Consider the following 119,239-nt stretch of genomic DNA (forward strand, 5'->3'; position numbering starts at 1 on the left):
ATGGTACACACACTAAAGAAATTGCCAGTAAAAATGGTAAAGTGTTATAGGAAGAGGGAAAGATATTTGAAAGGTGGAATAAGTGTATAAAGTAACAACATTGCTCAAAAGGAAGCCAAATGATCTTATAAAGGCTGGAATAAAATTAAAACTTTAAGTAGGACCAGCAAAACCAAAATTGGAAGTTTTATCAGCATTAACAGAACTACTTAAGAATTAAATAGGATTTCAGAAGATAACAAAATTATGTAATGGGATCTACAACGATGGGATGTAGTCAGATTTTCTTAAAACAATCATGATTACATAGGATGTTGTACCGTTTCAATATTCCATTATTGTAAAAATAATTAAGTATTTCATTATTACTTAATATTCATTATTACTTATTATATCATTATTCTTAATATTCATTATTACTTAGTTATTTTAAACGTCATATGCCCCTTATTATAAATCGCGGTAATTTTTTACCGCATTCTACTGGATATTTTTTGAAAACAAAATGCGTGTATATTCAGGTTATGTATGTCGTTTACATTGCGTCTAAAGTTTGGTCTGCTTATAAGACTATTATTGTATGTAAAAGTTTCATTTATTAGTATATTTTATTGTATTAGTTGTGTGGGCTTTTTAAATGGTGATATTTATAATACAGCAATTACAAAACCGATTTCTGATATGTTATCGGTCATAAATTCATCCAATCGTTCTGATTTGGAAAGTAGGTATTAATATTTTTGCTTTAGAACTGTTTTTAATACTATCATTACAATGCATTAGATCTAATCCAACATTACTACTAATAGAAATACACATATATAGTATCATAAACTGGCTTACCTGAAATGTAATTTAGCCATAAATTTGTTGTACTAATTATTGGTTTCTGTTATGAAATTTTTTTTTAACCAAAAATTGACTTATTCCTATTTACCTTACCCATTTGTTTATTTTGACAGCAATATTTGCAAACGGTCATAATGTATCAGTCATATTAGGGCACAGAATACTTTACTACCACAGAAATGAGAAAGTTTCTAAAAAACAAATTATTTAATGTTTTAGTGGCATGCACATTGTTTCATTAGTACTGAAATTAATACAGTATTTTGCAAAACTCCTCCGTATTCTAAGAAGTTATAAAACATGCTTTATCATCATAAAATCATTCTACTTTCTGCTTGATAAAGATGCAGAATCCGCATGAAAAAAATTCTTAATCTTACCAGTGGATGGTGAGGTTGACTGCCCTGATGATCTCTTGTGCTTCTTAACATTCTTCAGAACTCTTGCCGATCGCTTCCTTGCTCCCTCTTCTGATTCTTCACTTGCATATATTCTCCATGTACCTTCAATATTTCTGTATAATGCAGTTTTCTATCTTCTAAAGAAGTTGTTCCCTCTAAGTTTACCGTTTTGTTTGATTCCTGCTGCTTAACTTATATCTTAATTACCTTCTTTCTTATCATATTTACTTCCTTATTGCACTCTTCCGTAACAAAAATCCTGGTTCCCTCCAATTTATTTGTGTTCCAGAGAATTTTCAATTTTTTGTATACTCGTGAAAATAACATTAAAATTTGCCTTATAAAAATAATCACCCTATATTTTTTATTTAATTTAAATTATCCACAGACACTTGAACTGAAGTGGGTGGTTGAATAGATGTAAGGTATACTATATCCACTAAAAGTCTAAGAAAGAAAACAATTGATTCCATGTGTAATTTTCATCATTTCATAATGTTCTTGTTTAGTTTCCACTGTGATTTGAGAAATATTGAAAAAACTTCTGTCAAATCGTATTATAATATTATGATAACTATTTCAATTGATTTTCACTGTTATTATTTTTATGACATATTATAGGTTTCTGTGGTGAATTCATGTCAGGAATATCATATGTTTTCAGGAGCATAAGGCTGTATTGCGAATGCTTGAATCACTTTGATTTGCACGATGTAGAAATAATATGTGAATTGATAAAAACCCCCTACTTTTTATACCAGGATGAGCATAGGCTCTTAGGTATTTAACTTTCTTCTTTATTAAAATGAAATTTACATGCAACTCTTTCCCGAAGTAGTTTAAATTATAAACTGTGCCTCCATAGGTTCCTGCATATGTGATTTGAGTTGCAGTTTTTCACGTGATTTCATGCATCTATTCAAATACAAGGGTTTTTGAATGCTAAGTTAACCGTAATATTTGGGTAAATGGAGCAAGATTTTATTTAAATAAAGTTTTGAGAAAAATCCATTCAAAATATTTTTCATGAATCATTTTAGATAAAAATTTATCTATTTTGCATTGATGGCTTGCAAATTTTTGAAGCAAGTTTTAAAATATACGTACACCGTACATAATCGATTCAAATATCTATAATACAACATTACAGCAATTTAAATTGTTTCTTGAAGGAAATGTTGGAATGCCCAATTAATTTCAATGAATTTCAGAGGGATAAATAAAAGCTGGATGCTTTTTTTGGTAATTAATTTTTAAAAAAGGGGATAGTGATATTTGGAATATGGTACAACTTATCTTAATGTTATCTTATGGACAAGCAACTGTAGAATGAAGCTATTCAGATTTAAAACGATTATTGTGGCAAATCTGAAGGAAGAAAGTTTAATTCCATCGAGTATCATTTATGATGTATTCAGAGAAAGAAATTGTGATTATGTTTTAAGTAAAGCACCTTAGGCTAGCGTTCATTGTTTACATGACCAGAAGAAATAAAAAAACTGAAGATGAAAAAACAGATTCAAGAAAAAAATAAAAACGCTAAAAAAGAAAAATTTGCAATGGAAAAATCATTAGGAATTTTGAACAAGGAAGCTGATGCAATCATGGCATTAGGAGCTGAAAAGAGAGTTAAAATCAAAAGAAAGAAAGAGATAACAAAATCAAATGGTTATAGGAAAAAGTCTGCTGAAACAGCTGATGAAATGGAGAAGAAGTTAAGTGCAAAATTTATCAAACTTTCTAAAAACATTTGAGAACAATCCGTATAAGCAATACAAACATTAGTGTGTGGTTATTTTTTTACCAACTTTCCAAGAAAAGTACGGTATTACTTTCAGTTACATGGTGGTAGTGAGAGCTGAAAATGAATTTTCTTTATGTTTTGAATCATTAGGAATACGAAAATATCATTCATTTAAATTGGGGTTTCATATATATGTATAGTCCTAATTTTGTGGTTTTAACATTTTGAAAACTATTGATCAGTTTTATTGAAATTTAGATTTGATGTACTGTATCTGAAATTTTACATATGAAAATTCGATGAAGAATTCAAGTTGTTCTTGAGTTATGCTCAATTTGAGGTCAAAAAAGATTGAGATTATGTTGACTGTGTAGCGGTGTGTTTCTAATTTATGCTTATACAGTTAGTCACAGTGGTGAGTGTGAAATTTGATGCTTGTATGTATGGTCTATTAGTTTATTAAACTTATGTAATGCGTTGTACTCTAAAAATCAGTACTTTCCGACTACAAAATAGTGCGGGTGTTAGAAACAAAAAGTCAGTCTTCTTGCATAGAACTGTGCCAGTCTTTTTATTTATTTTTGTTTGTTTATGACTGCTATAGGCCACATACTAAGGCATCCTGGAGGAATAGTCGCTTTAATATTGGAAGGACAGGTAGAAGGGAAAAATTGTGTAGGCAGGCCACGTTTGGAATATGTAAAACAAATTGTTAGGGAGGTAGGATATAGAGGATATACTGAAATGAAACGACTAGCACTAGATAGGGAATCTTGGAGAGCTGCATCAAACCAGTCAAATGACTGAAGACAAAAAAAAAATATGACTGCTGTTAAAAAAAACCAAAGAGCTTTCATGGAATATTTGATGAAGCTGAAGAATTTTTTAAAACTTCTTTTTTAAATTAAAATCAGTTTCATTAAAGATGTCCATCGTGTGATTAAAATGTATAAAATGTAAAATATTGCTCAATTTTTTTTTACACAAGAATTTAAACAAAAGTATTTAGTAAGATAATAGAAGCCTATCATTTAGATTTGATAATCCTTTTATAAATGAGTAGAACTGTGTTGTTTAATTTTATCATTTCACTTTTAAAAAATTTTTTTTCCTGTAGATAATCAACTTTTTATTTCTTGCATACATCTTTCATTCCAAGTCACATAACTTCTTTAGTAATTAAGTCGCTGTCTACTCTCTAATCTTTCTTTCCAGCACAATATATAGAGCCTACTTTTTTGTCAATTCTGGTGTCCAAACTTTCATTTTTCCATATTTATCTTTATTCTCAGCTCTTTCCCCGCTTTTACAGTAACTAGAGTTTTATGATGAGAGTTAGTTAATTATCAGCTAGTTAATTAGCAGTTTAAGATAACAATTATAATTACTCTCTCTTCATTATAAAATGCAGTTCATTCCCTGCTAACAGCGAACATTTGTTATCTGCATATTTAATTTCCTTTATTCTTTCTCCTTCCTTTCTTTTTTTTTAGATGACATACATCCTTATTTCACTCTCTCCTAGTTCTTTTGTTTCATTAATTTCTAATCCAGATACCACTTACTATCGTGTGGACATTACCTATAATATTTTGAACATTTTCAAAAAAGCATTTGACAAATTTTCTTCCGGTGAATACAACTGACATTTATGGTATCTGTTAAGAAATTAAGAGTAGGGAAGAAGAGGATGAAGGAATGATTGGATTTGAAGGAATGATGTTACAGACATTAAGAAAAAGAGGATGCTGAGGATTTAGAAGAATGGAGAATATTAATTTGTAAAGCGTTTAATGAGTGACAAAGAAGTAAAATAATCACATGTAACCTTGCTGATAAACAAACACTAAGAACAAAATGTTTTAACCACGTAATATTGGCCTATGTTTACTTTATTTTAAAAAAAACTTTTAATTTTTGTTTGGTTTTAATTTTTTTTTAGTTCTTTATATAATTCTCTGTTGACTGCAAAACTTACCCTGGAGCAGACATTGATAGCAACCATAATTTGGTGATAATGAAATGCAGATTGAGGTTTAAAAACCTGAAGAAAAGGTGTCAGATATACACATATATATTAAAAAGAAAGATTATATTTAAAAAGGATTATATTAAAAGAAAGATATATTTAAAAAGAAAGATTATTTTTAATTGGAAATTTACAGAAATCAAATTTTTATTTTGTAAACTATTATACCAGATGCTCTCTAATGGTAATTTTTATATGTTTGCACTTTTTTTATGTGAATCACAATTTGGTGATAGGATAAAATTAATTATTTAAAAAAAAAAGTATTTTTAGCAATATTAAATCGTGTAATTAGATTTGTTATATAAATAAATAAATAAAAACTTTATTTTATTAATTTTTAAGTTAATTTACAATTGAATTTTTTTTTTAGATAAGATTCTCTTTCTTATCATACGGTTTTAAATTAGTTTTAAAGTTCTGGGAATAGACTCAAATATGTCAAAGATAGTTTCTGAGTGTACCATTTACTATGTGTTGTTTTATATATGAGAGCTATTTATTTTTAAGTAACGTCCGATCCATTTTCTAATACAAACAAAACTAATAAAGGTATGGTTAAAAACCTTTTTTATTTCACTCTTTACATTTTGTGCTACTTTTACCTAGTTACATTGTTTGTTTAAACATTTATCATAGTGTTTTACGAAATTGTTTATGCCCCATGTCATAGAAATCAGTCGGCTGTTGTTTGTGAAAACAACCAGTCTTCAATCATTGTTTTCACTTCATCAGTGTCAAACCACTGACCACCAAGAAACTCCTTCAGGTAGCAGAACAGGTGACAACACTCGGTGCTAAGTCTGGGCTGTATGGTGGGTGTTCAATTTGCTCCCTTCTAAAATATCTTATTAACTCTACAGTTTGAGTTGCAGAATGAGGTCATACTGCAACAAAAACCCAGATGACAGTAGGCCACATAGGTTATTCTGTATGACATTTTAAAGCTTCATCAAAGTCTATCCCATGTACAGTCTATCCCAAAATACAGTTGCCATAATCTTGCATGTTGACATTATCTGTTTGGCTTTCACTTTGACTGGAGATGTTGTATGTCGCCATTCCATTGACTGGTGCTTGGATGCTGGAGTGATGTGAGAAACCCATGTCTCATCTCCTGTGACAAAAGTGTAATGTAAAAGTTCATCTCCTACAGTAAAGTTCTTTACTGTGTCAAGTCAAAAATGTTAAAACACCTAGCCATTCTCCTTTTGTGGTGTTCTCAGTAAGCAGTCTAGGAACTCATCGCAAGAACAGTTTTTTGAACTGCAGGATTTCAGAAATAATTTTGTATAGCACTGAATTTCAAACTTGTGGGAATATCGGTGACAAAGTGAAAAATCATGAATTGCTGGTCTTCACAAATTTTTGTCCCAACTTCACGTACCAAATCATCTGTGATTACAGAAGGTCGGCCCAATCGCAGTACTTCATGGACATTGTCCTGCCTGTCTGGCAGGACGGCAATATCTAACCCACTGGGTTGGTCTAATGGTGAACATGTTTTCCCAAATTAGCTGATTTGGAAGTCGAGAGTTCCAGCAATCAAGTCCTAGTAAAGGCAGTTACTTTTATATGGATATGAATACTAGATCGTGGATACCACTGTTCTTTGGTGGTTGGGTTTCAAATAACCACACATCTCAGCAATGGTTGAACCGAGACTGTACAAGACTACACTTCATTTACGCTTGTATGAGTGTAAATGAAGGTGGTAATTCCTGGAGGCTAAACAAGAAAAGAAAGAAGAAGGCCAAATATCTGCAGTCTGTCCTGAAAAGAGCCATGGCCAGAAAGAAATTGTGTCACGTACTTATTAGGGTGTACCCAAAACGCATCCTGCAAACCATTTGGGAAGAGATCATGCGTATAACACCCACCCTCTGCCTCATCCCATCTGGCCTGCCACAAGGCATCACCATGTTGTTCAATCTCTCGAATTTTTTTTAAAGTCAGCTCACCTGACTTCTTTGCAACATAACACTGTTGTTTCTCTGACGCAATCAAATCTATTGGTTTCACACCCGTGATTACCAAGATCGCCTCCTGTGAAATTGTACGGTAACCACTCGTTACTGTTAACAATATAAGGCATTGAGCCCTCAATAAAATATCCTGACAACTTTAGCCTAAATCAGTAAATTTTAGCCTATCAGCCCAAACAGGTGCCACATTTTAGCATAATAGCCTTGCACATGCCTTATACAGAATGCTCATAGTCTTGAAATTAAGACCCCCAATCAGGATTGACTACAAGTTGAATACCAGGAAAGCATTCCAGGCCTTCCCTGTGATATATTGAAGGTGCTTCTTAAATTGCAACTTCTCATCAAGAAACACCTGAGCTACTTTTGAACTTCAACATACTTTATATGCTAGCCTTTCTTTGAAACATGGGCTAGCCAACTCACTGCCAAACAGCATGTGAGGAGCATCATCGTGGTCTTTTCCGTGCTAAACATCATCTTATGTTGTTGACCCCCACAGCTCAAGCATCCTGAAGCCTGAGTTGCTCGGAACTAAACCTCTCTCCGTAGCCAATCTGATCTAACTTAAAAAATAGCCCTCATTTATATACATATAACAGCAATATTATTTATACCTTTTAATAAATGGTCAGTTACTTAAATATACATTTTTTTTATCATTATTACCAACTTACAAAATCTAAATTATTTTGCAAAAAGTAATAATGTTTGGATTTTAGTAATTGGTCAGCTGTAGTATATCTAATGTAGCTGACCATTTATTAAAATGAAAACATATTATTAATGACTGAAAATATAATTTAGAGATTTAGGAAGTTTTTAATAATGATAAAAAGAAAATGTACTCAAGAAATATTACATTGATGTATATAAATATAAAATATGTACCATCACAGAGTACATTCAAAGATGATGATTTAATTAAAAGCATAATAAAAATACAATATGGCAATAATGACTATAGAACGAAGAAAATACTATGTTTTAGATATTACATCATTCCAGTACAGGACAGTAGAAATTGCATATACATCCATAATAATTTTTAAAAGAATACAATTTCGACAAATTATAAATCTTTTAATGTAATTATAGAATTCAGTACCAACTAAAGAGGTGGAATCCCATAATTCCATTGATATAGTTCTTAACAATTTCAACAGGGTTGAAATTGTTATAAGAGCTATAAAATGTAAGAGCTATATAAAACTCAAATTTTAGATTCTAATCTGATTTCATCAGTTTATTTCTTTTTTATTCAACATATCACCAGCGAATTTTCCTTTCTGTGTACTGTTGCCACTTCTCAGCTTTTCTTTACTTTATAATAGTAGTTTTCTATCTGCATTTTTTAGTGAATTGCCCTTTGGTTCTTTTTTTCAGAAATGCTGGGTCTGTTATCAAGTTATTATAAATCCTTTAAAATGTATTTACATATTAAAACATCTGTAAAAGTACTGGTATTTATTCACCAAGTATTGTTGATGTTTTTATTGTGGGGATTTCTAATAATACTCTCTTTAAAAATGTAACTTGTTCATTTAATATTTCCTTTTTATGTAATCTATTATTTTACTTTTATATTTGTGTAATTTCTTGTTATGCAGTCTCTCCCATTATTATTGAATTAATTGAAAAATTTTAGACTCTTTTGTGTTAAAGATTAATAGTGGTTGTCTTCCATTATCTTCCCCTAATATATTTTGTCTGTATTTTTATCAAAAAATTAGATAAGCTTTAGAAAAAAAATATTTAAGCAATTCTTAATTAATTTACATTTAAAAAAAAAATTAATAAAAAATGTGCAAATAGATAAATTTATAAAAATGTCAAAAATAATTTTTATAAAATGTTAAAAAAAAATTTTCCAATTGAAATGATTAAATTAATGAAAGCTGAAATTGAGGTAATAATATTCAAAACATTGAATACTGGCATTTGAACACAATTATTTATTGTGTAGGCCAAAAAGCAGAAATACGAGGTGTGTGAGAAAAGTAATGACACTGACTTTTTACTTACCTAAGTTTTTATTTTTTCAAACAACAATATTATCCCCTTCAAAGTAGTTCCCTTGGGCGGCTATACACTGACGGAGTCATTGTTCCCACTCTTGATAGCAGCACTGGAAGGCTTCAACTGGTAGGGCTTTTAACTGGTCGGTCACAGTCTTTTGAATGTTCTCTAGAGTTTCAAAATTATGTCCTTTTAAGACACGTTTCAATTTCGGGAAAAGGAAAAAGTCACAAGGACTCAAATCAGATGAATAGGGGGGGGGGGGGGTTGAGGAACCATAGGAATGTGTTTTGAGGTCAAAAATTCTGTGATGGAAATGGTCGTGTGACACGGGGCATTGTCATGACGAAGCATCCACTTGTCTGCAGTGTCTGGTCTCATGCGAATCACTCTTTTCCTGAGCCTTTCAAGGACACTTTTGTAAAACACTTGGTTGACAGTTTGTCCTGGAGGAACAAATTTTTTATTCATGATACTCCTACTGCTAAAAAAGCAAATCGGCACGGTTTTGATTTTTGATTTGCTCATTTGACATTTTTTTGGTCGAGGAGAGATGGAGTGTGCCACTCTACACTTTGCCTCTTTGTTTCAGGATCGTACTCAAATATGCAGGATTCATCACCTTTGTTCACACGATTGAAGATTCTTGGTCATTGTCAATCCTCAAGGAGATCAACGCACACGTTTCTTCGATTGTCTTTCTGTTCCGTTGTGAGGTTTTTCGGCACCAATTTCGCACAAACCTTTTGCATGTCCAAATCGTCTGTCAAAATTTGATGTACGGTGAAATTTAACTGTTCACTCATCATCCTTATTGTTAAACGATGGTCTGATCTCACAAGAACCCTCACACACTCAACATTTTCGTCAGATTTTGAAGCTGAAGGTCTCCCTGAGCGAGGTTGATCTTCAACGTGTCCTCGGCCTTCCAAAAATGATTTGTGCCAGCGGAAAACTTATGCTCTTGATAAGTAATGTTCCCCATAGGCCTGTTTCAACTTTTCAAAGGTCACAGTTGTGGATTCCCCAAGTTTAACACAAAACTTGATTGCACAACTTTGCTCTAAATTCTGATGCTCCATTTTCGTAACACACAACAAAAGCACAACTTCACTGATGGCGCTGTCAGAAATAATGTATTGGCTGAACAGAGTTGAAACTCGTACTGAGCATGTGGAAGGGATGAACAAACCGGTCTAGGACAGACCGGTAGACACAGCATTGCCAGATAGCTCGCAGTGTTACCAATCTCATTACTTTTCTCACACACCTCATATCTCTAGAAAGAATTGCTTGAAACTTATTGCGATCATCAGTTTTTATTTTTCTACGATAAGAATTTGCACAAGTAGCTGTTCAGAAATTCTCTTGCTACTTTACAGTGCATTTTATTTTTAGCTGTACCTGTACTTCTACTTTTTGAGTATGTGATACTGTTAGTGGATCGATGAAATTCTGCATTCTGTGAATGGTAGTGTACATAATTCCTGTTCAAATTACATATACCATTTGAAATTTTTTCCACTGGACAGAAATTATTATTGAACCTGGTACAGTGTGCTGTACTATAATCAGCAATATCATATCTGCAGAACGATTATCTACTGCATCATGAAACCTTCTGTTTCATGGCATAGCTCTCCGAACAGCAATTGCTCCTGAGGGACTTTTCCTCTTTATTAATAAAGACTTGTTGATCTCTACTGTCAGACCTGGGCTGCCAGTTACACAATTTGATTTTAAAAGCTTCTTGGCACACACTTCCCATAGATAATTTTTCCAGTCAACAGCTGTAATATGGTTGATATTTAATTTGTGTTCACAGAATGCCTCAGTTGTCATTTCATAGTTCCATGAATAAATAAATAGTAACATTTTATCAAGGCTTAGTTTAGAGCCCTGCAACCATGTATCAGACTGGACACTTGCCTTGTGAATAGGTACTGCCTTTTCTTGTATTGCCACCATTCTCAGTCATTCAAAAGATTTTATGCCATGACGTGCCCTTGATTACACTATTTATCTTCTGGTAAAATACCAAAATGTTAAAACAGACCAAATGCAATTCATTTTATCTCTTGATAAAACAAATAATTCATATATATTCACAGGAAGATTTGTAGCATTACTGAATTGTAATTACTACAACGGTGATAATGACAACACAACACTTCAAATAACTAAGATGTGTGGTGTAATTTTAATAATAAATATCAGTATTCGTACGTAGTACAATGATCTAATCAGAAAGTATGAACATGCTTGCTAAAATCTAACATAATCACCTTAATTGCACTAACCTATTGATGGGGGACTACCTTAAACGCTCAGGAATGAACATGAACATGAGTTATAAATTTTGTTAATACAGTCGTTTATATGTGCAGCAATAAATGTAATATAATTCATGGGGTAATGATGTTCTATAAACTAGCGAAAGGATAACTGAGGTTAACTTAACATACATTTTTCCTAGTATAAAATATTTCTGCTTTTCTATTTTATTACCTCTTTCACTACTTTTTTTTGGAGTAGGCTAAATTAATTTTATACTTTGTTTCAATTTTTTATCCCAAAACTGGTTCCTCACTTGCACATGGATTTATTTTTTGGTTTGTGGAATTACACAGGTGCTTTGAATCTTGCACATGGAATCTGGAAATGGAATTTGTAGTATGAGAAAAATTTCATGCTTGACTGGAATTTGAATCTAGGACCTCTGGATGAAAGGCTTTCTTTTCTTTCTTTTTCCTGTTTAGCCTCTGGAAATTACCATTCAGGTATTACTTCAGAGGATGATATGTATTAATGTAAATGAAGTGTAATCTTGTACAGTCTCGGTTCGACCATTCTTGAGATGTGTGGTTAATTGAAACCCAACCACCAAAGAACACCGGTATCCACGATCTAGTATTCAAATCCATATAAAAATAACTGCCTTTACTAGGACTTGAACCCTGGAATTCTCGAATTCCAAATCAGCTGATTTGGGAAGATGCATTCATCACTAGATCAACCATCGGGATGAAAGGCTTAGATGCTACTACTTCACCATATGATCTATAAATTATCAACAGGGTTGAATTCAGCAGTTTTCCTAGCCTGCCTAAGAAAACGGATATTATTGTAATTCTTGAGATTATTTGCTGTTTTTGAAAAATTACAGAGAATAAGATCTTGGTGGAATACCCTGATTTTCTTTTCCAAGGGCAGAGCTCTGTTTTAGAAAATCATTATATATTTTTTCTAAATTCATCTTCCCTTTGATTGAAACACAATGAACTCCTTCAACAAAAAAATGGCCCCAAAAAATTTGTTTTATCAGGTGTTTCACAAATAAAATAAATGTGTTTAGAAGAAACATATTCTCCATCATCCATTCAAACAAACTGCAGACATTTTCCTTCCTCAGTGAAATGAATTTCTTGGGGAAAATCAACCGTTGAAGAATCTTCAAAAGTCTAGTTTATGTATTTCTTAGCCCATTGTAATTTCTTTTTATCATATATACTGTTAGCGGTGAATTTTTCAATGGATGATTCACCTTGTTCTAGCCACTTTTACATGGAATATGGAATAGTTACACAGTTAAATCATGAATTTCAACATCAATGCCAAAACTTGATTTTTACCTGATTTATTGACCATTGTTTTACAGCACAGTCGATGGGCATGCAATGAGATTATAAATAGCTGGTGACTATTATGGCTGCTTTGAATTGTTATGGCAACCAGTTAACTTTCAATGACCAATCAGATGTTAATTTTTGGATTGTCCCTCATACGTTTTGAAGGCTTTTAAATTACCCTGGCGATGAATCTTTGAAGATTTGAAAGAACTAATCTAATTAAAAACCACATAAGTTAGTGTCAACATCTTAAAAAATTATCAGGTTTTAATTTTATTGTAATAATAATTTAGTTTTATTTTGCAGTTTAGGATGCCTGAAGTGCAAGTGGTACCAAGCAGTGTAATGGCTGAAGCTACTCTGATGACAGATGAGCCAGATCTAGTACGTTTGAAAATAAAACTGGTTTAGCTGAAGATATGAAATTTTTGGCTAGCATGCCAGAATTGTGTGACGTTACATTTCTTGTTGGTGATACAAGAGAACCGGTTTGTGCTGTAAAAGCTGTGTTAGCAGCCAGAAGCAGGTAATTTCTAGTTTGTATTTATTATTGTTTGGATGGAAATATACAGTAGTGAGTTTATGTACATCATTTGTTCAAGAATAACAGATGAATTTGGAATGTTTGCTATTGCATTAAATATTGAAGCTATAATTTTTGTTGTCATCATTGAAATTATATGCATTTGAGTTTGAATCCTTATAGAAACCAAACTATCCATCCAGTTTCAAAACAAATCACATCAAAATTTATTCTACATTTGATGGTTTTAGACTTTTAATTTTTCAAGATATATTTTTACTGTGAGTTTGGAAAACGATTATCTTTCGTGTCTTTTGTTGATAGCTAGACTTTATGGTATTAAAGAACTATTGCACCAATCTTACTCAAAGTTTTATGTAAGCTAGTCCATTTTTTTAACTTATCACTTATAACTTTTATCACTCCTTAAATTTTAGATCTATATGTTTAACTGATTATGAGCTGTTATTCAATTTATAAAACCATTTTTTTTTCAGAACTATATGACTTATAAACGTTAGTCAGAGCTCTGTGCTTTTGTTGTTATTTTAAATTGGCCAGTATCGTATTTTATAAATGTTATTACTAACTTAAAATAATTTTTTATAGATTTTTATATATAAATTACTTTTAATTGAACTGATAAAAGAGGAAATTAAGTAATATCTAAAAAAATGTAGAATGTAATTGTAGAATGTAGAGTGAGGTCAGGAGTTTAGGAAGTGTACTTTTAACAGTCTTATTTCAGTGCTGGTGAAATACTCAGAACAAACATTAGAGCAGTGTGCTGGAGTGTTATTGTTGTGAGAAACCATAAATTTAGGCACTGTTTTTAGATTGGTTTGACAACTTTAGGCAGGCATTCCTAAGTATACCACTCCCCTGTAACTGACTTCTGAATTTTTGACACAACTCGTTCTAAAATTTCTTCACTGATTTGGATTCTCAAACAGCCAATGGCAGGGGGGTCCCCACATATTCAAGGTATCATAATGTACACCCAAGTTTCATCACATATCACAATACTGTTCACGTAGGGATTTCCTGTTTTCAAACTTTTTCAGCATTTTATGGCACTATGAAAACGTGACATGCCATCTGATCATTGGTCAAGTTATGCGCACCAAAAGGGTACAAAGGTGCCTAACATGAAGGTGATCTCGCTGAATAGCATGAACTGTGGGTCCGTTAATGCCCAAGGACACCTCGTTTGGTTGTAGACAGGTATGTCTGTCTGTCTCAAGTATATTTTGTACTTCAGCAATGTTTCTCTTCATCACAGACAAAGATGGTCAACCTTGGAGAATTCTCTATGCCAAAATTTTTTCTTTCAAACTTTCGGTACCTCTTAAATATTGCTGTATGATGAGGATAATCCTCTCCTAGCATAAGGGTCATTTCCTCTGAACACTGATTAATATTTAATCCATGTGCAAATTTGTACTGCAAAAGTACTCTATTCAGTTTTTGACCATGGTGAGATCATTACTAGTTTTCACTAATACAGCTAAAAACCAAATGACAGTGAGGCAGTAACTAGACCAGGTATAGTGCGGGTTGGGACTTGTCTAAACACACCCTAAATTGTAACTGCCTGTGATTGATTCGTTCTGTCATATTGCAAATTTCTTAGTCTCTTTGTATTCCTGAACAAATTGCTAAAAGAAACAAAAGTAAAATAATAATTCAAAACTAATATTTACTGGTATGTGGTAGTATAATATATGAAACTTAATAAAAGCATTTTGGCTTTGTATCCATAGGCAGGGTCGAAAGAGAGAGAGAATTTACCTACTCCTATAATTTATTACTCATTTAGAAGTTCAGTTAAAAGAATTATTTCTTTGTGTGTAAAAATTAAAAAAAAGAAAAAATTCAGCTTAGTGATGACTGATCTCTGTGGTAGCGTCTTGGCTGCTTATACTGAAGCCCTGGGTTCAAATCCTGTCAGGTATGGCATTTTTCACATGTTATAAAATTTCCATTTCATATTCCCTTGCACAGGCTTCAAGCTTTTATTGTGAATTAATCATCCAGAAAAAAAAGAAACTTATAAAATTCATCAATTTTAAATAATGATGCAGACAAAAAATCTTGTTTGCTGTTTCTACATTGTATCTAATTTAAAAGATAAAATGGTTGTACAAAGTGAATAATAATAGCTGATAATTGATTAAAGGTACAGATTTGAAATTTAAGGGATATGTTAAAAGAATGAGTTATTTTGTGTAAAAATTTAAGCAAACATGTGCAAGTTAACAAATTATTTTCTTCATATGACAAAACATAAATAGGATTATAAGTTTTTTTTTACATTTAGTTTAGACCTAAATAATTTTATTCTTCATTAGTGACTTCAAAAGTATGTTAAATGATTATACATTATTGTCAGAGATAGTACGCTGTTACTGGTTTTTCATAAATAAAAATAATGAGAACGTTTATGTTAGTTTTTATTAATGGTAAATTTGCAAATTGTTCATTGGTATGAGGTTCAATCAAACATAAACTGTACTTTTGTTTTCACGGTCTGCATACCAATATGTAATGGCTTAGTGATGGATTACAGTGACAGAGGTATTGATGTGGTAAGGGGCTCAAATCGCCGATATTTTAGTATTCACTTATCTCTGGTCAGTAGTGTTATGTTAGATCAAGAGGTTCCATTGTCAGATTCACAATGTATTATTGTGAAATTTCTTATAGATGAGGGTGTCAAAACTGTATGAAATTTTGACTCGACTGCATGCACACTTTGGGGATGTGACATTGTCACATAGGCAAAACTATGACTAAATTAAGAAACTGGGTAAAATAAGGTTTGAAGCTGTAGAAAATGAGTCACAGTTGGTGTTCAAGGAATTGTGACTGTTCAATCCATGATCAGATTGAAGATGATTGACATTTTATAGTATAAAATTGTTTCGGCGGATCTGTCAGGAATGGTAATTCCATTATCACAAAGCTCCTTGGGTTCTACAAAGTATGTTCCAAGACTTTTAACCCAAAATCAGAAACAGGCCCTAAGAAATTTTGTCAAAGGCTCTTGAATCGATTTTGACAAGAGAGAGCCAATGTTTCACATCAAATAATTGTTTGTGATGGATCCATCATTACATTCTTAAGTATGTAGTGGAATAGCATGGAGAACCTGTCTGTAAAGGTGAAGTGTGTCAATCAGCTGAAAAAGTTTGTGTCTCCATCTTTTGGGAATGGAAAAGAATATTGCTCTTCAATTTTCTCCTCAAATGTCACATTCAAAGTACAATGTCTGACATACTGCCAGCTTTTGGACAAAATAAAAACTGTCTACATGAACTAAAAGTGCCATTTTGATTCTCCTTTACGATGATGCCAAGCCTCACACAGCCGATCTCAACACTCGGGATAAAGTGGATGAAATTTACTGGAAAACCTTAAATATCCTTATACTGTCCAGATTTATCCCCCTGTGTTTTTTTTTTGTTCAGGCCATTGAAGGAGGTACTAGGAGGATATTGATTTTAGATTGATAATGAAGTAGGAGAGTTCATTTGCATTTGGTTTATGATGTTTCCTCAAATTGTTTTTCCCACAAACTCACCAGACATTGGTAAAATGTGTAGAACTACACAGATTACATAGAAAAGCAATAAATATGTTTTGTATTTTTATTCTATATTAATAAATGTTAAAAATAAAAGTATGGTTTACATTTGACTGACCCTTGTAGTTAGTGTATCAAAATAAGTAAGATAATATTTCATGACTAGTAATTTTTTGGATGTTTTACGTGTAGGTCAGGAAGTGTTTATAAATAAAAAAAGCTGACAAAGTATTGCATGACTATCCCAGCTATGTTGATCAAGTATAACTTATTAAAAAGTATAACTTTTATTAAAGTAATGAAAAAAATTGCTTCTCATTTTGGATCTGGGATATAATATAGGTGCTGAAGCTACTTTAATTTTAATAATCTTTAAGTGATGAAGAAAAATATTTAAAAAATTTTGTTTATATTAAAAATTAAAAGAGTTTGAGCGAAAAAAACCAAAAAAAAAACAGCATGTATATTTTTTAGAGGTTAGGAATAAATTTTAAGAAAATGTTTTCCAAAATATTCATATAATAGGTTAAGTTTAAAAAAATTGTTTAAGTAAAGTTTTCTTCAACTCTAACAACACCCCATTCATTAAATGCTAAAATAAGAACTTTTTCTACAGTTTAAGTCCAGGATCTATGGTTTAAAAAAATGTACACTTTTCATGATAGCTCTATTTATGAAGTTTAAAGTTTCAAAATATGTTTGAAATAAATATTTAAATCAAAGGGAGATAGAGAAAAAGAAAAAAACATATTTTTCAATTTTAAGAGGTGGAGGTTGATCCTTAAAAAAAATTTTTTGGATTATTTATATATGAATATGAATTGTAGATAACAACAAATTTGGCTTACTAAAGTTTTCAAAAATGCGTCTGAAGAAAATCGAAATCTGTTTTTTTTTTCAATGTCCACCCACCACCTTAAAGAATTTTGAAAAAAAAAATTAATATGGTTGAATGTCCCATATATATAGAAATATTTGAACCAAACTTGATGAAAATCAGTTTGTTCAATCCTGAGATACAAGACCAAAAGCAATGTGATACACATAATACTTACATACATTTTTTGGTCAAGATGAAATAATTGGACCCTAAAACATAAAAATTTGTTAAAACCTGATACCCGTTCTTTGCATGATCATCATACTTTCTGCTTTAATGTTGCTATTCTAGCTATATTTACTGGGAGAATAACTCATTATTACATATACGGGTGTAATACAAAGTTCTCCTGGGACTTTTAATAATCTATTCTTCTCATGAAAATAATGGAAAACGTTCACCTAAACTTACGTTCTAAAACACTTAGTTTGCGAGTTATGGCTAATGAAAGATTTCACTCAGATTTTAGCTACCCAGGTGAAATTAGATAATACTGAAATTTTTAGGACATTAATTGAAGACTTATTGATTTCTTATGGTTTTTGACCTGAAAAATCGAATAAAATAAGTCCCAGAACCATATCTGCAATAGTTTTTGAGAAATAGGGGTGAAAACCAATAAATTGGTGGATCAGTCACGAAGGTCCACATACCTGGCCACCAAGATTGCCTAATCTAACACCTTTAGATTTTTCCATCTGGACATGGATGAAAAATATTATATACAAAACAAAAATACATTCTCATGATTAATTGTCCGCATTATGGATGCGCTGAGAAACTTAAGGACATCCCTGAAGAATTAAAAAAAAAAACACTTCTGCAGTACAGAATCGTGCCAAGAAATGTAAAAATGGCAGCGTCATTTTTGAACAATTAATATAAACTGGTATGTATAATACGCTTTGGTCTAGTGTACTGTTTCTAAATAAATTTTGAATATTTTCAATTTTTCTTTGTTTTATTCAACTTATTTTACCCCATTTTATTCTGAATTAAATTCTCTACAAGTTTTGTTTTGTTTGTTTTATGTGTTATTACTCATTGGGCAAACTTATTATGTCAAATATAAAAAACAGGAGCTTTCCCCCAATTTATTGGTTTCACCCTATATTTCTCAATAACTGTTGCAGGTACGGTTCTGGGACCTATTTTATTTGATTTTTCAGTTCAAAATCCATAAGAAATCAGTAATTCTGCTCCTTAATTATCTTCCTAAAATTTCAGTACGACCTCATTTCACCGGAGTAACTGAAATCTGAGTGAAATCTTTCATCAGCCATAGTTTGCAGAGGAAACATTTTAGGATGTATGTTTATGTGAACTTTTTTTGTTATTTTCATGAATAGAATAGGCTATGAAAGTCCCGGGAGAACTTCATGATACATTCTGTATGTTTACAAATTCATGCTACTATATTATTAAGTAACATAATTCCTTAACTTCCACAATACTAAAGTCTTGCTTTTCATGTTATTACTGTTTTTGTTTAATACTTAAAACATGTCCCTTGTGAATAACAAGACATTATTTGTTCTTGAATAGCAAGTCAACTAATTTAGTTCTACTCCTTTGGGAACATTCGTTTGTCTTATTTCAAAATTGTGTTGTAGATTATCATCCTTTTCTAACTGTTATTTTTTCCCTTATCTAATGTATTTATCTTCCCTTGGGGGCTCTGTGGATTCTGACGACATGCACAAGGGAGCTGTGCTAAGATTTTAATGACTAGAGAGAATCATTTCATCTAATAATTTATTTCATCGACTACAAATTGTATACATAAAAAACATCAACTAACATAAATACATAAATTTTATGTACAAAAATAATTATTCTTATTATTTTAATTCTTAATCATACTTAAAAAAATGAATGAAATAATTCAATGACAAATAAATAAAAAACAAAGAATTTAAAAAAATAATTGTCTTCAAATTGTTTATTTAGACAATGTAATATTTCATTTAAAAAAAAAATTTTTGACTTAATTGTAAGGGGAAAACTTACAATGGAACCAACATAGGAATTATTTCTAGAAAATAAAAATCATTAAAACCGGTCCATATAACCGGTCTTATTAAAGAAAATTTTTATCAGTATTATTCTCACAAGCAATGAACACAGTAGGGGTCCAGGTGGCGAAGCCCCATGGCAAGACATAGCAAGTGAAACAAGCTCTGACCAGCTAATAATAAATAACAGATCTGTTTATGTACTATAATTTTGTTTTTAATTATTTAACTTTTTTCTTCATTTGGTACATTTATAAGATTTTATAAAGTATTCCTGGCAAATGGGATAGCTCTCAAATTTAATGATTTAACTGGCCATTAAACATTATCTGGAAATTTTGAGCAGATTGGTCATCAAAAGCAGCAGCAGTCTGTGCTCCAATTTTGTTTGATAGCGATATTTTTAATAGCTTTGTTAGAACTTTGTTCTGAAGTAAGTGTTTCAATGTTTTCAATCTTACTTTCACTGTCCAAATCATAATTATTATCACTTCTGTAGCCAAAATTCTATTCATTATTATTATCACAATCTTCATCACCTCTTTTGTTTTCTAAAATTTTCCTTACATTTTAGTCAGACATTACTCTCCTCACATTTAGTCATCTTTTCAATCAAAAAATTTCAAGGATTTCATTTTCTCTTGAGGGCACAACATGTTATCAGCACCCAGACACAAAATTACTATAGTAAATGATTAAAAATTAAAACACCTATGCGGTATCTTAAGTGCGAAATAAAAATAATATTAAAAATCTAACATGAAACAACAAAATTGTCGTTTCAAAACAACAATTTTGTTGTTTAAAACAACTATTAACGTAAGTCAAAAGCCAAAAACAAAATATTTGAATCCAGATGCACAGCCTTAAGAAATCGTAAGATGTTAGGACATTGTTGCCTAAGATATTTCAGATGTTAGCCCCCAGTTTAAACTTCTGATGTAATGCCGCTTAACAGGCACAGTCTACAAGGTGTGATATACCTTGAAATAAAGAACAAACTGAAGTTGAAAAAAGTACAATATTAGGAATGTTATTAGTACATAAGGTTTCATATATATGGTTTTAATGAGGCATCTTGGTTGGTACATGATGTACAATAGCACTACTGTATGTGTTAATAGCTGAATCACCTGATGGCCATTACATGCATAGAATTTTTCCTGATGTGAGAAGTATGCAGGTAGTTAGGTAGATTAATATTACACAGTTTTTTCTGGATATTGTGCCCAGGTACGGTCTGATTAATTCAGGCTTATGTCCGGAGTGTAGGGCCATTTATGATGTGCACTATGTCTTATATGTCTGTCTCAGGTATGAAGGTGAAAATACCAAAGTAGCTAGAGTGCATTTATTACATCATTTAAGCAGTGGAATAAATGGTGTATAAAACAGATTAATATACACTGTTGTGAAACTACATGCTTGTTACCACCCAGCAGAGAAAATTGACAGCTGTATAAATTAATATAACTAAAAAGAAGAAGAAGAAAAGAAAGGCTATTTAAATGAACATCATCATTAATTAATTAATTGATTATTTTTTTATGTTATCTAGAAGATTAACCTACCAAAGTAGCTACCTACCTAAGTAGACATTAGTCTAGACAGATGGGTCGAAACAGAATGATACCATTGGATGTGCTTTTGTAGTAAATGACAAAATCTAGATGTTTGGTCTGCTTGGTATTACGAGTGTATATAATGCTGATCTGTACGCCACCAATAAGATTTTGAGTACCTTTAATCCAAAATACCGTCACATCTTATTTGTAGCAATTCGTGTAGTGCACTCCAAGCTGTAGAACAGTGTTTCTCAACCACTGGTCCCCGTGAGATAATGCCACTCCTGAACAGATTGTCCACATAAAAAAAAAAAAAATTAAAAAGTATGAGAAAAATTTCATATAACGATAATATAGAATTTATACACTGTTGTGTAATTATTTAATAATGCTCTGTACGTATACATTGGTGAATAGTGGTGCATGTTTAATTTATTAAATACATTATATTCTTTGCACAGTTGGCAACAAGAAACTATCCTGCGACGTATGAAGTGTAGGAGTGGAAGATATCAAAACAATGCCGCCCTAAATAGTACAGCTTTGGTGCTACTTTTGTTTTATGACAGCTATGTGCACGTACAATTGCAGCTAACTGCAACGCTACATTTACAATTACATTATTTACTTTACACAGTTGAGTAGTAGTGTTATAGTCAAGTGGTTTACTTTTAATTATTGCAAAAACACAAATTTTTATTCTTCTTAAAATGAGTAAAAAAAGACAAGTTCTACTCTGGGATAAAATCGACTGAAACAGAAAGTGAATGTCCACCAAATAAGAAAAATAAATCTGCTTTCACATGATGCTATAATAATGAGTATTTAAAATATGGTTTTATACTTTGGGCAGAAGATAATATACATAATATGTAAAGGAAGTTAAGAATAATTTTACGATGAAACTGTCCAAAATGTTGCTACATTTAAAATCAAGACATCCCAAATGAGAAAAGAAACCATTGGAATATTTTGAACGATAAAAACAAGAATTTAATCTCCAAAATAAAAAATGTAAAGAAACTTTTATTCAAAATAAATCACAATTGAAATATTCATATTTAGTTGCACTACGTATAGCCAAAACAAAAAAATTGTTCACAACCAGAGAAAATTTAATTAAACTGGTGTAAATTGATGTTTGCAATGAAATATTTGGACCCTCAGCTGCAGATCAGATCAAACCAATTCCTTTTTTAAATGATACAATTAGTCATTGAATTGAAACTACCTGAAAATATTGAATACCAGTTAAAAAGTATTAAAAAATCACCAATGTTTGACATCCAGATCGACGAATCATGTTATATCCTTAAAAAAAGCTATTTTGCTCTGTTACGTAAGGTACATAGACTATTCTTCGGAAGAAATTAAAGAAGAATTATTATTTTGCAAAAATTTAGATTCCCACATGACAAGTTCTGAAATTTTTGATTAATTAAATTCGTGTTTAATAACTATTCCTTAAACTGGGAAAATTATATCAGTCTATGTACTGGTGGAGCAGCAAATATGACTGGGAAACATTGCAGAGTAACAAAAAGGAATCAAGAAATTGCTCCTCCTGACATATTATTAACACATTGCATAATACATTGCCAGCATTTAGCAGCCAGAATATGTCACCTGAATTAAATGATATTCTCTTGGAATCGACAAAAATTGTTAATTGTGTGAAGAAAAGCTATCGTAACTCTAGATTATTCACCATTCTTTGTCAAGAATTAGGAGCAGAACACCAGCATCTCTTACTTCATGGAGAAGTAAGAGATGACTCTCTTATTTCATGGAGATGGCTCTTGCAAGGAAAAGTGCTTACAGGACTTCATGAATTAAGGACAGAAATGGAGATATTTTTGGTAGAAAACAGCTTCTGTTATCAAAATGTTTTTCCAATATGTATTGGATTGCAAAACTGGCATATTTAAGTGACATATTTTCTTACATAAACAAATTAAATTTAGGTTTGCAGGGAAGTATAACAATTGCATATAATTTTATAACAAAATTGATGCACTTTAAAAAAATTAAAGAAAATAATCCTGATGTATTTAATTCTTATTAATATTTTATTACTGTACAAAAAGAATATCGATAATCTGAATGTAGTAATAAGTCAACATTTAAAGTCATTGTATGATGGATTTGAAAAATATTTCCCTATAAACATATATTTGCAGGAGATGAATTTATGGATAACTTTTACTGAGAATAATTGCAATAATAAAAATGTAATTAACGAAGACAAGAACATCTCTTGGAACTGAGTTCAGATAACATTAAAACACAAATTTTTAACGACAAATTTAATTAAATTTGGACTGCAATAAAAAATGAATATCCAAATTTATATAACAAAACCATGAAAATACTACTTCTTTTTGCTACCACATATTTGTGTGAAGTCTCATCTATGACACTTATTAAAAATAAAACAAGAAATCGTTCATCAATAAATCCATTTCTTTGTATTAGGTTTAAGTAATTTACAATCAGACATTGAAAAAATTGTGCAAAATGAGCAACAACAAATTTCTCACTAACTTTCATTATTTACGATTAGTTTGTAATATGATTTGTTCTTAGTTCCTATTATAAAATAAAACAACCTACATTTAATTTTGGTTATTTATTTTCTGATTTTCATTTATATATTGTTTTGTTATAGATAGAAATGATATTAATTAATATTATGCATATGATAATTTAATTACTAATAAAATAAAAATATGAGTGGAGGGTCTGCCGGTTCCTGTATATTTATTTTTCTATAATTTTATGGGTCCGCCATAAAAAAAAGGTTGAGGAACACTGCTTTAGAAGGTTTGTATTCTAGACATCCTATCAGAAATTCATAATGCATTTGTTGAGTTGAACTGTCACAACACACAAGTAAGTTTCTGCTAGATCCCTAGCCATGTGAGAATCCTGGGTAATGAACTTGCAGATTCCACTGCTAAAGATGCATATAGCCAACCGTTTTTCACCACTCAAGCTTGCGAGGGTCAATTGTAAGTTTGATCTGCAAGTTAATAGGAAAATCGAAAGGGAATGAAACATAGTTGCTGGCTTCCTTAGATTCTTAGCCCTGCAAAGGATGGCTGAGAGAGGCTGAATTTGTTACAAATGTATAGATAGAATAGTAAATCTGGGTCGCTAGGGGCCCATCTTTGTGCTTACTTTGCCATGATAGGCATTTTGGCATCGAGCCCTGGATAACTTAGATATTCACTGTTAGGATGAGAATGGATATGTGAAGAACTCTGCGGTAGAGCTCCAGTGTGGGAGACCTTGCTCCCAAAAGTGGATCAGAGCAGAGGAATGTTTTCATTAGAGGCTAATTAAATTTGTGGCTAATTAAATTTTTTACTTTAAGTAAATTGAATAGTAAGACAAAATTGTCGTTATTGCGATCAACACTTGTTTTTCTTAGGATAGAATTTCTGATGTTTAATGACTCGGTCAAGTAATGATCTGAGTGTATAGTCTAATTGAAGTTATATATAGGAAGAGTTTTTGTGTGAAACCTTCGATGTTAGAGAAAAGCACAGGGATTGTGCTTTCAAGAATCGGTTAATTTGATAGTTGAGGGTTGTAAGATACGGTAGGTGGTCATGGTTGGAAGAGGCCATACGCAGGCGATAGTAAGTTCTGTAAATACACTGATTGAAATTTCATCTGCATCGGTGGCATCTTGACAGAAGCCAAATTGATGACTGTGTAGTGATATCAAATTTAGAGGGTCTAAAAGATGACCTCTGGTAAAGCCCATCAGGGCTAGGGGATGGTATAGCAACCAGGATCGCCACAAGGCGGATGTCTTTCCCTAGAGGGGTCAGGATGTTATAATACTACTTAGGCAATGTATTATTTTTTTTTATAACGATATATAAAATGTATTACTATGAGTAGTTACGATTATGTTTATCCAACCTTACTCATAGATTTTTACGTTAATATTGCTAAATTCTAAGGTTTTTTTTGTGTTTGTTTGAAGATTTTATGAAATTATTTTTAAATAATCAATTTCTTTTGAAAATTATAGTCATATATTTTTTGTAATAACTTGAATATTCCTTAAAAAAATGTATGCTTTGAAAATAATACATTAATGTTAAGAAATATATTTTAATATATCGGTTTTAAATTATTTTTTGGTGGGGAGAGGATGTTCAGTTTATTTATAAAATTATTATTGTTTGTATTCCTAAATTATATTCGAAGTCCTCTATAATGGAAACATTAATAAATAATGTTACATTAATATTATTTGTATTTGTTTAATGTTTCTTCGTTTTTACATTGCTTTATTTTTTTTTTTTATTCACAATTTGCACTCATTACTTTCCGTATTATTGTTATTTTTAATTGTAAAAATTTATATTATTTCTTTCTTCTATTAATAGAATAAGATTATAGTATATTATTATTAGTAAAAAGAAGACAATTATGTGTTATTAAATGTTCAAAAACTGTGTTGAATTATACAATACCAGTTTTACCAGGGTCACATCCAATCACCCCCCCCCCCTCACCAGAGAATGTGAATGCATCTTTGTGTCAATTTTTTTTTACTGAAACTTAATAAGAGTTGAAATGAATGTTATCATAACCTTTTTTTGAACAATAAAGCTTATAATAATTTAGAACAAATTTTATAATAATTATTTTTAATGTTTATATATGAAGTGCGAGAATTTCAGGAGGAAGTGAGGTGATAGGGTGATTGAGATTGATTTTTTTCTATAAAATGACGAATATTATTTTAAATATTCAACATTTTGCAAAAAAATCAAATAAAATTTAATAAATATTTTGTTTTCAAAATATCAATATTTTTAGTCAGTTAGTTTTTTTAACAAAATATTTAAAATGCGGTAAAAAAGAATAAAATATGAATTCTGTTTGTTAATTAGTATATACTTGTTTGTGTATTCATGTAGATTATATCTACATATGTTATAGTGGGTTTTTTCTTAGAATCATTATTTGTTAAAAATTTCTACAAATGCATATTTAAACGTTATGACATGGGTTTAGAAAAGTTATATTTAAATAAACTTGATTTGATTTGTAATTAAAAAGTTAATTTTAAAATAAATTTGTATATTAACCTTATAGATATTCAATCAAGGATGCATAATTGTTTTGTACCAGAACTAGTTAATGTATTAAATAAATTTTTGTATTGTAGATTCTTATACATTATCTAGACTACTTACATATTACAAGTGAATGGAAATAAAATGAATAATTCAATATCCAAAAAAATAAATTCAATTATCTTTTTATTGCTAAAAAATAAAACAATAAAATTAATAAAAAAAACCTATTTGTTAACAGTTTTTTTTTTGTGAAAAGTTCCGTTAGGTTTTTTTATGACTAAGTTTTTACTAAAGCCATATGAATTTGCTTTAAAATGAATAAAAAATGTCTAGTAACAATGCTTTCTTAATTTAAAGCATAAATGCTTTATTTTTGCCTGATAAAAAACTTTTCAGTTAGTTAAATTTTTTTATTTTTTATATTCTTATTTATAGTCACATTAAAATTTTTTTTCTTCAGTCATTTGACTGGTTTGGTGCAGCTCTCCAAAATTCCCTATCTAGTGTTAGTCGTTTCATTTCGGTATACCCCTTACATCCTACATCCCTAACAATTTGTTTTACATATTCCAAACGTTGCCTGCCTGCATAATTTTTTCCTTCCTATCTGTCCCTCCAATATTAAAGCGACTATTCCAGGATGCCTTAATATGTGGCCTATAAGTCTATCTCTACTTTTAACTATATTTTTCCAAACGCTTATTTCTTCATCTATTTGCGACAACACCTCTTTTTTTGTCACTTTATCCACCCATCTGATTTTTAACATTCTCCTATAGCACCACATTTCAAAAGCTTCTAATCTTTTCTTCTCAGGTACTCCGATTGTCCAAGTTTCACTTCCATATAAAGCGACACTCCAAACATATACTTTCAAAACTGTTTTCCTCACGTTTAAATTAATTTTTGATGTAAACAAATTATATTTCTGACTGAAGGCTCGTTTCGCCTGTGCTACTCAGCATTTTATATCGCTCCTGCTTCGTCCATCTTTAGTAATTCTACTTCCCAAATAACAAAATTCGTCTACTTCCATAATCTTTTCTCTTGCTATTTTCACATTCAGTGGTCCATCTTCGTTATTTCTACATTTCATTACTTTCATTTTGTTCTTGTTTATTTTCATGTGGTAGTTCTTGCATAGGACTTCATCCATGCCGTTCATTGTTCTTTCTAAATCCTTTTTACTCTCAGCTAGAATTGCTGTATCATCAGAAAATCATACCATCTTTATCTTTTCAGCTTGTACTATTACTCCAAATCTAAATTGTTCTTTAACATCATTAACTGCTAGTTCTATGTAAAGATTAAAAAGTAATGGTGATAGGGAACATTCTTTATTTTTTATTTAAGTACGTTTTTTATTTACAACTAGTTGGATCGTAAAACGGAAATATTTCGAATAAAACTCATTACCCCATTTTTGACATGATCGTAATACTTTTCTCTTTAATTTAGCTATTCTAGCTGTATTCACTGAGAAAGTATAAATAAAGAAACTACAAAGAATCAAACTTTGAATGCATAAGAATTAATTAATGCATTATGATAAATATTTTTTATTTATTGTCTTGTCAAAAAATAAGAAATTTATATTTTCATTAGTCAGATAAGAAAGATATTAAATTTTTTATCAAGTAAATATTCTTTTCTCTTATTTCATTGCTTAATTTATCCTTTATTTATTTCTTAATATTTTGATAATTTTTTTTTGCTGTAAAATATCAGGTTTTAAGATTTTGAATAGCAGATAATTTGATTTTTCTTTTTGGGTGTTTTTTTTTTTAGGAAAAAGGGAAAATTGACAAAAGTGTATTAAATATTTTTTAATTTATGTTCATTAGACAATTTTTTCTTCATTTCCTTCTTAATTTAATATCATCTTTTAAATTTCTAATAAATTTACGTGAATGCCTATCTGTAATTATTAATAACTTATCTATTATAAAATATTTTATATCTTTAAAGATTTGTAATGAAATTATAATTTTATTGTGGTGCATGTTCCATTGATTCAGTTGAGAAATCTTTTTCAGTTTAAAAACGGTTGTATTCCATCCACTTCTTGGTTCCATATTGTTTGCTTAGATTTTCTTTTGTCTTATTCTTTCTATAAATTTCTTGCACTAATTATTCATAACTAAACTTTCATAAATATGATCTTGCAGTTCTGTCTTTTTTCATATGTAGAAAACTAATTATGCTATTCACTTCTATAGTTGGTGTGTGAAACAATGACAGCTTTACATTACTTGTTGTTTACTTATGGATGACAGATGAGTGTGTAACAGAATTATAAATGTTAGTAGCTGTTGTACATGCATCATGTTGCTGTGATAACTGGTTTATTTTCAATAACCAGAAAGGAGTTTAGTTTTTGAATAACTTATTTATGTATTATTATTTTAATTCTTTTTTCACTGTATATTTTTTGAAAAAAATATATTACCTTATTTTAACAGAAGGAAGAGAATTTATATGTAATTATGGTTAAATATGCAGTTTAGAAAAAACACTGTTCAGTATAAAAATACTATGTTAAATATAAAAATCTTACTTTTAAATCATAACATTTGTTTTAGCAAAAACAATGCAGAATTTGTATAATACAATCAAAAAATGTTTTGAAATTATTCAATTAATGGCAAGTCATTTAAATTTATATGTATTATAAAACCATGATTAGTTATTAAAAGTATCATTGGAAAACCAGCTAATAGAATTATTAAATATTTATTGATTTATTTTCAAAACACTGGAACAATTTTTCCCATCGGATCTTTCAAAGTTAATTAGAACTCAAAAAAAAAAAAATTGTTGGTTAAGGTATGTTTTTTGTTTTCTCTTGAAGCATACTACCTGTATGAGGGCTGTTTCAAAGTTCTATATCTGACAGAGGAAATAAAAGATTTTTCAGAAATTTTTATTTTCAACATAATCATCTTGCAGTTAGATAGATTTAGACCAGTAACTTTCCATTTTTTTAATACCTTCAGTATAATGTGACTTGTCGAATTCAAAATAAATGCTTGTCTCAGATTTGACCACATCATTTGAAGTGAATCTTCATCTAATGAGCTACCTCTTCAGGTTTAGAAAGAAAAAGCAATTGCTGAGAGCCAAATTTGGTGAATACAGTCATGTGGAAGCAAGTTAAAGCATAGGTCAGTGTTTCCCAAACTGTGCGCCATGGCACCCTGGGGAGCCACGATCTCTTCACAGGGGTGCTTTAAAATATTGTAAAAGCTTCATAATTAATTAAAACAAGACATTTATAATTATTAATTTAATGTTAAAGTAAAAAAAAATGAAGATACACGATTTTTATTTATTTTTATCACTTACTTACAGGTAGTCATACTTTTACTTAGGGTAGGGCGCCATGGAAAAATTTTAATTGAAAATCTGCGACTTGGAAAGGGTGCTTTGACTTAGAAAAGTCTGGGAATCACTGGCGGTCATGGAGTTTTTCAGCCAGGATGCAACCTGAGATGTATGTGCAATCCCCAGGCGTGTTACTGTGGTGAAAGAGTCCTTTTGGCCAAATGTAGACAATTTAATAGCACATTTCAATAATATCAGTAATGAAACTTAATATTCGCAGTGATGGTCCTGCCTTTTTCCAGATATTCTATGAGTACCACACCATGTGAATCCAAAGAACCGCAGCTACGGCTTTTTCTGTAGATGCAACCATTTTCGCTTTCTTTAATGCACTTTCACTTGCTCCCACCCACTGTTTGGACTGCTATTTCATGTCTAATATATAATAGTGAGTCCATATTTCATCTACTGTTATAAAATGTTGAAGAAACTCAGTGAAATCACATTTAAATAATTCCAAACACCCTTTAGAAGTGTTCAATTGAATGCATTTTTGGTTGATTGTTAACAAATGCAGCATTCATCAAGTAGAAAGCTTTTTCATACCTAAAAGATTATGTAAAATATAGTGGGACAGTCTGTCGAGATGTTTGTCATATCAGTAAGCTCGCTTACCTTCAGTTGGTGATAATTTAGTACAAAACTGTAGATTTTTATGATGGTTTTGTTAGTTTTTAGGTGTTTATCATCTTGAATTTATGTGTGACCATGTTTAAATTAAGCAGATAAATTTTTTATTGATTTATTTTTTTATTGAAAACAAAGGGGGAAAATACCTATAAAATGGAATCTAACTCTTTTTTCTATATCCATATGGGTTTGTAAACCTTTTAAAGCAAAATACTTTATAATAGCTTGAACCCAATTTTATCCAATTTTCAGAAAATATCGAACCCTGTTTGCTTTACTTTATTATCAGAAACAAGCAACTGAACTCATTCATCTGGAATTTTGCAACACACTATCTAAAAGATCATACTTTATAAAAATCGTTGACATATTTCTGCCATCTCTGTTTAAGGCTGAGAACTTTCTGACTGAACCTCATCTGCTTCATAACAAAAAACAACTAACATATATTAACCAACAATTACGTAAAATGGCTAACATTCTCGGAAAAGAGCCTTTTGCTGATCTTTAAACAATCCCTGAAAATGTTTAATAATAAAGGAATATGGTGCTTCTTTCAAATTGACAAACAGATTATAGAAAACAATAAAAAAATATACTATAATAAATACAGCAACCTATTATTATACAGATTAGACTTCAGGATTATTGCAAATCGTCTCAGAAACAGAACAGACTCATATAAAGACATTTAAACACAACATATAAATTTTGTGTGTACGATATCTCAGTATTTTTGAACAATATAAGATTCACAATTGCACAAAATTTGTGTAGAAATTGTGCAAAAAAATGACACCAAATTTATCCACAATTCTGCGCAAAATTTCACTATTGCACAAAATTATTCAAAAAATATCATATTAAAACGCAATATAGATTAATTATATTATTCAAGTACATATTTGAACGGGTTTTTAATATTTTAAAATAGGTGACATTAACAGTTGTGTTACTACTAGTAACTCTCTTGAATAATGTGCTTATAATTAGCTCTAAAAAAAAAAAAATAGTATTTTGAGAGTAAGTTATTTAATATTTAATTGTTTTAAAGTGTTTCTATGTTTTGTAATGCTGTTCAATAAATAAAATTTGATTTCAATAAATAAAATTTGATTTCTTGGGTTTATCTGTAATAAGCAATTCATTAGTATATGATATATTTTATTAGATTTGTTATTATTTAAGTGAAGCTACACTGACTCTTACTTGACTTTACCTGACTAGACTGCGATTATGTTAGAAAATCCAATCGTTCATTTTCTAATGAGGACAATTAAATTATTTCCTGATTAGACTTGACTTCACAGATAAAATTGTGTAGTGCTGTTGGGTTTATACTTAATCAAGTTCCCCTACCTCTTCGAAATAGTTTTGAGAACACTGATTTGTGTTTCTCTCCTTAATATTTGGTGTACACATTTTGTTTGTTAAAGAGTACAGTTTAATAACCATTTCAGTTTACTAATAAAATAGAAAAAAGAAAATTGACAGATTTAATATGGGAGAATACTATAATAAACAAAACTGAAAATAAAATTTACAAATTAATGAGTGGAAATTTCCATATTTTTATCTTTTTTCTTTACATATTTATTCATCCATTTTTGTTTTCTTTTCACTGTGCACCAAAAATTCAAATTCATAATCTGGAGTTTGTTAGTACAAATCTCAGAGTGTGAGTAGAATGGATATACTTCTTTAGCAAGGTTTTACAACAAAGTAAACTCATATTTGGCCTGGAAGCCGCACTCAAGTGCATTTACTCTAATCAAGTCAGCATCTGATGTAGCCTCACCTTTAATATTAAAATTATCTTAGTATTATTTATTAATAATGTTATTTATTTACATATTGTTTTTATTATTTGTTATTTAGCCTGCTTCAAATCAGCATTTTACATTAATTATTGAAGAATTTGAACCAGACGTATTTAGACAGTTGATTGAATACATACATACTGGCTGTGTTACTCTTCAGCCTCGTACATTATTGGGTAGTTAATTATATTTTTTAATTTTATCATAACAGTTTTGAACTGTTGGTGTTATAAATATACTGTTTTTCTGGTAACAAGTAGGAAATCATTTTTTAGTTATTTGTATTTAATTATTTAGTCATACCTTACCATATATGTCTTTGCTGATTTTATTTTTCATAGATTTATTTAGATGATTATGAAATTTTTATACTTATGTATTTTTATTTCGCAATTGTATTTAAAAAAAACAAAAACATAATGCATAATTGTGAAAAGAACTCAAAAAAATTATTGAATTTGACAAGAAAACTGTATGCTACTGTATTATATGCTGTATGAATTACTCTTCCCCACCTATCTCTCTCACTCCCTCCCTTCACAGTTTGGGAATCTGTCCTAGACCAATCCAACGGGTCTAGAAATATAAACATAAATGAACATTCATAAATAAATAGTTGAATATTAAAAATGATGAATTATTTAAATTGCCACACTTGAATTGATAGCTAGCTTAGTTGAAATCAAATTTTAATTCAACTGATCATATTAACTATCAGTTTTACCTATGACAAAGGTAATACATTACCTAAAATAATTGATGATTCATTGGATTTGAAAATACTTATGTAAATTCGTAAGTTTACATTTAGCTTCCTATTAATTTTGGTTTATTTATGATGGTTTTTGTCGGTAATTATAAAGTTTATTATAATCTTGTAATTACTGGTGTAGTATAAAATTAAAAATGATTTTCTAATTTTTGCCATACAAATTTTCTGTAATTATGTAAAATTAGGAACTCACCTCTGATTTAAATAAAATTTTTCATATATCTTATTTAGGATCTAAGTTGTTTGTTAAAATTGAAATTATTCATTGGAAACACCTTTCATTCAAGTTACACCCTTCGTAAATTACACAGAATCGAAACCAAAAATTTTGTAATTAAGAATTAAGCGCTATATATTATTTTTGGACTAAATAGGTGAGGCAAGTTCTTAATTGTTTATAATTATCAGATTATCTTTTGTTTTAATTATTTATTTACTTACTTGTATTTTATTCACAACTTTCAGGTTCTTGAGTTTGTTGACGAACATGGTAATGAGGTTTTAAACCTTGGTTCATTTAATTTATTACCACAGCATGCTGTTAGTTTAATTTTAGCGAGAGAAGAATTGAGAGCTGATGAATTTACAAAGTTTCAGGTAGATTTTGTTTTATTTTAAGTTGGATTTTAATCAAATTTGTCTTATAATAAAATTACATACTTTAAAGATAATAATAAGTGATCTTATATATATATATATATATACTATATGTGTGTGTGTGTATATATATATATATATATATATCCTATACATTCATCTGATTGCAACAAAACTTTCATGAGTAGTTGTGTGCATGCCTTTGAAGGTTTCTAAATTAGTTTGGACCCGCTAGGTGGCACAGGGGTCAAGATATTTCAAAAAAATTGTATTTATGGTCCAATTTGGCTCCTATTCAGAATATCTATTATTTACATAAAAGAAATATTTTTGCATAAAAGGCAAGATGGAAAAAGGAATAAGGGATGAGGGGAAAAGGTAAAGATCGGAAGAGGGAAAAAAACAAAGGTTAAATTTTGTGATGTTCAATTTTTTAATGTTTTATCAAACTTTCATTTACTGAAGATCATGGGTGTCACAACTAACCTATGTAACCCATGATGTCACCTGTATTTCATCAGCTATGACGCCATACTAATAATTATTGGCACCACAATAAAAGTGAAAGATCGAAATGAAGCATTTTATAGCAAGTGGTAAATTGCAATGAATATATGATACCTTTCATCATCCCAACCCCCATTGGGGAAGACTTGTGATGATTCTGGTTGCCACTCTCCACACCCACGCCCCCGTTCGCAGCCCTGATGGGCTTAACGGAGGTCGTCTTTTGACCCTGTAACTGATTACATCTCAAAGTAATTAGGCAGGCCTCATTGGGATGCCACCGATGTAAACATTTTTGTAGACATTTACATCAGTGAATTTTGACTCGTCTTAGCCTTCACTTTGGATTCTGTAGGACATCTTGATTGTCCTACTTCGTTGCCATCTGAACTAGCTAACTGAGTTCGCAGAAGCAGGAACCCTGCGCCTTGTTCTGCATTTAAGTAAGCTACTAGTGAGTAAATGCCTCATAATGTTTGAGGCAAATTCAGTAAAAATAAAACATACCACAAGAAAATGTTGTTCACAAGAGAATGATACCTTTCAACAGCTGGAGTTCCAGCCGATGCTATTGTGTATATATTTACCGGTTGATCTACATCTGTATGCACATGAATTGATACTAATCAATTAATACCATACTACATATGTTTAGTTCAGAGCTAACAGCAGCAGTTCATTAGTATAGAGGTAAAGACCATAATAGTTCTGTGGTAGATTACCTGGCTACGTTTGGCTATTTAGAGAATGATAATAAAATCAAAGACTAAAAACTTATTAAAGAAGCCGTAATGCTGTTTCAAGAAACCATAAGTTGCTGATAGATGGTGAACTGAACAACGAAACCCGGCAATTAACAAAGACACCTTGTTGCGGCGAGCAGGATTTTTCAAACTTTTATAGACCCGTTCTATAATATAGAGAAAGTTGAGACTGTCTTGGCATTATATGTTGGTAAAGCAAAGTCTTTTAGATATCGCTGAGAGAGCGTTTTGAGATGTGGTCTGTTCTCTTAGGACTCTCATTTTACCACAACTGAAATAATCCTGGTGTACTGATATTAAACAAACAAGGTAGTCACAATAATGATAGCTGGAAACCATCACTATCTCTAGTAAAATTCGATGGTGAAGGTTTATTACTAGCTCATGCGGTTTACTCTGTGAGAAATAATTCCTTAGTTGAAATCCATATAGACTCTGAAGAACAGTGGGATTACAGTTCCACGAAATAGGTCACACATCAGGTTTTGTTCATTCAAATGAAAAGAAAAATATCATGTACCCGTATTACTCTACAAAACTGGAATTGGATAACGATGATGTAGTTATACAAAGCCTATATGGAATGGTTGCTGCTTTAGTGGGTACAGCATTTACACCGGTGACCGAAAAGGATATTGAGGACAACCCTGAAATATGTAGTTTTGTATCTTCAACTACAATAAAATTTTTAATCGTCAATCAATTTTTTTTCATTGTCGATGAAAACCTAGTATGGATCTTCCAACTTTTTTGTCAGGTTTATTTAGTCAGGCTATTTTAGAATAGCCTATTTTTTCAAGGCTATTTAGTCTTGGACTATTTTGACAGGTCACGACTGTTGCAATACTTAATAAGTTGCCAAATCTTTAAAAAAATTCTCCCACTAGTTTATTTAAAATAAAACTATTTATCTGTATACTGTTCAGCGTGTACATACTATGAACATCTGAACAGTAAATTATTTTGTAATAATTTTTTACATTTATATATTTCTTACCATAATATTATTTCATGTGTGTGTGTATTAAAAAATTTAAGTGCATTTCAAAATCATCAATTTTTTATCTTAAAATTTGTTTTTCTGTTTGTAATTAATCGTATAATGTTATGTTCTGTGTAATGTATTTTTATGTACAATCAAATTAAAGTTCTATTTATTTGTGCACGTGTAAACTTAAAAAAAATAAAAATAAAACTGATTACAAATAATTACACTAAAAATTGGAAAGTAATACTTAATTTTTTTTACAGTTTTAAACTGTTCTTATTTTGATGACAAAATAAGAGTTAGTTGTTTGTATTATCTCTGATTTATTAGATTATTTTCTTCAGTTGTTCAAAAAATTGTATGTAAGATTTTTATTAATTTTTTAAATTATATAATGATATTTTTGTTGCAGGCAGCATTAATGTGGAGCAAAAAGTATTGTGACAGTAATCAGAATATGGTATTAAAAGATGTTATTGGTAATTTTCTTGAATATATCCAATTTCACAAAATACCAGCCAACGTGTTAATGAGAGAAGTTCACCCTCTTGGCCTTGTACCTTATAGCATTATTATGAATGCCCTCGCATATCAGGTCAATCATTCTTTAATATTATTATTATTACATTTTTTACGTTTATGTTTTTTCAACTATGTGTTTGGAACTTTACTAAGATGTTGATTATAATCATAATATGTACAATCATTTGTAATCTTACCAGTATGTTTCATTCACTTCAGCACAGTTTTATGTTGTCTGTTTTTATTTTTGACTGTGGTTGGATTCAGAATTTTTATTTTCCCACTTATAGCAATATGGTGGTATAGCATATATAGCTACAATGGTAAAGTATATAGATCAATCAAAAAAGAGATTCTAAAAGGTTGGTCTTTTTTTAAATTTTGTACCTAAGGAAATGGAAATTAGACAATCATTAGAAATTATCTAAGCTATCAAAGGGTTATTAAATTATGTGAAAAATTTTGCCTATGGTTTGAATAAAACTTTGAGATACATTTCCCATGATGTCCATATCATCGTGCTTCTTTGACCAATTCTGTCCAAAATTAAACGATATCAATATCTTTTATATAGAAATCATTGTGCCAAATTATATCCATTCTGAAGATATCAAGCAAAAAAACAGGCCAACATATGAGGGTTGATCAATAAGTATCCTATTTGAAGATACTTGGTGTTGTTGAGGAATTACTACAGTATCATCTGTCAAACGACCTGTACAAAATTGCAGACTGATTCATAGGTTAGTTTTTATTTGACAGCCATTTGTATTAAATATGTTTGGTGTTTTTCGATACAATAGGAAAAAACAATATCGATCTGTAATTCGCTTTTAATTTTTGGATGGAAAAATGTGCGAAGAAATAAAAGCAAAGTTGTATTCTGCCTATAGAGACTCTTCACCATCTATGACAACTCTGAGATATTGATTTAATAAATTTAAATGTGCCTGTACATCTGTTTTTGATGAGGAGCGCCCAGGTCGCCAGTGGATGTGATTACTGAGAAAACCATTGAAAAGATCCGTGACATGATTCTTGCTGATCGCCAAATGAAAGTGCACGAAGTAGCAGAAGCTGTAGATGTGTCATATCGAACAGCAATAAATATTTTGCATGATAAGTTAAGAATCAGAAAGATGTTGGCTCAATGTGTGTCACAATTGCTCACTTTGGACAACAAGCAGAGGTTGTCAACTTTGAAGCAGTGCAGTTGGATTTCTTTAAGCGAAATCCGCAGGAATTTTTACATCAAGTCATCACGGTTGATGAAACCTGGATCCATTACTATACACCAGAGACCAAACGACAATCAAAACAATGGGTTTTTCCAGGCAAATCAGCCTGTTTTTCCAATCAAAGAAGACCAAGGTGGTCCCATTGGCCAGAAAGGTCATGGCTATGATTTTTGGGAATGCGAAGGGAATAATACTAATAGATCTTCTGGAAAAAGGAAGCACAATCATGGGGCAGTACTGCAGTGAATTAGTGGACAGATTTAATGAGAAATTGAAACAGACACGGTCCCATTTGGCAAAGAAAGAAGCGCTGTTTCATCATGAAAATGCACCAGTTCACTCATCCGGAATCTTCACGGCAAAATTGCATGGATTGCTGCTGCATCCACTGCATTCGCTCGACCTGGCTCCCTGCAACTTCTTTCTGTTCCCCAACATGAAAACTTGGCATGCAGCAAAAAAATTGACTCAAACGAAGAGGTCACTGTTGAGACAGAAGCCTATTTTGAAGAGTTTGACAAATCTTATATTTTAGAGGGTCTAAAAAAATGGTAACGTTGGGAAAAGTGTATCCTCCTAAAAGGAGATTATGTTGAAAAATATGAAAAACGTTTTCTAAAAAACTTGCATTTTCATCTCTAACCGATTGATTTACGTATTGATTTATGTATACACATACGAGTATAGACATCCTTCTGGAATTTTTCAGTGCTAATATTTTTTTTTTTGTTAGATGGGGTCATGAAATGCCAAGATCTACAAAAACCCCAAGTTTCAAAATTTGACCTGATTAGCATACTTTCTCTTACATAATATGTAGTGCATATTATAGTTGTACATTATTATTGTACAGCCGGGAAATAAAAAATTAAAAGTTTCATCTAATTGTTAATGGTAGATGATTTATTTTTTGTTTAAAAAAGCCTTCCACTTAAGTTATATAGAAAAACTTATAATAGGAGAAGAAGTTTATCTATGAAATAAAAAATAATTAATCCATTTGACGAAGAGTAAGCCTTGAATGAATATAAAAATATAATTACAGATAGAATTGAGGACCTCCTCCTTCTGTTAGTGGTTATAAATAATTTTCCCAAATTTCAGACTTTGTTCACACACAGCAGTGATCACTTAATGTCATTGCTCTGCATGTCTTTTTTTATATTTTTATAAAGATTTCTCACTTTTTTTGTTTCTTGTGAATGGCCTTTAAGTCATACCAATAGTGTTTTTCTATTAATCCACTCATATTAACCAACTGGATTGTTATAGAGGGCACCTCTTTATCACAAATCAGCTGATTTTGAAGTTTGAAATCCTAGCAAAGGCAGTTTTATACAAATTTGAATACTGGTGTTCATGGTGGTTGGGTTTCAGTTAACCAAACATCTCAGGAATGGTCAACCTGAGACTGTGTAAGATTACACGTTATTTACATTTACACATATCATTCTCATTCATCCTCTGAAGTAATACCTTACGGTAGTTTCAGAGGCTAAATATAAAGATTGGTCCACTCATATTTTAACTAAAAATATAAAAAAATAAAATTTTCATTAAAAAAGATATGATAATTATAATGCTTTTTCAGTTATTCTTAATTTTATTTTTATTCTGAAATCTGTAGAAAATTAATTGTTAATGAATAACCAGTTATCATTTTAATTATATTTACTTATTAGGGTTGTCCCTAAAAATAATGCACCATTCTTCAGGATTCAAAGAAAATTTATTTGTACACCAAATCAATTTATAGTACACCGATCGTTTCCCAAGCATAATTGATAAAAATATTACCGAAAGAACTCGCAATATGTAGGCATAATTGAAACAACACTATCATATTTTTCTGCATGTAGTTTTGGTTTCAAAACCTTCCAAATGGAGTTTCTCTAGTAAGCACTAGTCACACTTACACTATTTGGCACCTTGTCCCCAACAGTAATATACTCTTTATTGTAAATGAAAATCATTATTTGTTTCACTTTTGAGTGCATGTAATGACATTTCTTTGGTCTCTGATAATGTTGACTTTTTCAAATGCTTTATGAATTCAGTTCAGGTTTGAAATGACGTATCTATGTTTCATCAGGAGTAATTATTCTATTAAAAAACTGCTTGCCTTCCCTTACATAATGTGTAAACAGTTCTTGTGCAGTTTCAAGGATGCATTCCTTTTGGTGTCTTCATTAGTCTTGTGTGGTACCCACGTGCTCTGAATTTTTTTTTGTGCTGATGTGCTGTTAAAATGTGGTGAATACTATATTTTATGGTATTCTGGTTTGATTTTTGATTTCTCTTGTCGTGTGATGGTCTTCGTCGATCATTGTGGTAACATTAGCGATTCTTGTGTTGTCTATATAAGTAGACGATCAGCCAAAGCATGGCTCATCTGCTATATTTCTTCTTTTCAACTTAAACTTTTTATATAATGGTATATTGTGCTGCAATCTACAGTATCATCACAACATCCTTCCTGTAACAATTGGTAAATTGTTGGCACAGTATTGTGTCTTAAAGTTTCGATTTTTAATATGCAAGTTGCTTGAATTCTTTTATACAGGTGATTTTTTAGTCCTGTTACCCAATTGTTAATGTCTGGTCATTTGTTTTCTAAGAAAGGGAAATTTTGTTTTAGTGACACGAAGTTGGTAGTACTACTCAACCGGTATAGATACGGCAGTGTGAGTTGATTCTCGTTGATCTGTGTAAACTTTTGTGCCATTTTCAGTTGTGTTATGAACAGAATGTCTTTTACCATAGAACAATGAGTTTTCATTCTTGAACAATATTTTGCTACGAAATCGTAAGCTGGTGTAAAAGAATCATTTCAAATTAAATTTGTTGGTCCTTCGCCAGAAATTTCTAGGCTAGCAAACCGATTTTGAGAGACAGGTAGTGTTTGCGACAGAAAACGTAGTGGTCGACCAGCTCGCTTGACAGATGATGTTTTAAAGAATGTGAAAACAAGATTGCTCAATTCTTCACGGAAATGTTTATGAAAACTTTCCACACAAGTCGGTTTGTCATATTCGAGTGTTCAGAAAGCTGCTAAAAAATTGAAATTGTATCCGTATCGCGTACGATTAGTCCAAGAGCTTCAGCCTCCAGATTAAAACAAGCGATTACAATATTGCTGTTCATTTAGGTCTCTCGTAAACGATAATGGAATCAAATTTTTTAAACAGTGTTCTTTAGTGATGAAGCTTGGATCCATCTCAATGGTTATGTAAACAGTCAAAACTGTCGAATCTGGGCGGTTGAAAATCCTAATGCTTACTAGACAAATCTTTGCATCCTGAAAAAATTGGTGTGTTGTGTGCGATATCTCGTCATCGTATAGTCGGACCCGTATTCTTCGAACAGACAATAGATGGTGAAGTATACAGGAATATTGTGTGCCAATTTGTGTCCCTCCTGGAACCTCAAGAACGGTATTGCTGGTTTCAGCAAGATGGCGCTACATGCCACAATCTCGAGAAACCATGGATTTTCTGCAAGAAAATCAATGATAATTTGATGATAGAATAATAAGTAAGGCCTTATGGCCTCCAAGGTCCTCTGACCTCACATCTCCTGACTACTTTTTGTGGGGCTATATTAAGTCCGAGGCCTTCAAAAACAATCCTCACACTGTTGATGAACTTAAAGTCAATATTACAGACTTAATCACGAATATTTCGAATGCAACTCTTAAAAAGGTTTCTGCTAATATGCTGAAAAGAGTCCGTGCATGTATAATCGCAAGGGGTGGGCATTTTGAGCATATTCTTTAACAATTATGTAAGTAAAAGCTTTTTATTAAATCTCTTTTGAAAGTAACAAATAGATTTCTTTATTTCACCTAAATTTTCATTTCTTAAATTACATTTAAAATTGGGTAACAGGACTAAAATATCACTCTGTATAACCTGAGTGTTTTCCTCCATCATCTTCAGACTGCTCTGACGTTGTTATGCTCGCAATAAACCCTGAACAACTTATATGGTCTACTTTGTGATGCTTATAATTATTTTTAATCCTGTTAATTAAGGGCTTACAAATAACTTGTAATTTTATCTAAATATTAATAGTTTTGTATTATTCTTAATATTAAGAAAAACAAAAAAATACACATTAAGTCTAATCATCAGTTATATAAATTGCCTTTGACATGAATTGATCTAAATGACAGTTACTTTTATTATCATTTTTTAATATATAAGTTAGGTAAATAAAATAATTTATATTCTGCTGGAAAACAATTAATTTGTATTAACATATTTGCATTATAACAAATTTTTATTGGTTTTACCAAATGACTTTTTAAGTAACTGACAACAGTATTGTTAAACATTTCCGATAATTTTAAGCTATAGAGCTTAAAATTAGTTTTAACAATTTAACAGTAATGAAATTTTAACTATTTTCATATTTTCTTATCAAAAAAGAAATAAAGAAAAAGATTTATTTAAATAAAAATATTTTATTATTATTTGTTCAACCATAAAATTAGTAAAAATTTAATCCTGTTAACACTGTCTAGATTGAATTTGTTGCAATCTTTCAACAAAAAGATAAATTATAAAAACATGCAATTGGTATGGTCATTTGATAATAGGATAATGTTATAGACTTCTACAATTGATTACACAAAGAAAGATTGACGGAAAGCGAGATATATATGATGGTGAATATCATAGCTGCTCAACCTTAGAGAATGATTTAATTATTTAGAGTTATAAGTAAGATAAAAATAACAATATGATTATCAACCTTTGTTATGATTCATTAAAAAAAAGAAAGATTAGCTATGATTTAGTAAGGAATGAAAACATGACTGCCAAAAACAAAAAACTAAAAAAAAATAGGAAGTCCTAAGATTGCACATCATTATTCAACGGTGTAATTTAGAAGTGCAAAGCCCCTAAATTTTGGATCTGGGAAGGCTTTATGCCAATATGTCTGAGTCTTTCGATTATTACGTATCACAAGGTGAAAACGTTTTTGAACAACATTATTAGACTCAACTCCATTTTGGCATAAGTGACCACAAACAGAAACATTTTGCAGAACTTTATGCAACTCTACAGTTGAGACGGTGTAAAACAGATACTCATTGGTTTTTTTGTTTTTTTTAAATCTCATCCCCCTAGGACTGGACCCGGCGCAGAAGCACACTCGATTCCAGGGGTGCCACTGCCTCTTACCTTCCAGGCAACCATGCCAAAGCTGGCTATGCTGTCCCCGGCATGGGGTACCACCCAGTCAGCCGGGACTAGGTCTTCTCAATTGCCTGCCTCAAATCAGAGGTACACCACACAGGACCTCCGATCAGGACTCGGTCTTTACACTACTCACAGCAGGAGTCCCCGCTCACTCATCGGAAGTGCGACACCTCAGCATCGCACTCCTCATGAACAGGGCTATCCAGCCACACCCTACACTACCCCACTAGGTAATATCCTCTTCCTTTTCAACTCCCTCCATCGCCTTCCTTTTCAGAATGTTGCCCACCATCTTACCAATTAGGTTAAAGTTTCTGGGGCTATGCAACATTGCCTCTATCACATTATCTGCTGTTATGTCACCAACAATAGCCAGCACTTCCCTCCTAGCCTCCTCCCATCTAAAACAGTTAAACACTGTGTGTTCAACCGTATCGCATAGCCCACAATACCTACAATCTGGCGACCTCTTCCTCTTTCTATCATAGAGGAACTTATTAAAACATCCATGACCAACTCATTGGTTTGTAATCTCTTTTCTTTACTCTCATTACCGTTGATTTCAATTAGTCAAATGGAGTTACGGGCACTGATTTGTATTCTCTAAACCCATTCCTATTGTCTGGAAACATTTTGACCCGTGCCAATTCCTATGCCCTTTCTTCTCTCATAATGCTGATGGGAGGAGCTGTTTTATATTATGCATCTACTGATAAATAGATAGCGGAAGGTCGTCTGTAACATCAAGTAAAATAGACTTCATATTTGGTGTTACTGGTGTCAATTAGCGTTATACTAGTGATAATGATTTTACCATCTTACATATTATCAAGTAAATTGCCACATTTATTCTCATAATCTTCATCATTTGCAGCAAATTGTGCTTGCGTTTCAAACATTGCTCTTAATATGAGGTAATTACAAAAATAGGATAATTAAAGAGCATGTACAATAGACAATTTTATATATAGTATTTTATATACATATACATATATATATATATATATATATAGCCTATGACACTTCTGCTAATGTAAGAATTCCAACGTGGCATCATATACATCTAAATCGGTTCTACCATTGACTTGCTATGGTAGAACAAACATATATATATATATATATATATATACTCATTTTTTGGCAGTCGTGTAATAAGTAAATAAATAAATCTTTAGTTTGATTGGTATATAAAAACGTATTGATTAGCAAGGTTGTTGCCTATTCTTGCCAATTTTCAACTTTTACATATAAAAAAGACTAATTGAAGGACAATTTTTTTTTAAGATTATATTTTTCAGTTCGTCCATATACTAATGTTGAAATTTTATTCAATATTCTAGATTATTTCAGCTCAGTTGTACTGTAATATAATTATACTTTTTTTTTATGTCATTAAGGTTCTAACATTTGGGAATACCCACATGTTAGAGAGATTTCTTTCATTTATATAAAAACTCCAGCATGGAATCCTTTTATTGAAAATTTTTTTGCTCAAAAAATTTTGCTTTGACCTTTTTATCTAACTTGAATATTACAGAACCATTTAGAAACAAAGAATGTTTTAAGAAAGTTTGTATGATACTATTTGAAATAAGAGATTCTAAACGATAAACTGATTTAAAGGATTTTTTATAAGTGCGACTTAAAATATTTCAACTTGCTATGTTTTTGGTTTTAAAAATTTGTTTGTTAAACTTAATATAATATAACATTAATAATAAACTGTCATTTAGATCTTTTATCAACTATATTAAGTTGTATACAGTATTATTTTTTAGTAAAAATTATACTATACTTTTATTTTTACTAGTGTTATATCTAATATTTTAATTTTATAAGAGTTATTCCAAAATTGACTTCCAATTGATTGGTAAATATTGAAAATTACATGATTTAGAACCTACATATTTACATGATCATACCACAATCAGGTATTTACTGGACCTTGACACCTTTTAGAAGACACTTGTCGAGTAACTTCATTACTTGGATACCTAATGAGTTATGATCTTAGTACATGAATTCCTTATTTATTTAAAAATGCCAATTGCCCAGCCATTTTAATGAATAATGGTAGAAAATAATTATCAAGTCCAGGCTGTAACAATTTGGTAAAATAAATTTCTAAGCAGAACTGTGAAAGTAAAGTCTTATGTAATCTCTAGAGTGCGGGTGTGCATTTGTATACCAATCTACAATTTATTTTGATTTCTGATATTACTATATTAAACTTCTGATATTATTATAGTATCAGATTCTATAAATTCTCTCAGAAAAAATTGCATTGTGGTTCAAAATATTATACCCAATATTTTCTTAATCAATAGGGCCTGCTTGATTTTTTGTAATTTGTTAACTAAACGAGTGTGATTCCACCGCTTATACTGTCTTAGGCTGTTTGTTCAAGAAACTTTAATCATGTCTCATCACCAGACATAATTCTGTTAATATATTCATCCCTTGTTGTTGTACGACTGAATGATTGTCATGAATAGAATAAAATATTAAAAAATGACAATCCTTTGAGTTTTATCTGTAAATTTTATCAATCTTACTTAAGTTATAGAAATACAATTTGCTTTTCATTATTCTCATGTGACGATTTGGTAATAATATTTGTGAGTCACTTGAGAGTTCTGAAATCATTAAATATTTTGATCTGTGATATATTGAACTATTTAAGAACGTTATCACTAAGTGTTGTGTTCTTTACCTACTTTTTCATGAAAATCTAAGTGGCTCTTTTTTAATTTCTAACATTAATTTCTCATCAGTTTTGTCACACAATATTATTACTGTTCAGTGGTAATGTACCCTTACATTTGTAAAAAAAAACATTCATGTTTTATCATCCGTTCTTTTATTAGCATTGAACAGAATGGTTGGCTGTGATGGGTTGTAAAAAATGATAGAATGATAATAGCTCTAGTAAAGGCAGTTACTTTTAAACTGATTTGAATACTAGATTGTGGATACCAGTGCTCTTTGATGGTTGGGTTTCAATTAACCACACATCTAAGGAATGGTCGACCTGAGACTGTACAAAACTACATTTATATTAATCCTCTGAAGTAATATCTAATGGTGGTTCCACAGGCTAAACAGAAAAAAAGAGAAAATAATGATAATGGCTACTTTATATTCATTGTGTTGTTGCTATGGCAACCGGTTTATTTTCAATATCTAATTGTAAGTTAATTTTGGGATAGACATCATATTTTTTTTTTTTATAAGATAAGAACTTTGTTGTATATATATCAGTATTTCTCACTAATTACAAAAAAAAGAAATTATGTTTTTTGGGGTGTTTTAAGTTTACTAATCAACTTTACAAGCTGCAGTAGTATTAAATAAAATTAAAGACAGTACTTCTTATATTATATCATTATAATTTTATTTAAATATTTGTACACTAGTCTTTTTACAATTTTTTTTTTTAATATATGTTAAAAAAATCTTGTATACTTGTCTTATACTGTGTAATTACAGTAATTCTCTTCAATCAGAATTGGGCCTACTGATAATTTGATAATAAGATTAATATTTTTTTTGTATAAATAATATATACTTATTTATATATATATATATATTATAAAAATAGTATATTTACATTTAAAATTTACTATAAAGTAGAAACCTGGTAGTCTAAACTTGAATTCTTACTAGTGAAAATCTGCATTAATTAGAAGTTATATCAATTTTTATGTAATTGCAATAAATGAATCTAATAATTATAATAGTAAAATTATAAAAAATGACAATCTAACAGTTAAAATAGTGTATAGGAAAAAAACAAAAATATGGGATATTATGTGTTTTATATATATATATATATACAGAAAGCACTACATATATTAAAAATATCTGTATTTTATATTCTATGAAGTTGTTTTAATTATAAGCAACAAACTTTTTGCAACATTTATAAAACTTATGCAAACATTGCTGGATTACTTTGATTGAAGACTGAAAATACTGGTCAATAAATAGTACTAAAATATGTTCTACAACTTAAAGATATATAAGCACATGCAACTCCCTCCGGAAAGAGGATCACATTGCTTCCTCCAAACACTAGGGCCCTGGAAGGCATATTCCTGTTAGGCCAAAAGGCACTAGAACTGAAAGGGCTTCAGGGGATGGACTGAAGGGGAATCACGCTAGGAGTACAAAGTTCATATGCACCTAAACTCCCACATTCAGCCCCGGTCAATTATTTCTCTTTGGTCTAAAGAACTGAAACGCAAATAACAACTCCGTCCATAAATAAAAAACAAAAATCTATAATCGCCACTAAATAAATAATGACCCGTTCGATAAACGAAAGACCCAGCAGCAAGGGACATTCATCCAGGCTCTGCGATTAGTAGGGAGATAATAAAGTTCCGCTATCCTTGGGTTCTGTTCCTTAAAGATATATTTGGGTAACAGAAGAATTAACTCGTAATCTACCAAGGTAACAGCAAACATCACATTCATCATCAGATTCAGTTACTACTGGTGTGGGTTACAGATAATTAAACTCAACAGTAGGTAGGTAATTTTGGTGATGTAATTAAGCTTAAGAAGTAACAAGTGGCTTTGATAGTATAACTTAAAGCTAAATGAAACTCATTCATTCAAGGAATATCCACACAAGGTTGCACAATCTCTTTATTGGGAAGTAAATTAATTACTTTTTGAAAACATTTCCTAATAACGTGTTATTACCAAAACATATTAGCTTTTAAGAATTAATTGCAGATTTCACATAAAATGTTAATTTTATTGTTCTGTTTGCTTTTTCTTCTTCTATATTTTCTTTAGAAAATTAATTTGAGAGGCTGTGAACAGTCTGCATTAACCAGAAGTCTAGACTGAAAAGTCCAGATTAACAGGTTTATACTGTATTTAATCTATAAATTATTTTATAATCGATTCATAATTTATGCAACTTACATTTATTATAATAGAGAAATTATAAGATAATAGTGTATAAAATAATTTCTAATTTTGCTATTATCTTGATTGGACTACATATCTAATATGAACTTCCATGCTGGAATGATCGGCATCCTTTCTCTTCAACCATAAAGTGCAGGGTTCAAATCCAGACAGATTTCACATTTTTATACAGAATAAAATTCATCTCATGTTCCACAACATGATTCATAGTTACAACCAGAATAATTATTACTGAGCATTAGACTGTAATTACTATAATAATATTTCTAATATTGAGGTTACCATGAAAAGAAAGCTTGTCTTTGAAGGGTTCTAATTTTCAAAAACACCTAATGATAAAAATTGAGCTTTATACTTTATTAAAACTTATTATTTTCTGTGATATTATTATTATTATAGTTCCAATTTATTTAAAGACGATTTAAAAAAAAATTGTACATAAATGGTGTCCTATTTTTCATCTGCTTTCTTGATAGTTTTACATTCTGTGATATCATTCTAGATTGTGTAAAAAAAAATATAGTATTTGGTGTAAAGGTAGAACACAATTTAGACTTGGTACTTTCAATATTTGTTATTTCACTGTTAACATAATGAAGCAAAACTGTATTTTTTTCTTTCAGACAATTAAAATTCCTAACAGTTTCGATATAAACTCTTGTTTAAAATTTTTGAAACTATGTAAGTACTTTAATAATCTTTAGCAAAAAAAAGTTCTTATTATTACCAAGAATTGGATTAGTGATTTAAAAAAATGACTGCTTTGAAACTGATAATCAGAAAAAAAATGTAAACAGATGAATTTTATTTCTTTATACTAGGACACTATTGTTTTTATAAATTATCTTTTTTTTTCTTTTTTTTCACAATGCCTCTTATATTTAGATTTAATTTACTAATCATTTGCCACCATTGGCACCATTAATACAATTGTATAAATTAAAGTTCCACTTACCAACAAGTTTCAAAATATATTTCCAATTATTTTCGGAGGTGTTACTCCATCATCAGGGATTTCTTGTAAGATGTTAATTCAGAATTCAAATGTATAATTATATTTAAATTAAAAATTGTTATGTTCATAATAGTCGGTCGTCAAGAAATAAACATTTTTACACCAATAAGACTGTAACGTCACATTCGTAAGATGTTTACGACGTTTTATATTTAATGATTTAACATCATTCTACATTGAGCAGTCCGATAAAGATTACTTGTCATAGGGTATGATAATATTTCCTGCCTTTGTGGCAATCGTCAAACTTCAGTCAGTGCTTCACATGTATTGAGATGGACACCATGGATGGATTCATTTTGGATCTCCTGAGCTGCATAACCCACACGCAGGGATGTCTGCCACTTCTATATAGGTTTATCCAACTCTATATAGGGGAGTACTCTAGCAGTCATGTCCAGAAATGATCCTGAAACAGGCTACAGTGACACTTCGCAGAAGGTTGTGGGGAATTCTCGCATTAGGCAGCAATAATGAAGACCATTGCTTGGCATTAGCACTGGTTGCACGTTTTTTGTTTGCCTTTACCTTCACCTTGTTCTGTAATAATCTTTTTTACAGTACTGAATTCAAGAGGGGCCTGTGGTTGCAGTTTCTTGGAACCTTCTTTTGCCAATCTATCCGCCCTCTCATTACTCCAGACACCACTGTGACTGGGATTCCATTGCAGCATCATGGTCCAACCGGTGTGTTGCCATCAATAAAATTATTGTTTATTAAAAACCATGATGGTAAATTAAATATTTTTTTTATTTTATCTTGATTATAAAAAAATAACCGTTAAATATGTAAAATAGTTGAAAAAAGACTTTTCTCACTCTTTGAATATATGTATTGTATTTTTCTTATAGATTTTATCAACGAATTAAGTGAATTGATAGACAGTACTTGAATTAAAAAGAAATTGTTATACTAATATAATTATTGTACGGTAATCTAACATCAGTAGGGAATTAGACTTTAGTAATTTAATTAAATTGTAATTTATTAATTTTTTAACTTTTTTTTTTTTTAATTCAGAAATTTTGTATTTAACACTGCCAATGCAATCATGATTTTTGCATAACTTCACTTAGGCCAAAATTTTGTTTTATTACCTAACTTTTTTGTTTTAAACAATTTATATTTTAAATATATTTTAATCTAAAAATTTAAGATTTTTCGGTTAAAAATCATTTTGTTTTTAATTATTTTGTTGGAATTGAAAAATAGTTAAAACAAAGCCTATTTATATGAATCTGTGGGAATAACTGTTTGTTATTATATTAAATATCCAAGGTAATTCTCAGAAATTATTAGAAAAAGTTAAGTAAAAACAGCTATTCTTTTACAGTATCACAAATTTAATGGTTACACATTTATATAATAAAATCTATAATGCATCTACTGACAGAAAATACATAGTCTTAACATATATCAACCAACATAGAAAGTATTCAAGAAAGAAATTTACATCATGTTTTAACAGTATTAAATTTATAAACATAAAAACAAGATAAAATAACAAAATTCAAGATAGACTGAATGAATAATTCAATCAAATACTTAGTATTTGATTGAATTATCTTTGCTAAAGATAATTATTTGATTGAATTATCTTTGCTAAAGATAATTATTTGATTGAATTATCTTTGCTAAAGATAATTATCTTTAGCAAAGGGGGTTTGTTATCTTTGCTAAAGTGACATTATTGACAACATTGTTACCAGGTATTCCACAGATGAAGTCAATAAATTAACTCTGTAGAGTCTTTGGAAAAATAATAATTTGAAAGTCGTTTAATTTTAAAGTGTTTTCATGTTTCATCATGCTCTCCAATAAGAGACTTTTTTGCTGTTTAAGTAATAATAAACGATTAAGCTTTTATTATATATGTATATATATATTTTTTTTAATAAAAAAATAACTTGTAATATTTAAATTTTACTGATATAGTGTGATTAGTGAATTATAGTTTGACAGTGAATTATTTTCAGCTTTAGTGTGAACTATTTTCTCACCTAAATTTGTACCTACAGATTATCCATTTGTATTCAAACATATAAAATAATATATGTATTTCTAGCTGAAATATCTATATAATTTTTTTTTATAATAGTATATGGATATAGTTTTTAGATATTATAAATTTGTGTTCACATAGTTTTATATTTGAACATAACCTCTGATCGAATTCTTAATCCTGCATAAGTTATGCGAGTTCTGAGGGTACTAATTGCATCTTTTGTCAAATTAAATGTCTGTACATTTTCCTCATTTACTAATTACATTTCACTGTTCCCTTTTATTACTAGTATCAGCATTTTTTTGCCAGCCTCCATGGTGCAAGTAGTAGCGTCTTGGCCTGCCTTTCATCCGGAGGTCCCAGGTTTAAATCCCGGTCATGCATGGCATTTTCACATGCTACAAAATTGCCATTTCATCCTCTGAAGCAATAACTAACTGTGGTCCCAGTGACTAATTGAATTTCCAGAGATTTTTTGTTCTTCCTTAGGCCTTCCATACACTCGATACAATTTGCTATATGACTGTCAGGTCAAGTTATAATTTAAGTTCAAGCAATAAGTGACATGACAGCAGAAAGGCTTTTTTTGCTGCTCTGGTTGACAACATTTGAGTGATAATTGTCACCGTTTGCTTTTCAGCATTCATTGGATATATCACATTATATTTTTCTGTTAATTTTGTTTATTTTTTTTTTTTAGTGAAAATGAAATTTTAGTTTGTATGATTCTCAAAAACAACAATTGGTTAGTTTTTTAAACGGTGAATGAGAATAAAAACTTCAACCAATCCATAATAATGCGTAATATATTACTTTATTTTATATAATATAAAAAAGCAACTTGTTTTTGTTTTCGGAATGTAGATTTTATAGGATTTTTTTTTCACTAAAGTGTTTTTTTATTTCTCTTTGCATTTAACAATGACTACTGAAAATAAAATGAATAGGAAATAATTATTATTTACACAATGAGAAGTTGAAATAACTGAATTAAAAGTAAAGGAAATGTATCAATTACTGAAATTCACTTCAAAGGAGCAATTCTGTAAATTTTTTTTTTTATTCAAATTATTTAATAATATTTTGTTAAAGTCACAATTCTCCTTCGGTGGAATTGATAACTGAATATTTTTATTTTTATTAATTGATAACAGGGCTATAATGTGAAACAAATCATAGAAACACTCGGTACAAAAATATCTTTATCTAAAATTTTGGTTTAGGATCACAGTTCTGAAATATTTAGTAAAATTTTCCTTTAAAGAGCCTTTCGTGCTACAATAGATGGATCCAGTATCTCTCTTTTTCTTTTATTTTTTCCGATTCTTATTATAAGTACAGGTAACATAGCTTCCCTCTCGAAATCCAAATTATGATGAATATCACAGCTTTTTTTTTTTTTTAAGGTGACTGCCACTCTTCATTTGAAGCGAGTAGTTCATGGTAAAAATGTTGAAACTGTTAAAAATTTATCAGTGTGCGCTTAGCTGTAAAACATTTAATGCTTATTAAATATACTCATGTTATTTTCGATGGCAATTTTCTTTTACCGTATAGCATAATCATCATATGCAGTTAATAGCTATACAAAATAATAATGGTTTAATGAAATGATAAACGAAGTTAATTCATTTTTTAAGAGCTTTATACTGTTTACTTGCATAAAATAAATTAAAAAATATTTTATGATTTATTAGAATTCTTTGTTGGTTTTTCTCGATTTCTTACGGTGAATCACTCTATAAATAATCACATCCACTCAACACCTCGTCATCTTCACTAAGATTAGATTCAGAGGAATCATTTTTGAAATTAATAATGAGTTTATCTACGTTGATATCAACAAATCTTGTACAGTTTTTCTTCTTGTGTTTAATCATGTTTAATACACTTATCTGCCGTTACCTTACTGATACCATTTTCAAATAAAACTTCTACACCACTAATTATAAGGTTTGTTATTCCGCGCTACAAATTATTTTACTTGGAATCATATGGCAGTGGTATGGTGGAAGCTGTAATACTGTATGTCCGTTTGCTTCAGCCATATCATCGATTACATACTTGTTAAATTTTTCTTTTTTTTTTAAACTTCTTCCAGGAGTTTAACCTTTAAAAATGTAGAATCAAATGAGATTTGTTTTTCTCAGCCACGATACTATATCTGCTTTTAGCCTTGATGTATTCGAGATTTTTTCTAATTTTACACTATGGTGTGGTGCATTATTCATAACAGTAATACTATTCGGCAGAATTAATTTCATAATCGTAATAAACCAGTTTTAAAGAAATTATCTTTAATATATATTTGTGGTAATCTCACTTTTTATTGGATTCGAAAACTAATAATGCACTAACATATCCATCTTCTTTCCTACAATCAACTGTTTTCCTTTGATACTTGCTAATTTTATACGTAAACCAGACAGAAAAACCTGCTTAGATGTTGTAACAGAAGTGTCACACCAAACTTTATTGACTGAATGACCTTCATTCACCCAAGTTTCATCCAGATAAAAAAATCTTTTCTCCCATTAAATAAAATTTGTTTTTCAAGTATTTCCTTTACCAAATCTTTATGTCATCTCTATCAACGATAAAACTATTTCTAGTTTTCCTGCAAATTTTAAACTCTTCTATAAAAGAAGTTTATGTAAACAAGCCTGACTTAATTTTCAGTAAATCCGAATTATGTTTGACAGTTGAATGTACTTTATTGAGTGTGGACAATTCATTTTAAAAAAACAAAACTGTGGACTTTAGATTTGATAGTATTGTTATTGTAATTGTCAAGTTGCCCTAAAACTGGTTTTGAATATTTTCTTTTTTTTTGGAGTGTATACTACCCCATATTTTTTCTCTTCAGCTCACAACCTCTTGATACTTGAAATAGATACAGCTGTGAATTCAGATGTAAGCACTTCTACTAGTTCATTTTTAAAAATAGGGTATTTTTCACAAAATTTATTGATACTTGTTTAAACCAAATTAATTACAAAAACAACCTTATTTGTAGTAACTTCTATCATGAGCGGTTAACAACACCACAGTTAAAATAACAATGAAGTTTCACAAGATCGAGTAATTGTTTTTAAAACAGTGCATAAAACTATAAGTAGCTATGAAGTACTACTTCTGTTTATGTAACATCGTACATGATATGTACCAAATTGTAATTCTAATACTTGCACTTACACACAGAACGTTAATTTGCTCTAGGCCTCAAGTAGAAAATAATATGAATATTATAAAATTAGGAAACTGAAATTAGTATAAATTTTTCAGTAATAGTGCATTGATTACATTGCTGTAGACCTAACATTTATAACTGCGTAAGGTTGTTATCAACTGGTTAAGGTAGTTATATGTATGTTTGTGTGTTGTGTATTTACGTGCACCACACACATGCAGATTATTTATTTCAGGCCTCAATGTAGAGTAGACAGAAAATAATGTTAGTTCATTGAAAAGTATTGGTTTTTTTTTGTATATAATCAATATATAATTTCCTGCTATTTTACTTTTAGTAGTTATTGTAATATGCATTGTGAAATAAATCTGATTAAAAAAACCACTTTATCGAAAAAAAATCTTACCATATTTTCATTCCAAAAATAAATGGGGTTTTCACATTATATAAAGTAATATCATATGTTAAGTGTTATTATAAAATTGATTCTACTTTAACAACTGATTTTTGCTTTTGAGAATTGTACATTTTCATGATCATCATTAATTTAGTTTTAGGCATTCATTTCATCTTATTCATTAGCGATTGTAGATCAACTTTTGTGAATTCTATTCACAAAAAAGTTATTCACAAAAGTTCTTTAAATCTTTATCTGATATTAGAAATTTTTCAGTATTTTTTTGAATTTAAAATTTTCTGTTTGTTAATCTACTTACACCGTCTTCTCTTTTCTGTCAAAACATTATTTTTTTGGGAGCAGAATTCTAGTTCATACAGCAAAATTTATAAAACTTAAATTTTAAAATCTTTATTTATGCATGATAATATTATACAAGGAATTTTATTTACAACTCTTGAACACAGACATGAAAAAGAAGTATAAATATTTTGTAGTAATGGAGTCGTTTTTTTCATCTTACAAAATTCTTGAAAAATTTGAAATAAATCTGAAATGGATGGGAATTTTAATCACTTTTTTGTGGGTTTTCCCATATATCTTTCATTTCTGTATATACTTCATGTTGATTTATATGATTAAAATAAAATTAGTTAATTTTTTTCCTACACTGTATCAACACAACTCTACTGGACTATCAGTTTACCTTAAGCAAATATTCATATAATTGTTAATTTAACAATAGGTAAATAGCTTAACCTCTGCATACTTCGAACATTTGTAAAGGACAAGGTTAGCATCAACCAGTTGTCCACATTGAGGACACATCCCAGAATCAATCAGACCGAATTTCTGCAGTCTGTCCCTGAAAGCGCCATTGCTGAAAATAAATCGCGTCAGAATATTTTAATCATTAAAAAAAAACCTCTGATGCATGAACAATCCCCACATAGCTTAAAATGATTGAAAATTTTGGTTTGTCAGAAAGGGGTTTTTGGAAAAAAATTTGTTTTTTCCAAAAACCCCTTTCCGACTGGTTTCTTCCCTTTCTAACAAATTAATGTTTTTCAAAACATTAATTGCATAACTTTATCGACAGTTGTATGCAATTGATTGTCAGAGTTTTTTTTTTTATTGGGGGTCATGTATCTTTTTATTCTTCCTATAAAGTTTTCTACTCCGATTTCTATTAATTAGATTTCAGTAATTCTGTGTAAAGGCAGAATTTTTATTATTTATCATTCATCATTCATCATGACGATTTCCTGTTATGTACTGGTCATGATGAATCATCATGTTTCCATACCTATTATTACTTATTTACTATAAGGCTGTATTTATTTACTGTGATGCATTAGTTAGGGGATGCCATTGCCTAGTAAATTATTAAAATTTCTTGTTAATTAATTAAAATAAGATAATTTATCCATTGTGATTTATCCTGAATTCAGTTCCTTTCTAGTATCTTAATTTTTTTTAATCAATATCTAATGTCGCCATCTTTAAAAAGTCATTATTGTAGTTAGTTATGCAGTTAATTTTATCAAATTTTAACTTTTTTTAATCCCATGTTACTGTATTTATTTTATGTTAACCATTTATTTTTAATTGAGCACGATAGATAATTTTTATGTGTGTAAACATGTAAATTTTGCTGTTATGTGATTGTATTTTTGTTATACTGTATTGATGTTTTTATGAAAAATTTTAAGTGATTTATGTATACTATAATATGTGGTAGTTTTTCATATTTATAAAATAAGAATTAGTTTGATTATTTAATATTCCAGTCTGAAATCATATCATTGTATACAAAGAGATTTTTGTTCATCTTGTACATATGAAAAGATAATTTCTAAATTATCATGTAATCCGTACAGATTCATTAAGGTGTGAAAAAATAATTATGTAAATGAATTATCATAAATCTCTGTATGCATGCACCAAACATATTATACAAAGGTTTTACTGGTTATTTGTTTTTAGCATACACACATAATGTATACTGCAGGTTATCTTATTATTATAGATAACACTGAGATAGTATTTAAGTGTTCATGTCAAAAATTGTAATAAATATTAATTTATTGTTTTAATAATTAGTTTATGATTATAAAAAAATATTAAAATTAATAGATTGCACCCAAGATTTTATATAGATATATATATTTACATGTGTACACATATATGTATGAATGAATTAAGTACTTAATGTTTACAAGTTATTGATAATTAAATGATTTTTTTTTTTTAATTTTCATTGTTACTGATGAGCAGTTTAAAATTTATTTAATTACAATACTTTTGTACTGAATAAAACATGGAGATATAAATTTCTTTTTAATAATAATCAGTATACGCTGATTTTGCATGGTTTTGATGCACGAAAAACCGAGATCCTCATCAAGTTGATTTTTCTGAGAGTAATTTTATTACACAGCCAACGTTTATTGATAAACAAAGTGATCAGTCGCTGTGTGGAATACACCTGTCTTCATTTCAGCGAGCTGACCATCCTGTTATAAGACAGTATTCAGTTCAATAAAGCAGGGCCAGGAATCGTTTTCATTTTCCATTCTCCTTTGTAAAGCTGTTAATTAGGTGTATAGCCATTTCTAAGAATGGCTGTATTAGGTTGTTAAACAAAAATAATAGAAACTTTGGGACATATACAGAACTTTTACTTTGAGTTACTACTTAATAGATTTTAGATTCTTAAAAAATAAAAACTACATAGGGGGTAATTTAGTGACCCACTGGGTTGGTCTAGCAGGTGAACTCTTCATCGCAAATCAGCTGATTTTGAAGTTGAGCGTTCTAAGGTTCAAATCCTAGTAAAGGCAGGTTACTTTTATAAGGATTTGAATACTAGGTCATGGATATCAGTGTTCTTTGGTGGTTGGGTTTCAGTTAACCATACAAATCAGGAATGGTTGATCTTAGATTGTACAAGACTAACTTCATTTACATTCATACATGTCATCCTCAGAAGTAATATCTTATGGTGGTTATGAAGGCTAAACAGAAAAAAATGATGGGGTAATTTAGTACCTTTCGTTGATAAACAACATAACCTTTGCTGCAGTAATACGGGCTGTACTACTGCACCAAACTGGCAAGACTTAATTCCAGGAACACTTGACTTGGTATCTGCTCTCACATAGAAACCACAAGCTGGGGTCACTGTGACTTAGTCTTTTGATGGAGGCCTCCTTCTATCTGTCTCCTTAATCCTGTCTTCCTATGTTGTGTGTTATGGGGAATTGGCCTTTCTCCTATCAGTCTTCCAAGCATCCATTCCTCTTCTTTGTTTGAAGAACAAAGTGTATATATAGCTTACAACTGCCATCCAATTTTCTCTGTAATGCAGCATCTTCTCGATCAAGTCATCAAGACTGAAGCTGCCTATCATGTCTTTAAGATCTCGTCTTGTTCTGCCATTGACTGCACACAAAGAATGAGTGTTGTATATCATCTGTTATCATTCTGTGTAAATAGGCGTGGAAGTAGCCTATTTACACAGAAATTATTATTTTTTATTTACACAGTAGCCTATTATTATTTTTTGACAGAAATTGGATAAGGTAGAAGTTCACCTTTCCATGCTGTCGCTCAACCCATTGCTTCACCTTCTTTATCAGTTGACAGTCCATCTGCCCCTTTCGTCCTTTTTCCACCTCTCCTGCCAAAATACTCAGGTTATTTTCCAGGCTTCCGTTTTAGCCTCATTCCCTCCGGTTTCCTGCTCGGTGAAATGTTTCAGCCTTCTTTTCTTTGCTAGGAGATCAATTGGGATTGCCCTAGATATCACAAGCATTGCAATTTCAGAGACTCTGCAGTATGCACAGGCAATCCTTAGTGCTCCTCTTCTTTGAACTTGGGTTATACTTTTCATGTATTTTCTGATGTCCATCACATCTCCCCATGTCTCTGCCCCATACAGGTTGATGGACTGGGCAGTCAATATAAGAAGCCTTTGCTTGGCAGGACTAGGTCCCCTGACAGTCGGCATGATTAAGCTTAGACCCACCACTCTCATCGATGCTCTGTCCACTACCAGCCTAAGATGGTTCCAAAATGTGAGCATCCTGTCCATCACTCTTAGGTATTTAACTGATCGTTTCTTCTGAATTTCATCGTCTTGTACCTTCATGCGGATGATGGTGTCAATCTCCTTTCTTGTTAACCATACCATCTCTGTCTTAGCGGTCGTGTGCTCCAATCCATGCTTTTCCAACCAAGAGCTCTGGAAAAGCCTACTTGGTTTAGCCTCATCCGATTAAGCTCTGTAGTAATTCTCCATGAATTACTTTTAGTAATCTTACTAAAAGTAAGAATTACTAGTAATCTTACTAAAAGTAATTAACAGAAAAGTTAAATTCTTACTTAAAAGTAAGAAAAAAACTAACAGAAGAAATAATTAAAGGTTAATGATTCTGTAATTAACATTACAGAAAAACTTAAAATTAAAATAATATTTTAAGTTATATTTTGAATACAATATTTTTGTCATCCTAGATGTATAGTATACTACTATACATACTACTATATATACTACTATATGTATAGTAACTACTATACATGTTATTACCATTTACCATTGATGGGAATTTAAACACCATTTATAATATAGTTAAGTTATATATATATATATATATATATGCATAAATATGACACGATATAGAGTTGCCATTTGTATATAATTTATGTGTACATAGTTACCTACATGTGTATTAAAAATAAAACTGTAATTATTTGGTATTGCATTATGTTATTGTTACATTAAATCGACTTCTTTTACTAAGAAAAAAAAATTGTTTGTACTTTTTGCAGTATATTAAAAAAATTAAAATTTTATTATTTATTTAAACATAAGATCTTTTATTAAATCATAGAATATATATGTGGAATGTAAGTATATTGCGTTTTGATTCATGTTATTTATGTAATATAATTGTTACGTTTTCACCCCCTCTTGACGTCAGTCAAGGTTTGCTGAAACGTAGCGGTGGCTAGGGTGCCCACGGCAACAGTTAAAGAATTTTCCAATAATGTTACATATATATTATGGGTGCCCACGGCTACAGTTAAAGAATGTTCCAATAATGTAACATATATATATATATTATGATTATTTAACATAATAGAAGGACCAAAAAATGTGTTGTGACGTCGACGGGACACCTTTGGGACAACCTTGTTATGGTAGATTTGAGTGAGAGTGGACTGTATGTGTTTGTAGGTGATGAATGAAGACAACACCTTGTTGATTACTGAAGGATTGTTTAACTGTACACCGTCTTGGCGGTTTAAAATAATTTTGTAACATAACACTTGTAACTTATAACTTAACGTTAAAGATAGCAAACATAAATTAAATAAAACTTAAAGTAATGAACAAGAATTGAGAGAGTCCATCCAGATGTGACCGCCTTGGGTCAGGTATGAGTGCAGACTGATAGAAGACGCTATGTACAGTGCTCGAGAGAGCAGCTTGTGGCGTGATAGTCTGGTGACCGTAGTTTACCATGGGCACCCTAGCCACCACTAGTTTTCAGCACCCAATGGTAAGAGGGGGTGAAAACGTAACAATATTGCTAGAAAAATGTTACTTTTAAAAATAAAATTTTCTGTTAAAAGTACTGTGTTTGTATTAATTTGTTCGCCACTCTAATTCTTTAAGTATTACTTTTAAGTATGATATGGTAATAATAGTGTAAAAATTAATGATAGTGTTGTTATTTATAGAAATATGAAATGGATACAGATTTAGCTGCTGTCAGATGGTGCCCTTTTGATAACAGAAAAATTACGTGATAAGAAGTTAATTGATACTCTTTTTATGTGACTAGATTTGATGGGTCTACGTCTGATAAGTTCCAGTTACATAACCAAAATAGTTGGCATGCTACTCGAGCGGCAGCTGATCTTGCACAGGCACCTCAGGAAATACTTTCTGCATATTTTGTTGGCAATTATGTTGATCCAGATGAGGATACGTTACAGGTATCTTTTAGATTACTTCTTGGTGATCAATAATTTAGTATGAAAAGAATCTTTTTTCTGTAAGAAATATTTTTTATCCATAATTTGCCAAAATTGATGGATTTCTTTCTTTTTTCCTTTCTGTTGTATTCTAATGTTTAAGTTTTAGAATATTTACTGTAATTGAGTAGTAATTTGTTTTATATGTTCTTTTCTTTAATTGTTGTTATAGTTTTTGCCCTCTATATTTTCTTCCATTATCAGACTGATTCTTGGTTCCATTGTACATGGCTCACCAATCTCCTTTTTCATTTAGGTTGACATTTAAACTATAGTTAGTACACATTCAACCATTAATAACAAGAAAGGAATCATTTATATTTCATGGGGTTGCATAGAATGCAACCCCATGAAATAAATGAAACAGTTGAGAGTTACTCTCTTGCATTAATGTTCATTAGTTGTTACAACCCGCAAGTAGGTACTTTATTATGAAGAAATCAACTACCTAGTGCCAGTATTTGGGATAGACATCGTCAATTCTCATTAGGTAGAACAATCAGAAAACAGTTTTAGTGAGATTCTGTCTTTCAGAGACTAATTTGTGGTGAATAATTTGTTTGCAGTGTTAAAATCATATAACATTGTCTTTATATTTAATTTTTAAAGATGAATTTTCTTGCCTTTCTGTGATTATTGATTTTCATTCAGGATTTTTATTTTCCAGGATCATAATGAAAATATGAATTTTCATTCTCTACCACACTAGAATTAAATTTTTTTTACTGGTTGGGAGTTTCTTGTTTACTGTTCATGGTTGTCTTATTATTGAGTTTGTGACAGATTAGAAAGCAACCATCTTGATCAAATCTTCATTAAAAATTGATGAATTTTCTGTTTATTAATCCCAAAATCATCTGCAAATATTCTCTTAGTCTCATACGATCTTGCATCCATTCTCTTACTTTGGCTAGACTCTACGCATTTATGTTCTAAAAGTAATCACTAATGCTTCCTTTATTGACAGACCTTTTTCTTTACACATTCACTACTGGCTTAATTACACTGTTATTACCACCCTCTGTGCTAAACATTAAAAAATAATTATTTTAGTTAATATATTTGGAATTAAATTGTAATAAATGAATATGGAGGGGGAAAATGCTCAGAGCTAAAAAACTGAACCAAATAGTTAAGCATGGTGTACAATGATGATTGAAGCATCATAGATCCACATCCATGTTGACTACAGAGTTATTTGTAGTAGTGCTTCATTCATACCTCTAGTTTTGAAACCATTGTTATTACTCCAACAACCTCTGGTGGTGGAGTGGCAGTACCTCTGGTTTTTATCCAGAAGGTTCTGGGCTCAAATCCTTGTCAGATTTGACATCATTTTATGTGGTACAGACATTTAATCTAGCCATCAGTAACTGTAGTTAGGTAAAGGTACTTGTTATTGCTTGAAGGGGGGATAGAAGTGAGGTATGCAATTGGTGAAATTCGTAAAATTCATAAACAGCTCCTCCACAATATGATGGACCATATCACATTGGAAGAATTCAGTGCTGAAATCAGTTAAACAAAAAAAGAAAAACAGCTGGATTAGACAACATATATCCTGAGTTTATTAAACACATCAGTCCAAACACACAATGATGGGTTTTAAATCTTTATAATGATATCCTGCGAAGGGATGAGTTACCAAAACTTTTCAAGAAAAAAAGTAATCGCCATTTCTAAGCCTGGGAAAGACATCACTCAACCCGAAAGCTACAGACCAATAACACTTTTAAGTGTATGTGTCAAGATCTTAGAAAGAATACTACTTGTGCGTCTAACACCCATTGTCAGTAATGGTATACCAATGGAGCAGGTTGGTCCGATCAGGTCCTTTCGCTTAAATCTGTATAGAGAAAGGATTTCAACAAAGGCTTAAAACATCTGCTGCGTTTATTGATTTAAGTTCAGCGTATAACACAGTCTGGAAAGAAGGACTACTACTTAAGGTGTATCAGATTGTTCCCTGCAAATTGATCCTTAACTTACTGATTGAAATGCTGAGTGATAGACTTTACCAAGTACAGCTCAAAGGAAAGCCAAGTATTTTCTACAGCCTAAAAAATGGCCTACCACAAGGATCCGTACTGGCACCTCTATTGTTTAATATTTACCAGAATTGTGTGAATATAAAACCAGAATTTGCCCATAGATGGCCCTAGCTGTTAATGTAGTTACCGTGGAACCATATCATTGGCACCATTTTCTTTCTTTGATAGCTGACATGTCGAGTTTTGTACCTAAAAAGTACAATTTGAGGACAGCATTGATTTTACGTTACCTTTTAAAGAAAACTGCCCCAGAATTGCATCGAATGCTTGTCAAAGCTTACAGTGAGCATGCTCTTCGTAAATCACAGTGCTTTGAGTGTTGGTTTAGAAAATTCAAAAGTGGCAATTCTGATGTGAGAAATGAAGAGTGTGGAAGACCACCAAAAAAGTTTGAAGACAGCGAACTGCAAGCATTGTTGGATGAGGATGACGCTCAAATGCAACAATTCGCGGATCAATTAAATGTAAGATGAGAAGCCATCTCCATACGTTTGAAAGCCATGAGAAAATCCAGAAGATGAGAAAATGGGTTCCACATGAACATCAACAGGATTTGCACAAATCATGGTATCTGCAATAAGAGCCTGACCCAATGGGGAGCTGTGGAAAACCCACGATGCAACTGATGTGGAGCTGAAGAGTAAACGATCGCTCACATGGCCCTGGTTTGTCCTTACATCTTTTAGAGGTTTGCTACAAAACATCCATGATCTTACCCCCAAAGCATTGCAATGGCTGACCCACTGTGACCTGTGTTTGTAATAAAGATATGCAATAGATATAATACTGTTAAATTATTGTAAAAATTGTGATGTTTGTAAGTTCATTCGAATATATATATTATTTGAAAAATTCAGAATTGTTATTTTTTTTTATATTTGTGTATATTTAAAAGGTTTTTAAGTTGTATGTATATAAACTTTTTTAATATAATTAATTATATTATTCTCCAAACATATATAAATAATTGTTTTTTAATGATATTTTTATCAATTAGCTTTCACATTCCTTTGTATAAGTTTCAAAAATTTGCAATTGGCACTTTATTTCAGGTTTTAAAAATGATTATAAAAGTATAAATTTAAATAAACATTAGTTATTAGTATATCAATAATTTAAATAAAATATTTAATATTGATACATAGTGTAACATTTATAATGTTACTCATACAAATAAAATAAATGTAAATGTATATATATATATATTTTTTTTTTTGAAAATTCAAATTCATTAAAATATTAACCACTGTAGTAATATTAAATGAAATTTAAACCACTAAAACACACTAAATAGAAAAATTAAAGTTGATATTAATTAGAAAAATTAATTGATATTTCTGAGAATCAATTTTTGCAGAATCCTGCGTTTTCAGTTGGTATTTAATTCTATAATTACATAAAAATAAATTATTTTTATAATTTTAGAATTTGACAAATTGTTAATCTTTTATAAAATTTTAATTTAATAAAAATAATTATATATATATAATATAACATATATGAGATTTCCTATATCAGCAGTTATCTCAGTAATATCAATTTTGATCATCCCTGAATCCAGTTTGACTAGTTTTGGTGTGATGTCTGTATGCACATACATTTATATCTCACAGAACTCAAAAACGATTTGCTGTAGGATGTTGAAATTTTGGATTTAGAACTGTTGTAACATCTAATTGTGCATGCACCTCACCTTTTGATTGAATTGACTGGACCAAAAGTTTCCAAAAAAGCCCAAAATCCAAAAATTTGGAATATAGACTTTTTCTTAACTGCAGTAATAAGTCCTTATTGAAAGCTTTTCAACGATATAAGCGGTACTTAATTGGTTCCAGAGTTATAGCCAAATACAATTTTAAGGTAATGAAATATTTGTTCTTACAAGGAGAAGGCACATTGGTTTGAATCCGACTTAATTTTCTTTTTCTTTTTAATTTTCTTTCTTTTTTTAATCTAAATATATTGATTTATTAATAATTATTAACCTCTGATTGTAAAAAAAGTTTTTGCAATAAATAATAATTCAATAATAACATTAAAAAAAATATGAAAAAAATCAGAAGTTATTAGTGGAATAAAATTTTTTATATTTTTCATTTAAAAAAAAAGTGTAAATATAATTTAACAGGCGTACAAGGAAGTCATGTGGTGTCCACATCAGATTTTTTCATTTGCATCTTTATGAATAAAAATGGGCAAATGAATTACTTTGTGATTCTTTGGCTGCTTTATTAGCAGCATGTTTGGATCTGATAATAAGGACTTAGATTAATATTCAGAAATCATATAAGTCTGTTTTGTTGCCACTGAATTTGTTATATAAAATAAAATACATGAACAGCCATTTTTTATACCATTTAAGGTATATGAGAAGAGGAGTAATAAGCTAACATTTGATCTTGTCTATTAACCTTTGTCAAATCGTTTTTATTCTATGAATCATTTCATGGATGATTTTACATTCACCTATATTATTTGCAACTTCACTCCAACTCCTCTAAATTCATGGAAATGGTCCCTCTCCTTTCTTTATTATACAATGCTATTTATTACCTTATTCTTTTTAATTTTGCCTGTTACTTCAAGAAGATTACATTTTCGCTCCGGTAGAATATGTATCAGTGTCTATCAGTTCTTCCACTAAACAGATGCCATTATTTAGTATGATTTCCTTATTTCAGGATTCCCGACTCTTGTAATTGTTTAACCATTCTATTAGGCTTGGCTGCAACTAATAGCTAAATTTCTGTGTTTAATAATTTCAATCCTCTTATATAGTTTAATCTCATATAGTTATAATATTATTGTTTGTTTTATAGTTATATTTTCATCTTATAATTTGTTCTCGTATAACTTCATTTCTCTAGTTTTTGATAATAAACTGTCTACAAATCTGTCAACATCTCCAGGTAGCTGTAGATTCATTGAGTTATAAAAATAGATTTTGTTTACTTTGTATTAAATTTAATCAATAGATGAGTTTTTTAATCAGTTGTTTAGTTTCGCTAAATCGCTGTATGTCAGCTAATCACTTTTAATGTATTGGATTGAAATAAAAACGAAACAGTCAGTGCATATTAAATTTAATCTTAACATAAAACAGACACTAAATGATGGTACATGATATTTATTTCAATGACAGTTTTGTTCAACATTGGTCTGTGATATGTGAAGTAAGACATAAGGCATAATAAGCAGTGGAAGAGGTGCTCACGCCATCGGGATTGTTCACTGAGCTCGCTGTGCCAGCTTTGCAACGCTCCTGAAACAGTCTTGCTCGCTTGGCACCAGACATTGGAATACTTATACATGGCCCATAATCTCTCCTTTCCAACGATATGCATAATTTATATTTCTGGCTGGCTTTTGTGCAGGCTGAGGCTGACATATTGAATCTTTATAGTGTTTACATGTTTACTTTAATTTTTTTATACATAAATATTGTCCAAAATACACTATTATTACTTAAATTGATCTGTCTCGACAAACTTTAAACACTACACGAATCACCACACTATCACGTCTTAAGTCGTGAGCTACACTGAATGGAGATGAGTGAGAGCGCCAGTTTTGGCCGATTTGTGCTGTGCTCCCTCCCTGCCAACCCACTAGCCAGTGGTGCAAACTCAAAGTCATATCGGCGAGCTGACCATGTAAGTTATTAAATGACACCACATTTACATTTCTGAGACTAATAATTAGGGAGTTATTAAGGCAGGACGATTATAGACCTTTTTGTTAATGCTATAAATGTCTGTTCTGGTACCTGTATATTTCGGTGTGATTTTAGTCATTTCACGTCAAAATATAGCCTAACTGAGGATGTTCTTATACAAAGCAAAAAAGTAAGAAATAATATATTTAACAGTACTTTTTATAAGTCTTATTTGTACATATTAATACTTATTTTGGGAATACAATTATATTAAATAATGATGTAAAACAAGTGATGATTAATTTGTTTTAGGTAAGTTTTATTTTTACTTGAAATATGTATATATGATTACGTTGTGCAAATATATAGGTTGTGTTAATAAAATTTGTTAATAATTGCAGATTGTTGATACAAGTGTTACTGCTTCATCACCTCTTTTAGATTGTGAAAGAACCCTTGGGTATCTTCTTGGATTACATGCTCATTGGCTAGCTGTTAGTACTCCTACTCAGGTAATTGTTTTCAGTTGATGTTAAGTAATTTAAGTAGTTAGAAAAAAATTAAATCTTCCTTCTTGTCTAATTAAATTTGATAAAGATATTTTCTTCTCTTTGATTTATTTATTTGTAAATATGGTACAGTATTCAGTTTTTTTATAGTTATTATTTTATTTATAATAAAAAAATTATATTATAAATTAAATATTAGAGTTTATGAAAAAGGAAAATTGTATAATGATAAAATTCATTATTGAAGTAGAAGTAGAGAAGAGATCTGATTTTAATTATGTTATTCTTTAAAATGTTATACAGATAGAAGAAAAAAATCTTTTCTTCTGAATTTCTTTGTTCTGGTGTTTCCTAATCATTTTTCTGATTTGTAGAATAAATACATTTTTTAAGTCTCAAACCATGTTTCTACTAAATTATATGCAGGAATTAATCTGCAGATAAAAGTTTTATAAATTTATACATAATAGCAGCAGCTCTGCACACTGAATAAATGCTAATATATATCGTACTTTTTTTTTAATATTTTTATTTACTTTTAGTTATTATTATGGTTGATGTAATTTCATTTGAAATTATTTTTCTTCCATTACCTGGGATTCAAATATGATGGGTTTATCAAGAAAATATATATTTAAATAGGTTTAAAATTACACATATTAAATTTGTACACATTAAACAGCAGATGTAAGGGTTCCAGTTCTTATCTTGATTACCAACTTTACAGCCAAATTATAGTTCATAACATTTTTTTAACTAGTGTTGTCAAACTTTGTTATTGTTTTTTAAACATCAAATCCCCCCACACATAACATTTGTCCAGGTCATACTTTCTTGGCATATATATTCACTAACGCTTCACACATGACACAAACTGTAAATCACAAAACGGAATGAAACCACAGTACATGCATGCACAATGAACATTTAAACAATACTGGTGTGTTAATTGTATGATTCCAAAGACCGCTGTATGCTGGCAAGTCAGAACCTATAGTAAATAAATTATCAAGCATATACAATTACTGCCACATAATGTTTGTACTCTATTATTGTTTGAAATCATTTAAATATTCTTTTATGTACTTAAATTATTGCTAATAAAAATATTTAAAATTTTATAAAAGCAATACTTCAATAATGTTACATAAAAACTATGGATGATGGAAAAATTCTGATTGTATTTTTGTATTTTAAAAGTTAATCAGGAATACAATAAAACTTTTATTTGCCAAAAACTGTTTATTAAGTGTAATGTATAAAAATTCAGAAATTATGAATGCAAGTAAGGAAATATGTACTCGCAGATAAATCTCTGAATCATTGTGTTTGACAGTTTGTTATATGATTGTATAAAAATCATGGATCAGTGTAATAATGCAAATTACGAAACCAATTGGTAATGCATGCTTTTAAAATTGTTTTATAGTTTTCTGAAGAAGAAGCACCACATTGGTTAAAAGCAGAATTTCTTCAAGGTGGTCTCCATATAACAACACCTCCCAGTCCATTTGAAGAGAAAGGAGAAGCTCGAAGTGCTGGATCTACTCCTACTGAACCTATTACACCTCAGGCTCATGTCACTGATCTTTGTGCTTCTGCTATCGATTTGAAAATATCAGTAAGGGACCAATATTTAATTTGTATTTGTTAAAATTATCTGAAAACGTTTTATTATCTGAATTCATATTAAGTAATAATATAATATTTTCTTTTATTATGTGAGGGGCCTTTTAATTTGCTTAAGTTTTTTTTTTTTTTTTAAAAAAAGGAACTTATTAAAAGATATACTTTTATATCTGATTTTCTGAAGTGATTTACACCATACCTTACTTAAATATTATTTGTATACAGTTGGAAGATAATTTATGAAGCGAGATAATTATAACCTGTAGTTGACATTTTTTGTCCTTGGTTCTATCTTAGAGAAACTTAGTGCAAATTGCTTAGTTTATTAATCGATGGATGAAGCCTTTACATGATGAAAAGCCATAATGAAAGGAAATAAACATGTATTTGAGTTTTACAAAATTATGTAAAAAAAACACAACAGCTGTTTCAGTACACAGTACCTTCCTCAGGTGTTACAAATAGAATACAGAATGGGAAGGTACTGTGTATCAAAGCTGCTGTTATGATTTTTTAAATAAGTCTCTGAAAATCAAATATGTATTTGCTTAGTTTATTGATACAAAGTACACAGTACATTATTTAATATTCATACCAATAATAGCGTATTGTGTAGCCCTAGACATGTCAGAGTTTCTCAACTGATCCATGGGCAGCCTTCCCACCAGTTTGTTTTACTGCTTCCAAAACCCTCACATTATTAGCAAACTTCTCTTAAGAACTGATTTAATTTAATTGAACATAAACTGATAAATGTGTGATTAAGAACACAGATGTACCCTAAAGGAATTTCAACATGAACCAAACAAGTATATTGGTAAAACTAACAGATCTTTTAAAAAAAGGTTTATGGAACATTACAAATGCTTACAGAAATGGAAAGAGAGGTGTGTCTAATGTGGCCGAACATTTGTTGCAAAGTAAGGGATAGTATTTTTGATCGTAAAAATAATTTAGAAATTCTGGAAATTTGTAATAATAATAAAAAAATGAATACTTGAAACATATTATATTTATAAATTGAAACAAAAATATGAAATGATGAACTAATAGATCGTTTGTGAAGATGATGGATGTCTTAGTTAAAGACATAGTGGGTTGTAGCTGTTGGCAACAATGTTTACGAACTTAAATGTGTGATGTTTTAAATTTATATCATTTCAATAATGGCAGTGGAGTTGTGTTATTACAAATTTTGTGGTTTTCAGTGTTTGTTTTCTAAATTTTTAACTTTTTATTTCTTTTTTGATATTTGTTGATATAATTATAAAACTGTGTACAGGCTCAGCGATGTGGAATTTCATGAAAGTAGACTATTAGTATAAGTTCTTTTTTTTTTTTTTAGGTTTTTCTGTTACTGTGTTTGGTGGTTAAGTTGATGTTTTTTGAATATATGTGTATATATATATACACATATAACCTTGACCTATTTACCTACCTGTTTTAGCCTTTATAAAAATTACATGTTTATATTATCTTTTTTTTTCTATTTTATGTTGTTTATAGCAATATATTTCTTTACTTTTATAGGAACAACTGTTGCAATCATTTCTTAATATATTAGACAGACATTATAAACATCAACAGTTTATGACACATGTAGAATTTCAACACGACCATCCTATTGAAGAAGTTTCAAGACTGTTGTTAGGTGTTCTTATAAAGCATCTAGCATTGACATCTCAAGTTATTAATACTGTTGAAAAAGGTATACTCTTATTTTTATTTTTTAATTATTAAAAAGAAAAAAACAATTTGCTTTGTCTATTATTTAAAAAGCTTTACTCTAATTGGTTTTTATTTTGTTGTTGTAGGTGGTATTTTAGTATGTAATAAACAGTTTAGTAACATCGCAAAAGTGATTCATCAGACAAAATGGAAACTTATTAAAATGAGACAGGAGCAAAATAGATCATATAAAGAAGTGTGTGCTCCTGTTTTAGATAATTGCAGGTAATCTTATTTTATTGTAATAGTTAAAATGTTATTAGTATAAATTAATTAAGTTATCAACTATGGTATTGTCTTTATCATACTTACCTTCAATTTTTGTAAGCTGAAAACAGCAAAAAAACATTAAAGCTAGGGAATATAAGAATTTTAAAAGAATGTTGAAACACAATTATCATCTGTTGGTATCAATTATCATTTTATGTGGTATTTAAAACTTTATAATATTCATTAGGTTTTACAATTAGAAATTTAAAATTGATTTATTAGTTCTCAAAAATAAGAGTGTAATATAGCATAAGAGAAACATAAAAGAAAAAAAGTAAAATTTAATTTAATATAATTTGTTTAATTTAATTAAGCATTAGCAATTTAATATTTAAAAGATGTGTGTAGTCTGATAAACTGCTAAATTGGCTCTGGAGAACAAACAAATGTGTGGATTGAATGCTTTATTTTTGATTATGTGAATTTTATTAATAGTTTTGGCTGAATTATTATCCAAATTCTTGATGTCATAAATAAGAAGTTGTCATTGATTTTGCCATTAATTTCTTTTGTGTTTTTTGATTTATTTTTGTTGATATAGAAAAAAAATCATAAATATGTTACTGGAATTTTTTTTGGTGATGGCCTCTGGAGTCAGGGCCTTATTATTAAAAAAAATAAATTATGTTTGTGAACAGACATCTTGCACAGATGTAGTTTGAAAATTGTTACTGTTTAATGCACTTACCAACTGCTGTATCTTTTTCAACAGTCCTATGTTAAAATTAGTAACTAATACAAGTGGTTATTAGTAATTCCAGTGGGTGATTATCGTTTTTGTGGTATCAAATACTTTTGTTGTTAACATAACAGTATATAATAATTTATTTTAATGAACTAATCCCTGTGTTTTGTTATTTACTGCTTAGTGGGAATTGTTTTATTTAATATGTATGGCTTTGAATCTTTCTTGCTTTATATTTCTTATTAAGCGTTATAAGGGCTTTTGTTCATAGTAATGGTTAATTGTTGTTCTGAAATATCAATAAAATTTGTGTTATTCTGCAAATTTTTTTTTTAGATAGGTCAATTAATTTGCCAAAAACTGATTTAAAATAAAAAATCCTATATTGATTTAATGCCTGAAACTTAAAAAAAACATTTGTAGACGTTCACAGAACTACATTAAAAGTGTTTATTTTATTTTATATTTTAAAAGTGTTTAGTTGGCTATGGGTAGACTTGGTTCAATGAACCCACCAGGTTGGTCTAGTGGTGAATGCGTCTTCTCAAATCAGCTGATTTGGAAGCCGAGAGTTCCAGCGTTCAAGTCCTAGTAAAGCCTGTTATTTTTACACAGAGTTGAATACTAGATCATGGATACCGGTTTTCTTTGGTGGTTGGGTTTCAATTAACCACACATCTCAGGAATAGTCGAACTGAGAATGTACAAGACTACACTTCATTTACACTCATACATATCATCCTCATTCATCCTCTGAAGTATTATCTAAATGGTAGTTACCGGAGGCTAAACAGGAGAAAAAGAGAGAGAGACTTGGTTCAATGTATTGATGTAAGTCTGAAAGTACAATATGTAACTATGTTTAACATCATATTAAGTTTAATATGAAAACATTTCTGTAGCTTATTATTCTGTTATGTAAGTGTGACCGTATATCAAAAACTTCTAGATATCCTTAAAAAAGTAAGTAACTGAACATAGTGAAAAAATAAACAATGAAAATCAGTTCTATAGCATTATTACTTACAACTTACGGAGAACTAAATAAATATGTGTAAATATATATAAGAGTACGTTATATATTATATATATATATTACACCCACAAGTATATTTATTTAAGTTCTACTCATATTATATTTAAATTCTATTAAATAAACCATAGTGTTGTCAGAGGCCAAAGCAATATATTATTACACTTTTGTTATGATGTATTGTGTTAATTACTTATAATCTTTTTATTTTATTAATGGAAACAGGTAAAGCATATTTTATAGGATATTAGAACATTTATGTCATGTACATAAGCGATGTACTTATGTATTACATAAGCGATCTACATAGTTTGTTTGTTATTTTGTAAAAATAAGTTGATAGGTTACATTTTATTAAGTTTATTAATTTTATCTATGTTATAGTGGTATATTTTCTAATTTAGTTTTTGACATTTTTTATTATATACTTTTAAATTAAAAACAATAAAAGGTTACATTAACATACTCATATACCTACCCAACAATATTATAGAGGAAATTTCTCAGTCAGCAGCTATCAGATTATTTGTAAAATAATCTAATCTGATCAGTATTTTTATATTTGTAAAAATACTAATTACTTGGAATATTACTTTTTCATAAATAGATAAATTACAACAGTAATCAAATACGTCTTTTTCAGCATTTTTTTGAGTCATTTCATATCAGATCACTCAATCTAAAAACACGAAAAAGTTTTGTCAGAAAATATAATTTCTTTAGGTTTGGAATAAGTAACTTTATTAATTTACCAATAAAGCAGTGTTTCTCAACCCGGGGGGGGGGGTGCCTCCCTAAGGAGGTGTGATAACAATAAATGGGAGACATGAGCATATCGAAAAGAAGATATTACTAAAAAAAATTATTAATTTATTGTAAGGAAAGCAAAGCAAAATACATTCTGACATAATAAATAATAAAATATATATTTACACTAAAATAATACACTTATAGTATTGTATCAGTATAACACTATGTATTAATAATTAACTTATCAATACTAAATTAAAAACAAGTTTAATAATTATTAGTGACTCCCCCATTGGGCCTGTCTTGCAGATCAAAGTTTTTTGAAGGAAGGTTTAATCTTAGAAATAGACACTCAAAATTTGGTTTCGCAAAGGTAGGATGTTGAAAATTGTAATAATGTATGAAATGCTCTTGTTATCAGTGCAGAAAGTGCTTTTCAGTGCAGTTGCTTTTGTTTTTGTTGGGTTTGTTTGGTTTTGTTTTTAGTTATATATTCTCTTGATTGTTATGGTTTAACATTATGTTTAGTTTGGTACAATATTATGTATTTTTATTTAGTGCTTTATTTTGTTAGAGTTTAAACAGATCAGAGAAGTAAGAGTAGATTTTCTTATGCAATTTTGATAAGTTAGTTTTATTCTGGTTAGTTTCAGGTTTATTTTAGGTTGGTTTAGCTTTGTTTTATTGTGTTATTACTGGCTTAGTTTTTATTTTTGTGTTTTGTGTTTTGGTTTGTATTAGTATCTGACGATTTTTGCTTAGATTATATTTATTGTTTGCTTGTTTTGTATTAAACAGGTTTTGTTCTCGGATTAGCATTTAGTTTGTGTTTTCTTTAGAGTCTTGTTAGGTCTGTTTTATTTTTATTAGTTTAGGTTTATTGTAAGTTTGTTTATTTTATTGATTACCTTTGGCCTGGTTTTTCTGTGTTTTGTTTAGTTTACAATTTTATATTTGTTGTTCATTATTTGTTTTATGATTTCAGTTTTTGAAATATTTAGACTCTGTTTTGCATGTTAGGCTCACCCTCGCTTGGTTAGGATTGTAGGTCAGCTCAGTTGGATGATCCTGTTTAGGACCTATTTAAGACCATTGTTGCTTGGATCCACATTAGGTGTGATGTTGCTTTTGGCATTCACATCGGTGGCATCTTGACAGTGGCCAGACTGGAATATGTCTTGAGGCTTTTGAAGATGACCTCCAGTAAAGCCCCTAAGGGCTAGGTACGGAGGGGGTGGCATGACGGCCAGATCTGTTACATGGTGGTTGTCTTCCCTCTGGGGTCGTGATGATCATAGGCATGTATCAACTTCGTTCTTCTGGCATAATACCTCTTCAGTCTGTAACCCTGAAGTCCTTTGGTGCTAATGCCTTCCGACCTTAGCAGGTGCTAATGTGTATTCCTTAGCAGGAATACACCTTTTGGGAACCCTAGTGTTTCGAGGATGCAATGCATTCTGCTTTCAGGAGGGAATCATGTGTCCTGGCTGGGACATTTGAAAATTTAGATTGGAACAGAATGCAAGGATAGCGGGAGAGTTTATTATCTCCCTATTAATCGAAGAACCTGGACGAATGTTCCTTGCTGCTGTGTCTTTTGTTTATCGAGCAGATCATTATTTATTTAGTTGCAGTTACAGATTTTGTGTTTTATTTATGGACGGAATTGTTATTTGTGTTCCGGTCTTTTAGACCAGTGAGAAATAATTGACTGGGGCTGATCATGGAAGACAAGGCACATAAAAGCTTCGTTCTCTCAGTGTGATTCCCCTTAAGCCTGTCCCTGAAGTCTTTTTGGCCTAAAAGGAATATACCTTCCATGAGTTCTAGTGTTTGGAGGAAGCAATGCACTCCCCTCTCCTGAGGGAGTCGTATGATGATGACGTAAGTTTTGGAAAGGATAATGGGTATTTGGTGAGGTAAAGTTACAGTACTTTTTTCCCTCTGGCTGTCTTTCCTGCTGCAACATGGACGAGGGCTGTCTTTCCTGCTGCCGCCAACATGGACTGTAGTCCATGTTGGCGGGCCACTTTACCATTCTTTGTTAATAAATTACAGTTTGTAAACCTTGTATTGTCCAGTGGCCTTGAAAAGGGCATCATGGGGGAAATTACTCTATCATCTTGGGCTCTCTCTCTTCTGGCTGGTGACTGCTGAGCATTTCTTCCTCGTTCATCACTCTCTATCTTCATGAGATGGAGAAGGAAGTTTGGACCTTACAATATTATATAAAACTTCGCATTCGTAAGTGTTGGGGAACAGCGATCGCCTTGTTTTGTTTAATAGTTTCATGAAGTAAGTAGCTCAGTTGAAGATTATTCCTTGAAAATTCTTAATTTTAAAATCATCCAGACACACATGTCTCCAGAAAGGGTTTGGAGGGACTGCGAGGCTGCCGTCATTTTATTCTGCATCACCTGAAACTGATAGAAAACAGAAACAAAAGAAGCATATCCTCAAGTTAGAGAAAAAAATAGACAATTGAAAATTTGTTCTGTCATTTGCACTTTTAAAGGTGCCTGCGACTGGTGGGGCTACAGCGCCATTGTCGTGGGAGTGTTGTGCAGCCAGCTTGTGAGAAGTGGTGCGCTTGTGCAGGTGTGTAGGTATAATGTACTCCTGCTGACATATATAAATTCTATTAAATAAACCATCTAGTGCAGAATATTGAAATAAAACACAGTTTACCTTAATTTTTCATGAAAGTACTTTTGTGTGATCCTGCATCCTCATTTATATGCCTTATCTCAATAATTTGTTCTAGAATGTTTATTAATAGAATTTAAATATAATTCACAGTACAAAGGAATAATTTAAAAAATTAATTTCAGTAAAATATATATGTATAAAGCTATTATTTATTATTATATATCAAGCTATTATATTATTTGTTTTATCAGTGGAGTAGGTGTTTTAAAAAAACATTTTTGTTATTGTGAATGTTTTCACTAATACCATTGATGAAATAGATGTCTGATGAGGAATTACTGTCACACCTTTCATGAGTTGGGAACAAAGTACCTGTTGCTAGCATTAGTTGCATGTCGTAGCAAACTATAGTCATGTGCTTCAGCCTTTACTTTTACTTTTTTTCGATCTGCTTTAAATATGAATATGAACACATCTCCAAGGAAAATCAAAGGGAATTCACTCTTGTACTCCTCCACTCCACCATCTTTGTGCAGGTAATTCTGACCATCATCTTAGCCTGTCATGCCTGTTCCATCTGGAGCATATTCCCCATAATGTTATCTGTTAAGCATGCCAAAATCTGTCAGGCATACTTCTCTGTATGGCAAGAATCAATTGCACTGGGACATCATGTGGTCCGGTGATCTGAAAATGTCAAAATTTATCTAGAAATATAATAAAGGTTAGTTACCAGGCAGTAAATAGGATATATTTTTAAAAAACTTTTATTGCAAGTTTCACATGAGTCTTAAGCCTAGATAGGTTAAAAATTTCTCAGAAAACATATATTTTCTGTAGCTTTTCTTCAGTTTTTGAAAGAAAAATTTATTACAGTAATAAAATGAAGTTGAATAAATATACAGAAGAATGATTGTTAGTAGTACATGAAGACCACCCTCTACATTTGACAATTGTTATAAAACTAGCTATTAAGATTTAAACGTACACAGCTCCAAAGACAAAGAATATATGTATAAAGACAAAGAAGGCTAACTGTATTTGCAAAAAAGGAATCATTCAATGAGTGTGTGTGTGTGTCTGTGTGTCCATAATATACCTATATGACTGATGCAATCTAGCAGAATGTTATGGAATTTATGCCAGCAAATTCATTCATATTTAAGATCCATCAGAGTTTATTTATCACTGAGGAACAGACACTTTTAAATTTTCCTATCAGAGTGCATAGTATACTGTTTTAGATGCTGCAGCTCTTGAAGGCTCTCACTGAAGAATGCTACTGTATTTTCAAACACACTTGTTTATGTGTACATGGTAGATCTATTCTTTTCTTAATCTATACTTGTACTCAGAATGTGTTGGAGTAAGTTCTATCATCCAAACTTATGCAGTATATCATCCCAAACTCCAAGTATTTCCTTACCTCCTTAAGATATCATTACCAAATTTTCTGCTCCATTATGTGGCATTATGTGAAATTCAGAATTTTATTTAAATGTTCTGGTGGTGAGATATAAAATAATTTAGGGGTGACAGAATTGTTTATCAAATATAATTTTAGTATATATGTTAAACATATATTATAATATAATTTTTTTATTTTCCTCTTCTGTAAATACATGTATTAATGAAGTTGTATTTTATACTTAGATTATGGACATTAATGGTGTTGTATTTATAAACCTTATTGTGAATGTTTTATTTATAATGTTATTTTATTCTTTTATCGTTGTAGGTTTTTGTTGTATGAAGTACGTCCAGCTACTAGCCATGAAATAAATGCACTAAGAAATCTTAAAATTCTTCATACAGAACATATATGGAAAAGAACTGTGAAGAAAATATTGTATGATGTAAAAAAGAAAAAGTGTTGAGCCAAACCAGATAACTTTGAGAATACCAATATGCAGGTCTGGTGTATATTTATTTTGTTTATGCTGTAATTATTATTTCTTATAATTTCTTGTTAAATGTTTTACTTAGTTGCCCAATTAAAAAAAATAACAAAAAACAATTTTTTTCACATGCATGAACCACTGAAATTTCTTATTAAAAAAAAAAAAATTGGTTTGTGTGAAACTACGTTTCGCACGAGATTTGAGCATGACAACGTCTTGCAAAGACCAACAATATCTTGCAAAGACGAATATCGCAGGTGCTTCGCGCCCATGATATTCGTTGACCTTTGATTGTAATGTCGCAAAAAAAAAACCCTTAATGACCCTTAATCCTTATGAAGTAAACACGTGTTTTTTGAGAAACTGGCGTTGGGCTAATGAAAATACCAATTAATTAAATTCATCCATGATTTGGATGTTTTAAAAATTACTTGTTTAAACAAATTGAATCGAAGTGATAGTTTAATTAGCTAATGAAACACTTAATATTCCATTTTTCATTTCATTTAATAATAATAATAATAATTAATATTTAATAATTTTTGCAAGTTTAAATTGAATGATTTGTTCAAAAATAATTATGAACAATTTGTTGTAGAAATAAACTTTAATCAAATCAATGATGATAAATTGTCAATTTAAAACGATGAAATTGAAATCATAAATCAAATTCATGAAATTGCTGTTTTTGAAAAGCCCGCCAAAACCTGCTTGACATGATAGTATATTCCATTGCACGACGGTTAAGCGGTTCAACTTGTCATTAAAATTTCTAAATATTTTTAAAACTCGTGTTAAGTAAATCAAAATTCTGGTTAAAAAACAGTAATATTCAATTTTTAAATATTATTTATAGTATAGTTTTTGCAAGTTTAACATAAATAATTTGTTTAAATATAATCATGAATAATTAATTATAGAAATAAACTGAAATCAAATCAATGACAATAAATCGAGTGGAAGAGAGATAGATGCGGCACAAACTGAACGCTTAGGCCGATCGTGCCTCTCTCTTGCTCATATGCTTGGCTCAGGCGGAATGGAACAATGAGTCATGCTCTTTCGTGCGTGCTGCCGGCATTCATTGATTTATAAAACGTCACGTCAAAAATATATATATTTCAGGTTATTCAACACATTTGAATTGAGTGTTTTATGGAAATTTCATTTATTATATGTTCATGAGTCAGTGTGTGACTCTATTTATCAACTTTTTTAATGAATTTTTTAAAGAATCTGAATATATATTGGCATGTAATTACAATTATTATTCAAAATAACAATAATAGTAATAAATCTAATCCAGCTAAGTCGTTGCAGTTGATAAACAGAAGACAACATCAATTAAGCCTACTTAACAAAAAAGTAAGGAAATAAATATTTTTGAATCAAATGTTTGAAATAGTGCAATAGTCTGGTAGTAAGAACTTTCTCTGGATATACCAGGGTTGTTCGAAAAGTTCTCAGCCTGATAGAGAGATGCCACAAATTTGAGTAAATGATTATGGTATTTGTCAGTTATAGTTGTTTAGATTTCATGCTGCAAAATTTCAGATGATTGTGTTGTTTGTGGCAAAATTCCATTTTACATTAACTTCAGTCATGTGATCAGAGGTTTACAAAGTTTTTTTTTTATCTTATACTGAACCAATCACTAAAATAAATAACTGTCTTCACTGAAGCGCTCTCCTTCAACTCTTATTTCAGAATTATTGACAGCAACTGGACAATGTGATTTCATAGCTGATGTTACAAGAAATTGTACTGGTCACATCAAGAGTGTCTTAATTCACTTTTTATAATACATAAATTCAGTATGTATCATTAAATATATTTTCAAAAATTAGCATGCAAAGCATCATAAAGTTTAACCTAGCACATACAAACAACTTTTTAAAAATTAAAAAAAATTTGGTCTTGAATTCTTGAAGTATGAGAAAGTGAATTTTCAAAAAATTACAAATATCAAAAATGGCCATGCAACCATTTAATTTTAGATTGAGTGATTTGATATGGAATGACCCCAGATAATGCTGAAAAAGACGTGTTTGATTACAGTTGTAATTTATCTATTTATGAAAATGTAATTCCCCAAGTAATTAGTATTTTTACAAATATAAAAATTCTTTGATAGGTGACTGAGAAATTTCCTCTATAATATTGTCAGGTAGGTATATAAGTATGTTAATGTAACCTTTTATCATTTTTAATTTATAAGTATATAATAAAAAATGTCAAAAACTAAATCAGAAAATATACCACTATAATAACCTAGATAAAATTAATAAACTTACTAAAATGTAACCTATCAACTTATCTTTACAAAATAACAAACTTTAAACTATGTAGATCGCTTAATGTAATACATTACAGTACATGCTTAAATATTTTAATATCCTATAAAATATGATTTACTTCTTTTTCCATTAATAAAATAAAAAGATTATAAGTAATTAACACAATACATCAGAACAAAAGTGTAACAATATAAGCAATCATATATTGCTTTAGCCTCTGACAATACTAAATTAGTCCCTTCCTGTTGCAGCTACAGTAACAACAATATAGTTTTTAACTACATGAAAGAAGGGAACTTTACATTTAATATCCATTGTATTAACTAGAAACAAATAACAAACTTCTAACAGAAACTAATAAGATCGCCAAAAACTAATTGGCAATGAATTATAAAAGCACAAACACCATTAATTCTATTTTGTATATCAACTAACAACATAATCTGAAACACCAAACAGCAAGCAGGCAGCCACAAAATGAAAATTCCCTACAGCAGAACAAAAATTCCCTTTGTTCGGATTAATTTATTCGCTTCTGTATGTATATATATTTAATACTGATTTATTTATTTAATATAGAAGGAGCAGGTTGATGATGCCCTACAGTTTTTTTTATTTAAGTTGATTTTTATAGTGTATGAAAAATACTAATCCTTAGCAGGATTCATATCCAGTAACTTCTATGTAAAAGATAAAGATGCTACAATTCAGTACGTTTATAATTATTAGTACTTGTTCATGGGAAGTTTGTATAATCCTTACCAGTGCTTAGATATGATTGGAGGAGTGTATTTAATCCATTGTTAGAGAATAAGATGATTAATTTTACTACTTTGAAGTGCTGTTATTAAATAATTATTTATTTATTTCACACCATGGTAATTTCTTGCTTATGGCCAATTACAGCTACCTGTTAGCTTCTTTTTTATAATGAGTAATTATAAAATAATAAGGCGCAGGTGCTGCCACTTTTCTGTGAAGGTCAGCATGTAGCATATATGCTTATTCGAATAAAAGTGAATTTTAGAAATTATTGTGTAAATCATATTGAGTATTTGTTTATTTTTTGTGCCGATTGAGTATTTGTTTATTCTTCAGAAAAATTTTGACAATATTCTAATTATAAGTCACTAGTTTTTTTTTCCAAATTTCTATTCCTAATGAAATTTAAGGGCTTATAATATAAAGCAATTTATATTGTGTTTCAGAGTCAGCCTCCTGAATCAAAACCAAAAAAGGAAAGTGAAGATAGTGTTGAGAAAAAAGATCATAGTAGTGACCAACTTCCTCTTGGTTCTGGTAAAATTATTTCTTTTTTGATAAATGTTAATGTAAATTGTAATAATTATACCTTAGTTTCTATCTTTTAAAGTAAAATTAATTTGAAGAGTTACTGGCATTAATAATTTATTTTTATGTAACAACATTCTTGCTTATCCTACCAAAAACCCATAAAAACAATTTTTAAATTTCATGCCTTAAGTTTTTTATGTCTATATTGATCACAACTTAAATGGAAACTAATTCGTATTTTGGTGGATTATTAATAAGCTAAGAGATATTGATGTTTTCGAAAATTGTCTAGTATTTAATCACGAAATATAGTCAGTTGATTGGCCGAGAAATTACTAATGATATGTTATTGAAGGTCCTGCATGTGGAATTTCAACAAATGATTTGGGTGTATGTAAACTGAGGTAAAAACAATTTCATATTAATGTAGCACAGAACAAGCAGAATGTAACACAGAAATACTGATTATAACTTTTTTTCACACTGTGGAAACTAATGATGAAAGTTGAATGTAACCTAAAATCAATGCTCTATGATAACTGTATATTATTGAAAACATTGTAACTCTTGTAGGGCAAAGATAGCAAGGTGGGTTAACAACAGAGTCTGAATAAGCTTTACTTAATTTTTACTTGTACAAAGACCAAATCCATTCAACTGGAAATTTCTTCATGATAAATTTTCTGCCAATTTTTACACCTACACATAAATTTTTTTAACTAAACTCTTTGAATCCCTTGAAGGTTCAGTTTAATCTTATTCTGGATTTGGGTATATGTGATTTCTGTTTATTCCTCTTTGTAACCATTATAAATTCTGACATAAAATACAAATTAAATTGAATTGGTGTATTTAAATTGGTGAATTTATTTGTATTTTATTTTATTGTAAATTATTTGTTATATGGATTTCTTAATACGTCAACAAATGATATTTTTTTTTAAAAACGTAAAAATAAAATTAATAGCAGCATGATTCATTAGTTATCAAATTCCTTCTTAAAATAGAATTTTAAGAAATATGACATGTGAGTAAAAATGAGCAAACTTTTCTATATAAAGAGTATTACGTTTGTATGAGTACACATACTCACACAGACTTGGGCAATTCAGAGAAATAGTGGTGGGATAGACCTTTGACACCATTGAAAAGCGTCAGTTATAATGCGGGACATCGTCGTGGTTAGATGAGTCTTGTGAGTATTTAAAAAAAAACCATCAGAAAAATCATAGACTGATTTGTGCGGAATACAGGTATGAAAATTTGATATCAAAGGTCACTCCATAAATACATTCATGGATTTATCAGAAGATTTCTTATCCATTGATTTTTTTTATAACATTAAAAAATATTGAAATTATAACATGTTAAAATGATAAATTATGTATAAAATTGAAATTAAAATTAATTTTGGATTGGCCAATTTCTTACTCCCATAAGTATTAATAAGATATTTTGTTAAATTTAGATGTATACAAGTAGTTATGTAATAGTGGTTCTATGAACTTAAGTAGACTAGTTATGAGACTTTATCGCCATTTTTCTTTATTTTTATAAGTAATGTGTATTATCCATCGCCATTAGAAATATTTTTTGATGTGTTGAGTTATTTTAATTTTTTGTAAAACTCAAGAAAAGCATAAGCAACATAGCCCTAGTACATTTTTTTGCAAATCCCAATGTAGTAATTTTATTTTATTTGTTTATTAAAAATTTATTGTTATAAAATTATGTTTCTGTGTTTTATTTAAATTTGGTGTTTTACATGAAGCTCACATCTAGTGATAATGTCACTTAGCAGGTTACAATTTGACAAGTGTGTGGATATAAACACAATAAACCAAATCAAATTTTCAGAAATTATGTGAACAACTGGAAAAGAGGTGGACTGTGTAGAGTGATAGTGTTCACATTTCAAAAGAAAGCTAGAACTAAGTGTAAAGAAATATTGTTTTAATGCCCTAAGATTGTGTACATTTTAAATAAACCTCATATTTTCTTCTAATCTTCATATTTATCTTTTAACGTCGTAGTATCTTTTTACTTATTACAATAATTTAACTTATGTATGTTTATCTTCTTTTAAGGTGGAGATTTTTATGAAATTCCTGCTCGATGCACTGATGAAATGCAATTAATACAGTCCGTAGTTGAATTTGTGACTCAAAAAGAAGGTGGAGATGTTGAAGCATTAAGAAAAGCTATATATTGTCAGGTAAACTTCTTATTATTTAATTTCTTTAAAATTTTTCAGTTTGGCCGGATTTTTTTTTTTCAGTAAATAAGAAGTTACTGCATAAATACAGGTGTTACATAAATCTTGAATATCACTTACCACTTATCTTCTTTAAAAAGATAATTAAAAATCATTAAATAATTTTCTTATTAAATATCATTCCTCTGCTGAACTATTTAATATTATATAAGAAACTATTAAAGTAGATCGCTATCTAAGTAGCGCTCTACTGCTTTTTAAGCAATTATTTATCTAAAACATTTTTTGATAGATGTCATGTGAGAATTAATTGCAATAAAACTTTTTTGTATGTTTTTCAAGGTCTTTTACTCATTTAAAGAAAAACATCTGAATACATTAAAATTTTGCCTAGTTTTCTTTACTTTCTTATCAATAGCAGGATGGAAGTGTTTGAACTAAATTGCTATATACCTTGAATATGGAAAAATTATTTTGTTGAAGCTAACTTTTACAAAAATCTTTGTGACTTCATTGATGAATTTTGGTTATTTATCTTCGATGAGATTATGGCTGTAAGTAAAATCTCATTTTCAATGTATACACTGTAGCCAACACTTATGTTTGTTTTAAATATTAACATGTGTAAAATTTATAGAAAGACATATTAATGTATCATTTTGTGTAGGTGGAGAGAGCTAATCTTAGAAAATCTGGTATATTAATGATATTAGAACTCCTTAAAAGAGATAAGTTAATTCCTTCTGTTAAATATAACATCGTTAATGGTTGGTTGGGACCTGTGAATCAAAAAAATATTAACAGGTAAGACTTTTATTTTGTAATTTAATTTAAACATTACTTAATTTCACTATTTAATATAAATCTCAATCACAAAGATCATCATGGTATTTTTTTTAAATTAACACATTCATAAAGGTTTTTTAAGACATTGATTGCAAAGATCATGCCACTAGTCTGAATTTAATTAAAATGATTAAACTAATACACTTTTATTTAACTTGATAAATTATTATACAGGAAAAAGCTAATTAAATAATGCTTTGACCAATTGAATTTTATCTGCAGTTCAAATCCTTTTATTTTTAAGATCCTTTTCCTTGAGAATTCCTAATGTTTCAGAACCATCAGTCCAGCCACTAGATAGCAATGCTGGTGATGACACAGTGGAATGTTTTAAGGAAATTCTCATATATGCATCCATACCATGTTACAGTCTTTGAAGCCTACTGAGACTACACTGTGTATGCTGACTTCACTGCTGAAATGTTACAGCTTGAAGTTAATGAATTTCTTGATCATATTGTGTTTAGTGATCAAATTACACTTCATCTTAGTGGAAAAGTAACACACATAATGTCTATCTCTGGGGGTCAGAGAATCCTTATGAACTTTAATGTGAAAGGGGCTCCGCAAGATTAAATCTTCTGTTTAATATCCCTACAGCAAGTATAACTGGAGTTGCTTATTTGGATATGCTGTGTACATTGCTCTTTCTTCAACTGCAAGATGGACCAGAAATTTTATTTGGTAGCAAGATGGTACATCTCCTTACTGGTATAACTGTTTGGGATTGGTTGAAGACATTTTTCTCAACCGCTGGATTGGTTGGCATGGACCTGATTCAAAGCTTGTTTGCAGTGGCTCCATAGTCGCCTGATCTGACCCCATGTAATTTTTCTTTTAGTGTTGTGTGAAGGATTTTGTGTATGGGCCTCTGCTTTTTACTGACTTATCTGATTTTAGGCACAGGATTAAAGCTGCTGTCATTTTTATTACTTAGACATGCTGATTAATGTTTGGGATGAACTATCCTATCAGTTGAGTGGTAAGAAGATGGTTACATCAAACACTTGTAGGAAAAAGTGTAAGATACATTCTATCATTTTATTTGTGATTCATTATTGTAAGTCAAAGTTAAGAGATATTAAATAGCTTTAAAATCTCAATATTGGTTGTTTGTACACTGTATATTACAGCTTTGTTATTCTTGTTGCTGTAAATTTCAGTAAGTTATACTTATAAAAATTTCCTTTCTCCATTCCAATTTTTTTTTTGTAACGTGTATGAGTATTAGACTATAGAGGAATTGTTTTTATGACCTTTTGAGTCTCTTTCACTTATTCTGCACAATTGTTTGACACTTGTTTATTCATACATGTTATTCTGCTCTACAGTATTATCAGTTGCTGTTTTCTTTTGTAAGTTTTTTATTGCAGAGAGATATGTGATGACATAGTTGGAAAAATTTATAATATATTAATAAGATTTTGTTTTTTCAGGTGGGATATTGAACTTGTTACTCCATATCAAAAAGCAGAGCTTTTACTACTGAAGAGCCAAGTTTTAGAACGAACATTAAGTAATCTCAAGGAACTTATTTTGCAAGCTGGTGGGCAAAATGGTATTCACATTCATTACGAACTCCATTCAATTCTCTTAAAAAGCTTTCATGGACAAGGTAAAAAAAATTGTGAAGAATTAATATTATTTCTATGCTATCTGGAAGGTTTATTTAAAATTATGTCTGTAATTTTTAAGTTAATCATAATTCATTTACTACTAATAAACCAAACAATGAAAACCTAATTTTTCGGTTAATATATCTATTCTGGATGTATATTCTGTAAATTAACTTTCTAATGGGATGGATGAGACATGCTTACATGATTTTTCAGAAATTGGGCAGAAGTAAAGATAATACAATCATATTTGATAAATTTCTAAAAAGCACTTAGGGAAAATTAAGGATGGATAGAGCAAGGAATTTGGATCAAAGATTGGCTTTGTATTGTAAACTGCAGGACAGGGTAGAAGTTTATAGACTTACCATTGTCTGGAGATTTAACTAAAATAGAGGAAGGAACAGTTACTAAAAATATTTCCGACTTGGAAATGTAAAAAGAAACCAAATAATATAATAAGGAAAGATGAATAAATATATTATGTTCTTTTATGAAGAAATGTGGATGAATAGAAGATGAACTATTTTTTCCTTGTTCCTTGATCTAGAATTGGCAAGATGTTTGGAAGGAAAAAGGTATATTGGAAGAATACCCTTAAAAATATCTTTAAGCTTGAGGTGAAAGACCATTGTTACCTTTTTGCAGATGATACCACTGTTTATATATATATATATATTGAAATTTATTTTTTTAAGATTCATATTATTCCTCTGTAGTGTTAAATTTATTGCGATAATACACATCTTACCTTAATATTATCATGAAATACTTTGGCAGATCATCATTGAATTCATTTAATTTAAATGCATATTAAAAATATCTCAATATTCTGTACTAAGTGGTTTATATAATATACACTGGTTGTGTATTTTCCAATACATAACCATTTTCAGTATATAGAAATGTCTGCCAAGTCATTTGTGTTAGTGGCATCCTAACTGAGGCCAAACCGATGTCTGTAATGTGTTATCAGGTTTAGAGGGTCTAAAAGATGACCTACAGTAAAGCCCATCAGGGCTAGGAACATAGGGGTTGGTGTGGGTAACCAGGGTCATCACAAAACTGGTGTCTTTCTCGTATAGGGATTAGGATGATGTATCTAGTACTACAGATAACTGCATCCACAGTATATTTGGGGGTCTTATTAGCTAATGAATTCTTGTAAGATATCAAACTGATTTCATCTGTAACTACTATGTAGTATGTCAGTTTGAAACATTATAATATCCTTTTTTTTTGTTTTTATTAAACATTTATTATGCTCGTATACATTCCTGTCAAAATATATGAAATTAAATGTATGCAGTAAACTAAAAAATTAATTTTTCTATGAATTACATTTGTGAATGTGCTACCTTTGCTGTATTAAAAAAAAAGTCTTATTTAAAAAATAACATTTTATTTTTTGGTTCTGTATTTTATGATAGTGTTTGGACCAATTTTTTCTGTAAGATTGAATTTTTTTTGTAATACCTTTTCATAATGTTCTGTATGTTAATTTTATTTACAGATTTGTACTTTCTCTGATCGGTATGTTAACGCAAAACCATTCTGGCAACGAATTGAGTCTTATTATTAATTCTGGGGTATTTGCATTAATGGAATTTATTTTGAAGGAAATAGGTTTGTATAATTTTACTTATATGCACGTTTTATTACCAGTAAAGGTCTTCTAAAAAATAAAAATCATATTTTTTTATTATTAGGTATAATAGTATTGTTTCAAAAATTTATCAAATTTTTTGTTTGTAATTTATTGAACAGACTGTTTTATTTGTATATGAACTAAACATTTTAGTATTCTTTGATATTGTTTTGTAAAAGGCATTATTTTAAGAAATTTGAAAAACTACCTTAATCCCTATTGTAACAGGTTTTTGTAAAAATAATTCATTTAATCTGTTTTAAATTAGTACTGCCAAGTTATAGCATCTCTGCTTTTCATTCAGAAAATTTGGGTTTGATTTGCAGTCAGGCATTGCATTTTCAAATGCTAAAAACGTTTTTTCATATTATATTACCATTAATAATTAACCTTTCATATATATAAATAAAAATCTTAACTTTGTTTTATTTTGAAAGTAATTTTATATTTATTTATTATAGGCAAACTTTTGACAAATTTGAAGCTGTAAAACACTAAATATCCATTAAGAAATTTGTCCATGTGTATTTTTTTAATAAAAATTTTTATCATCACATTATTTTACCACATCTTCCTGAGCTTCCTTGTTTATTCCTTAATTTTTGTTTCAAAAATTTACCTTAGTTAAATTTTCATTCTGAAGTTTCTTCAGATGTCTGAACCATTTCTAGGCTTCTGATAGTCTGGTAAAAACAATTTACAGCTGTCAGTTGTATCTTTTTAAAACAACCCTCTTTATCTCTTCCTACCCTGCCATTTCTATTCCTCAACCTCATTTTTTTAGCTTCCCTTTTCTGTACTTACTCTTTTACTTCCTTCAGTCACCTACTACTTGTGGTGACTTCTGATCTGCTTCCTCAGACTTACACAATAAAAGTTCCCTTTTTAAAGTATTTCTGACCCTCTCATTTTTTATCCTCTCTGTTCTTCTAATGCTCTTTCTCCAGATTTCACAAGCTTGTAGTTTGTTAATTGCATGAGTAAACAAGTTTACTATTAAATAAACATTTAATTTTTAGATACGGATACAGCTCAGAACAATAATGAAAAAAGTAATAAAGAGACTTATGTTATACTTGAGGATCACAACACAAGTTATAAACCGTGTGTTTCTGCTGTAAGTGGGCCAGAAATTGCTAGTCTTCTTGAACTTGGTACCAGAGTTGTTCGAGGTGCTGATTGGAAGTGGGGTGATCAGGTAAATTTATTTTTTAATATTGCATCACTCATTAATTCATAACTATAATTAATCATCGATTCTTTTCAAGCATTTAGATTATTATTTAAATTTTGTTAATTGTTGCTTGACTGTTAATTCTATTCCCTACCTTTTACCAAGTTGTAGCTTTATAAACTTTAAATGTTTTTTTCTTTTTAATTTCTTTGTCATACTGCTGTTTTCATTAGTATATCTTTTTGTTTTTCTGAATTTTCAAAGCATTATTCTATCACTAAATCAGGTTTTACCACTTTACTCTTTCTATATTTCATTTGATTCTCATGGACTCTGATGTTTTGACTCTTAATTCTTGAAAATTAATCCTGTTTCTTGGTATCTTAATCTCAAAAATCATAGTTTGGCAATGTCAAGGATTTTTTGTTATATTTTCAGTTTTTTTTTTTTTAATTTTAGTTATATTTTATGTGCTTGATGAACTATTTTGTAAAAAAAAACTATGTTACTTAAGATTATTGTTTGGTGCCCATAAATCATGTGGACTGATATTTAGATAATTAAACATGCTAACTTATCCTTGTGTTTATATACATATGAATGCACAGTCTTTGCTAAAGATAATAGTTACTTATCCTTAAAAACAAAAATATCCACCCTCTACCAAATCAGACAATGAACTGTTTTCGTTTAACTCAACATTGTACTTAGGTTTACGAGAAGGGAGATTATGCTTTTCTTGCCATTTTTAATAATTATAAAGCCATTTAAAAACTTTTTCCACCAATTTATTTAAAATTAAATTAAAAGTTTTTCTAACCAAATCAGTATTATTCTGTTGATGAATTTGAAAATAATACTAATTTAAAATAAAACCCTGTTTTTCTGTATCCCGTTCAACATATATAGTATTTATATGTATGCTCAAAATAATTTTCAATAATGCCTTCTAAGTTGTAGAGTGTGATGATATATCATTACTTGTAGTAATTTTTTATATTTAAGTACATTTATTTTTTATCTTATAATTGATGTTTTATATTTATAATTTATCTTATAATGACATGATTTATATAGTTTATTATTATGTACCAAACAGAATAAAATATCTGTTTAGTAAATAATTGCAACTAATAAATAATTACAATCAGATTTTATTCCTCAGTTTTTAAGCAACTATGCTTAATTTAAATTTGTATCTTACTTTCATTCTTGTACCGTTGGTGGAATTTTGAGCTTAGTCATTTGATCGTGATTTTTTGAACCCTTTTGTACATGTATGCAGTATTATACTAAATTACAAACTGCATGTACATATTTATCCTGTGTCTCAAAAGAATGGCTGCAGTTCAAATCTATGGTTAGTAATGTTAGTTCATTCATTTATTGCTGGAGACTGTGTTTACAGAAATTTTAAAATAATGATTGTCTGTATTTATAGGATAATAACAAAACTGTACTGCTTCTATGATACTTTGTAATTTGCTATAAGTTAAGTGTAATTTTATATTTGCTTTTAGTCATGTTTGACAGTTTTTCACTCATAATTCTTTCGGACAAAACCGATTGACATAAAATTTAGACAGTAATTAGGGAGTAGCTCAAGGAACAAAATTTATATAGTGCCAATGTGTGTTTTTACCCTGGGGGTGGATGCCATCCCTTTTTGGGGGTGGAAATTATTACATTCAAAATAACCGCAGAAATCAATGGAGGAATAAATTCTAAGCAAAAAATGTTCTATAAAGTATTGACTCAATGTCAATACTTTGAGTTATTCATGATTGAAAATGTTGATTTTTCATCCAACCATTGAACAATTTTTCATGAATAACTCAAAAATCTTACATTTATCAAAAAATTATCATTAGCAAAAATGAAGCTTATAAAATAACGAAGAGATAATTTTTAATTTATTTTTGTAGCTGCAATACGAATCGAGTTATGCATTCTTAAAGGTAACTTTTTGTTCACCGAAAACTGAAATTGAATCTTTCAATGTTAAACCAGAAAAACGGAAATTTTTTTAGAAAATCTTATAGGATATTTTTCAAAGTACTTGAAAAGACCTTTAGATGCTCCGGTGACATTTGTCAAAATTGTCCTCCAATTACTGACTAAGAGGAGGAGGTCAACAATGATGAAGTTCTTGTGATGATCCATAGAATTTCTATAATAAAATGTGCTACTATAATCTACATAATTTTTTTTCTTTTCTCCTTTGCTCATTTTATAAAAATTTTAGTTTTTAATTTTAAGTAAACATGATTGTTAATTTTAATCACAAGGCCAGTTTTAAGGTTTAGGATGTTGCAATAAATTATAAATTACATTAACAACTATAAAAAGTTTATAATCGATTATAAATGCACCATTAAAACATTTTAAGCTGTTGAAAAAAGTCTTTTTTTCATCATTAGGTTGGATTCTTAGGGTTAACAACATTGTAACACATCATAAATTAGGTTTCAGATTATGAAACAATGTTTATTCTACACATTTAAATGATTTTGGGCTACAAAATATTTCTATAATTTTAAAAAAATTTTTCAGAAGGGGTAGTTATTAAGGGTTGAAACGTTGCAATAAATCATAAATTATATTACAAACAGTAAAGGGATTTTAATTTTAATTCATTATAAATGCACCATTAAAACATTTCAAACTGTTGAAAACTAATTTTTTAAAAATTTCATCATAGGAGTGGTTTCTAAGAGTTGAAACATAGTAAAGCATCATAAATTTTATATTCCACAACATAAAAAAATGTTTATCCTATATATTTAAACATGATTTCAATCTGTGAAATGTTAAAAATTTTTTAACAAAGGCTAGTTTTCACCCCCAGAAAACAAAAAGCACACATCAGGAACATATTACTTTTGAAGCAGAGGATTAGATAAGCTTAATTATAAATTTTCATGAAAATCGGTGTTGTCCAAAAGAATTCTGAGGTAATACTCTATTTTTACCGTCAAAGCACTGGACTATTTGTTTAGTCTGTTTACAAACATTGTGTTTCAAAAACTTATTTGTTCAACCTTGAACTGAATATTTAACTTTGTTAGTGCACTGATAATCTATTTATGTGAAGTATGATTTTATATTTGTACTCAACACTGATAAGTTAATATGATGTGATGCAGTGAATTATTGTTTTTTATTTGTTCAGGATGGTCCACCACCTGGGGAAGGTAGAGTGATTGGTGAACTTGGTGAAGATGGGTGGATAAGAGTGTTGTGGGATAATGGTTCTACAAATTCATACCGTATGGGCAAAGAAGGAAAATATGATCTAAAATTAGCTGATCCACCTGCTCCTGAAGATAATGATGTCGATACAGATTCAGAACCTGATACCAAAAAATGTTTGTATATAATTTTATTTTATTTGTATTGTATTTGTCAAATTATGTAGTGATATATGAGTAGATCAATCATCTAGATCTCTTACCTATACATTTATAAGTAAGAGTAATGTAAGCTGTATTATATTGGTTATCAGTATTAATTTATGAGCCTCCAAATTGGTTATTGATCAGAATTCACCAATTGAGAGATGCCATTTGATCCTTAGGTCATTTCAGTTTTGATCAATATGATGATGTATTTATATTACTTCCCCTTATTGAGTTAAGGTAGTGATTGCATTACTTCATTACAGAAAGTGTTTTATTTCTATTAGTTTACACTGTCTACACAAGTTTGTGTGGTGAACAGAAGGAAGTTATCACGTATAGATCTAAGTATTACCTGCATTTCAGTTGTCTTAGCATGGGCAACATTATGATTGACTTGAATATCACTTATAGAACTACCTAGGTAGAAGTACTACCTACATTTCAGTTATCTTAGCATGGGCAATATTGTGTTTAATTTGATGAAGAATTCAACAGAAGACCATTTAATCTTACTTTCCGCATAATGATATTGGAATACTGATAATTCTTGAGAATGCTAGTATCATTTTTGGAATTAAAACATGAATCATTTCAACTGTTATGGTGGTATATAAAAAAAATGTATTAATGTACTTTTTAAAATGTATGTATGATAAATTTTAAAATGATAATGATTAAGGATCAAAAAAACTTCTCAATTAGTGAATTCTGTTCAGTTGCTGTGTATTTAATGGTCCATTCATATTAGCATTAATAATGTTATATATGTATATATCTGATGATTTCTTAGTATATATGTTTTGATGTATTTATATTTGATTATTTTTCCTTGTTATATTGAGATGTAAGGAACATCATAAAATTAATCCATGGTCTTAAATTTGTTATAGTGGTTCGGAATGATGATATAGGTCCAGCAGAAGTTTTGCGTCTAAGTGCCTTAAATTTATTGCGTGGATTAGTGATTTGCTGTGGTGTACATGCTGATTCAATGCAGTCTTCTGCTGTTAATGCAGTTTCAAAATTATTTCACAACATTGTTGAGGTAGGTCGTTAATATTTATCGTACTTCAGTTATATGGTACTGTTACGGTTTATTTATTTTCATAAAATGATTTATTATTAAATATAATTATGGACTGAAGTAGGGATTACCCAAAATGTAACCCTAATTGTACACATATTATCAGTAACTAAATGTCAAATCAATATATATATTTTTAACACATTTAATATATTTTTTTCTTATATTTAATTGTTTATTCTTAGGCTTTGTATTCTGTTTTTTGTTCAGAAAGACAGCTCATTAAACACACGTGTAAAAAGTTTTATGTTTAAAAATAATAGTAATTAGGCCTTTTAAAAAGAAACCTGTTTATAGATAATTAATTGGGTTTTTCTTCAGAAAAATCGGAAATTTTTGTAAAAGTTTTTGTTTCCTCTTTTTATCGTACAGCTATCTTATTCTATTATAATAGAATGAAATTTATAATTATTAATTAGTATTACATCAGCAGGTATCTATTATATTGTTTCAATGTACCTTAATAAAAATAAGCATTGATGAGAGAAATTTTAGTACATAAAATGTATAATAAAAAATACATATGTTGATCAAGATTAGTTGAAATTTCTTACTTACAAAACATTAAATGCTTCCTTAGCTGTCACTCTTTCATTGTCGGTATTTTTTCATCCATACCTTGTCAGCTTTTGTTTGGTTTGTTTGTAATACAGTATCCAATATTTCTTGTTCAGTGGAATTCCTGTTTTTCTTTTTTGTTTTTTCTTTCTTAGAAACCAACCATTCCTATACCTCTCACCTGTTGTTGCACCCAAGAGGTTCCTTTAACCAACTCTGAATACTTAAATATTCTTCTGAATCAATGGAATTTTCAATTGATATCAAAGTCATATTAAAATATAACACATGATGTCATCATCATACATCTAATAAATTATTTTGTGATTTTTGTGGTCACATCAGTAATCGATTATACAGAAGGGCTAACCCCCTTACATAATTTATAATGGCTGTTTTTTAATATCAAAATTTAAGTTACTTTCTGGACAGCCCTTTGTGTGTGCGTGCACATGCATGTATGTACACATATTTATATATTTATGCATATACACTCACTATACACACTATACACTATACTATATATATATATATTTATATCAATAAATTAAAACTTCTTATATCTATCATGGTAATATCTTTTTTTATTTACTTATAAAATATTTTTCCAATCAATTTCTTTTTATTTTATTTATATTTCAAAATTTTTATTAATATTAATAATCTTATGTATTCTTTAAAAGCTGTTCATGAATATTAAAAAATGTAATATTTCCTTTAATAATTGAAGTGCTCTGAAATCCTTTTTATGAACAATTTGGTGGTTTTACATATACGTATATGATTATACTTCTTGCATTTGATTTTAAAATTCTACTAAATTCAAATTTGTTAACAATTTGTGTGCAATTTATAAAATTAAATGTAATGATCATAAGGTTATTTATATAGGAAAAACAAATATATCCTTTAAAACTAGATTTCTTGAACATTATAGAAATTACAAAAATAATAAATTAGGTTCATCTGATATGGCAGACCATCTAATAAACAATAAGGATTCTATTTCTTTTATTAACATAAACATAGAAATATTAGAACTTAATAAAGATGACAAAAAATTAAATATATTAGAAAAGTATTGCATATATAAATAAAAATGAAATTTCAGTTTGATAAACCATCAGACAGTGTTTGAGGGAGATGGTCTTATAAAAATGCTAACATATAGCAGCACTTGTGTAAATTAATATGCAATTCTCATTATTTTTATTTTTATTTTTAAACTTTATTATGCAATAATCGAATTATTTCAATCATGATTGAGAAAGTGAGAGTAGTACAATGTTTAAATTGGTATACCTAATATAATAACTAAATGATTTAATATAAAATATCACTTATTATTCTACCATGGTAGATAATAACGAGTTTTAATTTACTGACAATTAAAAATACATATAGATGAAATTTATTTAAAATTTTATTTTTATTCTAATTAATGTAATTTAGATTTTTGACTACAGAAGATTGAGTGATACTCTGAAAGCTCTATTATAGTTAGGTAAATGTTCTTACCTTTTTATTCCAGTTGTATCTGGTTCTAATAATATAATTGTTTAAATTATATACATGTCTGCTTTGTATTTCTTTTAGAAAACACATTTGAAGAGTAAGTCAAATACCAGTGTGACATATCGTCATCATAGGGAATGGGTTACCCTTGGTTTTGTTAGATCTATTGCAGTTTCACAAACTATGTGTAATGCACTTAGTACTAATAATTGGCTTGAGCTTTTATTTTTATTGGCTTCTGGACATAATGGTCCTCTTCCTTCTCAGGTAATGTATAAGTTATTAGTTGAATCTTTAAGTTATTGTAGAAATTTTGTTAAAATGGAAACTAAATTAAATTATTTAATTCCAATGCTATTTTGATATTAGTTTTAGGCATATGGTGGTTCATCAAAAGAAATTTCATCAGTCAATGTAAATGGAACAGTATAGTGATCAAGCAATATTTAGTTCTTGTTAGATACAACAAAAAAAAATTTAATTTTTTAACTGGATTTTCATTCTAGTGAAATCCTATATCTTTTTAATGATAGGGAAATAATAAATTTGTGTTTAAAAACAAACTTCAAATGATTGTTTTTTTATCAATTTGTTTAAATTTCATGTAAGATAAATTTTGGTATTAAACTATCTATTTAGCATTTGTTATTTTCTGTTGTTATTATTATACAGTTTATATATTATTGAGATATATTTAATTTATATTTTATTTACCTAATCCCTTGGTCATATAATTGTAAAATGCTAGCTTATATGGATACGTTTGAGACTTTCATATACTAAGGATATGCTTGACTTTCATATTTATCAGCTGTAAAATTCTAAAATAAAAAAAAAATAAAAATTTTCAATACTATTAAATTGTTAATTTTTTATAAATATTTATTTATATTTTATTCTTTTGAAACTGTTTTGTTTTGATTATCAACATTATGTATAATATTACAATTAGTTAGGTACTGCTTTTTTATTTTATTGTGTTCAGCTTGTGAGCCACTTACAGCATTACAATTAGATAAAAGAGTAATTATATTGTTTTAATGTGAACCTTTCATTAAAGAAAAATGTTGGTGTTATCTGGGGTCTGTTTTTTAAAGTACTTTTCACTTCTTTTTATATTTTTAGTTACTTTTGTTTTTTTAAAGTAAAGATTTGAACAATAACAGTAAAAAGTTTAAAGTGAAAAGTAGGGAGTAAGAAGTTTTGTTTTATAAAACAGTTATACTTTAGAAGCCATTTTCAAAATAACACTATGAAGAGGTAGCATCTGAGAGTTAAGGATAGAATAACTTTGACTTTGTTAGTTATTTCGGTTGCATTTTTAAACAGCATTACAAACAAAGTTGCTGGTCAACAAAGTGAAGTTTATATTCAGAGAGTTTATGAACTGCTGCTGTGTACAGTCATGTTCCAATGGTACTAGTAAAGTAATTGCAACTTCTGCCTTGAGATTAGATTGCTGTTTTAAACATTATTGTCTGTATGTATGGATGCAGACCCATATCATAATAGTGTTACATAACATTAAATTATTTATTAGACTTTATTTATATTAATAAATTAATTGATGTCATTTTAATTTCAATGTTTAATAATAAAACATCAATTTTTTCTGCATAATTATGGCTATTTTTGTATAAATAATGAATTCTATCTTTGGCCCTGTTTTTTTGTAGTAAGAGCAATTGTTATTAGTCAGTGTCCTTTAAAATACAAGCATGATGAAAATATATCACACTAAAAAAAGTATATATGAGTAAATAAAGTATAAATTTCTTACATCAATTGTTTGCTTTAAGTAATGATATTATGGTGAACAGAGACGTGAGAATTATAGAATTACAAGTTAATAGTTTAAAATAAGCATATAGTTATAAGCATTAGGTAATCTGTAGATGTGTTATTACTGATGAAAACAAATAAAATATTGTAACCTATTTTAACAGACATTTCTTGTTTAGAATGGATGACAAGCATGTCACTTTGTTCAGTAGGACTAAGCCCAGACTATACTGTTTTGTTATTTCTATTTCTGTCTATATACAAACAACACAACAGTGCTGCACTCCTCCAAAAAATGTTAACTTCATTTTGTCAGCTTGTAAAACAGTTTAAAAAAAAAATGGCAGCCATGAAATTGCAGTTTATGAGGTCATATGAAATGAAAGATGCAAAATTTAAACTAATGTTAACTTAAGAGATGAAAATTAAATCATGTATTTTTATAAATCATTTTTAAGCTGAAATAACTATTTTCAGTGAAACTTTAAGAAAAATATTATATAATAGTCACTTGCAAGTACAATATAGACTGTCAAACAGTGAATAGCATTGAAGAGTAAGAGTTAAAGTTTTCAAGCAACTTATGTTCAAAACAAATACTGCAGAAAACTGTTCAGGTTTCTGTAATTTTTCACTTTACAAACTTATTCAAAAAATGACACAAAAGTAAACAGTGTAATATAAAAAATGGAAAGTAGAGGATTCTTCATAAAACAATCAGATATGCTAAGTACATTAAAAAAACAAAAAAAAAAAAAAAAAAACAGAAGTGCTCTACTTATAAATTCTGCATAATTAAAAGCGATAAGTGAAAATTTTAAAATTACTTTAAAACAACAGGCCCCATACTTAAGGATCTAGTTTTCTAGCTCATTACCTGTTAAATTCCGAGTTTGAAAATATTGATATATGTTTAGTTACTATTAATTTAAAAAAGATGTAATTATTTAACGTAGTTTGTTAATTTATTTATAGTTATTAACATTTCGGTTGCTTAAAGCAATATTGTCAGCCGGTCTGACTGATGCTGATCAAAAATATGCTGTATTGGAAAGAATTTTTTACTTACTTGGACAAACAGCGCTTATATGTGAAGCTGATGTACCTAATTTCTGTCCAGGTAAGTGTAAAACTTTATTTGAATTTATAACTTAATTGTATTACTTATGATAATTTTTTAATAATGTATCATTCTAAAAAGTTATTTTTTCAGTTTTATTTTGCTGTGTTAAAAAACACAGCAAAATGTGTGGTTACATTTTGATTTGTTACGAGATCTTATATTTTAAAGTTTTAAGCATTATGTGTAGTTTTTTGTAACACAATTTTTGTAATTAGAACAAAAGTGATTGCTTTATTTTTCATTCTATATCGGATTATGTATTCCAAAATACTCATGTGATGTTATCAAGCTACCATCAAGCTAACATCATTATAATCTTATTATTTAAAAGACCTATAACATGTTAATATTGTTCTAGTAAACTTTTTTATTAAAAAAAATTCTTACTGTGATGGTTTTCATGACTCTATCTTGCAGAGTATCAACTAAACAAGATGAAACATTCATACCAGAACAATCAAATATTTAACCGCTCCTCATCACCAAGCAAAACTCAGTTGTGACTTGCATTTGTCCAAACAAATTGAACTCCTAGGTTCACATTTGAAAGAGTGAAATTTATTAGACAAATGTACTACAATTTCATTAAATGGAAATAAAAAGTAAAATTGAATGAAATATTTTACTATGGATGGCTTAATTTATGCCTGCTGTGATGTTAAAGGGCTGATGTTTGGCCTGCTTTTATGTGTGTTGTTGATGATAATTAGTGTTTATTTATAGATTTATCAAAAAAAGAAGTTTAAAGAGAGTGCTGTTGCATAATTCAAATAAGTGTTCCTCTACACTATTAACTTGTCTTCTAAGAATAATGAAGAAAATGCATGAAAGAAATTATATCATTAAATACCATATCATTATGTGTTTATGGGGCAGTTGTGATACCAATCAAGATACCATTTTGTTAAAGATCGATAAAAATAGATAATTTCACTCCAGGACCAGAAAATGTTGAGTATTTATTCTCTTTTGAGTTATTTTACCACTTTTACATATAAACTAAAGAATTTTGTGAAAGGAGTAGATAAAGATGAAGAAGACTATAAATATTTAACTCAGGATTTTCCACAATTAAATGATGCTGAATTAAAGAAGGGAATATTTGAGGCTTAAATCAGAAAATCATATATTATTGGTGATCTTATATTCAATAGTGAATTGATCCTAAGGAACTAATAGCACAACAGTCATTCAGAGATATTATAAAGGTTTTCTTCTAAAAAAAAAAAGCTGAAAATAATGATCTGTTTAAAGAAACTTTTACTGAACTGTAAAAGTTTAATCGACAGAATGCGATTAAAAATTCATTTTTCCACCTCATCTTGACTTTTTTCATTCAAATTTGTGTGCAATAAGTGATGTACAAGAAGAAAGGTTTTCATTAACATATTTTACAAAAGAACAGTGCTATCGAGACAGATCAAATGGGATGAATTTATAATAAGTGACTACTACTATTGATTTTTACAAAGAAAACACTTTTTACATAAAAAAAGAAGTAATATCTTAGTTAAATAGGTACTATTTATGCAAAAGAGGTACAAATTTACATATTAATTTTGTCACTTGCAAAATTATAGTTATTTCTTAGAAGTGCTTAAAAAGAGATTATGTGGATTTTAATGCCACAACTTTTGTAACATTGAGATCATGAAACTAATATTTTTCTGTAATTTTTTAATGGTTACAATTAAAAATCCCATTTTGTATACAGGGTCTTCATAAAAGAATAGTGAGGTTTCTGTAATTCAGATCAAGGCAGTTAATCCACTGGATTGGTCTAGTGGTAAATGCGTCTTCCCAAATCAGCTGATTTGGAAGTTGAGAGTCCCAGCGTTCAAGTCCTAGTAAAGTCAGTTATTTTTACACGGATTTGAATACTAGATTGTGGATACCGATATTTTTTGGTGGTTGGGTTTCAGTTAACTACACATCTCAGGAATGGTCGAACTGAGACTGTACAAGACTACCCTTCATTTACACTCATACATATCATCCTTTGAAGCATTATCTGGTAATTACTGGATGCTAATCAGGAAAAAGAAAGAAGATCAAGGCAGTAGGAAAATTTTGAGAAGTTATGTTGATAGCCCTGATAGCCTCCAACCCAAAAGTTTCTGTAACAGCAGTTCAAACCGCCAACCAGTTTTTGTATTGTTACTGAGGAGTGTTTAGTTCATTACTATGTTCACTATTCAAGAAAAAGTAAAGTGTGTTTTGTGACAGACTGAATTAGTGTGTACTTTTAACTCTACATGAATATGGAAAAGAGCACCACTTGAAAATAATAAACAACATCAGTTCAAACAGTTACAAGAAATTGTATCTGTTCTCAAGGAAAAATCAACTGGCAGACCACGAGTATCAGATGAACTGTTGAACGAATTTGACATTCTGCTATCAGAAGTCCTAACAAATCCATCTCTTGTTGAAGCGTCTAGTTGATATTCCAAAAACAACAATTCACAAAGTTTACGAAAGAGATTGAAATTAAACGCATATAAAATTTAGCTACTGCACGAATTGAAACCTGATGATGGAAAAATGTTTAATTTTCCATAAAATTGCTGAAAACGAATCATTTTTAGACAATATTTTTATGGATAAAGCTATATTCCATATTAATGGGTGTGTTAATAAACACAATTCACAAATTTGGGAATCTGAAAGCCCACATGTAAATTTTGAGAAATGACACAACATGCCTAAAGTTAATGTTGGTGTAGTATGATGAAAAATTGTGTAATCGGGCCTTTTTTCTTTGCTGAAAAGACTATTAATGGAAATGTTTATTTCGATATGTTAAAATAATTACTGCTTTCCTCAACTGGGTGACCTTGAAAACATAAAACAAATTCATTTCCAACAAGATAGTGCACTCCTATACTTGAATGCATTTGTCAGCCAGGCTTTGAATGAAAAATTTGGACATTGATGGATAGGCTGGCAAGGACCTTTACCCTGGCCTCCAAGGAGTCCAGATGTGACACCTTGTGATTTTTTCTTGTGGAAGGATATATAAAAAAACATTGTTTATTCGCAAAAAATATGTGACCTATGTCACTTAATGAAAAGTATTAATGAAACAATTGTGGCTGTAACAGAAAATATGTTAATTTGGGTATGGGCAGACTGCAACTGCATATCAATTGGCCATTTGCCGAGCGATTAATGGTGCACATATTAAAATTTATTAGTTATATAAAAAAAAAAATGTTTGAAATGACAAATTTGATAAATAAACATCAACTGTAAGCATTTTTGTTTTCATTTAATCCATGTTCAAAACCCCACAATTCTTTTATGAAACCCTTGTGTTTTGTATTGAATCTGAGAAAAACTGATTTGCTTTTAAGGTGTAATATAAAATATAGATTTAAATTTACCTACTTGTGTTTTATATTAAAAAATTTGCTTTTCTTTGTAGACCGTTGTAATTAAGATGTGTACTCGTATAATACATTATACAGGTATAAAAATAAGTGAAAGCTTTCAATTTAGACCTTAATATTCTGCAGTTGAATTGTGATTTATTTGAAGGTGTTCTTTATACATTCTGTTTGCAGTGTTTTTAATTACTGTGTAGCAAGTATTAATTAAGCTCCTAGTCCTTTACTAGATTTTTGAGACCTTTAATTCAGTTGAGATCTGTAATTTTTTTTTTTTTAGGTGTAAGTTGAACTCATGCAGTTTGTGTAATCTGATAAGTTATTTTGATATTATTCTCAACAGATTCGTTTTGTGAATATTTTCAACCGCATTAAAAAACAAATTTACAAATGAACCCTGTTATAATAGCCCATAATGCCGATCAATCACACTAGGAAGATAGCTTGTATATAATAATCATTTCATAGGTGTTTTAATTACTCTGCAAACTTTATTTTATTCACTAATTCTATAGTAATTTTAAATAATATTATTTGCTACAGAATATTTCCTTGTATTTGAGTTTTTGTCATTTTTATTAAAGGTTGTGTGGAACAATCTAGTCTGTAAAATACAGCTACAGTATTGTTTAGGGAAATTAAAATTTTCTATCTAGTACCAAGGAGCTTTATATATGTTGTTTGCAAATACAAACACATTAAAGGTACATTAGTTAGTAAAGGGATTATTAACATTTACTTATCTCTTTTTTCAGTGCTCTACATAACATCCTTTAGTTATATGAAAATATTAAGGTAATGGTTGATTTTTTGTTGTACTTGTTTTGGCATGTCGATTATCACAACTTCATTGTATTGATTCCATGAATATGAAATTATATAGAACTGTGGGCGGCAATAACAAGATGTTGAACTGACACACCCAAAAAAAAAAAATGTTGTGTAGTACAAGAACTGGTGAAATAGAGGGCCGATGGCAAAACATCAAGACTTGGGGATCCATTACACCCAATCCAAAGTGGAAGAATTTTGTTTGTTACGGTTGATTGTGATATCAGTCTCAATTGATACAGCACATCAGAGGCATATGAATACATGCTACTGAGGTTTTACCACCACATCTTGAAGGAAAATGTAATTACTGGATTCTTTATTTAATTGCAGGAATAGCTAATTCTGCAGCAAATCCAAATAAGAATGATCAGTCACCATCATAACTTTGAGAAATGAAAGGGTCATAACTTTTACTTAATTGAATTGGTGTTGTTAACTGAGATGAATCGTGCTTTTGTGTGATTGATATCTGAACATTTTACTAAGTCTCTACTATTTATATGAAATGTTGCTTCGTCACTAAAGAACAAATATAGAGCAACATCAATACTCTTCATAGCTACCGCATGAGATGGTAAAATTTTTTGCTTTAACTTGTTTCCCTTTTTCATAAAGCTGGCATCTAGCTAGTTTTGTTTCAAAACTTAAAATTCATCTTGCATATGCAAAAGTCATTGTATATTTGATAGAAGCAGAAATAAAGTTATTTGAAATGAGATGAATCATAAAATAAATCATATTTTTAATATATTTCTACAGTTTTTTCTTTCTTGTTTAACAGTTGTACAAATATTTTCTTGATACATTACAATAACCATCTCTTGTTCTACATCCTCCTGGACACATCATGACTTTTGACATACTTACCATTAATGGCATGAGAACTTACATTTTAAAATTTCTAATGTAACGATCCTTAAGTAATAACTTTCCTGTTTGATTGTAAATTTAACAATTTCTTTTTGTGTAAAATGAAAAGAAATGTTTAAAAAATATGGAAAGCTAATTTAACTAATTATTGTTGGTTTTTCCTATCCATGATTACAGAAGGAAAAGTTTATGCACCTTTAACAGCATCACATACCAGTACAGTTGTTGAAGAATGTATTTCTTTACTTAGAACATTACATATTTTATCAGATTGGAATACACAGTTCAACACACTTCTTGCTAATAAACTTGCTGTTGCGATTTGCTTACACACCCATTCTTAAATCTTCAGGTACAGGTTTTTTCTCTTTTTTTTTTAAATTACTATTTAATTATAATTAAAGTTATTAATTTGTTATTATAGATCAATGAAATTTTTTAGTGCAGAGTTCAGTCAGAGAATTTGTTTGTTTATTTAATGTTTAGATTATTATTATTATTATTATTTTGTGTATTATTTATTTTATTCAATTTTTGTAAATTATATTTCAGTAGCAAATATTCATTTTTTCTGTTTATTAAATATGAATTTTTTTATACCATAGATATCAAAGATATCTTGTTTTTATTAACATTTTTGTTCATTTTACTGAAAAGTATTTACATAAGATGATTTTAAAAAACTGTAGTAATAAAGTAAGTAAAATAATTCTTTACAGTGAAGTTTATTTTTTTATTATTCACTTTTTTTTCTTACTCAGTCACTTTTTTTATTCATATGTAATTTGCTTTAAATTATCTCCATTGCTTTATATTATAATTTTTATAACAATGCAGTAGTGTACATGCTGCATTGTTCATTACTGTATTTTACATCCTTGGTTATCTCATATATCTCTTTGTCCTCATTTGCAGTTTTAATCATATGCATATCCTTCTGTTACCAAATTAAGTAACAATATATGGTTTACCAGCCTATTTATTTATATACAAGATTCTGTGAAAAATTTTTCTACTCTCCTATTTGACATAAAATTTCTTTGTTTTAATTATAAATATAGGTGATTTTCTCCATCCTTGTTTAAATCTCATTTTCATGCTTAATATTCTTTACTTTTAAATCAAAAGTTAAACATTTAAAAACTCAGAATTTATCCTGGCACAGTGTAGAACTGTGATACAGTGCTGTGAAGACCACTGTACTGCAGTGGTCCTCACTGATAACATTACTGATAGTCTAAAATGAGTAAATATCACATAGAAAATTCACAAGGATCTATGTATTTAGTTGTGTGTGTGTGTTTGTTGTGTTTTTTTTATCTTCAGTCATTTGACTGGTTTGATGCAGCTCTCCAAGATTCCCTATCTAGTGCCAATCGTTTCATGTCTATATACCCACTATGTCCTGTATCCCTAACAATTTGTTTTACATATTCCAAACATTGCCTGCCTGCACAATTTTTCCCTTCTACCTGTCCCTCCAATATTAAAGCAACTACTCCAGGATGCCTTAAGATGTAACATATAAGTCTGTCTCTTCTTTTAACTATATTTTTCCAATTATTTTGCTTCTTTCTTCATCACTTTGCTACAACATGTCTTTATTTGTCACTTTATCTTCCCATTTGATTTATAACATTCTCCTATAGCACCACATTTCAAAACCTAATCGTTTCTTCTCAGGTACTCCAGTCGTCGCAAGTTTCACTTCCATATAAAGCTACGCTCCAAACATATACTTTCAAAAATGTTTTCCTGACGTTTAACATATTTTTGTTGTAAGCAAATTATATTTCTGACTGAAAGCTTTTTTCCTGTGCTATTGGGCATTTTATATCAATCCTGCTTCGCCCATCTTTAGTAATTCTTCTTCCCAAATAACATAATTCTTCTACCTCCATAATCTTTTCTCTTCCTATTTTTATATTTAGTAGTTCATCTACATTATTTCTACTAAATTTCATTGCTTTTGTTTTGTTCTTGTTTATTTTCATGCAGTAATTCTTGCTTCATGCCATTCATTGTTTCTTCTAAATCTTTTTTACTCTCAGCTTGAATTACTTTATCAGCAAATTATAGCATCTTTATCTTTTCACCTTGCACTGTTACTCCAGATCAAAATTGTTCTTTAACATCTCTAACTGCTAGTTCTATGTAAAGATTAAAAAGTAACAGGGATAGGGCACATCCTTGCCAAACTCCTCTTTTTATTACGGTTTTTTTTTTTACTCTTTGATTATTACTGTTGTTTGATTCCTGTAAATATTTGCAATTGTTCTTCTATCTCTATACTTGAACCCTAATTTTTAAAAAATTCTAAACATTTTATTCCAGTCTTAAGTTAATAAATGCCTTTTCTAAGCCTGTAAATGCCATTTATGTTGGTTTTGTTTTTTTTAATCTTCCTTGTACTATTAATCTGAGCGCTAAAATTGCTTCTCTCGTCCCTATACTTTTTCTGAAACCAAATTGGTTTTCTCCTAACACTTCTTCCACTCTCCTCTCAATTCTTCAGTACAGAATTCTAGTTAAGGTTTTTAATGCGTGAGTAGTTAAATTAACTAATTGTTCTGTATTCTTCACAATTATCTGCTCCTGCTGTCTTTGGTATCATGACAATAACACTCTTTTTGAAGTCAGACAGAACTTTCCCTTTTTCATAAACATTACATACCAGTTTACATAATCTATCTATTGCTTCCTCACCTGCACTGCGCAGTAATTCTGCTGGTATCTTGTCTATCCCAGGAGTCTTTCTGCTCTTCAAATCTTTTAATGCTCTCTTAAATTCAGATCTCAGTTTACCATCTATATTCAACACATTATTAGATTTTAACTTGTGTATACAAAATTCTCCTTAACTTTACTGTATGCTCTGTCTATTTTACCACTTCACTCCTGAACACTTTTCTTTAATCCACTCTTCTTTTGCTAATTTACACTTCCTGTTTATAGTATTTCTTAATTGCCGATAGTTCCTTTATCTTCTTCATCACTAGCATTCTTATATGTTCTACATTAATTCATCAGTTGCAATATATCCTCTGATATCTAAGGTTTTCTACCAGTTCTCTATGTTCTGCCTAAGTTTGCTTCTGCTGATTAAAAATCTCCTTTTTAACATTCTCCCATTCTTCTTCTATATTTTCTACCTTTTCTTTTTTTCTTAGATCTCTTGTGATGATGTCCTCCTCAAAAATCTTTTTTACCTCCTCTTCCTTAAGCTTCTCTAAATTCCACTGATTCATCTGACACCTTTTCTTCAGGTTTTTAAACCCTAATCTACATTTCATTATCACTAAATTATGGTCGCTGTCAGTGTCTGCTACTGGATGTGTTTTGCAGTGAACTAGTTGATATTTCTAAATTTTTGTTTAACCATGATAATCAATCTGATTCCTTGCAGTATTACCTGGCTTTTCCCTGATTTTTAAACTGGCTGTTGGCAATTACTAATTTGTACTTCATGTAAAACTCAATAAAACCCTCTTTCATTTCTTTTGCCAAGCCCATATTCACCCACAATATTTCCTTCCTTGCCTTTTCAATTCTTGCATTCCAGTCTCCAAAATTATTAAATTTTCACCCCCTTTTATGTGTTTAATTGCTTTGTCAATTTCTTCATATACACACCCTACCTCATCATCATCATCATCGTCATCATCATGGGCACTTATAGGCATATAGATGTTAACAATCATTGTCGGCTTAGATTTTGATTTTATCCTTATTACATTGATATTATTGCTAAGCTTTTTGAAATACTCTCTTCCCTATCTTCTTGTTCACTATGAAACCTACTCCTCCCTGCCCTTTATTTGATGCCGAGTTAATTATTCTTATCACCTGACCAAAAGTCGTTTTCCTCTTCCCACTGAACCTTGCTAATTCATACTATATATACATTTAATCTATCCATTTCCCTCTTTAAATTTTCTAACCTACTAACCTGGTTTAGACTTCTAACATTCCACACTCTGACTCATAGAATGTTATTTTTTAATTTTCTTGTTACCCCCTTCCTTAGTTTGAGTCTCCACCCGGAGATTCAAACAAGGGACTTTTTTACCTCAGGAAAACCCCCTCTATTTTTGTTACATAAAAATGCAGAGAGCTACATTTTCTTGGATAAAAAACAACTGTAGTTTTCCATTGCTTTCAGCTGTCCAGAAGATTGAGTGATGTTGATGTGGCCATTAAAGTCCTGACCTATGCCCTACTGAAAGAGCTGCTGCCCTCTTTCAGGAATCATTCTTTAGTCTGACTCTCAAAAGATACCTCTCTGATATGGTTGCCTCTTCAGACCAGCTGTTCTGTATCACTGAGCACTCAAGCCCCTCCCCATCGGCAAGGTCTCATGATTCATAGAGAGAGATATACCTTATAAACCACCCTTTGCTTGACTTAAATTTATTTTTAATGTGGCATAGGCTGTCAATATATGGTGTTACTAAGAGGTTTTATACAAATCTCAGAGCTCTTGGCCAGGGAAAAAGTTTTATCCTATCATTGAGTACTATGTTAAGAACACAGTTTTGATTTAATTTTATTGGTTTTACAGGTAATTGATAATGAAATAGAAACAGCCAGATTACAAGCTAATGGTATTGCAGCACTTTTGATTGTTGGTGGTATGGATTCACGTGTAAGAATTGGTGGATCTGTTAATCATCAGACTATGGGAGAAGGTATTTATTTAGTATAATTTTTAGACCTTTTTTGTCTTAACAGAAGGCTTAATCAATTTTTTTTTTTATTACTGAAACATACTATCGGATTTATTCACTGACAAGTTCGTACCTGTTCCTTAAGCAAGGCAGTAAACTTCACTACCTCATAATTCCTCAGTTCTGGAAAGACCTTGAAAATACCTTCTTAAAAATAAAAAGCTCTGGAGTAAGAATAAATTCCAAAGGTGGAAGTTGTGTTTTAGCAGGCTAATTTCTATAAAATATAAGTATACAGTTTTAACTCTGGGTGTAGTTAGTAATTCTAGCTGTTGTCTAGCATTAAAAAGATTGTTAAACAACCCTGGAAGAAGGAATGAAAGAGTATCAAATGAAAATAAATATAGGAAAAACTTAAATAATGGAAATAAATAACAAAGAAGATTTTAGTGTTAAGGACAATTGAAAAAAGAATAGAAAAAGTAAGAAATTACAAATATTTTGAGACTGTGTTGACAGAGGACTGGAAGAGTGCAATGGAAATAAAAGGAAGGACAGCAATGGCAAAAGAAGCCTTTAGTAAGAAGAGAAAGTTACTGTGTAGTAAAAGTTTGGTCTTAGTGTTAAGGAAGAGGTTAGCCAAATGCTGTGTATGGAGTGTCTTGTATGGAAATGAAGCATGGGTAATGTGGAAGAGGGAAAGCTTGAAGTTTGAGGCTTTTAAAATATGGATATGGAAAAATTAAAGATTGACGGATAAAGTGAGGAGTGAGAAAGTAATGAGCAGGATTAAAGAAGAAAGAATACATGGGAAGTGCACAAAAGAAAATGAAACTGTTAAGGAGCTGTGGTTAAGGGAACTGGAATCTTGACAACTGCATTGAAAGGGTCAGTAGAAGAAGAAAAAGCGAGGAAAAAGAAAATTAAGTTAGAGGTTAGGTTAGGATTGGAAACTACAAGGGGATGAAGGAGAAGGCACAGGAATAATGGACAGAAATGGATGGAAATAATGGTGGCATAAGGAACCAGTCAGAACACCAGATGACAATGATGATGGATGTAGTTTTCTGTCAGCTTAGTAACAGTGTAATGTTAGAATTTTTTTACTAATGTCCTTAGCACTTAATTTATATGATAGATGAACACAATAATTTTATTACTTATTATTTATTATGCTCATTTTATTAATGATCTATCCTGACCGATTCCTGTCACAATTAAGCAGAAGTCTCTACCTTTTTTATTGATTGAGCCATTGTTTTATATAGAGAGTCAATTCTGTTTGTAGAATTTTTAATCTTATACAAACTTACTTTTATGTGGTGGCGTAGCTTTACTTAATTCTGAAACAAAAAGTAAGAGAAATTCATTCATAGAAATTGCAAAAGCTGATGCTACTTTGTTATGGTCCAATTTGAAGTGATCTGGAATAGTGTTAACAGATAAGAAAAAAAGTTTAATTGGTAATGTAATGCCTGTTAGGAATCTACTGTATTAACTAATACAAACATAAATACTAAATTTGCAAATACTGAAAAATTCAGTATTAATAAAAAAGTATTTTCAATAGGCTGTATGTTTATATACAACAAACTTGCCATTACAATAAACTGACCGTGTGAAGATAAATAAAGTTGGTTTAGATGAAATAATCTCAGTTGCTAAATATTTTAGCATGTATTTAAAGTGTATGATATAAACATTTATGAAAAAATTCAAGTTGTTGTTTGTTATTTATAACTCGTCCTACTGAGTAAAAACTTCCATCTCTGTAAAATAGAAATTTTTAAATGGATCTGGAATACTTTTAGATCATCAAATAGTATTAAAAACAGAAACTGAAGCATAATATGATCCTTTCTGATAGGAATAGTATTATGTTATAACAGGTGTTTCAAAAAGGACTCGACCCTTTGTTTGAGGATGTGAATTTATTACAAAAATATTAATGTTAATAAAATACTTATACCTAAATTACTTAATACTAAATTACCTTTAATAACTTTACAATAGATGTTCAAAATAATTTCCTGTGATCCCGATGCAGGTTTGTACATGTTCCATAACATGTACAAACATGTTATGAAAACCATAACATGTTTGGTCAACTGCAGAAAAATGGCCAACTGCAGCCATTTTTCATAATGTTTACTCATTTGAAATCTCACTTTAATGTTAGCCTTCAATTCATCAAGTATATGAGGATTATTTTTAAAAACTACACTTTTCAAATATCCCAAAGAAAAAAGTCTGCTGGGTAAGATTTGGAGATTTTCGAGGCCACAACCCTTTTGATATCAAATGATAGCCAAAAAATTCCCATAACATATCTAACGGTTCATTAGCAGTATGATATGTTTATTATCCTTCTGGAACCAACATTCTTGTTCGTCAAAATCTAACATGGCAATAAACTGTTCGATTAGGTTACGATAAACCACACCAGCTACAGATTTGTAAAAAATAAAGGCCCTTATTACATGACGCCAGGAGATTACACTCCAAACACCAATTTTACTTGCATGTAATGGTTGTTCAAGAAACATTTGAGAATCTTCAACACTTCATGTTCGACAGTTTTGGGTGTTAATGTAGCCATTCAAGTAAAAACATGCCTCGTTGCTGAAATAAACACACTACAAAATTTCAATATCGTTATCATCAACAAGTGAATGAAGGCAATGACAATGCTGTAAATGTTTGCCGCGGTCTACTTCTTGCGATCTTGAACGATACCAATGCGATAAGCATGCAGTTGTAATTTTTTAATAGTCCTGAAAGCTGTAGATAGTAAAAGCCCAGCCTGTGAAGATAACTTTCTGAGCAATTTTCTGGATGAACGAGTCAGACATTCTTTTACATCCTCCAGAACTTCCACTGCCCTGTGCTTTTCTGATCATGTACACTCCCAGACTCACAAAATTTGTTTATCAAATGCAATATTTTTAACTTATTAGAAACTGAGGAATTTAGAAATTTTATCCGAAACTTGTCTTTCACTGTCGTATGATCTATATGCTATCGCCGAATGGCTTTGACAGCATGTGGCACTTAATAACCTTGTAGTAGCCCTGAAAAGGGTGTTCTTTGTGTTAGCTCTGAGAAGAGCTTTTGGGTCCAGAAGCTGGTCTCTGGAAAAGTCAGGGAGTTGCTGCTTATTTATTGAAATCAGATCGGGCTTCCCCTCAGTGGCAGTTGGGTCCCCTATGCAGCGTGGCAGTAGTGGCCCCCAGAGCCCTGCAGATAACGTAAAATAAAAGTTTTGTTTACTTATACAAGTAATAATAATAAAAAAAAGTGAAAATACATTGTTTCTTGAAATACAATTTTAACAACTCCTTCTAATGGCCAGAGGTAAAACATGCAAGTGATAACCAAGTGCTTGAATACCTAATCTATCATTATTTTTCCAATTCTGATTAATATATATATATATAATAAAAGATAATAGTAAAAAATAATAATTTGTTTACAATTAATTTAAAATGTAATCATCTTTCTTTTTGTAATAAATAAAATTGTATTATCATATTTTAATAATTAAGTGTCATGTTTTCAAAATGAATTAATAAATTCATGTTTAATAAATGAATTTTTGGTTTTATTTTAAATTAGATTCACCCTGAATTGTGGGTGAGAAGTACAACCGCTGAATACAGTATACTAGATATACATTCATCACATACAACAAAATAGTTACCAGTAGGTTTAAAAATAGAGCTCACTTTTATCACCAAGTTTCAAATCTCCAGTTTTTTAAAATAATAGTTTGTATTAGTTAATTGTATATAATTTTTTTCACAGGTTGAATGGCAAGGTAAAAATAACTTTAATGGAAGAGAAAATCGTCTGTATTGGGTACGTTTTATACATGTTGAATTATTGGGATTTTCGGTTAATGTAAAGGCTTCACCTACTATTAAAGTTGGCGATAAAGTTAAAGTGAAACCATCCATTGGTAAACCAAAATTTAAATGGGGTTATGCTGATCATAACAGTATTGGTGTTGTTACAAGTAAGTATTTATATAATATCTCATTTATGTAGTATTACATTTTAATTGCTATACTTGTATTTTTTTTGGCTGCCTCGTTAGTTCGACTGGTAGTTTGCTTTCTGCTAATCCAGAGATTCTGTGTTCAGTTGAGCAGCAGTTTGGTTTTATTCATTACCTTTTTATTATTTGTATTAGCATTGAGTATAAAACAGTCAGATACAAAACTTTTAAGTAAAAGCATGTGAGTTCGTTGAGTCTTAACAAGATTGTGAACTACCTCAATCAGAGGCAATAGTTCTGTAGATTGATAGTTTCTTTCTTTTATCATTTATTCCTTCTTGATGAGTCTATAGGATTCCTTCTTGTTTGTATTATTTTATAGGAACTATTTACACTTTTAGTTAGTTTCTTTATTTGTTTTTTAATTTACATTATTTGCCTCAATTTAGTAATTTCGTTCAGGTCCCCTTGGACCTCCATTTTATTACATCTCTGTCATTTCTCGAAGATTTATTTTTAAATAAATTGTTTTATGTAGTTAGAATCTGTCGTCTCTTAGAAGATAATAACATCCTTTGGCTGTTCATCCTTGAGGTGGTCAAGGATGAGACCCACCACAAGACCATCCTTGATGGTCTTGTGGTGGCGAAGTGAAATTTTGGTTTTGTGTGAAGACAAAAATTTAATATTAGCAACTATTTTATATATATATATATATATATATATATATTATCATTGACTCCCAATTCATCATTCTCTTTTTGTTTTTTCTTAGTTTAAGTTCACATTAAATTCTTTTAATGTTAATTTTTATGTAACTGTTTTATCATCGTGGGTAAGGGACAATAACATTTAGCAATTTAAATTTAATAATCATAATATCTAATATACCAACACCAACATATATCAGTTTGGTGAAAGATTTTTTTCCACCTTAGTAGAAGTTATGAAGATAACAGAATTTAATTTTAATGGAGCAAATTGTCTGATAATGTAACTTATGAAAGTTGTTGAGATTTTGAAATTAGTATATATTAGACTCATATTGAGAATGCTAATGTTTTTAGTTCTAAATTTTATCATTATCATCCTGAGTTGTTGAAGGCCTGGAATGGTTCTGTTATTATTTTTCTGGTACAGATATTTTAGATAATAATCCAGAAAAAATGGATTATTTTTTACTATTTACTGAGTATCAGTATCGTCAAATACGGATTGTTTTGCTATTATATTATAGTGCATTATTGTGTTAAAACTGAGAAGGTAGATAATGTGTGAAAATACTAGCTGTAAACTGAAATAAATTTTTTTGTTTAATTGAAGAGGAGAAATGATTTGATGTTTTGAATAACTTAAATAGCAGTGGACAAATTTACATAGCGAAAGATGAAGTTAGTGACTGAGAGAAACATAATTAATAATATTTCTAAGTTGAAAAAAATTAAAGCTATAGATTACTAACAGGTCAGTGGTTTCAATTAGAAGGAAAGAAAAACTTCTCGCTGTTAAAAAAAATTGATACAATATTTACATAACAAAATAAATTGAGATAAGTAATCAAAGAAACTAAAACTAATTACAAGTCACAAATTAGCTTTGAAAATAGGAATAATAAAACAATAAGAAAGGCAGTAGATAAAATTGTGACTAAAGTAGATTCTAATAGTGAAATAAGCTAATTAGTGATAAAAATATTGATGTATTTAAAAACAAGGGTGTAGCAAGGTACATATGGTAGATGTATCTGATCCTCCAATCATTGAACACATTATGTACTCTTTCCAACTAATTACTACTGAGATTGTTGGATGGTTTGAACCAGATTAATATTTATAACAGTACACAGAGTATGATGGTATTACTATTAAAATTGCTAGAAATAAAAAAATACATTCTTAAGGTGTTAACCCATATATATTTAAGAGAAAATTTCTCCAATAGCCTTTAAGGATATGAGACTTGTATACTAAGTATAAAAAGAATGACACATCTCTGGCTAAAAAATACAGACAAAATAAAAAAAAATTAAATATCTACTAAATAGTTAATTGGCAATATAAAATAATAATAATAATAAAAATAAAAAAAACGATATGGATTACTTATCATCAGTACTCAAGATGCTGTGGAAACTCTTAATTTCCAACATATTGATGTCTATGGTCCAAAATAAGAGCTATTCTCTTGTGTTCATCAAAAGTTCTATGATACTTTTTTACTTAAAATACTGTTAACATAGCTGGAGAAGAAGATTGACGTTTTGATAATTCTGCTTCTATGGTTTAGGAGTTATCAGACTGATCGCTGAACATTTATTAAGTCGGGTAATGTAATTAGTAACCCTTGTTGCTTACAGTATGGTATACCTTAGAGAATAGTAATGGTGCAGTTTTATAAGTAATTTACAGCATATTTATTCATATTTTATTCTTTTGAATTTAGATTTAAAACATTATAATGTGTATTTTGATGGTGATATGTACTATTTGTTAGGATAGAGGTTTGTGAAAGAGTGAAACTTGATTGAAATTGTTTGCAGCAAATAAAAATTAGATTTGACATAGATCTGTTAATTCTCAATATATATAAACTTGTTTTATTAATTCTACCAATTATGTATTTGACCCGCCGTAAATTGAATCAAAATCTTTTCCTTTGATTGTAATAATTAATGCAGTAGAAATCAGAGAAAATAGAATTGAATTCACAGATTACTTAGGAGTAACAGTTGATCAGCACTTAAGGTGGGATGTGTATATAAATAAAATTATTCCATGCTTGAGTGTTTTTTAACTTCAGGGACTATTCTATCAATTCCACTGACAAAAAAGTTTATTTTTCTTTCATCCATACTATTTTGCAATGTAGAATTGTTGCTTAGGAAAGTGGTTATCAAATGTTTTATACAGTTCTTAAGCTACAGAAAATAGGATAATTAAATTAATTTTCAGTAAAAGTTTGTTTTATTTCATAATAAAATTGTATGAAAATCACTGCTGGAATGTGGAAGAACAGTTTGAAGGGTAAGCTACTTTGGTGTGAAACTTTATAAGGAACAAGTGAAAAATTGAAGTTTACCTTTCTACTCAGTAATGTTAGAACCTGTTTTCTTTGTATTTGATACAATGAAAGTGATATATCTGTCAGTAATGAAATTTTTATATTGGTATCATTGAAAAACTATTTGGATTATGACTTTTGCAGTAATTCTAATTTGGTATTATCTAACTGTTAATAGTGGTATACTCGTATTACTGTAAATTCAATTATATTAGTGTTTATTTTAATTGTTGCAGGCGTTAGTAGTAATGGTAGAGCAGTAAAAGTTGATTTTCCACTGGTGTCTGAGATGGAGATTGTACCATCTTGTCACCTTGAAGTCAATTGTAATGGTTGTCAGATGTTCCCTTTAGTTGGTCCTCGATTTAAATGCGAAGCATGCACTAATTTCAATTATTGTGAAAATTGTTTTTATACGCAGAAAAACTTTCAGTCAAGATAAACAAAACAAAATCAACTTTTATTATTAAAAACGAAACTTAACTGAAAACGTTATGAATTGGTAAAATTTAAAAACAACTACTTTTAGTACAATAAATTTAGAAGTTTGAAAATTTTAAATATTTTTCATTTACTTTTTAAAAAAATTATATTCACTACGGTTTACTCTATATTAATTTACAATAAGTGTTTGATAATTCCATTGTTGATATCGATGCACTTTGATATCGAAAATTTGTTTTCTGTCACCAACCTAATGATATCATCACATTCCATGATGAGGGCAGCAACAGTGAGAATGAGAGCGATCAGTTCATCACATGTATCTACTTTTTGCTTATATACCTCGCATTTAATCATCTCCATAAACAGTAATCTAAGGAAGTAAAGTTTGGTGATAAAGGTAGCCAATTTACTGGTCCTCTATGTCTACCCATTTACCAGTAAATTTTTAATCTAAGAATTGTCCAACTTCATTCATGAAATATGTTAATGCTCCATCAAGTTGGTAGTACATTTTGATTCGTTTCACCAATGAAAAATTTCCAAGCACTGTAAGAAATTCATTGCTTAAAAATTTCAGATAATTTCTTCTTGTGACATGTTCTAGTATGAAAGGGCTTATTAATTGGTTGGTTGGCAATCATGCCACACCAAATGTTTACTGAAAATCATTGCTAGAAATTTGATTCAGCATATGGGTTGGTTTTCTTTGTACCACCGATGTGAATTCTGTTTGTTGTTTATGCTATTACAGGTAAAAGTAGCTTCGCCCAAATAAGTATGAACAGACTTAAGTGGTAGTTATTGTTAAACTACCACTGCAGTTTTGTCAGTGGTCACTATGGTTTTGGCATGGTCACCAGCTGTCACTCAATGGTCTTGGCATGGTCACCAAGCTGGAGGTGTGGAACTTCCTGGACATGATAAAGATGCAGTCCATCAGAAAGTAATGTCCTCCGTACTGTAATTGTGGAATGTTGAGTCATTCAGAAATTCTTTGTGTGCTTCATTGTAGGATTAAGCTGTTGTTCCACCTGAAGAATGTTTTCCCTTTCATTACGATGTACCATTTGATATTCAGATGAAACATGAGAGCTGGAAAGTATACCATTCTCCTGAAGATTATTAAAACTTCTAAAAATTCTTTACAGTTTGGAATTACTCATCCAAGATACCTTGTCTGTATTCTTCGTCCACAACTGGAGCACTTCCATTGCAAAAGCTATACATCATTATCATATCAGCATATTCTACATAAGTGAAGAGACAGCATTTTTCGAAACAAAGAATACAAAACAGATTTTCACTTTTTGAAATTCAGATTCAGTTGGAAAAGTTTAGGTACTGTTTAAAGTACAACAAACCAAAAAACATTACATAACTTGATTTTCAAAAAATAATTAAGCACAGTCAAAATTATTTTTTAAAAAAAACTATACCGTCTAACATTCATTAATAACTCATAATCACAAATTTATGACAACAGTGAGTAGCATTCAAATTAATTTTGAAGCATAGTTAGTGTTGCCAATGTAATCTTTCAAAAGTTTAAATGTATTAAACTAAAAACTGTTGATTTTAATTTTTACAAACTTATAACATTTTTGTTAAGTTTTGTTTTTATTAGTTGATTTTTTTTTTCATTGACTTAAATATTACATCAATTTTTATAGAATTACATTTTCTTCAATTTTTTTTTAAAGTCTACACATTTAATAGTTATTCATTTGTTATTGTACTTCAAACCTAAAAAAAGGTTTTTCATTAAAAAATTTTTCCATTTTACATTCGATATCGTGAAAATTATGGGATTTATAGTTCTGGGAACTGTTTTATTCAATTTTTCAGTTCAAAAGCATAAGAAACCATCAAATTTAACCCGTATATAGTGTGATAAAAATTTCATCATGACCTCATCTCACCGGGGATCTGAAAGTCCTGAATCTTCCTATATATATATATATATATATATATATACATACACACACACATTATATTTTATTTACTTATGTGTAAGCTTATAAAATTATCTAATGCAATGTACAAAACCCAATTATTGATCACCTGTTAATATTACAATCTAATAAAATAAGCAATTTTGAAATAATTTAATTAATTGTAAAAACTGTGAACTGTGCTATAAAACTGGTTTGTTGTTTAATTTTTCATTTGTTTTTATTTAGAGAAGTTATTTTGTTGATATAATGCTTATTATTGCAATATTGAAAAGATTTTTTTTATTTTTATCTGTTCTGTTCTAAGTAAATCTGATTTCTTAAACTTTTATTTGCTTTTAGTTAAGTTTACTTAAACAATTTTCTAAGATTCTCTACAAATATTGTTATTAATTTTCTTTGCTTACTGGCAATTTAACAGAAAAAAATTGAATCCAAAAAAGTGTTTTTGGGGCTTTACAGCAATTTCAGAGGTTAATGGAGATGCAGTTCTGGGAACCAATTTTTTTTCCATTCAAAACAAATATATTATCACCATTTTATCTGATAATTTGTGTCCCAAGAATTTCATAACAATCTCATTTTATCATTATGAAAAAAAAACAGGATGAAAATTTTCTGTAGTCTTAACTTTAAACAGCATTATTCCATACAAGTGTATGTCAACTTTCTTCCTTGCTTTTACATTGAGAACATATCATGAAATTAATAACATATTTGTGAGATACTGTGTACAGATGAGGTATATATCAGTTTTAATATTTGAGCAACCTTTATTTAGCTGCAGGACTGATATTAAAAATTGGCTTGTACTCCTAATTTTAAAAATTGTATTGAAAAAGTTTTTTTGTAAATTACTGAAAAATTGGTTTTACTTTAAATTGATTTTTATGTTTTTCAGGTTTATGGTTGGGGTGATAATGATCATGGACAACAAGGAAATGGTACCACACTTGTAAATCGTAGATCTGGACCAGTTCATGGTTTTGGTGAAATACAAGTGAATAGGGTTGCCTGTGGTTCGTCACATTCAGTTGCATGGTATACACCTGATCAACCCTTACCACTCATGCAAGATCCAGTTTTATTTAGTCAAGCAAAAGATCTTCTTGGTGCTACCGCTCTAGGTAATGTAATTATTGTGTTTATTTTTTCTATAACCTTTATCAATTTTCTGCATCTATCTTTTCTGTTAGTGCTATAACTGACATGGTAAATTTATACCTGATATGCTATCAGTACCTGATGTATAGATTATTTATGTACCTGACATGAGATACAAATCTTATATAAATGATATGTGCGTGCTTACGAACAAAAACATTCTATGTTTTTCACACTTTGAAAATGAAAGAAGTGGAATACTTGTTTTTGTAAAATAAATATAATACTGTTTATCAACATGACAAGCCCACTAAAATGCATTTAACCCACTTATGTAATTTCATCTATCTCTGACATAGCTTTACAATGAACACCATTACTTTCAGAGAAATTAATTCTGATGGTTGTCTCTTGTATCTCAGATGTTTATGCCTTCATTCTCATTAACTTTTCAGTAGATACAGAGTGATTCAAAATGTAGACCAAAAACATTGTTATCTGCACGTTAAAATCTAAGTTTATTTTTTGATGAGGTTTTTTTGTTCCAAGCATCCTTCATCCAAGAATAATTTCAGTAAAATTTATATATATATATATATATATATATATACACACACACACACACACACATAAAGTATTCAGCATTAAAATTGGAAAAACTTGAAAAAAAATTAGGTATTTTAGAGATAATCTATTTTATCTGACAACAAATTTAGGAATGTGAGATAATCTTAATTCAGTTTTATATTATAATTAATTTGTGTAAGAAGTCAAAACTTCTATGATTACAATTAAACATTTATTTATTATTTAATATGAAAAGGAATATAAAATTACATATGTGTAATATAAGTGTTTTTCCTAAGTTTTTCATGTATGAACAGCATAAATAAAAATTTAGGGTAAGAAGTAACTACCAGAGGATCAGTAGACCAAAAATGACATTGGTATGCTAGAATGATAGGATATGTTTACCCTTTTTCTAATGAGCATAATGAAAGATATAATTTTTATTACAATACTTATATTGGAAATAGATAAAGTTATTTTATATAACTTAGTCATAAGGTATTTGATCAAAACCTATTGTAATAATAGTTACAGATACTAAATAACTAAAAACAATATTTTTGAATCTAGAAAAAATGTACA

General features: G+C 29.7%; 1 protein-coding gene and 1 pseudogene across 1 annotated transcript; both read left to right on the forward strand.

Annotated features, from left to right (window-relative positions):
* The first annotated feature begins 564 nt into the window (after window positions 1-564).
* On the forward strand, window positions 565-80,813 carry LOC142326567 (putative HERC2-like protein 3; annotated as a pseudogene).
* A 6,192-nt stretch (window positions 80,814-87,005) lies between these two features.
* LOC142326495 (putative HERC2-like protein 3) lies at window positions 87,006-114,844 on the forward strand. The gene is made up of 10 exons (XM_075369077.1): window positions 87,006-87,108; window positions 88,150-88,328; window positions 91,477-91,672; window positions 92,596-92,750; window positions 94,944-95,129; window positions 97,620-97,764; window positions 103,038-103,212; window positions 107,422-107,548; window positions 111,332-111,542; window positions 114,821-114,844. The coding sequence occupies exons 1-7, from the start codon at window positions 87,018-87,020 to the stop codon at window positions 103,202-103,204; spliced, it is 1,119 nt and encodes a 372-aa protein (XP_075225192.1). The 5' UTR covers window positions 87,006-87,017; the 3' UTR covers window positions 103,205-103,212; window positions 107,422-107,548; window positions 111,332-111,542; window positions 114,821-114,844.
* The last annotated feature ends 4,395 nt before the right edge of the window (window positions 114,845-119,239 follow it).

The sequence above is a fragment of the Lycorma delicatula genome, chromosome 6 (genome assembly GCF_047948215.1).
Source record: "Lycorma delicatula isolate Av1 chromosome 6, ASM4794821v1, whole genome shotgun sequence".
In the NCBI taxonomy this organism is placed as follows: domain Eukaryota; kingdom Metazoa; phylum Arthropoda; class Insecta; order Hemiptera; family Fulgoridae; genus Lycorma; species Lycorma delicatula.

Excerpts from the sequence above, each read along its gene's own strand:
- LOC142326495 (XM_075369077.1), top strand. The coding sequence starts at position 87,018 with ATGTTAACGCAAAACCATTCTGGCAACGAATTGAGTCTTATTATTAAT. Across the intron at positions 87,109-88,149 it reads ATTTATTTTGAAGGAAATAG|ATACGGATACAGCTCAGAAC; the intron begins GTTTGTATAATT and ends TTTAATTTTTAG. Across the intron at positions 97,765-103,037 it reads TGTACCTAATTTCTGTCCAG|AAGGAAAAGTTTATGCACCT; the intron begins GTAAGTGTAAAA and ends CCATGATTACAG.